Consider the following 144,179-nt stretch of genomic DNA (forward strand, 5'->3'; position numbering starts at 1 on the left):
TACTTGTGATGGTTTAATCCTGTAAGTTTTTGGTAATTTGTTAGAACAATAATAAACTAACATAATCAGCAAATATTTGAAATCTCTGAATCCCTTTCTTTGAATACATATTTTTTATTTGCTACTCCATAACTGTTGAACTCATGTTACGTATTTGTCTGCAAAACTTGCCACACTTGTTGAGGAACAAGAGTGTGATTTGTTTTCGTATCCTTAGGAACTAATGCTTATCCTGGTTCACAGAAGTCAAATAAACTAGTAGCCTTTTGCTTATCTCATACGGCAACAGTATGTCATCTGTCAGCTGATGATCATGCATAGCTCCATCCTTATGGGACTGGAGAATCTGTACCAGAGAACTTCTGTGTAATAATTCATCTCAAACATCACCTCATTTCTTTCTGGTTTTTACTCTCATCATAGAATTTTAGAGCTGGACATGCTACACTGTGTCTACTGCCCTCATTTTAGATTAGGGCACTGAGGCAGAGATTGGCAAATTGTTCTATTCATTATTGGTTCTACGAAGTATTAGATCATGAATCAGACTTCTTTCTAAAACAAAATGCTGGTTTTATGCATTAAAACTTATCTCAACTGGCAAGTGAGAGAACACTAATGATATTTCAAGTCTGGACAGCAAACTATCAAAATGACCTAATGAATATTAATAAAATCACAACCTTTTCATCAAAAAGGAGCAGCCCATGTGGGGCGGGGGAGAAATTTTATGAATGTGATATGGCAAAGTGCCACTTGTCTAGAGTAAGTATTTATATAGAAAAGGAGTAAGAGGATATGATATATAATTTGGTTATTATATAACGAATCGTCTAAACGTACCATCAAAAAATGCCTTCAAGATGAAGTGTGTCCTGTCACTGTAAACCTCAAATAGAACTCTCTTATATTGGATATCTGTAGTCAATCTCGAATTCAATTTTCTGTTCTTGGGTTGAGTCAGGAAGAACAAAACAGATTCACTAGGTGTTTCGTGAGGTCAAAGCTTGTTTTCTAAAACATAAAATGACATGTGCAGCCAGTCTTCGAATGTTGTCATCCACTTGAGATGTGTACATGTTTTCCTCCCTTCCTCCGCTCTCCTCTTAGACCCTTCCTTTCACCATTGGCTGCTTTTGCCTCTTCCCTCTTCATTCTTCTCGCTTTTTTATTACCGACCATGACTGAAGAGGGTCGAATTGACAATTGTTTTGCTTTTAATAGTCAACAAATACCCAAAAACCAATTTGACCCTGAAACATGCTGACATGGAAAAAGATGGGAGTTTGGGAAATTGTTTTTGTTTAGATGGATGGAGGAGGATTGTTTTGGGTTTTGTTTTTTTAAAAAAAACACTTAGAAAATTTGTTTCTGCTCTTCCACATTCTCACCATCAGAATATGCTCACCTTCTATAGAGAGAGCTAGTTACTTTACATGACTTATTTTATCAGTATTTTTGTGTTTTCATATGATAATTAACTAATAGTACTGATCACTTGCTTTTTAAATGAAGTGGACAATATTTCACTGCAATGTTTGATTTACATCTATTCATTGTAATAGTTTAATTACCTTCAGAGCAAAACAAATTCCAGATGTCAGATAGACCACAAATATATAACTTATATAAAAATCTAGGTATTCAGAGCCAAATTCAGTGGGGGAAGAAGCAATCCTCCAAGTTAAATAAAAGAATCACGTTTTGGAGTTGCCGTCAAGGTCAGGTAGCCATCAAGGTCATCCAGGCAAACTGCACTGGTTTGTAATTTTAAAAATGGGGCCCATAGGGCTTCCCTGGTGGCACAGTGGTTGAGAGTCCACCTGCCAATGCAGGGGATGCGGGTTCGTGCCCCGGTCTGGGAAGATCCCACCTGCCGCAGAGTGGCTGGGCCCATGAGCCATGGCTGCTGAGCCTGTGCTCTGCAATGGGAGAGGCCACAACAGTGAGAGGCCCGCGTACCGCAAAAAAAAAAAAAAAAAAAAAAGGGGGGGCCCATAAAACTTAAATGAGGAGCTCAAAGCTACAAAATTAGTTGCAGGCACAAATGGAACTGAGGTCTGTCCCTCTCACTCTCAGGTGAGTGAAATGTTAATTACAGAATATTAATCATGGTCTTGGCCACTGTGGAGCAGAAGCAAGTGTCCTTAGGTTCACTGGGAATAGGAAGAGAGATTTGCCATCCCTGAGAATGCAACTCCAGAGGAACGCAAACGTCATATCATGGTTCCAGCACAGTTTTATTCAATGTTGCATTTTCCAATCATCCAGTGAAATCCCCTGATATAGTCTTAAAGGCATGAAAATTCCACCCTCAATCATGGGAATAAGCTGCAGAAAAACTATTATCTACACGATTTCCGAACTTTCCCAAATATGGCCTGGCTATTTGAAGAATAGAAAAACCGAAAGAAATTGGGGCTAAATAGGAAGTCCAAGGATCCAGTCGCCTATAGACTGATAAATTCAAGTTAGAATTTTATGATGACTTCTCATGGAAATGGCGCCATTTCCATGCAGGAAAGGGGCTTCTTAATTCTTTAGTCTGTCTATGTACAAGTGCTCATGTGATAACAGATGGGGCTGCTTTGTGGGGGGTCTCCCTGTGACTTTTTCTCATCTCAAGTATCAGTTACTCAAGCTATGCTCCTGGCTATATAGACACCAGATATGCATTTCATACAATAAAAGGACAAGAGGTAGCCACTGGCTCTGACCCATTGTGACTCGTGGCACTGGATTCTCTCCGACAATGGCATATAGTAGGACACATCATTTTTTTTTTCTGTAAAGAGCTAGATAGTAACCATTCTAGGCATTGCAGCCTATATAATCTTTATCAAAATTATGTAACTCTGCCCACGTAGTAAAAGACCAGACCTAGACAGTAAGTGAATGAATGAGTGCAGTTCTGTGCCAATCAAACTTGATTTATGGACCTGAAACTCGAATTTCAAATACTTCTCAAGTGTCCTGAAATATTCTTCTTCTTTTGATTTATTTTAGCCATTTAACAATATAAAAACAATTCTTAGCTCCAAGGCCGTCCAAAACCAGGCAGCAGTCGGATTTGGGCCGTAAGCCACTGTTTGCCAACCCCAGCATAAAGGGACATTTTGCAATTTGTATTGGGTAATTATTTTCTGTGCTGTAATCCAAATATCTAACTGGTGCTTCAACAATTCCACACCATTCTAAACTCATCTGTGCTTTGAGCACCCACATCTTTATTTCTGGGGTGATATATGATCAGAATCAAGAAGTAACTCCCAAGGCTTAGATGTCTGAGATTTGGTGGAGAAATCCCACTCTCACTTTGGAGTTTAGTGATTCACTGTGACAATTAAACTCATGGAGCTGGTCTATTCAGAGGGGGTATCCTGAAGAATCATCCTGTGGGGTGCATCATCTGGCTCCCAGAGGCCCCTCCCCCAGCAAAACACCCATTTGAAGTCAATGCTGTAGTAAATCCTAATCATATATAATGTATGGAAGAATATAAATGGGGATATAGCAATGCTAAAGTTAACATATCACTTACAGGGAATTCTCTGCCAGTCCAGTGGTTAGGACTCAGCACTCTCACTGCTGAGGGTATGGGTTCGATACCTGGTCAGGGAACTAAGATCCCACAAGCTGCAAGGTGCAGCCAAAATAATAATAATAATAATAATAATAATAATAATAATAATAATAATAATAATAATAAATTAATTAATTAATAAAACTAGACTCTTTAAAAAACATATTATCACTTACAAGTTTCTGGAAAGGCCATCAGACCATAGGTTAGTCATTTGTAAAAAATATTTAGTGTAAAGAACTATGATATAGAACTTAAAATAGCAATCCCCCAAATTTCTGTATGGGACTATTAAAATATAATCATTATTTTGATTTTTTTCACAAGTGGACAAATGAAATAATATCTGTCTCTCTAATTTCTCTTTTCTCTTTGACCTTCTGAAGTGTGGACTGTAACTGTTGTGTTTTTTTTAAAGCAAGTTTTATGCCCATTTATAAATTCACTTCAACACTTTTTTTTTGGCCCCGTGGTTTGTGGAATCTTAGCTCCCTGACCAGGGATTGAACCTGTGCCCCCTACAATGGAAGTGCAGAGTCCTAACAACTGGACCACCGGGGAAGTCCCTGTAAATGTTGCTTTCAATTCAGATTGAACACCTATTCTGTCAGGCATCTACACACTGCAGACACAAAAGTGACTAAAGTATCCATGGGCTCTTCAAGTTGTTCAGAATCTACATAGAAGGCAGACACGCCTTGTTCCAGTCATGCCAGTATGAACTGAGGTGACCGACTGCCCCAGACATTCCAGATCTCCTGTCCCTCTCTGGTCCTACCAGCCCCACCCCTATGGCCTCAGCATTTCTACTGTGCTCCATGGATTCTTTCCCTCAGGGTCTCCAACTCTCTGTGAGTGTCATGAATTCCCAAAACCAATGTCATAAGGAGGAAGATTTAGCTGGGAAGGGTCCCAGGAGACCTAGGGCCTGTTCTAAACTGATGGCTTAGCACACACTCCCCATATTTATCCAAAGCACCAAAATAACACCCTACGAGGAGAGAACACAGAACAGGTGTTAAGATAATAAACGTTACTACCCAGCAACTGTTACCTGAAACAGCATATTTATGCAAGTAGGGGCTGAGTTTGGCAGATTCAACTCATTTCAAGGTTGACAAACCTTTATTGCAGTTTCAATAAGATGTCCATTGAAATCATACCCTGAACTGATGCATGCACGCACATGGGAATATCCTGAGATACACCAAACATGGACTCTGAACTAGGCAAATCAAAATGATTGTTCAAAGGAAACACGGAAGAAATGCCCCATAAACGTGATTCAAACTGCCATGAGGGTGAGACTCCCTCTCTGAGCCCACCCATGTGTCTATCCACATGCACTGTACTTCTTTTTTTCCTAATAAATACTTTACTTCTTTCACTACTTTCCATCCTTGTGGGAATTCTTTTTCTGCCAGGGCCTTGTCACTGACCACTGGTCTAGTGGCTAGGATTCGGTGCTGTCACTGTCACGACCCAACCTCAATCACTGGCCAGGAACTGAAACCCTGCTTCAAGCTGCTGCAGGCCGAGGCCACCCAAGATCAGCAAGGATTTCTGTTCAGAAGATACTCAGACATTGCATTTTTCATCTCTAGCAATTTGTCTTTTTTTTTTTTAATGTTTAAACCCAGAAACATTATATATGTCATAGGGCAAATCCAAAATTGCAGACTTTCAAATTTGGTGGCTCTAACATACAAATCTTCTCCCTCTTGCACCGAGCTGATCTCCCTGTGCTATGAGGCTGCTTCCCACTAGCTACTGGTTTTACACTTGGTAGTGTATATACGTCCATGCACTCTCTCACTTCATCCCAGCTTCCCCTTCCCCCTCCCCGTGTCCTCAAGTCCATTCTCTACATCTGCGTCTTTATTCCTGTCCTGACCCTAGGTTCATCAGAACCATTTTTTTTTAGATTCCTTATATATGTGTTAGCATACGGTGTTTATTTTTCTCTTTCTGACTTACTTTCATCGAATATTCTCTACCATGTGAAGTCATGTGGTGGAGGTGGGATAAGGGGTTGCCATAAATCTCATCTCGAAAGATGAAAATTTCTTGTTTGCTAGGAAATTATCCACTTTTACCTGACCGTCATATTCATGGTGTTAAACTTAATTTAAAAATAAATCTTCTAATTTATTTGTAAAAAATTTAAAAAAGAAAAGAAAAGAACCCCAAAAAGCAAATATACAAATCTTGATTAATATATAAATCTTGATAAGAAAAAGACAAGTTTGGGGCTCTTCTTTAGCTATAGCACTCAAGAGACACATAGAATTAGACATCTGGTTCTGACACAGATATCCCTAATCTTTACTCCTATAGGAATACCTTAAAAATTGTGGAGAAGTAATAATGACATTAAATGCCCTCTATTTCCCATATTAATAATTGCGCTGGGCGTTTTCTGAAATGGTAAATCCACTTACCACAATGAAGAGAGCAGACAACATGCAGTGTCACAGAATGCCATAAGAGAAAGCTCTATTTAACAGTTAAAAATAAATTAGTTCCAACTAGTTTAGCTTGAATAAAACTATTGAAAAAAACATTTTACAACATCAGTGGGATGCTTGCAGGTATTAGATCTTCACTGGCTGCTTTGATTTTAGTTAGGACCGCAGATGGTAAGTAGTATGGAAAGCTGGTGGGGACTCTAAAATGCACTGTTTGTAGCAATGAAAATTGGAACAATTATATCCCCCATTCTTGAGTGCTATGGTGGCTACAATCTCAGAATATCAAGGCAGAGAGAGAGGGTGCATTGTTCTGGGCAATATGGAGGTAAGACCAGCTTCTTCCTTTTATACCATGTCTTCAGGCAATTACTTTCTTGAAAGATAATTTTAGTAGGTCTGATTATTGTCAAAAACCTGTTTTCAAGAGATTAAATTTTGTATGATCATAAGTTGAATATTCAAATAGGATGAGCCTAATTGATTTTAGGGTACATTATCTTTTTGAGATAATATAACAGCTGCCAGTGTTGGCTCTGTTACTTAACATGTATGATTAACAGAAGGATTCAAATGTTTAAACATTGGATTTGGAAGTTAAAAATGTATTTAAATTAAGCAAAGACAATATCTTGGGTAGTCCTGAGTGTCCCGTAAGTGAAAAGTCATCAGTTAGCAGCATGAAATTTTAAGTAGTGACTTTTTCCTCTTAAGATAAGACAGTCCCTTTGATCTGTCTGTCATCTGATATGCCAGCTAGAAAAATGGGTTGGTCCCCTCCTCTTTCCTAGCTGTAAAGATGATCCCAAACTGAGAACCCCTGACTGTCAGACTCCACCTTCTCCATCTTTCTCACACCGAGAAGATAAAATTGCTGATATCTGAAAAATGAAAGTGTGTTGTGATGTATCTTGTGCAGATCTTTGTATTAGTTGAGAGAGAGGCCGTTATGGTAGGGTAACAAATATTACACATCATTTCCACCCACAACTATTGGCCACAACTAGTCACAGAGTCCTGCGTAATCACAAAGAGGCTGACAAATGTTAGCACTCTGTCTCCAGTACAATCCTTAACACACTCTTTAAGGACAAGACACGTTCCTTAAAGAAGGATGCCGGCAATAGTCTGTGTGTGTGTGTGTGTGTGTGTGTGTGTGTGTATGCTCACTTGCCCCTCTTGAATCACTCTATCGTGGTGCCACAGAAATCAGGAACAAGGTTTAATAAAAGAAGACTAGTGCATCAATGGTACTCCTAAAAGATAAACTGAGACATATTAACATCGCTAAGAGTTTATTTGAGCAAACATCAGTGTGAATGGGGCAGTGCCAACCCAGAAGTGGTTAGGAGTACTCCACAGAGAGGAGCTGGGGCAGAGGTTTTGTGGAGAAAATGCAGAAGCAAAGTACATAACTCATCTGACCTGCTACAGCTTCGCACTTGCATTATTTGGGAAAGCGGAGCTGGCGGGTTGCGATTGGTAGTTCTTGCCCTGCAGGCATTCACAGGAATTGCTGGTGACTTAGGTCTTGGTGGCTTACAGAGGCTTCTAAGGCATTAGACACCCTCATTCTAATGGTTTCCTTGTTTAATTAATTTAACAGTACGATTGGAAGGAATCTTAAAATGTCTGGACAAATACTTTTTAAAACATTCTTTTTTTTTAATTGAAGTATAGTTGATTTACAATGTTGTGTTAGTTTCAGGTATACAGCAAAATCATTCAGTTATATATATATATATTCAGTTATGTATACATATACATAACTGAATATATATATATTCTTTTTCAGATTCTTTTCCCTTATAGGTTACTACAAAATACGGAGTATAGTTCCCTGAAAAAAAATTCTTAGTTTTGAACTAAGAAAAGAAAACTAGAATGTGCTCAAAATAAATAATCACACTTTACCTTAATTTCCCTTTTATAAATACACATATTTTATATGTTTATAAAAATTAGATTCAAAGTTCTCTATACCACCCCAGCACGTATGTGTAATATTGAGAATCCCTACTTGGAAAATGGAAATCCTTTTCCAATAAGAATCATAATAAATGAGAATTCTGACATCAGCTTTTGTGGGTGGGAAAGCAGGTTGCATATTTTCTCCACAGTATTTAAAAAATGAATTAAAGCTTCTAGATACTCAAAAATCCCAAATAAAATTCTTTTTGTGATTCTCTTCTTGTTTTTGCTTTAATTAACCCTATGGCTTTTCCTGAATCATCCTCTTTTAGTCAGACTCACAGTGCTGATTCCCTGCATGTACTAGAAGTTCAGAGTTAAAAATAAGATACTCTTCATTTTCGAGTATAAACCAACACCTTAAAATTTCTCAGGGGAGTTAATGAAGATTCCATGAGCAATGATAGCCCTTAAGACATTCCCACAGCAGAGAGAGAGAGAGAGAGAGAGAGAGAGAGAGAGAGAGAGAGAGAGTATATACATGCAGAGGGCAAGGAGGATGTGATACATGAACAGTAAATTTGGTAAATGTTTTCACAGGATTTGTAAATTTAATCCAGAGACAAAACAGAAGCAGAATGACCTCTCCCAGCCCTCTTGCTCCTCATTGACTGAGTGATATAGAAAAAGTCTGGACAAGTTCTCTGTCACTAGAACCCATGTCCAGAGATTGAAGACAAGCAGCCATCGTGAAGGGCTTCCTTTAACAAACAGACGAAGGGGTGAAGATGTGCTTGGAGAGAATTCATTCCAGTTAGTGTAGAAACAGTCTGTTAAAAACAGACCACTAGGATTCTTTTGGGTAACTTGGCCTGACTTCAAAAGAGAAGGGCCTGAATATGTATATGTATTATATATACATAACTGAATCACTTTGCTATATACCTGAAACTAACACAACACTGTAAATCAACTATATTTCAATAAAAATAAATTTAAAAATAAATAAATAAAAATAAAAAGAAAGAAAGAAAGCGAAGGGCTCTGTGATTGCAGAGAGGCAAGCTAGACCCCAGTGATCAGCTACATCCGTCATCACCCACCTCCAGGTTACCTCAGTGTCCCACTCTCACCCATATAGGTAGGTTTTTCCATGTGAGACACACATGAAAGTTTCTATTTGAGTAGCTTGGAAATTGCACTTTGTTAATTAAAGGTCTTTAAGTTCATGGATTTTGTTCATTAAGAAAAAGCCTATCCAAGAAGGAACACCCAATCAAAATGGTAGTTTTCCAATAACAGTAAATTAAGTGAAATTTCCCCAAACTGACACTGTTATGGATTGAATTATGCACCACCCCTCAAATTCATATGATGAAGTCATTTCTCCCAATACCTCAGAATGTGACCTATTTGAAAAAAGAGCAGTTGCGAGTGTAATTAGTTAAAATGAGGTCATACTGGAGAGGGGTGAGCACCATCCAATGTGCCTGGTGTCCTCAGAAAAGGGGGAAATTTGAACACAGACACACACAGGGAGAACAGCACGCAAAGATAAAGGCAAAGATTGTGGTGAAGCTTCTGCAAGCCAAGGAACACCAATGATGGCCAGGAAACCAGCAGAAGCTAGAAAGATTCTTCCTCTCAGTTCTCAGAAAGAACCAACTCTGCTGAGATCTTGATCTCAGACTTCCAGCCTCCAGAAATGTGAGACAGTAAATCTTGGTTATTTACGGCACCCCGTCTATGGTATTTTGTTGTGGCAGCCCTAGCAGACTAGTGCAGGCCCTGAGAACAAGCATGCCGTGTGTCTGCTTTAATCCTGTGCTTTCCACAAAACAACCTACATCTCAGAGGGTAACCGCAGACACTAACAGCTGACCGGAAGCACAAGCCACTGGGATTCCTCAGTTCTGGAAGACATCTCACTTAAATATATCTACCGCCATCAGCATCGCATCCTAGAGCCATAACAAGGATGTCGTGAAGGAACATGGATTTCTAGAATCCTGGCAGGTTAAAACAAGGTGGTTTTCTGAGATGATATTATCAAAAAGAAAATGTTAAGGAAAGAAGATGTGGAAGAGTCTTGGGAGAAAAGAGTCTTGTCTCCATGGTTACTTCACTAGGTACTGTCTCTGTTGCACACGTTTTCCTCTATCACTGACCCCTCAGTCCAGACCAATCCCTTCCCCTACCAGCTCATCCATTAACTTTGGCTCTGCAGTCATTCATACTTTCACCAGCTTTCATGCACTTCTTTCTTCTTGTAATCGCTTTGTCTTCCCCCACTACTCTCTTACACAGTTTTTAAGCAAACGCTTTTCCAAGGCTGCAGAAATAGCTGCTATTAACTTCGGAGGAGGTCAAGTGTATGCAGAAGTGGCTGTAGGGTCAGTTTTGCGGCTCCCATTTAGCTACTGGATTTCTAGCAGGTCAAGGAAACGATGAAGGAGATTTGGGGCTTGGTTTCTGGCAGCAAACTCCACAGCCATAACTCTTGCTGGATTTAGTGGAGCGGAGCAGCGTGAATTCGTAAGACAGGCTGGTATTAAGTCTGAGGAAGATTAGATTAGACCAAGAAGGAAGTGGATGGTGGTGGGAACTGGGAGGAGGGTGTGAGGAATGAAGGGTATTAAAGATGTTAAATTCAACAATAATGACGATGATAACTAAAACTGATCACTCTCGTGCTTAGTACATTGTCTCCATAAGAACCTAGGACATCAATAAGTATGTAAAAAACAATGGTAATATTTAAGTGCATTTCTGCAACCTCTAGAAAATGGTTTAAATCTGGACAAGAGATCATTTTATTTTCCTGATTGTTCAATAAACACTTTGCTAAACAATTTTTTTAAGGTATTGAATTTCCCTAAAGTGCTCTCTTCTAAAAACTATTCTACTCATCAGACAAAATGGTTGAAAATTTCAGGCATTATCAAAAATCTTTTTCTTTTTCTTTTTCTTTTTTTTTTTTTTTTGCATGAGATACTTTGATTACATGCTTCCCCACATTGATGCAAACGGAAGGACACCAAAGCCCTGGCCTTATTTTCAAATTTTATTTTAGAAGTATTTAACGGGAGGACGATGAACTTGACAGTAAGGTTTTTATAAGCTATCAACCTCTGCTTCTGTGTTATCAACCTCTAGCTCTTCCAGGCACTCCTGGTTATGTCAGAATTCTCCCACCACAGCAACTCTGTGGTCGATGTGCCGTAGTCATAGGGACCTGAACTAACCAGGGATGTCTGGAAGAGGGGGTGTCTGACCAAGCTGCAAATTCCAGGAAAATTACCAAAAAAGAACACATTAAATGCTTGTTAATTCAACCAATATTTCATGGACACCAGCATCCTGGAAGATTCTTTGTTGTGCTTGAGGGTAAAAATGAGTAAGATACCCCTCCAGCCCTTGAAGAGCTGATACTCTGGTTACAGCCCAGAGAGGATGAGCTGCAATCCTTAGAGCACACTCTAGATCAACACCTGAAAATACTTCTGAGACAGAAGATGCTGATTTTTCTACTCAGGGGTCACTCTTTTATATTTTTATTTCTCCTAATTGAAGAATGTTCATTAGAAATTGTCTGGGGAAAAAATAGGCTTATTTCTCTGGACATGTTATCCCTCTTTAATTTTTACTTAGCAAACCCGTAGCTCTTCCTAGGTTCCAAGCCTTACTATAGTCACTTTTAGAAAATTAACCCATTACTTACAATAACAATCCTGGGAAGTATTTATTATTATTTTCTCCTATTTTATAGATGAGGAAATTGAAGCCCAGAGCTAGTAAGTAGCCTGCTCAGGTTTACATAGCTAGCAAGTAGGTTACCTTTAAGTAAGATAATCAAAGATAAAAATTTTTTTAAACTATCAAAATAAAAAGGAAAAAAAATCATATTCTATATTCAGGATTTAAAGTAAATCAGAGCAAGTTTCTCTAACATTTTTCAGTGCCATACTAATTAGGACAAAATGTTCTGTCCTTGATATCTAAAGATGTGTATGAGAGAATAAAATGTGGAAAAATAAAATATCCTCCCCCCCAAATCAGGTTATCTTATTGTCCTTTTCAGACTGGGTAAAGAGCAATTAATTAATCAATGTGAATCTTTCTTGGATCTATTAAAATGTTTGGCTTATGCACCCTCTATTGGGGGAAATATTTAATCACAGGCTCTCATGATAAATACCATTAGGTATGGTTTACTCATCTGAAAAGTGTAGCTAATACCTCTGATGAGTACCTACATCAGAGGATTATGAAAGGATTTCTCCTTTTGTGATGTGATGGTGTGACATCCAGGTAGGACACCTGGATACTGGAAGGGAACACTCCTCAGCACGGCCCTTATGCTTTGCTATGAGCAAAGTATAGCTATAAAGAAAAAGGAAACCTTAACATCCACACAAGCAAAAGTAAATGCCAACATGTAAATCAGCCAGTAAACCAATGTAGGCTCAAAGACAGCTTCCCAAACTTCGTCAGCCCAGCAAAAAGGTTACTTTTCTCAGGTTAGCAAATTGGCTTCCTGATCACTCTGATCTTAAAGGTTTAAAAAAAAAAAAACCAACAAAACTTTTTGCTTCAAAGTAATATGAGACAAAGTCCTATTTATTTTGGAAGACCTTACAGAACTCGTTATGTACTTCTGACTTCTTGGTAAAATGACTAAATCAGTACTTCTGGGATAAGAGACTGGGCTGTCAGACAGCAGAACAATCAACCCAACAATCGCATCTATGAAGGAAGCTCAAGTTTTTAGCTTTATTACATCTTGGAATGGCAAAGTCATCCACAAATCTGTCTGATTATGATGTCCTGATAAATAAGCTTTAATTAACAAGCTTCACTTTAAGAGTTCTTAATTCCAGTATCTAAGCACAGATTAGGAAAGCAAGATATAAGCTGAATCCTCTCTTGAAAAATTGATGAGTCCCTTGAGCTCATTATCAAAGCAAACTTAATCTAGACCAAGACGCTTGAAGAATTGAGTCAAATGATTCAATTGATAATCATCATATTCACAGGGTTCCCCAAACTCACGGAAATATATATTTAATTTTAGTTTTATAAGACTGCTCATCAGATCTTAACACTGGCTAAATTACATGATCTCTTTGTGTTGAGCTCCCTACCTAATTGGCTTTCCAGTCCACAGTTCCCCTTTTTGGAAACCCAGACTAGTCTGCAGTCCTGTTTCCGGGGGGCCTGCTGGTTCGGCCCTTTCCCCTGTCCCAAGCTCCGTCCGGTGGTGCACACAGGGCCTTCTCTTGGATACTCTGCAGTAACATTTCTTGGTCACTGCTGGTGTGTTAAGGTGCATACATTTGTTTGTTTTGTTTTGTGTAGATCCTCAAATCCTAAAAAGTTAAGCATATCGCCTTCTGACACACCTACTTATTTTATTTCTAAGAACCATGGTCCCAGGAACTGTAGATATCTACAAAAATGACAAAAATCTTACTAAAAACAACCTAGAGTTACAAGGCCGTTATGGGAAACAGTCCAATTAGACAAGATCCTTTACTTAAGCAGTGCACTCAAAAGCAAGGACTCCAAACTCAGGCAAACAGAATGGAATGCCTGTTTTAATTGGCATACAGAAGCCTCCAGAAAGGCTTCAAAATTCCAAAATAGCTTCATTAAAAATTTTGTTGCTGGGACTTGCCTGGTGGTCCAGTGGTTAAGACTCTGTTCTTCCACTGCAGGGGGTGCAGTTTCAATGCCTGGTCGGGGAACTAAGATCCCACATACCTTGCGGTGTGGCCTAAAACATAAATAAATAAAATAAAATAAAGTAAAATAAAATAAAATAAACATTTTGTTGCTAAAGGCTAATGAAAAATGAAAGACACAAGAGGTACCTAAAATGAAAGATTAAAGGCTGACATAACTCCTACTGCCCCCCTCTATCCTCCTGTGTTTAAGTACTCATTCTAGCAATTCTCTGTCTGAATTGTCTTTCCACTCTGAAGAGACTACGTGACAATAAACAGAAGTCCGTCAAGTTAGTGGTCTTACAGATGCCCCTAGATAAACCCTTGAAGGAGGGCACTCATATGGGTCTCTCCCAGGGTTGATGGGACTCTGAGGAATTTTCTGGTAAGCCGTTACATTATTCCCTTAAATAACGAAAGAAACTAAAATTAATGAAAAATATTGCATATCCTTGGAAAGCTGGCAGAAGCCAGGTAAGGTTAAATTTCTTGCCAAAGTCAGCTCTCTCAGATGTCTGTCTCAGTGCCCAGTCTAGAGAGAAAAATAAAAATCTCCATTGTCCCCTCCTTTCGAAGTCCAGACCCACTGTGCAACTGAGTCCCCCTAAAACCGAGCTCTCTGCCGAGTGCATGATTAACCTCTCCATCCATTATTCCCTTTCTTGTCCAACACTTGCTCTCCTCATGATTGATGAGTATCAAAGAAAAGGGGGGATTGAAACCAGATAGGACCCTGTGGGTCCCTCCCAGGTACAAATCCTTTCTTTGTCCCCCATTTCTTCTTTGGTCTGTTTTCCTCTCTCTGGCTAACACCCCAAACTTGGTGAACATTGCATCTAGGCTCTATAAAAAGAAAAGGACCAAAAGACAAGAATAAAAGTGCCTGTGTGGTCTACAGACCCTAAAATTTTGACTGGCATCCATGGCTGTCACTTTTTCAGTCCTGATTCAAACAGGAATTACCAGGAGGCATTTGTGATTCAGGATTCTCTTCCTCTGGCTGGGCCCTACTTCCCTGACCAACACCACCTGCTGCTCCTGGATTAACATTTCTGGGGAAGTTGAAGCTCAGTTACATAAGATGACTGAGCAAGCCACTGGGCTTAAATAGGTGACTCCTTCAATGCAGCCCTTCTTGGACTTACTTGATTTAGATTAGTTTCGGTCTTGGAGCCTATGCTTCTGACATGCACTCCAGACATTGGGAATTGTCCTACCTGTAATAGTCCTAGTAGTCTCCCTGGCATGCTAAGCACTCTCAAAAGTTTCCAATGCATGTCCACAGCCACTAACCACCAAGCAGGTGATCTCCCTAAGACTGGAACATCACAAAAAGAATGAAGAGAAAGACCAACTTAAAAATTGTGAACCTGGGGACTTCCCTGATGGTCCAGTGATTAAGACTCCATGCTTCCAATGCAGGGGGCGTGGGTTCAATCTCTGGTTAGGGAACAGCCCACTGCAAGGAGGAAAAAAAAAATTGGGAACCTGAAGTCATGGCCTGTGAATATCACAGAGATTAAGCACAAAAACATTATGACCTATGACTACCACACAAGGATCAATAAAAACTGCAAGAACTTCAGAATGGTAGCTGGAAGTGGCCCTAATGCCATCTCTCAGTGAAGCTGAGAGTCTGATCAAAAGGTGGGAATTGCTAAAAAAAAAAAAAAAAAAAAAAAAAAAAGAAAGAGAAGCCCAGAATGAGGTCACTTACCCCACAACAGCAAACCAAGATTTAATATCCAACCTAATTACAGTTTCGGCCACTCCCAGAAAAGTGACCTTTAACCAGTCAATCTGGAATTACCTGACCAGTACTGGTGAGGTCACCGGCAGGATAGAACCCTGCCTGTCTCCCAAAGGAAGGTGACCTTGCCTGAGACAATCCACTCTTTGTTAGAAACTTCCTCTTTCTATCCCCTTCTGCCTATAAAAACCTTCCATTTTGTACAGCTCCTCAGAACTCCCTTTTGCTTGTTAGATGGAATGCTCCCTGATTCATGAATCGTTGGATAAAGCTAATTAGATCTTCAAATTTACTCAGTTGGGTTTCGTTTTTTAACACAACAAATACCTCAAAACCAGTGCACTACAGAAAAGGCAGTAATTTACTTCCTGAGGAATACTATACTAAGTACTTCAGATACGTTTTCTTATACCACACTATCTTTATTCATTCATCTGTCAGTAGACACAGAAGTTGTTTTCATACACTGGCTATTGTGAATACTGCTGCCATGAACTTGGGAGTGCAGATATCTCTTTCAGATACTGATTTAATTTCCTTTGGATATGTACCCCAAAGAGGGATGGCTGGATCACATGTTAGTTCTATTTTTAGCTTTCTGAAGTATTTGCACACTGTTTCCCATGGTGGCTGCACCAGTTTGCATCCCCACCAACAGTGCACAAGGGTTCCAAAAAGCGCTAGGTCTTGAGGCAGACAAATCAGGGTTTAAAACCGTGTTCTACCTGCTCCAAGCTATGTGAATTTAAGTCGTATCACCTTTCTGAATTCCCACTTCCCTGTGTGTAAAAAGAAATTTACATCATAGGGTTGTAAAGATTTGATGATAAAAAAGGGTTTTATAGTGTCTAGCACAGCGCCAATCATGTACTAGGTATTGAAACAATTTTAGATCTTTCTTTCTTTCTTCCTTTTTTTCCCTACCTTCCCTGATTTCCACTCAGTTGTGAATTTGGTAGCACAGATTAATTGTCTATTCACAGAAGTAAATAGCACTTTGGTATGTATAGCCAAATGCTTCTCAAGGGTTGGGAACCGTCGACCCCAGCACCTTCTAACTCTCTGGTTTAATGTTGGCATTCATAAAAATGGAGTATCTACCTCTTGCTATCCTGCTGAGGAGGCAGAGATGAGGTTGAGTGTAATGCTGCTCAAAACCCGATCTGAGCAATTAAAGAAAGTTTCCATGTAAACCACAAGTGGTGACAGTCAGGTCACTCTGTGGGCATGCGTGGAGGAGAACACTGTGACTTATCTTTTACTATTTTCAAGCATAAGGTATTGAAATTTGCAGTGAGATTTGTTCCAAAAAGCCTCTTCTTTATGATGCAGTGGACAATTTCTTTCCTACAAATATTCAGGCAGTTTCTCAGGACTGTGCTGCTTTGGGTATCAATGCTGAGCACATGAACCAAATTCACTTTTGTAATAAAACATTAATCGATCCCCCTGGTGCTTTTCCTAAAAGTATTAAAAAACAAGTCACTTAAGAGCTGTTGCTAGGAGGTTCTAGAGACCCACTTCAAGAACTAAAATTCAACTTCCAATCAACTGGGTAAGGTCAAAGTTTTATCTGAACGTGATGATATTTAACCCTGACAAGTTGGATATATATTCATCTTCATAAAATACAACACTGAGATTCTGAGCTCCAGGGCCAAATTCTCTGAATGCCTGTCTGTCGCTATCTGTATTACATATATCCTCCAAGAGATTCACTCGGATCAAGGATAGATTTTTCAAGTAGAAACATCATCAGCAAAGAAAAAACAGAAAAATGCAGGGATTGAAAGGATTGGAGACAGTAGAGTGAAGAGAATTGACAAATACATTTTATGCAAGATTATCAAGGGCCTTAGACTGTGTCACGTTTTTGAGAAAAATAAAACTGAGGGGAGACATCATAAAAAGTATACAGCCCAGTGGATTTGTAAGAATCACTATTGCTTATTGATCTCTATGCATTAGCCTCAGTAGCCCCAGAGAATTTTCTTCAGGAAACATTCTAATTTCAAAATCCAAGACCCTGTCTGTTATCAAAGCTAAAGAAAAAGTAGAAAACTGATAAACGTTGAAGGGGTGATGACGTTTTAGATGCTTCATTCATCTCATTATCAAACAGTTGTAGCAAACTTACTCATATTATTCAAGAATTAACTATTTTGTTATTGACTTACAGAACTAAAGAGAAAATAAACTATCTTATTCTTCTACTGAAATATAGACCTTACAGACACCCACATTCCTTGGAAAGCTTGTTTTGCTATTTATACCAAAGGTGGGTATACAGAAATACTACTATGTCATGAAAATCAGAATTCTTAAGGTTTGCTGATGTGGATAAAGTAAATGAGAGAATGTTAGATATTTCTCTCTACTAAGGCATTAAGAATACCTCTTTATTTTTAAACAATCTACTGTGTTGAGGATCTACCATGAATTAGCATCATCTGATCTGGCCCAGGTTCACAGCCAATAGGATTTACTGATCACCTGCTCTGGGATGGGAATGCCAGCCCTTTCCTTCCCGGCGCTTTCATACTCCAACCCCACGGTGGCGCTGTCCTTTGTTACCATCCCAGTCTCACTGTGGATGTCTCATTATAGAAATTTCACTCCTTCATCATCTAGCATCCATAAGGTTTAGGTGACATTGTAGCAGGCAGACTAAAAGTTGCACCATTTGTAAAAATTGTTCTGATGCCTGACTCATGTGGAAATTTGCTTTGACACTTCGGTGAATATTCCACCAAGACTTTGAATGTGTCTCTCCTACACAGAGAGCCCCAGACATAATACACATTGTTTCATTTCATCTGACATTAAGGTGACACAGAAGAATAGTAACATATGCTAATAAATACCTCAGAAATATCCTTTTTTAAAAAAAAATACTTATTTATTTTGGCTGTGCCGGGTCTTAAACGTGGAGAAAGAGATCTTTGTTGCAGCATGCATGTGGGATCTGGTTCCCCAACCAAGGATTGAACCTGGACCCCCTGAACTGGGAGCACGGAGTCTTACCCACTGGACCACCAGGGATGTCCTCTTAGAACTGTTCTTGATGACAATATATAGTTAGAATGAGAGGCATGAATGGGTTAACCCCATCACTTAACCTCTAGGAAGAAAAGCATAGGATCTCTCTCTCTCTCTCTATCTCTTTTTTCAAACCTAGAAAGCCTTTAATTAAAGACCAAGATGGATGGCTCAGCCCCTCTGCCCCCCTCCTCCCCAGGGCACCCCCCCATCTCTTGAAACTTGATATTAAGTCAGTGTTTCAATTTGTCTCTAGCAAGTAAATTTCACAGAAAATCCAGCAAATGATATAGAGATTTTCTCTCCGCTTTATCAAGACGAAAAGATATTGAGTATTTTGAAATGTGATAACAGAAAAACAGCAGAATTTTTTTCTTCTGCCTCCTATGGCTTTAATCTGTAATCTAAAAGAGGAAGACGTTCTCAGTTTAGAAATGATGTGGGGGATAAATTAGGATTTTAGGATTAACATACACGCACTGCTATATATAAAATAGATAATCAACAAGGACCTACTGCAGAGCGCAGGGAACGCTACTCAGTGTTCTGTAATAACCTAAATGGGAAAAGAATCTGAAAAAGAATCTGAAAAAGAATAAATGTATGTATATGTACAACTGAATCACTTTGCTGTACACCTGAAATTAACACAACACAACATAGTAGCTAATCCACTATACTCCAGTATAAAATAAAAAATTTTAATAAATTAAAAAGAAATGATGAGCAGCTGAAGTTTGTGTAGTTATTAGTAGGACGAGGCAGAAATAAAAGAGTTGCTTAAAATTTCTAAAAGCCATTAAGATTTTGAACCAGGAATCCCAAATGCCATTACAGAGCACAATGCCGAATTTTTTTTTTTTTTTTTTTGCGGTACGTGGGCCTCTCACTGGTATGGCCTCTCCCGTTACGGAGCACAGGCTCCAGACGCGCAGGCTCAGTGGCCATGGCTCACGGGCTTTCTTCCCAGACCGGGGCACGAATCCGTTTCTCCTGCATCAGCAGGCGGACTCTCAACCACTGCGCCACCAGGGAAGCCCAATGCCAAGCCTTTTTTTTTCTCTAAAATTGTTCATTTTCCTCCAGACTGTTAGCCCAAGATTTATTTTACAGAGTGTACTCTGCCCATGGTCTTTCACAGTGTGTGTTATTTACTGCAGGTTTTATTTATCTTACACCAACATTGATTTTTTTTTAATGATTGTATTTGCAGCTTAAACCTTGCTAATCACCAATAATGTCTATCATTACAGATTTTTAAAAATTTGGTTCTGAGAGCAGAACCAAATTTGTCCCTTATTTTCTCAGCCTCCCCCCATCCCACCCCCCCACCCCCCAAAAAAACACCAAGGGAACAAAACTACGAACCTCTACTGCCATCCAGTGGTGGCTCTGAATTTTTTCAAGTAAAACATCTCTGGTGCAGCAAGCCATGACTAGCAGTTTAAAAGGATTCTTTCCCTTAAATTGCTAGAATGTTTTAGATATTTTAATCTGAAACAACTAGAGATAAAAGCTTTAAAAAGCAAACTCTGCACGTCTATTATATGTACATTATTATCAACAATATCATGTTTACCTCTGCAAGAAGATAATGAATGCAGTGATGGCCCATTCCCGTCTTACTATGTTGAATGTGTGGCTTCTGTAACTTTTTGTCATGGAATAGAGATTCACGGGAAGTTGCAATAACAGCACATAGATTCCCGTGGAAAAACTGCCAAACTCTTTTTGGAGTGGTTGTACCATTTTAGATATCTACCATCAGTGTGTGAGAAATTCAGGTTCTCTGCATTCTGGCCAGCATTTGGACTTAGTACTGTGTTTTATTTTACATACTGATGTCTCGTTGTGGCTTTAAGGTGCATTTCCCTAGTAGTTATCGTGTGCTTACATGCTATCTACATCCTCTCTTTGTGAAATATCTGTTTATATCTTTTGCCCATTTTCTAACTTTTTATTTTATTTTTTTTGCTGCTGACTTTTGAAAGTTCTTTGTATATTCTAGATATAATTCCTTTGTCAGATATGTAGTTTGAAAATATTACCTACCAGTGTGTAGCTTGTCTTTTCATTCTATTAACAGGGTCTTTCACGGAGCAAAAGATTTTTATTTTGATGAAATCCAATTTTGCAAATAAATTTTATGTATCATGCTTTTGATGTCATGTCCAAGGGCCCTGCCCAGCCCTGTGTCCTGAAGATATTCCCCCCTGCTTTTGTTTCTAAATGTTTTATATTCTTACATTTTATATTTAAATCTCTGATCCATTTTGAGTTTTTTTTTTTTTTTAAACAGAGGTCTTCTTAGAAGCCCATATGGATTTAAATTATTTATTTATTTATTTATGGCTGTGTTGGGTCTTCGTTTCTGTGCGAAGGCTTTCTCTAGTTGTGGCAAGTGGGGGGCCACTCTGCATCGCGGTGTGCAGACCTCTCACTATCGCAGCCTCTTTTGTTGTGGAGCACAGGCTCCAGACGCGCAGGCTCAGTAGCTGTGGCTCACGGGCCCAGTTGCTCCGCGGCATGTGGGATCTTCCCAGACCAGGGCTCGAACCCGTGTCCCCTGCATTGGCAGGCAGATTCTCAACCACTGCGCCACCAGGGAAGCCCTGAGTTCATTTTTTAATAAGGCGTGAGGTTTAGGTTGAGCTTCACTTTTTAGGATGTTCGGTTGCTCCAGCACCATTCACTGAAAAGAATATCCTTCCTCCATGGAATTATTTCTGCACCTTTGTCAAAAATCAGTCAGAGTGTTCTTGTATAACATAGGACTTTTATTTTGCTTTATAGTTAAATATATTACATGAGGACTCCCAAGCGCAATCTTTTGGTGAAACTAATATGAAAAAAATGAAAAGAGACAATTTGATAAAAATGAAAAGGGAAGTTCAATAACATTAAATGAACTTGGCTAGGAATACACAGAAAATTATTCAAGATGAGGAATGGAATCTTATATAATCTTAACCTCACCAGCTGAATTAAAACCTAATTTTAAATGAAAAGCTGTATAACAAAACAGCAGAGAGCAGGGCTTTGCAATGGCTTCCATAGTTTAAATCCTTGAGAGGCCCTTTACCAGCAACAGGACACTGGGGCCCCAGCAACTAAACCTTTCAATTTCTGCATTTTTCATCTTTGAAATATAAGTAATAATCCACGTCTCTCCTTGTGCTGCTGTGAGGCGGAATTAATACATGAGAAACACTTAGAACAGCATTTGACATATTAGGAATGCAATCAATGTCAGCTATCATTAATCAGATCTGACATAAAAAGTGATTATTCTAGTAACGGCATGAGTCAGATCTACCTTTCAGGATCAGCTGTATTAATCTTAAACCTAAAGCAATTTCCCTACTCTAAGTTCATTTCTTCCTTGTAAAATGGGATGGTTGCAAGGAACAAATGAGCTAAAGTAGCAGGAGATTGTATTACCATGGTCAGTTACTGCTTTAGTAAAGACCACTCCTAAGATTTAAAATACTGGTTATCATGATCAGGTATCACCTCACACCAGTCAGAATGGCCATCAGCAAAAAATCTGCAAACAATAAATGCTGGAGAGGGTGTGGAGAAAAGGGAACTCTCTTGCACTGTTGGTGGGAATGTAAATGGATACAACCACTATGGAAACTAGTATGGAGGTTCCTTAAAAAACTAAGAATAGAACTACCATATGACTCAGCAATTCCACTACTGGGCATATACCCTGAGAAAACCATAATTCAAAAAGAGTCATGTACCAAAATGTTCATTGCAGCTCTATTTACAATAGCCAGGACATGGAAGAAGCCTAAGTGTTTATCAATAGATGAATGGATAAAGAAGATGTGGCACATATATACAATGGAATATTACTCAGCCATAAAAAAGAAACAAAACTGAGTTATTTGTAGTGAGGCGGACGGACCTAGAGTCTGTCATACATAGTGAAGTAAGTCAGAAAGAGAAAAACAAATATTATATGCTAATGTATATATATGGAATTTAAAAAAAAAGTGGTTCTGAAGAACCTAGGGGCAGGACAGGAATAAAGATGTAGATGTAGAGAATGGACTTGAGGACATGGGGAGGAGGAAGGGCAAGATGGGACGAAGTGAGAGAGTGGCATGGACTTATATACACTACCAAGTGTAAAATAGCTAGCTAGTGGGAAGCAGCCGCATAGCACAGGGAGATCAGCTCGGTGCTTTGTGACCACCTGGAGGGGTGGGATAGGGAGGGTGGGAGGGAGATGCAAGAGGGAGGAGATATGGGGATATACGTATACGTATAGCTGATTCACTTTGTTATACAGCAGAAACTAACACACCATTGTAAAGCAATTATACTTCAATAAAGATGTTAAAAAATAAAATAAAATAATAAAATACTGGTTATCATCATTTACTGTTATCAATAATATCAAGTGTTTCTGGAGCCCTGATGTGTATAGAAAGTACTGTGGTGGCCACTACGGTTAAAAAGCAATAAAAGCAGTCATTATGCTAGATTGCATCTTACAGTTCACAAGCAAAAGTAGGCCATTCAAAATAGAAAAGGGAGGGAAGCTACAGCTCCCAGAGGCTTATGACACTAACCAGGTTCAGTATCCATCAAGCCCAAATGTGGCCGGAGGGCTGGGGAATTTCAACTCCAGCAACTCTATTGACCTAGTTTTTAAAGACAGGGCCAACTTTGTGCAAACTCATGCAAATGAAGTTTCTCTGCTCTCCTAAGAGAGAGAAACACAGATTAAGGAAGCCTCCAGCTCCAGAAGCACAGCAGAGTTTGATCAACTTAATTAGCATACATGAGAATTCATCATCGACAAAGAAAACTCTGTATGGTGCATTCAAGCACCGCGGATACTTATTTCTCATGAAGATAATGACCTAATACATAATGTTAGTTTTTAAATATCTCATTATTTTGAAAGAAAGGTAGCACAGGCTCCTTGTCTGCAAGTTCCTGGGACCTCTGGTAACATCCCAGGGTGAGGCAAATCACTGTACCCGCCACGGCGGCCTCCTGACAATGCACCAATTTTCAGCAAATAGAGAGTGACACCTTGTTGATTCAGCCCGCCTCACTGATGGCAAATACCTCCCTTGTCCAGAGAAGCAAGAGGACTCCGAGAAGCCAACTGAACTCATTGTAAGCAAAGCCGTAGCCCGCTCAGGGGGTCAGTAGCTGCAACGAAAGCATCAGTGGCTTTAGCAAGTTTAGATTTTCAAAAACAAGTTGTTCGTATTCTTGCAATAAGTAAGTAGATTCAACTTGGAAATCAACATCTCCTCTTGACCTTATGACATCACTCTCTCCATCCTAGTCTATTAACTTTTTTGAAAAATCATAAGAACACTGTACTTTTTCCTATGGATTCATTTGTTGTGTATTCAGTATTTTGAGAACAAGAAGTTTTAGCGTTGTTATTTATTTCTTTATTTTCAGGATCATGTCCATGTCTTTTCAAAAGAAAGTCCCAGTAACGTAACCAAGACCGGAATGGCTCCCTGAAGCTGAACCATTTTCAGCATGGGAGCAGGAAAGAGAATTCACTCAGTGGTGCAGTGCAAACCCTGAACTGTCCTGAAACACTTTGGGAGTGACCTGAAATGCCCATGCATCTGTTTCCTTTGATCAGTGACAGCCTGTCTCTCTTTTTCCTGTCCACCTAAATATAGTTTATGGACCTGAGGAAGCATGATCATAACCAATTTGGAGGGAGAAGGGATGTAGGGATTGGATCCAAGATTGCTGTTTTTCTGTGGGATGAAGAGGTATTGTTTGTTTTTGGCATTTTGAAAATAGCTCGTAAAGCAAGAGAAGGGACCAGCTTCAACCAAGGACGTGTGGGCGTTTTACTGCAATATCATCCCAGGACTGTCCATGGGTAAAGGTTGCTCACGACAGTAAGACTTACACTCTTGCAGCTGGCTCAGTCTGGAATTGCTCTGAATGTGAGCTACTCCCACACCTCCAATTCTAATTACAAAGACTGTCAGAGAAGGAGTCAGGAGTCTGGAGCAAAATTCAGCGGGGAGATCTCAGAGAAGAGGGGATGAAAGCAGGCTAAGTAAAAGACAGAACATCACTGGATGCAGTGAATAAAATTTTTAAAAATGACAACACTTGACTTTATAGTTGAAGTGGCAAAGAACAGACCGGTGAATTATAACTTTAAAAATACCTGTGTGAGAATGCTGCAAAAATAGTTTTATAAGGCATCTCCATTTAGAGAATATTATATCATGGTGATCCCTGGTAGAGCAATTGTACTTTTCTCTTCTGAAGACCATGTAGACGAGAATCATAGATCCACAGGGATGTATTTGATTTAGGAAAGGTCAAGCTGAGGTAGTGTAGGTGAACAAAGAAGATCTGGATTGGTTTAAGCGGAAGGTTTTAAATTAGATGTTAAAAATAACTGCCCGGTAATGGAGCCAACTTCGAACCCATGTGAACTCTTTCCTGGTGTCTTTATAAATTGGTGTAAGTCATGTGCCATATGGGAGTTCATCTGACCCTTGGTGAGCTGGGTAAACCTGGACTTGGACCCTACACTTCCACTTGTTGAAGAAGTCCAAAGTCATTCTGTGACCGTTGGCAAATGTCTGGACATTTGCTCTCTCGTGGCTTCCTGGGCTCTTGTTGCACACAGGCTGACTGGGTGCCCCTCTTATTGACCTGGATATCAAACTGCTCCTGTATTGTCTGCCTCATTTGTGTGAACCAAAGCATTTGTAAATGTGTGATTTTACTGATGATCGGAAAGGCTGGGAAACAAAAACCCATCACTTATTATATTGCCCTGTTCTCCAGGTCCATTTTTACAGCTCAGCACCAGAAGTTTCTCTCCTGACTTTTTCTCTGCAGCACCCGCTCCTCTGTTTTGCTGGCTTGTCTCTCCTCTTCTGCCCACCTCTTTACTCCCTCTCCCCCGACCCCCATCCTTCTCAGTAGGAAACAGCACATGCTTCCCTTACCTCATGCATAGCAACCTCCCTGGCCTCTGAAGTCACCAGCTGGAGCACTCCCAGCATTTATGAACTTGTCTTCTGAGCAGAAAGGGCTCATAGAGAAGAATTCTGGACCAAATGTTAGGATAATATTTTCTAACTGGATTATGTTATGTCTGTATTTGAATGAAAGACATTTGGTGTGGTGATGTTGAAAGTCATTAGAATGGAACACATGACTTCGCAACAGTTTATCCCATTTAATCCTTAGCAAGTGTAGGGAGGGAAAAACGTTTCCTCTACCCTCCTGGGCTCAGTAACTGAGAACCTGTAGTGCACTTACTGGTTTAGACGTATTCCACTACTAGACAGTAATCTTCTCGCACAATTGTTTTTTCAAAAAATATTTCTGGAGTAATGAAGTAAGTAGCAATCTTATCTTAGTGAAATTACTAAAGAAAGTTCCTCAGTTTTCCTCTATAGGCTTAATATTCAACCAAAGTCATTGGTTGAATGAATCAGAATGAGTTGATCTTGAGTCCAAATGGAGGAGGATGTCTATCTCACAGTCTTACATTCATGTTTCATTAAGTGTTATCAACTTACCCCCAAGGAATGTGAATCCTCATTATTTAGTAATAATTTTCCCTAAATTCTGTCATATGCTCCCATAGCCACAAAAACTGTCTGCATTGGTTGGGTTAGACCAATTTGTCTTCACAATAATTTCCTTGATTGATGTGCAGCTCAGAGAAGTAAAGCGAGCTTCCTAGTTCATTACTATGATTATCAAAATAATGCTCAGCTTTTCTAGAAAGAGCCTCCCTGGTGCCCACCAGAGTACCTGGGACATAGCTGATGATTACTTAAAATGCGTTGAATGAATAAATGAACAAATTAAAGCACAAGGGGTTTAACTCCTAAAAATACAAACACTTTTTCACTCATTTAAGCCAATCTGGCCTCATCCTCCCTGAAACAGTGATAAGAATTAGTCAAAGTCAATGAGACTCAACCCCAAATCTTTGACCAGCTGTGAAGGAGAGGAATGGGCAGTTCTCTGAGTAACTTTTTTCTAAAACAAAGGCCAAAAGAGACCGATTATCTACCTGGGTCTTTTTTTTTTTTCTTTTTTTGGCTGCACCTCCCAGCACGTAGGATCTTAGTTCCCTGACCAGGGATGGAGCTTTCAGCCCCTGCAGTGGAAGCCCGGAGTCTTCACCACTGGCCTGCCAGGGGAGTCCCTAGCTTATCATTTTTAACTGTGGCCAGTTTCTTTAATTTTGACTCCAGACATCTCATTAGTGAACACTTGCCACTAAGTCATGCCACAGGGCACCGGACAACACCTGGGCTCCCCCGATGCTTACAAAAAGACCACAAGGAGCTCTTGTATCCTCACCTGATTTTCTGAGCTAAACTGTGAGGGTTGCAGAGCAAGTGATGAAAACTGAGAAAGGCTGTTGATTAGAAACATTCAGCCCCACCTCACACACAGGGGGCAGAGCTCAGCCTCCTGCCAGCATCATTGCCTTTTCCCCAGGGTGTGCGCTTTGTCTGGGGAACGCGCCTCTCTCAGAGCACCACTGGGAGGAAACGAGTCAGAGCAGGATTCTGGGCTGACGTTCATCACTGACTTTGATGACTTCTTTCCAAGGCTGGGAAAGATAGCCACGAACAAGGCTTCTCCGGGAAAAGAGAAGCTGCCGCCTTCTGTGCTTCCCATGCAGATCATCTTAGCCTAATTCCTACCTCTATGTTTTAAGGTTAGGAATGAGGCTGATTCTTCTCCTGCATCAGAATAATCATAATAGATACACCAAGGACTTCCCTGGTGGCGCAGTGGTTAGGAATCCACCTGCCAAAGCAGGGGACACGGGTTTGAGCCCTGGTCCGGGAAGATCCCACATGCCGCGGAGCAACTAAGTCCATGCACCACAACTACTGAGCCCGCGTGTCACAACTACTGAAGCCCGCGCACCTAGAGCCCGTGCTCCACAGTGAGAAGCCACCGCAATGAGAAGCCCGTGCACTGCAACAAAGACCCAATACAACCAAAAATAAATAAATAAATAAATAAATTTTAAAAATTAAAAAAAAAAGATGCACCAAGAGAATAGGCAAAATTTGGAGCAAACATTTGGACCTGCTGAGAGAAGTCACATTTATGATAACTGGTTAACAACTATTGGCCACTGGGGGAGGCAAGGAATTCAAGTGAAGAGCTGTTGTGAGATGAGGTTCTGTCTGTCTTTGACAGACGGAAGAGGATGCTTCAGAGTCTGCCGGGAAAGAAGTACTGTGCTATCCTGCCTCAGGGGCCACCCTGGCAGGTCCAGACACCTGAGCAGCTGACATTTGGTGTGGTGATCAGTACTGATCTTAATCAGTACCTCCAGCTGTCTCCAAATGCGTCCTCTTCCCAGCTGCTGTGGCTCCAATAGCTTCGGTTTTATGTATTTCTTTAAGAACAGATCCTCTGTTATTATCTTGAACTGGAACATCAGAAACACATCAGTTTTATGTCTCTCACTCATCTGGAGTTCAAAGTATTGCAACAGTTCTGTTTCTTTTCTGTAGGAAATCACGGCAGGTGACCCTGAGGTTTCCCAACTTGAAGTAAGTGCATTGAACAGTCAGGGCTTTCGAAGATTGAGCTCATGAACTAAAAGTCCACACTAACCATGTATCGGGTCGGAATGACTTGCTGTTGGAAAATAAACTGCTATAATAGCTCAGAGCGAACACTGAGTTTTGTCAAAAATCTGTCACTTTCAATGACAGTGAGGACTGCATTTAAGGAGTCACTCTGCTTCTGCCTTTGCAGATGTGGTTTCCTACATGTCCTATAAAATGAATCTGTGGAAGTAATCAAGGAATATCCACTACCCAGTGATGAAATAAAAAGGTCACTCAAGAATTATTAGCTTATTTTTTTGTTAGATATTAATCAAAAAATTCCAACCTGCTTTACTGATAATTGATATCATCTATTTTGACTTAATTCTTTAATTTCATTTCTTGGAAAAAAGGCACATGATTTTCTCTGTAAAAGTTCAATTACCAGTTGAAATTGCATTAAGTTTTTAAGCTACTGAATTAAATTAGGTGCTTTGATACAGTAATTGACTGAACAGTTTAACATCAAGCTATAAGAACACGGAGACATTTACAATGAATCAATAGTATTGGTGAAACCACCTCCCAGCTGACCTGCAAATAGCAAATCTCATCTCCCATTTTGTGAAAACTGATGTATTTTCACAGCTAAAGTTGCCTCTTTTCTTTTTCTTTTTTCCCCAAATGTTCATCTTAAGGAATTAAATCTGAGAAAGGGGGGAGGGCTGTGTTTTGAGGACAGAGGTCACCAAACAGGCTCCAAGCCCTGAGGTGGGGCAGTAAGGCCTCCTTTGCTCAATTCCTTCTCTTCACCCACAGTGTCCCCTCACCTGAGAACAGAAAACAGATTTAAAACAAGACAAGGGCTTCCCTGGTGGCGCAGTGGTTGAGAGTCCGCCTGCCGATGTAGGGGACGTGGGTTTGTGCCCCGGTCCGGGAAGATCCCACGTGCCGCGGAGCGGCTGGGCCCGTGAGCCATGGCCGCTGAGCCTGCGCGTCCAGAGCCTGTGCTCCACAACGGGAGAGGCCACAGCAGTGAGAGGCTCGCGTACCACACACACACACATACAAAAACACAAGACAAAACACACAAACAAACAAAAACACCAGGAGAGGGAATTAAAATAGCTGCCACTAAAGTAATAAGATTTTTGAACAGTAGAGAGAAATCACTGGGACATATTATTATCCTTGTTGTCAGAAACTTGGGGTCACATAGGAAGTTGTATCAAGGGGCCTCTGGGATCCAGGGATAAAGCAGGACTAGAAAAAAACACTTGGCAAGAATGTGGGAGGAATCAGGCTGCACCTCAAAAAATTACTGTCCTTTTATTACTCAAGTGGCCCAAATAGGAAATGGATTCCTCTGATATGTGATAAGGACCTTTACAAGGTTGTAATAGTGGCCAGGTTTCTTGGTTACCATTACCGTAGCGAGTGGGAATATTTCATTTCAAAGATATTTTTCCGACTGTCTTAAATCCTGTGTGTAAAGAGGAAGCAAAAAAAGAAGAGAAAAACAGAAAACAATAAGCTAGGCCACAAGGGTAAAAAAGACCAAAAAAAAAAAAAAAGGTCTGTGTATGTACAGAGCACACAGTCTTTGGAGGAAAATATTATAAAAATAAATTAAAATGTAACATGGTAAATGCTATTACAGAGATGCAGATAAAACGCGGATGGAGGACAGGGCAAGGTCGGAATCCTCACGGCATTTGAGATGGGAGTTGAAGAAATAACAGCAGTTTGCCAAGAAGCAAGAAAAATGCAAGTGTGGTATTCCAGTCAGGAAGAACAGTGCTGAAGCCTGGCATTTACAGGATGAGACAGTTGATGAGAGAAGAGTATACAGTGCATGGAAGATACAAACACAAGAGAGGCTGCCAAGTCTCCGAGGAGCCAGAACAAAAGGCCCTTCTCCCAACCTGCCCAGGCAGTGCTTCTCCAACTGTCACTTGAACCTGAATCACCTAGAGGAGGGCTTGATCCATCACAGGGCAGGGGAACTAAGAGTTTTGCTTTCAGCAGGTCGATGGGAAAGGGGGGGTTAGTTGGGGCATTTGGATTGGAGGTGAGGATGGAGGTGAGGCCAGACTTTGCTAATTCTGCAGAGCTAGGGACTACCCTGCCAGGTAACACTGAGATAAGGTGCTCTGATTTCATCCTGAGGGCGATGGAGCGACCACAACGACAGACCATAGAGTACTATGAATGGAGAGACATGCATATCATTGGCTTTGGTTTACAGTGTGGCGTATTACCCAAGTATGAAAGTCTGGTAATGGGAAAATCAATATGAGATTACAAAATATTCTAATTGAGAGATCAACAAAAATCTCAGTTCCCTGACCAGGGATTGAACCTGGACATGGCAGCGATTGTGTCGAATCTTAACCGCTAGATCACCAGGGAACTCCCGAGAGCTTCCTATCCTGGTAGAAACTGAAATAAAGAGGAATGGCAAAGAAATATGTCTTATGTAGAAGCAATAGGATTGGACGTCCTCTTGGATTTGAGAGTCGCCATAAAGAAAGAAATGAGGAAGGACAAAGTAAGTCTGAGCCCAGGAGAACAGGAGCATAATAGAGGCATTAACAGAAGCATAGAATATAAAACACTGGAGCAGGTCTCAAGATGGAGGGGTACCGGGACTTCTATTTCCAGCAATATTGCTTTTTTTTTTAAAGATACTTTTTGATGTGGACCATTTTTAAAGTCTTTATTGAATTTGTTACAATATTGCTTCTGTTTTGTGTTTTGGTTTTTTGGCTGTGAGGCATGTGGGATCTTAGCTGCCCGACCAGGGATCAGACCCGCATCCCCTGCATTGGAAGGCGAAGTCCCAACCACTGGACCACCAGGGAAGTCCCCCAGCCATATTGCTTTATAGATAATTTAAAAAACATCCTGTACAATGCTGGATTAAAAAATAAATCCTTTTTAAGGCAGTGAAAATACCCTATATGATATTATGATGATGGGTACATTTCACTGGACATTTGTGCAACCCATAGAATGTACAACCCACAGAGTGGATCCTAAGGTCAACTACGGACTTTGGGTGATTACGACATGTCTATGTAGGGTCATCCTTGGTAAAATATACCATATGGTGAAGGATGTTGATAATAGGGGAGACCCTGCATGTGTGGGGCAGGGGGTACATGGGAATCTCTGTACTTCCCTCTCAATTTTGTTGTAAGCCTTAAGCTGCTCTAAAAAATATATAAAGTCTTTCGAAAAAACCAAATCTTTTTGACATTTAGGAAGGCACACAGTGTCTGATGCTGCTCAAAGATTAAATAGGATAAAAAAAAAGATTAAATGGAAAACAGAACAAATCTTTTTAGATTTGGCAGCTGGAGAGCATTCATTATCTTCCTAGTGAAAGTAGTTTCCCTCCACGGGGAGAGAATAAGCCCAACTGTAATCAGTTGAGGGGTGCATGGAAGTTCAGAGCGTGGGCACACCAAGTGTGACTGCACTCCTGAGAAACGTGATAGTGAAGAGAAGGGAGGTTACACGAACTTGGTGGAATGTTTGGATCGAGAGAAATTGGTGGTGGTTGTTTAAGGATAAGAGGAATTTTTAGCCTGTTTGCAGGCAGATGCCAATGGAAAGGAAAGATTCAAAATTCTTGAGATTGGCTATAACTGGTCAAGCAAGGCCCACAAGTAGGCAGGAAGTATTAAGAGATGTCAGCCAGAGGATGTTCCATTTTCCTCGTTCTTCCATATCAGTAAGAGCTAAATAATTGTCACTGATGACACTTTCTGAGTAAGTATTGGATGTGAATCTCATGTTACCAGCTGAGTTGCACCTGCTCTATTTATTTTCATTATTTTTTTTTTATAAATCAACTTAATTTCAGTTTCCAAGCCCCACTGGGCTACTGTGAAACTTAGCCTTCTGAGAGTCTTTCCCTGCCCCACCCAGAGTATTGGTCTGGTTCTGGCGTCACGTGAAATGATATTACAGGCTCTGGCCATCTGCAACCATCCTCCCAATGACAAGAGTGATCCCCTGAGCCTGTCGGTGTGGCTCCTTCAGCTTTGGCGGATTTTTACTATTCTTCCTCATCCTTAGGAGCCCACTGTGATCCTGTCCAGGCCCCTCCCCCTGCCCGAGGCTCTGTGATGGCCCTCCTCTTGGGGGTCTTCCCAGCTTTTCAGGCTCTGCCCCGAAGCATGCAGACCCCTCTGCTCTCAGGATTCACAGCCCCCTCCTCCTCTCCCTCTGCTTGGGGACCTTCTGTGTCCTGTGGAGGAGCATGTGTTCCTTTATGTTTTTTCAAGGCACTCTATCTCTGTCTTCAAATTACAACCTCCCCCCCCCACCTCACTTCCTGCTTCCTTCAAAACCTAAATTCTCGGAAGGTTTGAGCCTTTGAAGAAATAAAAGAATGATTTTCAAGCCAGTTGCACTTTTCTGTCCTGCTCTAAATTGCTTGAAATGTTGGTGTGGTGGGTGGAGGACCGAAAGAAAGTAGAAGATACAGAGGCGAGATAGTCATACACACACAAGCACACACGCACATCATGTGCCAGCACACATGCCCAACATTTTACATGTATTGGCGCATTTAAACCTCATACAACCACACGAGAGAATATTATCTCCATTTTACAAGTGAGAAAACTGAGGCTTTGGGAGATTATTTGTCCAGGTTTTAAAAAATAGTACATAATAAAAGTAGGAATTCAACTAAAAAACCTCATCCCCAAATCCACCCAATTTATCAGTTTACTAACCTCTGCCTAATGATAAGTTTTCTAAAGATAAAATAATATGGACCTTTACATAGATCTACTGAAATAGCAAGAGGCTTCAGAAAGGTCTGCCTTTTATTTATACTTATGTAGAGTTTAAAGACATGATTAGCCCCATTTCCCAGAAAAATATATGAAAATGAAGTTTAACATGGATATAATAACATCAAATATTTATTTAAAACTTAGCCTTGACTTTAGACTTTTTGAGGACAGGGTAAACACTTCTATCTCCCCTCAAAATGCCTAACACATTCCCTATAAAGAGTAACTAATAAATAGTAATCTATATTCCCACCTATAAATAGATCTGGCAGTTGCTCAGTGAGGCTCATGCAGGGCTCAGGGCAGAATAACTGTCCTGGGAAAGCAGATCTTTAGATACTAGACACTTACTGCCGGGAAACCTTGTGTTCATCTTGAGACCCGAGTACTTTTTTATTTTAGGGGCCCTCTCAATGGTGTTATTGATTCAGAGTATCGTAGGGTAGGCAGTCTGGTACCTACCCCAAGAAAATGCAGGGATAGAGTGGCAAAGTATAGAAAATTGTGACCACCCTTTAGAAAAGGGATTTAAATATATGTATCAGATTTTTTTTTAAAATTCCATTCCCTTTGACTCAGTAATTCTACTTCTGAAAATTTAACCCTGATGGTCTTTTGATGGGTCAACTTCGCTAAGCTACAGTCCCAGTTATTCATGAACACTTATCTGCTATGAAGGTATTTTTTTTAGATGTGATTAAAGTAAAAGCTCAGTCGACTGTGAGTAAAAGAGATTATCCTAGATATCCTGAGTAGGCCTTATTCAATCAGCTAAAAGGCCTGAAATGCGGCTGAGGCTTCTCAGAAGAAGCAATTCTGCCTGTGGACGAATGGCAGTTTCAGGCCAGCCCAGAGGGTGCCGGCCCGCTCTTCCGAACGTCCTGCCCTGAGATTCCATGCTTGCCTCGCAGGCCTCCACGAGGTGAGCCAGCTCCTTGCACTCTGTCTCTTAGCATACATCTCCTACCGTTTCTGCTTCTCTGGGTGAGCCCTGACTGACACTCGAAAAAGAAATAATCTGAAATTTGTGAAAGTGTCATGTAATGAGGTGACCACAAGAGCATTTTTATAATAGCAAGCTTAAATGTGCACTATTGTGAGTTCAACTGATGTAATTATGGCACAGTCACTGGTTAGATGTCTACACGTGAAGTTTTGGTCATAGTATAAGAAAAGCTTATGTTTAAGTTTAAAATGTAGGATAGATTACTCAGCCATAAAAAGAAATGAAATTGAGTTATTTGTAATGAGGTGGATGGACCTAGAGTCTGTCATACAGAGTGAATTAAGTCAGAAAGAGAAAAACAAATACCGTATGCTAACACATATATATGGAATCTAAAAAAAAAAAAAAAGAAAGAAAAGGTCATGAAGAACCTAGGGGCAAGATGGGAATAAAGACGCAGACCTACTAGAGAATGGACTTGAGGATATGGGGAGGGGGAAGGGTAAGCTGGGACGAAGTGAGAGAGTGGCATGGACATATATACACTACCAAACGTAAAACAGATAGCTAGTGGGAAGCAGCCGCATAGCACAGGGAGGTCAGCTCGGTGCTTTGTGACCACCTAGAGGGCGGGGATAGGGAGGGTGGGAGGGAGGGAGACGAAAGAGGGAAGAGATATGGGGACATATGTATATGTATAGCTGATTCACTTTGTTATAAAGCAGAAACTAACACACCATTGTAAAGCAATTATACTCCAATAAAGATGTTAGGAAAAAAAAACGTAGGATAGAAACTATAGAGAGTATGGTCCCAATTATGTAAAAGCGCATCCAAAAAAAAGCTTAGAAGGGAACTTGTATTAAAAGACGTTGTCTTTGGGAGGTAGAACTATTTATTATATTTTAAACTGAGAAAAAGCAAAGTAAATTTTAATACTTAAAAAAAAGCTAGCAGTTTATATGGTGCATTCTTTCAGAATTAAGGATATTTCCAAATATACATAATTTAAAAACTACTGCTTTTAAATTCATGGGCATTTTTCCAAGAAATCTGGTGCTTTAAGATTTTATGCAATGATAATATATTCTTACATAATACATAAACTTGAATAACTTTATTGCAAATCTGGTGAGCTGCTTGATTCTAGGGCCAATGGCATAAATAAGATGAAGCCAGGAATCATTGCAAAGGAAGGAATGAGCACTCTGAAGTTTCAAATACTTTGAATAACAGAGCAAAGCAAGTTTGAATAACTTGTTCTTATTCAAGTCACAAGTTGTGATACATTCTGTACAGCGCTAGTAAAGGCTTACTATACCTAGCACAACCTGTCAGAAACTATGCACATAAAAAGTACAGATAAGATAGTTATTCTGATCCTGCTTGCTGAATAGTTGCCTGAAATTAGATTTTGAGCAGGACGTCTTTCTATCAAAATGAACCATAATTTTAGCAGTTGTTATAATAGGCATATATTTTAACACTTATATATCTGCTTCTATGCAGAAAAGAAAAATATGACGGACGCTTCTCACAAGCCCACGCTTCCTTCACCAGCACCACCCCCCTTACCCCACCATCTGCGTGTGCACACGTGTCTGAACACATCTTTCCTGTCCTAAGGCATCTTTGAAAATCAACAGTTAAAGGAGTCAGACAAAAGAGATAGATGGAATCAAGGCTATAGACCCATGAGATTTTTTACGCAGTTAAATCTGATGTGTGTGCAGAAATGAGGTATAAAGTGAATTTTCTGTCTTCTAGGATTTGTCCAATGAGGGTAAAAACTCGGTAATGTTCCTTAGTCCTAGCTGCCACATTCAGTAAGTGATCGCCTATCTATTATCACTTTTTTTTAACATCTTTATTGGAGTATAATTGCTTTACAGTGGTGTGCTTGTTTCTGCTCTATAACAAAGTGAATCAGCTATACATATATATATATATCTCCATATCCCCTCCCTCTTGCGTCTCCCTCCCACCCTCCCTATCCCAGCCCTCTAGGTGGTCACAAAGCCCCGAGCTGATCTCCCTGTGCTATGCGGCTGCTTCCCACTAGCTATCTATTTGACATTTGGTAGTGTATATATGTCCATGCCACTCTCTCACTTCGTCCTATTATCACTTCTTAAACATATTTTATACACACATTTAAACAGACTTTAAGTCTAAAGCAAATACCTCTAGAGCAGCAACTATTTTTTTATGTTATTTTTTGTTTTATGGTGTGTAAGAACCCATCGTTTCTTATACAGCATGAATGCATTTATTGGGCTAGTATCTGTATATTCAGAGGACTATTGATATTTCAGTAGGTTACATTTGAAAATACATACTTTAAAGGCGCAAGAATGTGGATACTAAATACAGGGTCCGTGGGTTTCCTTTGCTGCTTGCCTTGTGTCTCTAGATCTGACGTGACTCCAGATTCTCAGATTTGAAAGAAGTCAAACTTTGGAGATTCTGAGATCATACAGCAGGCTTTAGGTTAGGGACATCCTCCAATACCTGTGTGTGCTTCCCTCCCCCAGCACTCCTGGGGGTACCAACTTCTTTGAAAAAAATATCCTGGGAAGCCATGCTTTTTAGCCAAAAGTCCTGAACTCTATGAGATCATAACCATAATTTCATACAGAAATTTTGGAAGACATCAATAAAGTTTGGCAATATGCTGTGGGCATATGTGCTTGTTAGAGAAAACATGTAGTGACTGTGAAGAGTTGACGACAATTCTGGATCCTTTTCTTTGAAGCATCTGTTTTCATTTACATTCAGTTGTTCATCTGCTATTCATTCAGGAAGGATTTTTAGTAGCTTAGACATATATAAGCAGTTGAATAGTTGAATCTATATGGAAAGCTAATAATATAGTCAATGATGAGAAAAGGTTAATGCGGAGTTTATTATATGTGTGTGTGTGTGTGTGTGTACAAATATATATACTTGGCTATTTCCCCTTTTATTTGTAGGCTTATCGCTTTTATTTGTACTAGAACTTATTATGAATGATAATGCTGTTAGTTGCTGAGGCAAGTGGCCATTCAGATCTCTGATTCTCAACCTAGAGTTCTTATGTTCTGAAGATGTGCAGTTCTGTGATATGACATAAACGTGGGTTTCTATCCCAGAGCATTAGATAAGCCCTCTCTTATGTAAGGCATTATTTTTATGTGAAGGCAAGTAAGGTTACTTTATTAAGTAGAAGGCAAAATTCGTTTATTTATTTATTTATGGCTGCGTTGGGTCTTTGTTGCTGCACGCGGGTTTTTCTCTAGTTGCAGTGAGCAGGGGCTACTCTTCATCGTGGTGCGTGAGCTTCTCATTGCGGTGGCTTCTCTTGTTGTGGAGCATGGGCTCTAGGCGCGCGGGCTTCAGTAGTTGTGGCGCACGGGCTTAGTCGCTCTGTGGCATGTGGGATCTTCCCGGACCAGGGCTCGAACCCGTGTCCGCTGCATTGGCAGGTGCATTCTTAACCACTGTGCCACCAGGGAAGTCCCCAAAATTCATTTTTAAATAAAACACTTGCACCACTTCAAGCTATACCCTTAGACTTCTAGGGCTACACTTCTCATTCACACATTCTTAAGCAGACCACCAAAGGCACAAGACATGAAAGAAAATAACTGGTAAATTAGACTTCATTAAAATGAAAAACGTTTGCTCTTAAAAAAAAAAACGCTATTAAGAAAATAAAGGAAAGCCAAAAACTGGGAGAAAATATACATGACACATATGTCAGATGAAAAACTTGTATCCAGAGTATAGAAAAAACTCCTACAATTTAATAACAAGAAGACAAACAACTCAGAAAATGCCAAACTGTTTCCCAAGGTGGCGTACAGAGCCCCCCTGCAGTGTATGAAAGTCAAGTTACTCACTAACTTGTGTGATCTTTGGCAAGTCACGACACATCTCTCAGACTCAGAAACAGCAGTAGAATGCAAAAATAGTCACAATGAAGCTCCTTCCAAGACGTGGAGTCTTTTCCCCCAAACTTTGAAACCTGGCAGGCTTTGTGACCTGCGTTGACCAACAGAATGCACTAGAAATGAGGCTGAGCTAGTTCCAAGCCTGGGCCCCAGAAGGTCTTGGAGTTTCCACTCTGCAGCTTTTAGAATCTGGAGGGCATCCCATGAACAAGCCTGGGTTTCTAGGCTAGAGACAAGCCCTGTTGTCTCAGCTAAGGCCCTTCTAGACTAGGAAGCCTCAAAGTGACTTGTGATCACAAGTTCACAGCTCTGCCAGATCATCTAGACCAGGTCAAGACCAAGAATCAGCCAGTGAAGCCCTGCCTAAAACACTATCCACAGAATCACATTCAGGGTTGATAGTTCCAGCCGATAATTTTGGAGGAAGTTTGTTAATCACAACAGATAATTGATAGAGGATAGCTCAACAGTGAAATGGGATAACACAAGTTATCTACCTAATAGGACTATTGGGAGATTTATTTATTTTTATTAATGAATTTTTTTTATTGGCGTTTAGTTGATTTACAATGTTGTGTTAGTTTCTGCTGTACAGCAAAGTGCGTCAGTTATACATACACATCTATCCACCTTTTTAGATTCTATTCCCATACAGGTCATTACAGAGTAGTGAGTAGAGTTCCCCGTGCTATACAGTAAGTCCTTATTAGTTATCTATTCTTGGGAGATTTAATGAGATAATATATATAATCCACTCTGGCCGGTCAGAGTGAGTACTCAGATAGGTTAGCCATGATTAGAGTGACTGTTATTATGATAATCTTTAGCTTGTGGGAGAGGGGACTTTTTCAAAAGTCTGACACTTCATGTGGCTAATATGTTATTTCATAGCCTATGAAACTTCCCACTTTGAAAAAATATTTACATCATGAGCTACAGTGTAGCCCTCCTACTACACTGGCTGAAAATTACCCTTCCTGACAAGAAAGGTGGAGGTGCTTGTCCAGACCACAGCTGTTAATGCAAATATGTTGCTGGTTCAGAGAGGAAGAAACTTGATGGTTCTTCTCCCTACTCATCTATCAGCTCCTGTTCTTCTATCAAATTACGTGAGCTTTTGGCCTTGTGTGTCGTCCCACTGGACCGATTAGGTGTAAGGGAGGGAGAGAAGAGAGCGTTCAAATACTATCAAAGAGACAGAGGTTCCAAGAGGACCACACAGAGCAACTTGAGTACAAAAATCTCATTGACTGTTGCCTTGACATTAGCTGGGATGCTGAGCTCCATTCCATGAATATTACCACAAATGATGATGCTCATCTGAATGTAAGATTTAGGATTTTGTTCCAACGTGCATTGCCTTCATGTTCCCAAGCCCCCAAGTATAAAAGATGTAAATATTTCTAAAAAATGTATTCTAGAAAATATTCCTAAAACACAGAGGCTGATCAAACACTAATCCTTTTTAATCTTCCCTTTAATTTTTTCGCATAATTTTCAAAATTTTTACAAAATCTTTCTCAGAAGTATATTAACTGTTACGCTAACAAGTGTTTCTGTAGTTCCTGTCTTTCCCCGAAAGGACTATAAAACTGCAAGCCTTTTAGGATTTAAAGCATGGATAGAAATACTCAACCCAGGTGTTTCTAAATCATCTTCCACAATCTCAAACAATGCTGTACTTGAATAGCTCTGGCAAAATGTCTTAGAGCGTCGTCTGTGTTACGTAACATCAAGTTATGTTACATCCAGAATAAATGCATAAAATAAAGCAAAGCCTGCTGACATATTTACTTTCAGGACACTCTGTCATATGAATTTTATAATCATATTTGGAAATCCAGCTGTAAAGGTATGTGTACTAGATAAATGGCTGTTGGGCATTTGACAGACCACAAGATTGACCTGTATATAATAAAGAAAAATTCTAAACCAATGTTGGAGCAATTCATCCTTTCAAGTTACAATCTTCAATTAATCACCTAATTTCTTTCAATATCAATATAACAATCCTTTTTATGCCTATTAATAATAAAAAAATATTACAACATTTTTCTGAAATCTCCCTAAAAGTGATTTCTGGCTTTTAAAAGTCTTGTCTTATCTAAAGTGTTTCTATAAATATAAATGTCCTCTGTACCCAGTGTAATCAATTTTCCACTTTCAGTAAATTCCAGAGAACTCTGCCCTCTGCAGGAAGTGTTGGCTCGACATCCTGGTGGACTGCTTGTTTCTATTAGCAACTGTGTTCTTTAGAGAGGAATGTCTCCATGTGTGCTAGACTTCAGCTCCAGGAAGGCAACAGGTTCAAGCCTAAGCATTATTTCTCTCCAATTAGGAACAAACTTGTGTTTATTGCCCCCAAAAAACATTGCTTGAGTTGGAATTTATGGATCTGCATAACTGGAAGAATTGTTTTTTTAGGCTGAGGCACTCTCTGATGGTAGCTCTACGCTTTGAGCAAACATCTGAACAAGAACTGCAAGTGGTCATGATTAACGCATACATCGCGGGAGATCCTTGGCAGTTCAAATGTGAAGCACATAAAATCACTGCCACTTTGAAACCCAAGACTGCTTGGGGAGATATTTGCTGTTTTAAAAATGGTCATAAAAATGAAAGTGAATTTTATTTGATGAAAATGATGTGAAAAAAATTATACGTTAGCTATTTGAGGAGTCAAAAGAGGGGCTGAATGGAACCAAGGCCCATTACATGTGGTCTCTGGAAATGTGTTTACAAGATGCGGTTGATGCAATTAATAGAATGAAGCAAGTGTTGCGATGCTGCAGGCTCACACAATGAGCAGATGCTACCCCCATAATTTTCCCTTCTTTCCTTTGTCACTGCTTTCTCCTGCTCCACTGAAACCAGTGAGATGGTGCAGCTTAGAACATATAATCAAGCCAGGAGTAGGGATCTTAGATACAGGAACTCAATTGTCTTCTCCTTGTTCCCAGCTTATGTGAACACTGTGCCCTTAGGCTACCAACCCTACAGAAAACTGTCCTGTTTGCCCTGCCCAGCTCTTTTCCTAGTTTTCACTGTTGAGCTACGTCTTAGTTCCTACCTCCTCAGCCCATGTTTGTCCCTTTCACTATTCTGGGTACATAACACTTTACCTCTGTGGACTTCATCAGTGATGGGAGAAAAGTAGGGATGGGCTACTTTGGCAACATCTGAATATTTCTCTAGTGATCTTGCACTAATTTTGTGGGGTTTTTTCTAAAGTCAAGGAAAATATTTAAGTGAATGAAGCAGGTCTTCTATTTTCAGAAAGCTTGTATTTTTCCTCCCTCTATAGCTCCCATTTACCATGACAAAGGGATGTGAACGTTATAAACCCACATGAAGAGTATGGGCGAGGGGTTGTCAGCAGAGGTTTTAACAAACTGCTGGGAAATGGAAATCTGATGGACAAGAGCGATGCAGCAGGAAGGAAAAGCCGTGGATGGAGATCCACCCAGTGAGAGAGCTGCAGCTGAAGAGGAATTCTGGGTTTAGTGGAGGAACTCCACTAAGACATCTGCGTGCAGCAAGGAAAGGGGGACATGGGAGCCCAGAAATGAAGATGGAACCCAGGAGAGGGGCCCAGGAGAGTCCAGGATGAATGGGATGGAGCAGGCCTAGAGTGCAGCCAGCCCGGGTGGGAACAAGAGGATGGGACACTCTATGTGGGAAGGTTCTAGGAAGAAAACACAACATGATAGATTACAATAGTATATAAGCAAATTAGTAGGATAGGTACACAGGAGTTAGCGCGTTAGTTCTTCCTCTTCCATGACAGGTGGTCCAGAGATAATGCCTAAAATAGACCAAATTAAAAAAAACTAACCATATTATTTAGAAATACACAGTTAGACACCGTAGAAACAGTTAAAATGGTCAAGATTTTTTCCTCTGGGGAGTGGGGCTCAGGTGAAGAGCTGTGGGGATAAGAAACCTCAGCAATTGTGTTAATCTAACAACAAAAAATTAGTAATAAATACAATAATGAAATAATGTAGGTACAAATTAGTAGAGACTTACAAAGTGACTATATTCAATTGTGGCAAGTGTATACTTAAAGACTCCTGTAGAAGATATAACTTTTGTGGACATAAAATCAGAAATAGATACCAATTACCTTAATCACTGCATACTTTAAAAACATATCCTAAGGAAATAATACATATCATCAAAGATTTACATGTAGGAATGTTTATCATTGTGCTTTTTATATTTAGGAACTTTATAAACCAGTAAAATGCACAATAGAGAAATTATTTAAAAGATTATGGTGTTATGCCTGGCACACTGAAGAAGGTCAAATGATTATTAAACGTCTAGGAGAGAATAGTGTGTAGCTATCAAAATCCAGATTTTGCACTCGGAAACCTATAAAATGACACGGAAAATGCTCGTGAGTTCCATGAAAAAATTAAAATTATGTCTAAAATATAATCTCCATTTTTTAATAACCCACACAACCCACTTAAATGTGCACGTAGATTAAAAAATAAAAAAGATAACACCAAGCTATTAACAAAGTTTATTTCTGGGTGCAATGTGCTCTTTGTACTTTTTAAAAATTTCAAAATGAAAATAAATTGAACATGTGTTACTTTGAATATGTTAAAAAGGGAGAGTGGTATATATTCAGAATAAAACCATTAAAGATTGTATATTCTTACATAGTCATTTTAATAGGAAGTAGGAAAGTTGAAACTATAATAAGTATTCTTATCTAAAAAATTAGAGTTTACATATTCTTTTTGACCTCAGGATAAAGGATGTTATTTGTAACTCCTCCAAACTCATCTTTTAAAACTTAACAAGACAGTTCAGTAGTCTATTTTTACCATAAATCTATCTGGAGCAAGAATGTTGATAACCTGAAGGTTAACATATATTCATTAGCATTTTTTTTTTACGAAATCAGAGAACAACATAATCCAAACAGTCTTATCCTTTTTCAGAACCTAAAAAAAAAAAGTCATGGACTACCTTTTGAACTTTTTCCCTTCAGTTTCTCATAACAGCCTTAGTTCCCATGAGTAAAGTACATACTTAAAGCTATAAAGTGTGAGAACACTATCCTGGAAGCAAAATGTTATTGTTAAAATACCAAATATATTTTAACACTGACTACTTTATAACTTTTATAACTTTGAAGATACACCAAAAACAATTTTAAAACACGTCTCCTTTAACTTTAGCTTTTACAACTTAAAAATCAACTAAAACTGTACTAAGAGGGGAAGAGGTAGCGGCTTTTCTGAAAACTCTTGTGACCAGCTCTTGTTAAAAGGTAATGTTTTTGTGTTTGAGCAAAGTGATTTCCTGTGTATTTTCCTACTCATCCTGATTCACTTTGCTAATAAAACGGGAAAGTATAGTTGCCATTACTTTTTACATCCTAACCTTAAATGCTAATGGTTCGCTGTAAATTTTTCTATGTAACTTCAGATCTTAAAAGCCATTTTAATTTTTTTGTTGTTCCTAAATGATGGTTTGGACCTGGAAAGTTAAGAACAATTGATACCTTCTATGTAGAATTTAATTAGCTTGAGTTGTATAATAATATCTTTTACATGTGTCAAAATATTACAGTTAAAGAATCATGTGTATCGAATAGTTCTTCTTTGCCATGAGGAAGGAAGTAAAGAAATAAGTTTGGGGCTCCCCTGGTGGCGCAGTGGTTAAGAATCCGCCTGCCAGTGCAGGGGACATGGGTTCCAGCCCTGGTCCGGGAAGATCCCACATGCTGCAGAGCAACTAAGCCCGTGCACCACAACTACTAAGCCTGAGCTCTAGAGCCCGTGAGCCACAACTACTGAGCCCTCATGCCACAACTACTGAAGCCCGCGCACCTAGAGCCCATGCTCCACAACAGGAGAAGCCACCACAATGAGAAGCCCGCGCACCGCAACCAAGAGTAGCCCCCGCTCGCCGCAACTAGAGAAAAGCCCATGTGCAGCAACGAAGACCCTATGGAGCCAAAAATAAATAAATAAAATTTATTTTTTTAAAAAAGAAATAAGTTTGATTTTTCCTGACAATCACACACAATTTTCTGGGCGCATCATTATGCCCATAAAGTCTCTAATAATAGTAGCAGTATACTGGGTCCTGGAAATGAACAGTCCTCAGGGGGACCTGGCTTTGGAAGAAGCTTCCTCCAGATCCAAAACGCCGTCTCACCACGTACCTTCCTCCGTGGGTTCCACGAGGCAGCTTTCCACTTAGGCACAAACAAGTGTATCAACTCAGGAGCCACACCCTCACACGGCACTGTGTGAGGAGTAGGAGTCATTTCTGGTAGCTACGGTGGAGAGGGAAAGGAGCCTGTCTTCCCCGGAAGCTTGTCTGCTCATCTGTCAATCAGTGTCTGGGAATCGGTAGAATGAATTATGAGTGAGCTCACACCTGACGTCACTGCACTTGAAGCTACATGGCTCAGAGAAGGAAGGCTCAGAAGAAGGAATTTACGTGTAAAACACAGATCGCTAATAATCACTTTCCATGATTTCAGAAAGGTGACTCTGTGACATAATACTGAAAAGTTTCTACGTATGCAGAAGAAGATTGCCCATTACACTTTGGGCAACATAATTAAGGTAAAAAACTAGGAATTTCTCAGCATACATGCAGATATTTCAGACAGAAGATACTGGTATGTCCCACACATGCTTAGTGAGGGACCACTGCTGGTGAGACACCAAACATTAATTCGTACAAAGTATACACCTAATTTTAGAGAAAGGATGTTTTAACTCATACTTATATGTAATTCAACTGAGTTTTGAAAAATCATTTCAATGAATGCATTCAAAAGCCTAAAGCCATCCAAACAGGAAAATGCCCAAGATATTGAACACGGACTATAAAAAGTTGTGTTTAGATGAAAGCAACTCAGAAGAATCTGAATTTAAGGCTCAGACCAAATGCTGATTATGATAATGAAGCCAAGAGCTTTGGAAATGTTAATTAGGGTTGCTCAAATTAAAGGTCGCTAGAATTACTTTGGGTTCTCTGTGCAATGCATAATTTGACTCAGTAGCTCAGGAGAGAGGCTGAAGATTTTGCATTTCTAATAAGATTGTAGATCCAGGACTAATTGGGCAAAGTATTAAAGTAAACATTAGTGTGGTATCATCCCCCATCCCCCAGTGAAGATACCAAATCGGATAGTCCTTAAATTGGACTTATGGAGCTTCTTATTTAAGACAGCCTTCAAGGGAAAAAATACTTTCTCTCAAACCCCATTACGGCCCTCCATCTCTTCTGCCATCATCATTGGAGTCCCGCTTCCCATGTTTCTTAGATCACTGCAGTAGTCTCCTAAATGGTTCCTCTCCCTCTGGACCTGTCACCTCTCATTCATTCTCCATATCAAAGCGCTAAATCAGATCCTTCAAAAACCCAACTCTGGTTGATATCCTGCTGGGGCCCGGATAAACTGATCTTCAGCCACTGCGCCGCCGCCTCCCACACCTACACACACTCCGCATGTCGGCCCTAGTGGACTTCGTCCCAGCGGCCTTCCTCTCTGGCCTTTGATTTTTTTCATGCTAGGCCTTCTGCTTACCCTTTCTTCCCTGGCTACCCGCCCCCATCACTCATCCTTCAGGACTCAGGTTAACGCCGCTTCCTCTACCCCAGATTCCTCAGATGCATGATAGTTCCCTTTTAGAACTTACTAGACACTGTTACTGCTTATCTGTCTCTCCTGCTCAGCTGTTAGTTCAGGAGAACAGGAATCATGCTTATACCTGTACTCTGCTTAAGGCCCGTGCCTGGAACACTGACTGGCACCTAGTAAACACCTGAAGCGTCATGCTACATGTATTCATCAGCATACATATAAGGTATGATAACCCTTGTCTAGAACGTATACTGATTGTATCTTTCCTCTGTCAATACATTCCTTCCATGGAAAGGATGTAGCAGGACTGACCAGACCACAGCTTCAACCTGATAAAATCTTACTTATCAGGAAACCTTGATTATAATTTATAATTTCATTATAATTTGATATTAATTTGGCCACCAGATAAATATTAACTACCACTTACTTTGAACAAATGCTAGGCACTAAGGGAAATAAACATTGGAAGAAAGATTGAAAACCAAAACCCTCAAAAACAGAAGTAATGGATATTAACTTCATATAAACAAGAGCTATGAAATTGGTATAAAAATAAGAAATATAAACAAGGTACTATAAAGCAGCAAAGAGAGAGAACATAATTTGGCTTCTGTAATTGTGAAAAGTCTTTCCAAGGAAGGTACAGTGTCTTAGAGGATAAGCAGAAATTTTCCAGATGGAAGGGGAAGTCACTCTCAGCAAAAGAAAGTGTGCAAAAGAACGATTTAAGAGAGGCCAATCCACAGAGACAATCAAGACACGTCTTTCAGGATTTCAACACCAAACGAATTGAAGAGCTCTGCCCCGTGATCTAATAAGTTGATTACACTCCAAGTACACAGCAATTTAAGTGAACTGAAGGATTATGTCCACAAATTAGGACCTATTAGGTGCCAGTTAGTGTTCCAAAACATTCAGCCTTCGTATCACTCTAATCCCCACCTTTCAACCTTCCTGGGTAACTAAAATTATGATTCTCTCCTTTTTATTAACACCCATCTATAATGTATAATTCAAATAACTTATACATTTGGGATACTTATTGAAAAAGTGTTCTGGTTCTTAATTTTAAAACGCTGAGTTGAATACTTTGCATTAAAAATTTTTTTAATCGAATAATTTCTATTAGTGATTTAGTGGACTTCAGAGAAAAATAAGACATACCCATTCCTACATGTATTAGAAATAGATAAAAACCATGCTAAAATGAGTATGGATTTTTAAAAATCCCCTCCGACCCCAATAAATCTGCACGTTCTCAGTGTCACTACTGCTTTCTTCACTCTTTGAGTGAGTCGTATAAACAACCGGACATTTTCACTAGGGGAACCTTGGGCTTATTAACAAGTAACAATTAGATCTATAATGTTATTGGAGCTCACAAAATGTTGTCGCTTGTAAAACTGACAAGGTTCTTTTGCTCTTTAGTGCTTCCCCAAGTGCCTGTCAGTGATGTAAAGCTGTGAGGAATGAACAGCACGAAACGCAGCTCCAAAGGCTGGAAGTTTTATTTTGTAGGGACTGTATTACATGTTAAAACATTACATTACAAAGCGTTGAAGTAAAACAAACAAATATAGAACTACTTTTTCCAACTTAATAGTCCTGGGCTTTGCCTAGAATTTTCATACGGTTGACTTTACTTCTTCTTACTTCACCTTATGCATTCTTAGTGTGTCTATTTGACCTCTGTGCAGCTGTATTCACAGCGCACCGTACAAATAGGGCCACACCAGCTGCTGATGCCTTTGTGGGCGGTATAATACATTACCTTTCATCCCACTTATGGGAGAATTAAGGGGATGGAGTTAGTGAAAATTCCAGTTAACTACGGGTTTAATTATGTAGCTCCGAATCTCTCCAGGACCCCCCTCCCTTACTTTCTCAAGACCTTCAAGTGAATCAAAAGGGGCTGCTCTGTGGTTCCCAACTACTAATCACCTAAGAGGGAAATCTTTTTCTACTTTTCGAAGAGAATTAGAACAATAAATAATTGTTCTCTCTGCAATAACTTCAGTGAAGTCAAATTTGCTTTATTTTTCCCCAAAGATTACATTGTCAAAGTAGTACAGTGAGATTCTTTGTAAGTATAAATGTCTGGTGGCGTTATGTGTTGATTTCATTAGTTCCTGTTTAAGTTGTTAGATAAAAGTATGAAAAAAATTTGGATTCCAAATTTCTACTAGATAATATAAGACATCTTTTACTGTATTTTCAATAGAAACTTATACTTGGCACACTTAATGTATATCAGGAAATTTAAAATGTTTAAAATCATCTAATTGGTATATATGTACACTAACATAAAGGAAAAAGGAGAGGGAGGGGAAAAAGAGACCGTGAGAAAAGATGATTTTTTCTTCTCTCTTGCACAAAAAAGAAAATTTCAAAAACACTTCTTTTTAAAATTGGAATTGAGTTTTTCAAAAGGGAAAATACGATCCTGTTTTACAGGAAATCACATCTTACTAAAAGGTAAAATACTGGCATGTGAACCACAAGGTGGTGCTACAATTCCATGCTGATGCTGAATTTTTAGAAGTTTAACTGACAAAGTAGTTTCTTTTATAATCTCTTGATTCATAACTTTTTACAATTGAAAAAATAAAGCTAATTGGGTTCATTAATTCTAGAAATATTTACTGAAACTACTAAATTCAAAGTTGTATGCTAACTTCAAAAGTTTAAAGTATGATGACTACACATGTACCTGTAGTAGAATATTAAAAATGCCTTCTTAAAAGTTATCTCTACTTAGAATTTTAACTTACTATTAATGTTTCATAGGTGACAAATATCAAATTACATTTATATAAACATAGGAATAAATAAAAGAATTTATCTAGTATTTTTAAATGAATTTCATTTTTCTTTTAATTTAACTTCCTCTAAGACTTTTTCTCTCTCTAGAAAGATATATAACTTCCCATCATTTAAAAAAACAAGAAACAAAACAACCCTCACTGTGTATCTTGTAATACAGGAATGGCCACCATCTGGGTCTGAGCTGTTGCTCTTAACACGTGTTACAGAATAGAGCACTAAAATACTCGGCACATTTTCACCATTGTCCAACCTGCTTTCAAACACAAAGGGAGAACCATGCCCTAACTTCCTCAGCGTTAACTGAAAACGTGTTGCTGCCTTTTGACTGAGCGTGAAATAGCTGTATTTTTGTTGTATTTCAATCTCAATGAGCATATTTAACTTTTCATTGCAAGATACTCATCAGTACAGATGGCAAGATGGTATGTATGAGAGCCTCCTGGGGACAATATGCAAGTCCCAGGTGGAGTGTTTCCAACAGGATGTAAACCATGGTCCTCAAGCCTGTACTTTAAAAAACTATTTAGCACGTTGCCAACAAATGTCAACACAAAAATACAGTGCTGGAATGACTTCACGCTGTAAAAGAAATGTACTGGCACCTAAGTTTCCCTAAGAATAGTAAAACAGTAAAGCGGTATAATCACAGCACAAAAATATTTAAGTATTTATTCAACATTGAATGAAAAAGCTAATATACCAAATGGAATTCCAATTCTAATAAAAATATTACAGTATATTAAAATTGCATAGAGAACTCTTTAAAATATATAACATGTACAGGAGCCAAAGTTCTAGAGAAGTTCATGCAGAAAATTCTATAATTAGTGATTTGGACATTTCAGTAACTCTGCAGTTTCTTCAAACCTGGAATACAATACATAAATAATATATTAAGTAAATAACAAATTCATAGTGAGGCATAGGAATTAGGTTGCTGCAGTTATGCTTTTGAGCCTTAAATAAATTTCAGTGATTATTTATAGGTAGTTACTGTTAATAAGTATACTATGGCCAGAAGGGGAGGAAAAACAACTAGAGTCAATTATGCGTCTTTAATTTTTGAAGCATAAGTTATTTCAGCGCATCTTAATTTCCAAAAAAAAAAAATTATAGTCTTTTAAAGTAGTAGGCTGCATGATAATCTTACACAATTTCATTTCATATTTTCTTTCAACTGTTCTTTAAAAAAATCATGTAATTTCATATTTGTACTAGATGAAAGTATCATATCTAGTATTACCATACCAACAATTTTCTGAAAAGGACTAGCAATACTTTCACAATACTTAAAATGTCTCCAAACCATCCATCTACATATACAATTTAATATTTTGATAAAGTAGTTATCAAAAATAGATAACTTCTTGATTATCAACCAAAAATATCACTGCACTCTTTAATCTGCAATTAATTCCATTAACAATGTTTTACATCACTTGTTGGAAACAAAAACAGTGACTCATCTCACAAACACATAACTGGAGGTGGATTTATGATCCACTGGAGTCTTGAAGGAAATTCCACACCTGACTGAGGGACCTTCAAGGTTTGAAACACACATGAACATTCTTTATATACTGTAATCCAACACAATTCCCTATAGAGAAATGAATTTCTGTTGCCCCTTTTCTGTTACTTACATTTTTTTCATCCTTTCCATTTTCTGGATTGTTGTTTCCTTTAATTTAAAAAGCAACAAATTTAGGCCATTTCTCAAAGTAAACCATAATCAAAGATGGGCCGTGAACATATAAAACACAGTCTAAAACATTGCATTAAGTACCATTTATTTATCACAAAGAATTTTTAGGAGATTAAGATTTACAGTTTCACTAAATCTTAGTGAATCTTAGTTGTAGAAGCCCATGGCTTCTCCAACTAAATCTAATGCTTGCTTGTTCTCCTGACCTTACAAAGGAAATCACCTAAGTAGTTGCCCGTTCTTCTTACCTCAGAAATATCTTTCAAACCACAGTAATTAATAGTTGAGGTTCTGGGAGCTGAATCGGATGATACCATACTATAACCAGAGGACAAAGGAATATCTGCTTGCCTTTCCTCTTTGCTTTTTCTATCTGTGGAGAAATTAAATTTTAGGTTACCTTTTCCTTTCATAGTAGAGTCAAGTATCTAAAATTTTATGTATAGAGGGAAGAAACATAAACATCTCAAAATAAAATGCCTACTGGTATAGGTCTAGATGAGTTTTTAAAATTCTTTTAGGATAGTGACCTGCATACGGAAATCTGGATGTTAAAAACTGGTCAATAAAAATCACAAAAAGTAATATTATCTTTATCATGATAGCAATGAATTGAATACGCAGGTTAATGTATTTTTAAATAAGCTACTGATCCGTGTATATTCTTTTCTTAAAATGGTGGCAACTATTACTAAAACTGACTATATGTACTTCCTAAAAATCAGGAAACATTCTACCCTAAGTTGATATGTATGGAAAACAATTGCTTAAAATCCAGGTTCCCAGATTTATTACTCTACAGAACTGAACAACTTTCCATTTCCAGTATCCTGATGTTATTCAACAAAATGATGGCAAGTCTTTCCTACCATCGAATTGGATATAGAACATCAGAGATAAGACAAGCTCCTGTCCAACCAATCTCAGAAGCCCTATGTCTTTAGTCATGGTACATTTGGCTGCAAAAACAAGGCCAAAAAAAAAAAAATCAGGTACCCATTTAAACTGGTTTACATAGTTTAACTATAAGCCTACACAGACAACCTCAGTCAGGGAACAAAGTGTTAGCACATGAGGACTCTGGTCTCGCATGGAGCCACAGTCTCTCCTGTCTCCTTCTCTTGCCCGTTTGCTCCATTCCTCTACTTACTAATGGGCATGAACTTCACCAAAAGCATTCCCAACTTAACATGATCCTCAGATCAGACTGGTGAGCTGTTGCTCTCAACATCAAAAGGAATTCAAACCCTCTGCTTCCAGGGAGCATGGAGAGGTAAGGTGTAATGTGTCAGGCTTCATAAATTTGACTCAACTGATCAGGGTCAGATTATACATTTTTTGAGACTAGGTATTCAACTCATTCATAACCTATAATCCATTTCAGATACTGGTCTATCTGCTCATCACTCTTAAGTCCTAGCATAGGACTAATGTGTTAAAAGTATGTTCTGTAACCTGTTATTTAAAAAGTACTAAGTCCAAACAGGTGAAATCGAACTTGGAAAAGGCAATGTTTTGCAAATAGCAGACTTCAGTATTCTTTCAATGCATAAAAACTTGATTTCTACCATATACAGATAGATACTGGTGACAGAAGCACAGACATTATGCTCGACAGACCGTAAGATGAAGTTCTTTCTCTCAAGGATCTTAGAGTTGAGCTTTGAAATTTGTTGAGTAATGAATGAAGGATAAATGGAAAAGAGTCAACTTTTACCAAATCTGAAATTTGTAGTCGATAATAAATCTACTGCCAGAAGCAGCATATCAAATAATTTTATTTAATGTATCTCAAATAATTTTATTTAATAACCTAATTATTGAACTTGTTTTCTGTGCAACGAAACTGGCACGTGCACTGAACATGCAGTGTTGAAGAGAAAACGTCAAAGCTAGTTTGCCTCTTTTCAAACATGTCCCATCATTCAACAGCTGTGTGGCCTTGGGCAGTTATTTAATCTCTCTTCCTCATCTGCAAAATATGGATTATAATAGCACTTATCTTGCTTTGAGAATTAAATGTTTTACTATCACAGTTGGAACAGTGCAGGCCTGTAGTTACCACTACAATGTGTTGTTGTTAAATTGTTATACACATAGTAGCTGAAAGATTTAATGAGGTTAAACACCCACAGATTTAAAAAGTTAGCTTCATTATGAATGCTCAACTGGACAAAATATCTCTTCTGCAAATATGATTTAATTACAAACATGACAAAACTTAGACCTTTGTCTTTTCAAAAAGTATAAGAATCAAAAAAATTAAAGCTTTAACTGAAAAGCAGCTCAGAAATCTTACCCCTGCTGCTCCGTCACAATGAAAATGTCAGCAGTCTAGTGAGGTTAAGTGACACGGAGAAGATGTGTCCTAATTTTAGGTCCTTCTCATTTTATCACCATCAGGGAACCGTTGAAATGCAAGAGGTCTGTAACACTTTACAGGTTACTGACAAATGTGTTTTTTTTCTCTTACATATATTATTTACATATGCAAAAGCTACTACTTAAGTTTAAATTAGAAACTTTGAAGGTCCATTTATTATTCTAAAGCACTTTGCAATTAAAAGAGTAAAACATCTCTAAAAGTTTGCAATTTTGTACACTGGAATTTATTTGACTACTACATGTAAGACATGTAAGTTGGCTTTTCTAGCAATCCTTGACTTATAGTCTGTAAGTTTGATATTTTCTTTGTTTTTAGGAGCTTTGCGATTTCTAAAAAAATAAGGTTTGAGGATAATTAAAACGACCAAATACTATAAAAACATTTTTGTGAAAACTCCTTACCATATCACCAATTCCAGTACGCCAAGAACTTACCCGGATTGAGACTATCCATGTCGCTACTAGAAGCACAGTCTTCACTCATCTCATTAAACTCTATATATTCATCATTCTGGAATGATACAGTTCAGTATTTAGAATAAAATAAAAAGATATGTTCTCATTTTATGCTCTTACTGCTAAGCATAAAATATATAGATGACATAATAAATACTTACTTTTGATTATTTTATTTATAAGCAAAACATAAATATCCCTACATATAAAAACTGATCTTTTAAATGTGGAAGGAGAGAGAAAACTTGAATCTACTAACTTTCTAGGAAGGAAAGACAGACTAGGACCAGAAATGACATAACTGTCTCTAAACACTCAGCTTACAAGTTTGTCAGATTATCTTATTTGATGAAGAGAAAAGCAATAGTCACAACAACCATCACCAAACAGGGTGTTCCTAAACAGGCCTTCATCCCAACTGAACACTTCCCATTACCTAAGTATTCTCTTATTTAACATTCCAAATAAGAGAATAATAATGAACAAAGGAATTACTTTATTGTATCTTGAGATATTCTATAAATGTAAAGGAAAGAAAATACCTTTTTAGATAAAAGCATTTCTGTTTCAAGAAGAGTGACACGACTTAGAAGATCGGCCCAGGTTTTTTCATTCACCATCACTTTCCCTTTCATTTTTTCTTCCAAAGATTCTAATCTACTTTCTATGCAAGTCAGTTTCTTCAGCTTTTCTTGGCATTCAGCAAGCATAGTCTGTAGCGCAATAACCTCAGGATTGACTTCTGTATCCTAAAATGATTAGAAAGATTAAAAATATTACGCAGATTAAAATTCCTGTAATTCAGCGTATTCCCATTTCCACGTGTTGTTTCAATAGTTACAACAGGCAGGACAGCATGAGAGTTAAGAGTGCTCCTTCTGGAGCAGGCACCTTGGACACTTAAACTAGCTCATGCGAGATGTCCGATGCCTCAATTTCCTTATCTAAAAAAAAAAAGATGACAAGAGTGCCAACTTCATTTGGGTCTTGTAAGATTAAATGGATTAATTTGTATAAAGCTCTTAGAACAGTATCAGTTTGTACAATAAAACTGTAAGTGACTAGCTTCTTATAACTAGAACTAGCAGAAAGCTAAGAGGAAATGACTGAGAACTGAGATTGTTCTGTTTGCTATAAACAGGAAGTAAGCCTAATGGTCATCTGGTAGTTTTTAAATGCCAAATGTATATCAAGATGTATAGAAGTCACAAGACATAGAAGTCGGACAGAAAAAGAAGTTTTAACAGAAGCAGTAGAGACGAGACACTATAATGGGGTCTGTGGCAATAAAGTAATAGCAATGATATTCCGAGAGAGAGAGCAAAGGACAGCAAGGGTCCCAAGAGGAAAATGAAAAGGTGGTAATGTACCATTTTTTTCCATTCATCAATATGGGGAAGAGGTGATAAAGAACCTTCACTAAACAAAGTAGTATATCTCTATCTCTCACCAGACTGTCAATTCCTTGAAGTCAAGTCCTATGTCTTATTCATCTTTGCATTACCCATGACATCTCTCCTAGTACCCTAAATATAAGCAGCAAATAATATCTTTTGAATTATATTCAGTAAGACTTATTGATTCTTAAGTAATGGTAACAAAGGTAACATGTCATGATCAATAATTTAAAAGGCTAGAAATGTTCCAAAGATTAGATGCTGAAATAATCATGTATATCAAAGCAAGAAATATCGGCATCTGTTAAAGAAGTCCCAGATTCTTACTTGCTGCTCACACTTAATTTCAGGAACCTGTAATTCAGGAATCTTTATTTCAGCAGCCTTTAAGTCACAAATATCAAATGCTTCACTAACATCTGTTACTGTATCTTCAGGAATGTTAGCACCATCTTCATTGTACAGGTGCCGGATCACCACAGCTTTCTTCTGCACAGGGAAAAACATGTCAGAGATGCTTCCCTGTTCTCCACAATTATTTTAAACATTCAAAAGAAACATCCTATCTTCCATTTAAGATTTACAGAAGTTTAAATTATCACATATGCATATACCAAATATTACAAACTTATTAATATTATTTTAGGTGTGATGATACAATTGTGGTCATGATTTTTGAAAAGCATTCTTATATTTTACAAAAATATTGAAATATTTATTCAATGATGTCTGGGACTTGTTTCAAATGGTTTCAGGTTTGGGAGAAAAGATGTTGGGAAAGTGGTTACAATTAAGATGAAACAAGATTAGCAAAGAGTTGACAAATTGCTGAGTCACAGAATGGATACTTTTGTACAGGTTTGAAATGTTCCATAAGAAGAAGTTATTTTTAAAAGGTTAACACACTATTCACATGTAGATAATCAAGAACTGGCTTTATGAGTAGGACTCATTACAATTTTTTTTTTGTATTAAACAAACCACAAAACATAAGACTGTCAATAACAATTCAAACTAAGGGAAGGTCCTGAGAGTAAAGGCACCAGGTCAAACCGCATTTACGTAGGACTCTTCTGCCTACTTCTTTTCTACAGGCAACCTGCGTTATGAACATGAACTCAGCACATGTGACACAGAAGTCACAACTACCACCCCAGAGAAAGCACTGGGGAGGAGAGAACTTGCTTCAGTATTGACTCGGTTTTTCATGTAAACAAAGGAATGCACTTACTACTCCAACTTTTCTAAACTGGAATACTTTTAATAACTATTCAAATTTCTGAGAATTAAGAATTTGATGTAATTTACAAAATTTTGATGGATAACAAAGGAAACTTCATTTTACGAAAATTAAGAAGTCTAATGTCTTCAAATTTTGTATCTTTCTTTGTTAGGACAATTTAGATCACCCCTCAGCCCCCATAGTGAAACAGAAGATTGAAAAATACATTCAGTTCTATCAACTCATACTTAGTAAGTCCCTACAGTGGACTTAATCCTGTGCTAAGCACAATGAATATTAAAAAATCAGTGTAAGAAAATCCCTGTTTAGATAAATTCTAGTTGGGAAAGGATACAAGACACTTACATTCCTTTTCATATTGCCCTCATCACCTGGAGCAAAACAGGCATATTTTATTTTAAAGTTACTGACATAAGAGCCTTTTTCTTACAGTTAAATGTCACTACTTTTTGTAATGGCATAAAGTATAAATATCTTCACAGATTCTGTTTATATAACTCATATTTTGAATTGGGGAAAAATAATTCCCTAGATTTTACTTCAGCCAAAAAATACTCACATTCCTTTATCTAATGACACATCAGTTATTCATCTGGTAGTCTATCCTTCAATCTCAAAGGGCTTGCCCAAGGTGGAAGACAGCTGAAAGTATATTTACCATTATAAAATAATATTTTGGCTTCATTTTCCCTTGGAGATGGAAAAACTATCCCTAATGGCATTGGACTCATTCAGCCACAGGTGCTTGAAGGAGACAAGGGCAGGGAAGATATCTACCAACAAAGAGAAAATATTCAAAACACTACCCCAAAACCAGATTATAGATTTAAGGAACTACCAATCATTGGATAATTCACAGTCCTGGTATAGAAATATGAATGTATGTAAATCATGACCTATCACTGTAAGTAAAGGGAGGGTCTTTAGGAAGACTAGATATGTAATTAAGTGCAAATGTTCATGATCGCAAGAGGCAGAATTAAAGATTAGAAATATAAAGAGACAGGCTGTTTGGTTGTACATTTCTACCCTCTTCTTATAACTTTAGGAATGTTCCCAGATAATGTGTGATATGCACTGTTAAAAATCCTTACACTCTAATGTCTAAGCAGAATGTTTTACCAGATGCTAGTCAGAAAAGTGAACCTTATACGTTGGATTGACTAGGTAGGTAACTCTTAACACTACATGACACATTCTCTTTGTATTTTCCCACCTTTCCTGAAGTCATAAACCTGCCAGTGACGTCAATGCCCACAGGTTCAGTTGATGTCTTCTCAGCGCTTGAACAAGGTTCTGACTTAGCAGAACTGATTTTTTTTCTTTGTTGTGATGGAGTCTTAAAAAAAAGGTATTAAGATGTCATAAATTATGTGGGAAAGCATGATGTATATATTAAATTCCTCTATCACCTGAATTTTCATATGAAATGTGACTGCCAAATAATGCCGAGTCTAACGAGACTACACGTCTTTTGAAAACTACAAAGTGATGAAAACGTGTTATGTTTGAACTATTAGTTTAGGACTGGTAGCTCCAAGTCACAAATGTGCAAAAACAAGTCACTAGTATTTAAAGCAAACATCAGGCATTGTAAGCTTACCCAGACCTGTGAATAGTGCAGTAATTGCACGATGCATTAATTTGCTGACTAGGGTATTGACTTTATACATTAAAATATAGCAACTTAGCCTAAGTTAAAATCTATTAATAAAATTACCTTCTCAAGACCACTCAACTCCTTGTGCTTTTTCATCACACAATTTAAAATATCACATATAATTTGGATTTTCCATTCTGCAAATCCACATTGGAGAAACTGCTTTTTCGTCAAGATTGGTTTATAATTAAATTGATCACGAAGAAGCTGTAAAGAGGAAACAAATCAATGTAATAATTGGGAGCAGTTTCTTTCAAAAATCCAAAATTATAAATGACCACCTGGTCAGGGGTGTACTGCCATTTCTGAGAGGAGAGAGGGGAGGATTAAGCCATTATATACAGGGCACTAAAGAAACCTGTAGGGGTGCTGTGAGTCCTGACCAGGTAGGAGAATAGGTAGGAAACAGTTAGCTAGGGATGTACCAGAGTATAGATAGCTGTCCAGAGAGATGAAAAAAGATATAAAAAGTTCAAATATCCTCATAGGTACTAAAAAAAAAACACCTCTACTATAGCAGATATCAGAAAACCACAGTTCTATTTGTTTATAGAAATCATGACTTGATTTTTAGACAAATTGGTAGGCTACTGAGTTTTGATTTCTCATGTATAAAATGAGAGATACAGATTAAACCAGTAATTTTCAAAACCTACTCTGTGGACCCTGGGATTTCCTAGAAATGCCTCTCAGGCTTCCATGGAAGCTTTCTGGGGTGAGAGACAAAGAAAGGGAAGATTAAACAGAGACTATATTTAAAGGCTACCACTTCATCAAACTCTACCTAAAAAAGAAAAAAATCAAGATTTGATTTGATAAATGGGTTTTACTATTTTTTTTTAAAAGGTTAAGAAAACCACAGTACGTGAGCAAAAATTAATGATACAAAGTAGGGTTCTGAAAAATCAAACATGAGATTAAGTTCAGGATACATATAGTACAAGTGCAGGTACTGGAGTAGATAATAAGACATGGTTTCAGACCTCAAGGAACACAAGTTGTTCCAACATAAGTTGTAGTCCCTTCTTATAAACAACTAAATTAACTCACAATTTTCTGAACCAAAACTTTACTCACTAAAACCACATTTCTCTCTAACTTCTGCCAGTATATCAAATTTTACTAAAATTTGATATAAAAAAGGCAAATGATAACAAATGACAATTACCAGTCCTCATATTTATTAGAGTATGAAACATACAGCAAACTTGAATTGCATCTTGATTATAACAGGGACTGCATTTACAGGAGATAAATGCATCTGAAAATACTCTGTCAACTATGTATGCGGCATATATTTGAGTTATAATAACATTAATCTTAAGAAAACCATTCAATGACTTCTAAAAGAATTATTGTTTCATAAATTCAAAATACCTTGTAGACAGCATCTATGAAGCGTAAGTCATTCTTTGCTATGAGTTCTACATTGGAGTCCACCAGAAGTTCTGCTACATAAGGTGAATATGAGGTAAGGGAATAGCTGATGATGGGCAGAGAGGCTGCTGTGTCTCCCTTGACCAAACTGTTAGGAAAAACAGAAAAAGATTTTTAATAAGCTTAATTCCACAAAGTTGGATAATCAGGGAAATAAAAGAAACGCTGTCAAAAACTCATAATTTAACACAATAGCCATAATAACTAGGTGATGCACAAGACCCTTTAGATTCCATCCCCTACTCTAAACCAAATAACTATGAAACAAAAACTCTTTAGTACCAACAGTCTATTTACCACAGTATTTATTGATTTTCCAAAGCTTAGCCTTACTCGATCTAGTCCATTTTCTCCTACTAATAAAGCAAATGTATGGTCTTACAGTACACAAGTAGGCTTTATGGTTTTGCAAACACCTCTCACATTACCTCACTTGCTCTTTATCACAAAGCTGCAAAGGGAAAAGATTAGGAATTCTAAGTTACAGATGAGGAAAACAGGGCTGGAAAAGCTATCAACTGTGACTAGGCTGACCAGTTTACTATCTTCCCCTGACATCAGGCCCATTTGGAATCTACCTTACTAGCTTACGCTAATTCCTCCAGCCTAGAAAGGTATCCTACTCTTCTGTTATCTGTCATTCATTCTTTGTGAATCATCAGTCAAATCTCAAGCCTCCCATGAAGCCATCTTTCTGATCCACAAGGATCTCTCTCAGAACGACTCCCCAGGTGTTCAGTATCTGACACCTGATGCTCTGCCGTGTACTGTTGTCTAACTGTCTCCACACACAGATCTTGTTTCTCAAGGAGAAGTGCCTTCACTGATTCTCTCACAACAAGGCACAGAAAGTATTTGTTCAACTGATGTGATAATGTGCTTACTTAGAACATTTGTTTTCCACAAAATTCAAACATATACATAAATCTCCCCATCCTTGCTCAATTTTTTTCAATAAGGCAGGGAACAAATATGATAAGATTATATTTTGTTTTTTGCAGGACAAACATAAATTGTTTCTCTTTTATGTTCATGGGTAAAATTATAATTTACCCAATGAGAAAACTGCTCTAGCAACCTTGTCTCTCTGTAAGACAGTTCAAAACAGGAAATGAAAAAGTACTTTTTTTGAGCAAAATGTGTCCATCTTATCCACATTATGAATAGTAAACAGACAGGTCTGCATTTAATACCTCTTACGTTAAACAATCTCAAAACTCTTGGCTACCTAGTTTCTAAGGACTTAGACTAGAAACAGTAAGAGAAACAGATATTATAAATTGACAGACCAACACGAAAAACAGCAGATGTCAGGAAAAAACTTTAAAATGGCCAAAAAGTATAAAGAATCAAAATACGCGGAGGGTGCATTGTATGTGTATGTGTGCGTGTCGGATCGGGGCGAGCAATCTGAAGCAGCAGCAAGTAGCACGACCCGTCTCAATAAACCCTGCAGACATTACTATCTTATAAGATAATCTAAGCTTGTTCTTAATGATACTCTTGGGTCAATAAGAAAATCAAATGTTTGAATGCTGTATCCAGAAGACAGGAGAATCATCAGTATATTTTAGAATTATTCCTATCCAAAATGTCTGTTAAAATGTTAATACTTAAAGTGGGAAGAAGAAAACTTGCCTACTCAAACTGATTCAGCCCCTGCCAGTCTGGATAGTAGAGATTTCCCTGTTTTGAGGAACCAGTATATGACTGGTACACACTGTAGGAGCAGACGAGGGAATGCCTTCTGCTTCTCACATAGGATGCTCGTAATAGCAGTCATCAGAGCTAAGCCTTCCCTAGTCTCCTCAGTATCCATTCCCTCGCAGCCTTCTCTTGGTTAGCTTTCCCTAGTTTACAAGACTATCCAGGATGCTACTGGGTTAAACCAACCCAGTTTCCCTCACTACTTGAACATATGCCTAATCTGGACTTGTCCCTCGACACGGTCATTGAATAAATGTCTAATTAGCTTCTAAGATGTGCCAGGCAGTTCGAGATGTGGGGGGCTGCAGTGAACTAAACAAAAAGTCCCAGATGTCAGGCTGCATTCTAGTGGGGGGGAACATTTAACCAGTCAGCCATCCCAGGGAGGAAGAAAAAGAGGTATTAAATGATAAGAGGATGATGGGAGTACCATATTAGGTTGGCAGAATTAGAGAAGAAATGTACCTTGTGACATCCTACAAAGGCGAGTAAGTCACATTTGGAAAGTGGAAACTAAAGCAAAAGGTTTAAGTGAGATAGCTTAATAACAATCTTCAAGCATGGTATAAATTGTCATAAGAAATCTTTAACTAGAATCTTCCGAATCAAAAAGGAATACCACCCAACTAAATGTGCGAGGGTGGTAGATTACAGAACTAATGAAATCCATTACACTTCCGTGAGATTAAATGTACAGAGACCACACCTGAGTCTAACAATATTGTGCTACTTCTTCTAACAGTTGTTTTCAATCTCCTGAGTTGGAATTTTCCATTAATTCCTACTTAGAAACAAACTCCTAACTGCTTTCTAAAAGTCTCTTAGTCATTTCAAGGAAAAAATTTAAAGGACCCAGATAAAATCTAGATTTTTATGTAGATACTCCCCTCATGTCAAGCATTACCTCACATCATTACTGAAAATAATACAAAGAAGTTTGATATTGTAGCTCACCCTACACAATCCACCTCTCTAGGATAATTTAGCGAGCGAAGCACTTGTTCTAGGTTCCGTAAGCTTCTTTTTAAGTCACCTGTTGCCATTATTTAACATTCGATTCAGCTCCAGCTTTGGAAGTTATCTAATTTTTCACCTAAAAAAAAAAAAATCCATGAAACACTGCTCAACTCTTTGTATTTTTGAAGCTTCTCTAATCTCTTTTGTTCAATCTCATACACACTTACCATATTTTTCTTAGCTATTTCTCCCCTAATTCATCTTCCCTACTGGTGTAGTACTGTCTTGTATCTTCCATATATTCCTGAATGTCAGGTGCACTTTTCCCCTCAATATTTTTTCACTAAAAAAATAAGTTTGCCTTATGTTCATCTTCTAACAATGTGTCTGATATTATATGACACTCTCCCAAATACTTAATGGTACAACAAAGTACAATTTGGGAAGACATATCACCCTAAAATAATCTCCATCAATGACTATTTTGGATGCTTATAAAGGGTACATAATAAAAATCAGTAAGAAATGGAGACAAAGAAATTTAGCACAGATTTGGTCAGTATTCCCAGGGTTCTGAACTTACATAGTTGTAAATCAGATCGTTTGCTTAAAAAATAAAAATAGATAAGTTAAAAGAAATTCAGAATTCAGCTGGTTAAATATGGCAGCTGGTTAAATGCATGTTACCTTCATTCCCTTTTCTAAACACCACTAAAATGAAAGTAAATGATTAGAAACCATATATACTCATCAGGGTAAAGAAAACTAGAGGGGATTCCACATGACAAAGGATGTGTCAACAAAATTTTGGAAGATGGAAAACAGATGGATGAGTGATAACCAACCTAGCAGAGCAAAGGTAGGTCAATCCCATCCTCCTATTTAGGAGGAAGCCAACAACAGCAACAGGTTCAGAAATGAGGGGACCTGATACTTCTGAAAGGCTGAAGGGTAAGGCCAGGGCCTTGAAATAAGAATGATTATCTGAAAGTCCGTGTAAGAAGCTGCTAAACCCTAGATTTTTACTTTCCCTCTGCTTCCCCTCCCACCCCCCACCCCCAGACACATATAACTTGCTCAGCTAGGCAACTACCTCTGATTCCCCAGGTTTAGCAATGAGTTTTTAGAAAATATCAGCACAACCCATAAAAAAATTGAGTTGGAATTCATTAAGATTAAACTTCTGTTCTACAAAATACACTGTTAAGAAAAAGAAAAGACAGGCTGCAGACAGAATATTTATAAAACACATACTGGATAAAAGACTTGTTTCTGAAGTATACAAAGAATTCTTAAATGTAAGAGTAAGAAAACAAACAACCCAATTTAAAAATGGGCAAAATATCTGAAAATCTCATTAAAGAAGATACACAGATGGCAAATAAGCATATAAGATGCTCAACATCAAATGTCTTTAAGTAATTACAAATTTACAAAATGATACCACTGCATATCTATTACAATGGTTAGAATCCAAAAAACTGACAGTACCAAATGCTTGTGAGCATACGGAGCAACAGGAACTCTCATTTTTGGTGGGTGGGAATGCGAATCGCATAGCCATTTTGGAAGACAGTTTGGCAGACTCTTACAAAGCTAAACACCACTCAATCAGCAATTGTGCTTATTTACCCAAGTGATTTGAAAATTTAATGCACATACAAGATCCTGCACGCAAATGTTTACAGCAGCTCTGCTGCTAATCACCCAAAACTGCAAGCAGTCAGGATGTCCTTCAATAGCCAAATGAATTTAAAAAATGAACACATCCATACAACGGGACATTATTCAGCAATAAAGAAAGAGCTATGAAGCCACAAAAAGACATGAATGAACCTTAATGCATATTGCTAAGTAAAAGGAACCAGTCTGAAAAGGGTACATATTGTTTGGTTTCCATTTTATGATATTCTGGAAAAGGCAAAACTGTGGAGACAATAAAAAGTACAGAGATCACGGCTGCAAGGATTCAGAGGTAAGAGGGAGGGTCACATACAGGTAATGTGCAAAGCTACCTCACAGAGGGGGTGGGTGGAAAAGCTGCTAAGTAACTTTGGGAATGAGTGGAGCCTGTGAGACTAAAGGCAAAATGAGCTGCACAGAAACACTGTACTCCAGTGTATAAAGTTGTTTCCCATGTACATATGAGGTAATTCCACATATATGCTGGAATTGAACAATTAAGTAAATGGATGGCTAAATAGTAGAAGCCAGGATTCTCATTGCTGGAGTGGGAATTTACAGATAAGCAAGGGGACCAGATTGGAATGAGCCACGCCTCATAGTTTAGTTAGACATGCAAGTATGAACTCATGTTTAGCTTAATATAGATGCAGAATATGTGTAATGCTGGCTCCCTGGAGAAATAGCCAATTCTAGGACTGGGGCAGGACATATATGAGATGAGCCTGAGGCATTATATAATTCTAGAAAGTAAGAAATTACACACAAAACAAACAAACCAATCCCACACGTATGTCATAGGGACACAGGAACCAAATGAAACAGCTTCCAGTGGTCAAAGCTGAAACAATTTGAACAGCAAAAACAACAAAATCAGGCCTTTGATAAAATTCAACATTTAGGATATAATTCTTAGGACTTTAGGAATAGAAGGGAACTGCCTGCAGTCATCTCCAGGATATCTACAAAAAATTTACTGCAAACATCATATGTAAAGGTGAAATATTGAAAGCTTTCTTCCTGAGACTGGGAAAAGGCAAGCTTATCCACTCTCACCATTTCTATTCAATACTGTACTAGAGGTCTTAGACAGTACAAAAATACAAGAAAAAGAAATAAAAGGAATAAAGACTATAAAGGAAGAAATAAAAATGTCATTAGTCACAGACAACTTAATTGCATTTGAAAAAATCCAAAAGAAATCAAATGTATTTAGCACGGTTGCTGGATAGCTGGCCAATATACAAGTATCAATTGTATTTCTCTGTATTACCCCAATAATTTCTAAATTATGTTTAAATATGTTAAAAAATATATGTGTAAATAATTCACTAGCCTCCAATATCATAAACATGTGAATAAATCTAAAACGGATCTGTAAGACCTCAAAACAAAAAAAACAGAAAACTTCATTGAGATAAATTAAAGAAGCCCTAAATAAGAGGTCTACATCTTGAGCAAGGATTTAAAGACTCAGTAAGTCGATCCATAATTCAATGTATTCCCTCCATGCCATCCCTCCCCAAAACTCCCTACAGTTTTTTAAAGGTGGAAATTGACAAGCTGATTCCAATATTTGCATAGATATGCAAAAGATAAACAATAAATAACACAATGCTGAAGAAGATCAAAATTGGAAAATTCAACCACTGGATAATGAGACTCATTATAAAGTTAAACTTAGAATTATTGAAAATATCTACAAACAGAACAATGGAATGGAATAACGTACAGAAATAGACCATGCATACAATGACACTAGACTTATGACAAAGTTGATGCAGAGTAGCCCTGGAAAATGGATGGTCTTTTTCAATAAATGGTACTGTGTCAACTGAATATCCAAATGGGATAAATAAATCCTGACCCCTTGATGTAAAGGGTACCTCACATCCTTCACAATTAATTCGAGGTTTGTTGTTGAAGATCTACATGTAAAATGTAAGACAAATAGGCTTTCTGGAGATCACAGAGAATATCTTTATGATCTTCAGGTAGAAAAAGATTTCTTGTCTTATAACTGATAAAATGAACCACATTAAACTTACTAACTTCTGTTCATCAAAAGATACCCTTAGGGCTTCCCTGGTGGCGCAGTGGTTGAGAGTCCGCCTGCCGATGCAGGGGATACAGGTTCGTGCCCCGGTCCGGGAGGATCCCACATGCCGCGGAGCGGCTAGACCCGTGAGCCATGGCCGCTGAGCCTGCGCTCCGCAACGGCAGAGGCCACAACAGTGAGAGGCCCGCGTACCGCAAACAAAACAAAACAAAAAAGCCAATTTAGTACTTGTGCACATTTTAACATAGTAGTTTCAGACATGAAAAGTAAATTTTTAAGAAATCGCTTAACATTTTCGCTTTATAACCCTGATAAAAAGAAATTAAAAGACAAAAGCATATATCACTCAGCTTGTGGCACAGATTCAACCATTAAGATGGTCTCAATATTGTTTCCTAGCTTCCTCCAGAGAGTTCTCTGCTACTAGTTAGGTCTGCCCCACTGAATTTATTACAGGAGACATCGTGGAAATGGTATAAAATAGCATTTTTAAGATTTTTAATCTAGTTGAATCTCACTGCTGTTAGAGGTCATTAAATGATGCCTCCCAATGGAATGCCATTGAACTCAGTGATTTTTGTTCAGAATGAAGCAACTACACCGACTGGTGAAATGATGACGGTCGATGTCTAAGAGTTTGTGACAGCTCATAACGCTAAATATTATCTATCAAAAATAGAGGAGAAAATTGGGGAAAACGGGGAGTAAGGGTCAAGTATATAACTCTGTAGGATTGCTGTGTTCATATATAAAACCGTTAACAGGTTTGTGGATAATTTTAGAAAAACAGTCTACTACAGCCCTAATTCCGGAATCCAAATTTCAAGATTGATTTTTTTTTTTTTTTACGGTAAGGGAAAAATCTATAGTCCTGTAGGAAAGTGGAGAAACACTGAAACACTAGGGAAATGTAAAGCAAGGAAAACATCAACTATTCTCAGCTCTTCCTTCTCATCAGTATTTCCAAGGAGCCGGACTGCCCCTCAGCTCAGAGGCTCCAACAGCAGGAATCGGTCCGTCTAGGACTTCCCCACCCTAAGTTACAACCTGATCTGAGAAGATGAGCTCTTCCCATTTCTTCGTTATCAAAAGGATATCCCAGTCGGGTTCACGGGCAAGGCAGGTCTAGCGCTCTCCTCCCCTGCACGTGATTTAAAAGGATGAAAAGGCAGCCCTGGTCACTCGCCCCAGCCGGGGCCTCGGTTAGGGAAGCGGAGAGAGGCGACCTCGGCCCATCCCGGGGCGCAGCCCCGCCTGCAACCCCGCGCTCACCCAGCAGCGGCCGAGCAAAGAACGGGCTCCAAAGGCCTCCGGCCCCGCACAACGGGCATGTGCAATCCCAGAGCCCCGGGAGCCCAGCCTCCAGCAACGACTTCCTGCGGCCCGACGCCGAAGCCGGGGCGCGCTTCTCCCGCCGACCGTTTGTATTCTGAGCAGCGGGTGGAAGCCCGCCACACACCGCGGCAGGACCTTCCAAGCTGCCGGCTCCTCTGCGCTCCTGGATTCCCCGCTGCAGATTCCACAGCACGTTCGTACAGAGCCCTGGGAAGACTGACCCTGCCGAGAGTCTTTTCTACGTCCAGTCCGATCCCAAGGTGCAGATTTGAAGTCTTCCCGGTTCTGAGGCTCAGAGGGGCTCGGACTGCGAAGTAAGAGACCGGGACTCTGTGGCGAATCGTAGATGAAGGGGATAAAAATACTTCTTCTTGAAGCGCCCGCGAATACGTACGTCACTTCCGGCAACAATAGGAAACGTCAAAACACGGAGAGTCGGCCGCTCAGGCTGCTGCAGCCTGGGGCAGGCTGAGTTCGGAGGGATCAGGCGCTGTTTCTGGGATTCTCCCCGACCTCACCTCCACCGGCGTGAACACATAAAGTTTGAACCGGCTTCTCCATGGCCTGGGCACCCCTTCCAGGCTGAGCCATTTTCTTTTTGGCTGAAAGCCCCCGCCCAGAGGCCGATTCGTCGCGGCGGCGGTGGGGAATCGCAGGTCGCTCAGGTAAGGGTGTCACCCTAGATATTTCAGAGTTCTTGCCTCTCTTCCCTGTACACCCCTACTTTTCTTCTCGGAAATGATGACCACCGGTGCTCCAGTTGGCAGAAACTTGCCAACCAGCGAGACTTTGGGGCCAATGGCTGTGCGAAGCACCTTGAGTGACAGCGGTGCTGGCTAATTAAAATGAGGAATCCGTGTCAGGAGGCGGGAGTAGGTGTGCTCCTTGTGTTCCTGGGTCACCGGGGACCCCTAGGTCAGCTTGGGACCCCAGGTAGGACCCGGCTTCACTCTGAAATAAAGCCGGGAAACAGCAGAGGTTACGCTCTTCTAGCCCGGGTGTTGCTTTTCAAGTAGAATGTGTTTTTGGTGCATAGGCAGAGTTTTTGGCTCTTAACATACTTTTTACATTAACATGAATGCAAACACATCCAGTTAAGGTCACGATGGATTGCCAGTTGCTTCAGCTGTTAAACTTTGGTTATAAACTCGGCAGATTCTTAACTTGTCTCTTGCTTGTTTCTCTGTGACTAGACTCTAGTTTCTTATATGGTGGGTGCTCACTTAATTATTATTAAGATTGGGTGAAATCACAAATGGATCCCAATCCTCAGTCGTTTAAGGGTTTTGTTTTATTTTTAGGTTCTGTATGTATTTAGTAATTTAATAATTGAATCTACTTCTTTTAGCAAGTGGAGTCTTTATTTTCAAGGATCCCAGGTATTTCCATATCAATAGATTATGACCTTTATAACTGCAAAGTGAAGCTAATTTACGTTTTCCATTTCAGCTTTCCATATATATTTTTTTAATATTGCAGCTGGTGACCATATTTCTGGGATAGGGAGAATTTTTACCCCCTAAGAAAATGGTTCACAAACTTGAGCAGATATCAGAATTAAGAATAAATTATATTCTCTTTTCAGGTTGAGTAGGAAACTCGCCATTTTTATCCAGTTAACTTGACAGTTTGTCTGAGGTACTGTATACAGTATGGCAGCTGACTTTCGCTCAAGTGAGCAATCCAAGAGAGAGCACCCAAGACTCCCTCTAGTCTTCTATAAGCTAATCTCAGAAGTGGCATCCCATCACTACTTCCATATTCTGTTGATAGGAGTCAATAAATCCAACTCAATCACTGTGGAGAGGATTACACAAGGGCGTGAATCCCAAGACGCAAGGGCCTATGGGAGCCATCTTAGAGGTGGCCTAACACAGACACCCTGGCTGATAACTTCTAGGAATTAATAGATAGAAATAACTGAGCAAAAATATGCCTGATTGTAATGAAATAGACAAACTTATACATGGATTTTCTTTCTTGGAAAGTTGTTGTGTTTTTTTTTTCCTGGGGGGGATCTTTTTTTTCTACTAAATGCCTGAAGAGAGGCCTATTATTTTTCTTGGAAAGCTTTGCTTGAGGAATGACATGTGTGAGAGGAAGGTTTGTGTTTTTAAGGTGTACATGAACAGAGCATATCACAACTGGAGACTGTGTATTCCTTACCCATTGCCATTTTATATTGTTGAAATGGTTTCAAAATAAACATGAGCAAAGATAGCTTTAAAGGTGGAAAAAAGTTAGGAAAGGCTAGAGGTAAGCCTTTCTAGTGTAGAAAGAATGTGTCAATCTCTGTGTTGGTATGAGAGCAAACAGGGGTGGGAGAGGTCTGTCTGAGAACAGAAATGTGTTTGTGTGTTTGTTTTTAAGCATTATTAGATGTCAGGTACCACCTTCTTTCAGCATTACCTGGGCGCACATCACCAGCACAGCTTTTGTCAGTGAACCAAATGAGCTTATTGGAAATGAAAGGTATGGGCTTCAGGGTTTATTGTGACACTGTTTTGGCCTTGACCCACTGTAAAATTGCCTATGCTTCTTCCAGGTTTGAAAGATGTTGTCATCTTTTATACCTCAGGTACTTAACGCCAGCCCGACTGTGTCAATCCTCAAATTGTAGATTTGGCTTTTAAATAGGTACTCCCTATCAGGTTAACATAGTTCATTTATAGTAGGTTACAGCCAATTAACTAGTGCAGTTTTGGGCCCTTAGATGTCTGCTAAATTTAGTTTTGGCCCCTTAGATGTCTGCCAGATTTTAAACAGGTGCTTGCTAAAATAACACAGTTGAAATACTTCATTCACAAAATATCTTATGGTAATAACTAGATAAACTAAGCCATGCCTTGTAATTTATTACACTTATTATCAGTTTAATAGGGAATGTTTTGTGTGTTTATTGTGCTTAGAATTGCATAAATTAAAAGATAGTTATTTTCCTTATTTCACAATACAAAAACATGAATTACCAAGAAATTACCTTTTCTTTGATCACAAAGCATTGAAATTAGTCATTCAAATTTATGATTTTATCGTTCATTACTTAACCAACTGCTATGTAATGATACAACTCTCTTTTTTTCCTACATTTTGATTCAGATTTGGGAACTGAGGCTAATCCATTGGCTGACCTATGATAATGTGTCAAAATCATTAACATGAAGTCTATGAATTATACATCTAACTCATGTTGCATTTCCATTGAATTATTTTACTTACTATTTTAAAACAACTTTAATGAAATACATCCACTTCTAGAAATTTATTTTCCCCATTTCTTTATTTTTTTTCTTGTGGTTTTGTTTTGCTGACATTTATTGACATAGATTCTCCAGTGAAACTTGAATGAGTTTATATTCTATTTAGGGCAAGTGCTTTTGTGATGTAGATAGAGATGAGAAAAGATATTTGCTTTCAAGTTTAGGCTGTTTGGGAGTTTAGCTCTGTGATCAGCAGTTTGTGTATTCTGCACGAGCAGATTGCAGGGGATTTCATAAGCTATTTGAAAGAAGGAACAAGATTTTAGCAAGTGAGCCATGCTTGGAGAGCCCCTATCTGCTCATCCTGAGCAGTGATTTGTAGAAGTCATGGACATGGGGGGAAAGAGATGGAAAGGACAGATGCTAAATACACATACACAGGCACACACACGTCCATCTCCATTACCTCTTCCTTTTATTTTAATGTTTTAGGATTTTCTCATTTTTATAGGATCATAGAATTTTATAGCAAAAAGAGAACTTAGGGATCATCAAGTTGAAAACCCACTTTTTACCGGTGAGGAAAGTGAGGCTTTGAGTATTGTGCCCTCTACTCACAACTAGTTGAAGGAGCCTGAATCAAGCACATGTTTTGTGTCAGTCTGTTTTCATTGTTAGGTGTTTTCTCATCTCACTTCTGACTTTCCTATTGGCTCCTGTCAATATTATTTTATGTTAATACCTTGTCTTATTTGTGTAAAAGCAATTCAGTGAGAATTACAGTTTTTGTTTTGTTTTTTTTCCGATTTTTTTTATTATGGTGAAATATACATAACATAAAATTTACCATCTTAGCCATTTTTTGTTTGTTTGTTTGTTTGTTTGTTTTTGCGATACGCGGGCCTCTCACTGTTGTGGCCTCTCCCGTTGTGGAGCACAGGCTCCAGACGCGCAGGCTCAGCGGCCATGACTCACAGGCCCAGCCGCTCCACGGCATGTGGAATCTTCCCGGACCGGGGCACGAACCCGTATCCCCTGCATGGGCCGGCGGACTCTCAACCACTGCGCCACCAGGGAAGCCCCATCTTAGCCATTTTTAAGTGTACAGTTCAGTGGCATTAATAAACACATCGTTTTGGGGTAAATACACATGCAGTTGCAAGAAATATACCAAGAGATCTCTTGTACACTTTGCCTAGTTTCCCTAGGCAGTGACATATTGCATAACTATTATATACTACAACAACCAGGATATTGACATTAATACATTGCACCTATCTTATTCAGAATTCCCCAGTTTATTTTTGCTCAAATGTGTACCTGTGTGTATGAGATTCTGTGCAGATTAACATATCCAACACCACAGTCAAGACACTGAACAGTTCAAACACCACCGGGATCCCTGGTGCTGCCCTTTTATAACTACACCCACCTCCCTCCTGGGTAATGACGCTGAACGTCTATCATGTGATTGTGTACCATTTGTACGTCCTCTTTGGCGAAATATCTGTTCATGTCTTATGTTCATTTTTTCTTTTTTAACATCTTTATTGGAGTATAATTGCTTTACAATGGTGTGTTAGTTTCAGCTTTATAACAAAGTGAATCAGCTATACATATACATATAGCTGCATATCTCCTCCCTCTTGCGTCTCCCTCCCACCCTCCCTATCCCACCCCTCTAGGTGGACACAAAGCACTCGAGCTGATCTCCCTGTGCTATGCGGCTGCTTCCCACTAGCTATCTGTTTTACATTTGGTAGTATATATAAGTCCATCCACTCTCTCACTTTGTCCCAGCTTACCCTTCTCCCTCCCCATGTCCTCAAGTCCATTCTCTATGTCTGCATCTTTATTCCTGTCCTGCCCCTAAGTTCTTCAGAACCTTTTTTTTTTTTAGATTCCATATATATGTGTTAGCATAGGGTATTTGTTTTTCTCTTTCTGACTTACTTCACTCTGTATGACAGACTCTCAGTCCATCCACCTCACTACAAATAACTCAATTTCGTTTCTTTTTATGGCTGAGTAATATTTCATTGTATATATGTGCCACATCTTTATCCATTCATCTGCTGATGGCCACTTAGGTTGCTTCCATGTCCTGGCTATTGTAAATATTATGTTCATTTTTTAATTGAATTGTTTGATTTTTTGCTTTTGAGTTTGAAAATTGTTTATATATTCTTGATACTAGTCCTTTGTCAGATATGTGGTTTGGAAATATTTTCTCTCAGTCTATAGCCTGTGTTTTTGTCTTCCTCACATGGGCTTTCAAAGAGCAAAAGTTTTAATACTGATGAGTTCGACTTTATCAACTTTTACTTTTATGGATCGTACTTTTGATGAACTCTCTTTGCCTAGACATAGATCCCTAAGATTTCCTTCTCTGTATTTTTCTAAAAGTTTTATTCTTTTATGCTTTACATATAAGTCTATAATCCATTCTGATGATTTTTTGAAAGATGTGATATTTAGGTCGAGGTTCATCTAATTCAGTTTTTCTTATTGTTCACCATTCATCCATTCTTGCAGTCAACAAATATTTACTGAGTGCTTTGTAGGTCTAAGGCACTGTGTTTGGTATTGGATTTTTCCATGTAGCCTATTGTGTTGAATTAGTCCCCCATCTTAGTACTTACAGGCAGTTCTTACTCTGAACAGTACCATGTAAACTGAAATGCATGAGTGTTAGAACTATGGCCTTGCTGTGCACAGTCCCATGGAACTGTCATCCAGTAGTTAGCTTGGTACTGTACAAGGCAAGGACTACCTGTATATATTTTTAAATTTTTAATAAACAATAATAAAGCACAGTATGATAGGTGAGTTCCAAAATTATTGTCATCTTAAGGAACATATGTTTGAATAATTCGTGTTTTATTTTATTTTTTAATTTATTTATTATTTATCTTTGGCTGCATTGGGTCTTTGTTGCTGTGCATGGGCTTTCTCTAGTTGCGGCAAGCGGGGGCTACTCTTCGTTGTGGTGCGCTGGCTTCTCATTGTGGTGGCTTCTCTTGTTGCAGAGCATGGGCTCTAGGCGCACGGGCTTCAGTAGTTGTGGCACGCAGGCTCAGTAGTTGCGGCTCGCGGGCTCTAGATCGCAGTCTCAGTAGTTGTGGCGCACAGGCTTAGTTGCTCCGTGGCATGTGGGATCTTCCTGGACCAGGGCTCAAACCCGTGTCCCCTGCATTGGCAGGTAGATTCTTTACCACTGCGCCACCAGGGAAGCCCATAATTCGTATTTTATAATCAAGAAATATGTTTTAAAAATATAGATCTCAACAGTTGTAACATTGATTTCAAAGATACAAGAAACTGACACTCTATCCGTAAAGCTCTTTATAATTCAAGATCCTGGGATGTGGAGATGTCATAAAGATCTAGAGTAGAACTTTCTTATTAATCGATTTATTTTGTTATACCGCCATAAGGACTCTTGATATGTTGAATCTTCCCATGAAGTCTTAAAGTTTTCATTTCTAGAAACATGTCTATAGTGATTAAAGATGATGGTAGTACTTAACTGCCAAAAAGGTATCTCTGTTATCACTGACTGGTAACTAAATACTTGACCTTATTTGCCAAGCTAAGAGTGTCAGCCTAAGCAAAGTTAGTTTCTTCTAACTTTATATATTTACTAGTTGTTATTTTTTTCTCCTAGCAAAGGTAAATGGCATCTCCAAATTCACAGATCCTCAATTAATGGAATTTGGAAGCAGGATTATAACTACTCAGATCATTAGGTCCAGAATAACCAGGTGTACTCTGAAATGGGAGAACCAAAATAAATGAGAGTTATCATTTAAAGGGGACTGAGTGGTGACTACAAAACCACCTGTTATGATAAATTCCCTATGGCTTAGGTTCTCTTAACCCCTTTAAATTCCATGGGATTAGACTTATTCACTGTTTATCTGGTGAGGAAAATGAGTACCACAGACTATAAGCTAAACAGATTCTGTGTGGGAGTCTGAACCAGATCTTTTTTCACGTCAAAGTGTATGTGCTTTCCACAAGAACAGTAGCCTAAAGAGAGGCTGCAGCTGGGAGCAGCATGGAGGTAATAAGCAGTGACAGAGGGAGAAGAGATGAGGGCTAGTGATGAAGAAGCAGATGGTGGATCGTCTTTGCCAGTTCTGGGCATAAGGTTTGGTGGTTAAGACTAACCGTTGGACTCAGATAGACCTGAGATGGAATCCTAAGTTTTCCATTTGCCGGCTCTGAGATCTTGGGCAAAGTTGCTTAACCTCTCTGAGTCACTATTTCTTCAGCTATAAAATTAGAATAATACCTACCTATGAAGGTTGTTTTGAGGACAGAAATGAGATAATGTATCAAAACTTCCACAATGCTTGGCATAGAGTAAGTACTAAATAAATTGTGGTTTATAGTACAAAAACAATATTATGGTTTAATATTTATATTATTAAATATTATGTTAAAAATATTGTGCACATAATGTTATGTATGAAAGGAGGGAACACAGCCAGGAATTCCAAGCCTTAAATCTGCACACGCAAAGTTAAAAGGGTATTTTTTACCCCTATGTTCTTTAAAAATACTTCTTCAGCCTTTAAAAGAAAATTTTCTATCACAACTGACAAGAATAATTCTTACTATTTTGATGTTTGCCTTGACAGGGGTCTCCTACTACTCTTAAACTGTGATGCTGAGCATTTATCTCCTTAGTGATGGTTTTCAGTCTGTATGACGCTAAGCTCTTAGGGCAGTAATTCTTATATTTAGTGCACATCAAACTCAGTTATTTTTAAATTTCACATGCTTGGATTCCTCAATCAGGAGATTTATGTTTACAGAAAGGTTGTATGATTAATAAAAATAACTGGTGTGTACCTTTTACCCAGATTCACCAATTTTAAACATTTTGCAACATTGCATTAACATTCTCTCTGTATAGAGACAGATGTTTCTGTTTTTCTGAACCATTTGAGACTGTCTTATATATTATGCCTTAATAATTCAGTTTTTTTCCTAAAGAACAAGAATATACTCTGACAAAACCGCTGTACAGTTATCAAATTCAGAAAAGTTGACATTCATATAAGTATTTTTATCCAATCTACAGCCCGTATGTCTAGTTTTTCAGTTATCCCAATAATGCCCTTTCTAGCACTTTTTTTTTCACTCTAAGATCCAGTCCATGCACTCCATTTAGATGTCATATTTTTCAGTCTCCTTTAATCTGGAATGATTCCTTTCTTTATCTTCACAGCATTGGCAATTTTGAAGGAAAAAAAGGATTATTTATAGACTCTTGGGTTTCTCTGATATTCCTCATGATTAGATAAAGGTTATACATTTTTGGCCGGGGTACTGTATAATTGTTATATCCTTCTCAGGGTATCATGTCCAGAGAGGCATATATGTCCTATCCCTCTCAGGGTATCATGTCCAGAGAGGCATATATGTCCGTTTGTCTCTTATTGGTAAATGTTAAGTTTGAACACTTGGTTAAATATTGTCTGATTTCTTAATTTCTTTTTGTAATTAATGTAATGTAATTAATATATGTAGGGAGGTACTTTGAGACTCTGTAAATCTTCCATTCTTTATCAAACTCCAGATTCAGCACCCACTGATAATTCTTTCCTTAAGAATTAGTTTTTCTATGATGGTAGTTAAATGATGATTTTTCTAACTCATTATTCAGAATTTTACAATAAGGAAGAGCTTTCCTTTCTTTATGTAATATTTAGTGATCATCAGTGTAGACTCACTCATGGGTCTCTTTTATGTGATAATTGAAGTATCATTCAATAAGTTTTACTGAAATGCTCATCATTTTCACTCTGTGAAAATATGGTTTTGTCAAAACAAATGAGCTAACATTTTATTATTAGCTGTGAAGTGCACTTTATATGTAATATTTAATACAACAGCCCTCTGAGCTATATGTATTACCACTATATTATATGCAAATTATCACCTTAAATATGAGGAAACGAAAGCTTAGACTAGTCAAGTAAATTCCCCAAGGTCCTGTAAGCGCTCATCAGTGGAGTCAGGATTTGAACTGAAGTCTGTTCAACTTCAGAGTCCACAGCACTAGGCTCCCTCCGTGACTCGCTTCACAACTTCTGTCGTGGATCTCCTGTCTTTTTGAGAGTTTTATCACTTTTCTGACAGTTCTATCCACATTCCACACCACTATTACCCTAAGGAAGACTGGGAGTGGGGTGGAACACTGTAGACACGCTTTCCTTTCTCCGAAGGATAAATATATGATAGTAATCCTTCTCAAGTGATTTATCATACTGTGTTTTTGCTCCATATCAAGAACTGCTTTAAAGGGAAAAAGACATCCCACAAGGGTAATTTGCAGTAGAAGAATATTTATTTAGCAGTAGAAGAATAGAAAATGCAGTTTTCTTTGTCTGAATCACATGTAGATGAGCCTCAAACCTCCACCCTCCCGATCAACTTTTTTTAATCCTAAGAACCAGCTGTTGGCTTCACCTCTTTTCTGCCTGCTGGATGCTTTCCGAATCACTTTATCCAGTGCTCTATTTAAGTGATCCCCATTAAAGTCCAGAGCCTAGGGAAGTCACCCTGATTCTGTGTTCCACTAGCAACATCCCTGAGAGTAACAACAGCTGCCTACCCATATGTCACTAGAAAGATGTTGTAGGGAAAGTACATACAAAACTGATGTTAAATGCCTTAAATCTTGAGGCTTCAGACATCACAGTCACCACGTTTGATTATTTACCTTTAGTGCTGCAAATGCAAAAGAGAAGAATAAATATAATTATCTAAAATGACAACAGATATACTGGGTGAGCTGAGCACTCAGTTCAATTTCTAGATATTTTCTTGCTAAGATAAACAGAGAAATGGCTATGATAAAAATTTTAAAATGTTTATGAGCCTTTTGTGTCAAAATTAAGTTGTACTTATGTTGTAACATAACATAGTATATTTAAACATTAAGGAAACTTATAGCTCCTTATAAATTTTTGTTGATATTCTGTATTTTTTTCTGTGTTAATTTACTGTCTGTAGTTTTGCCTTTTCTAGAATGTCTTATAATTGGAATCACATATTACATAGCATTTTCAGATCAGCTGCTTTCACTTGTAATATGCATTTAAGTTTCTTCCATATCTTTTCATGGCTTGATAGCTCATTTCTTTCTAGCACTAAACATTCCATTGTCTAGATGTACCACAGTAAATTATCCATTCACCTGCTGAAGGACAACTTGATTGCTTATAAGCGTTGGTAATTATGACTAAAGCTGCAGGTTTGTGTGCAGGTTTTTGTGTGGACATGAGTTCCCAACTTACTTGGGTAGATACCAAGGAGCATAAATGCTGGACCATATGGTAAAAGTATGTTTATTTTTGTAAGAAACTGTCAAACTGTCTTCCAAAGTGACTGTACCATTTTGAATTCACACATCCTTGCCAGCATCTGGTGTTGTCAGTTTGGGATTTCAATCATTCTAATAGAAAATAAGAATTTAGTTATTCGTAGCTTAACCACTACTTCAGGAACTGCTACCATTATGGTGGTATGTGTCATAGGGAGGGAAAGTTACTACCTTTTGTGGTTTCTTTGTAAAAACAAATTTCCCCACATTTAAAAATTATTAATATGTTCCTTCTCTCCGTATCCTCCCTCCCGCATCTCTTTATAGCTTAAGCTTTTGGATTTCCAAGCAGTTCACAGTAAGGACAAAGAGTGAAAAATTATCCTGGACTGTTTTTTCTGTTTTAATCAACAAGTAGCCTGTTACAGTGGCCATTATCCAACTACTAGACAATAATTCAATAAATATACATGCCTTTTTAAATACTGAAAAAATAATCGGTGACATTCTTTGAAATGCTACTCAATTTTCAAATTATTCCTAATAATTTTCAGAATTTCTGGTCACCAGTGGGCTTGGGGAGGGGTTGCTTTTTTTATTTTTTTTGATTATTACTCCTTATTGTAAGCAGCCAATTAAAACCATATTTTAAGGTTAGGTCATGCTATGAAATTTATTTTAATGATTTTGAACAAAAATCCATTTCTTCCTCCAAATTTTTAAAACACACACGTCCCAGTAGTCAACTTGGGCTTTTAAAACAAGAATATTTTGTTTGTAAAAGAGATGATGAAAATAATTATTTGTGTTAGTTAAAAGCTCTTCCTAATTTCATTTTTCTCAGTGAATTTATTTGCCCAGGGAAAGTTACTTATTTGCAAAACCAAGTGAAATAGAAAGTCTAGGCCAATAGTCTTCTAAATATTTGTATATGAGGAAGTCTGATATTTGTAAGAGATAAATGTAGAGCTACTTTGGTTGGAGGTCAAGTGGAGAGAGCAGAGGCCAGAGCACTCCCATCCCTTCTCCTGCCTTTTCCCAGGTACCTCTGAGGAGTCCATAGGGCTCCTGGAGAAGAACTGGAAAATTAGTCTAAATTATGATTTGTATTTAAAGCAGCAACAGAACCAGAGAGTCGTTACTGAGCTCTTTATCGTGGAGTCCTACGTGTCTAATTTATAAGGTTTCTGAATTAGACTTCAGGGCCTATGTTACATTTTATTACAGCATACAACTTAAGAGCAGACTGGCAAGAATTAAACAAAACGCCTGTTTCACAGCTGTTACGCATCTGGGAATTTGGTTAAAAGGGCCTAGCTTAGCTTAGCCTGGGTTGTGATAAAAAGCAGGGTGTACAGGTCTTTTAAGTGAAGTCCTGTGCTCTGATCAGAGTTGTATTTAATACTGGCCCATAAGTCCACATAATTATAATTTGTAAGAGTCTTTAAGACGTCAGTAACTTTTAAATCTTACCTTGTGAAAAATGAACATGTCACCTGTGGACTTTAAAAGTGGTTAGCAAAGTGAGATAAAGGTGATAATCAAACTAAATAGTTCTCCATCCAAGTTTCATACTTACTGTGTTCCAACTATTTGTAACTTCCTACTCCATTTAATATGCTTTAATGAGCAATGTTCATTCTGATAAATGAATGCTTCATGTAGACTTGTTGTACCGCAGGGAAAGGTGGATTACTTTTTTAATGTCGCCTTCTTACTCCATTCTGGCTTTCTCCCAGGCTTGCAGATGGGTCAGGGGCTGTGGAGAGTGGCCAGAAACCAGCAGCTACAGCAGGAAGGCTACAGTGAGCAAGGCTACCTCAGCAGAGAGCAGGGCAGGAGGATGGCTGCCAGCAGCATTTCTAACACCAGTAATCGCAAACAAGTCCAAGGGGGCATTGATATATATCATCTTTTGAAGACAAGGAAATCGAAAGAACAGGAAGGATTCATTAATTTGGAAATGTTGCCTCCCGAGCTAAGCTTTACCATCTTGTCCTACCTGAATGCAACTGACCTCTGCTTAGCTTCCTGTGTTTGGCAGGACCTGGCCAATGATGAACTTCTCTGGCAAGGGTAAGTTCAGCCCACCATGTTTGATCCAGGTAGCTCTAAGTAGAATCTTGCCTACAGGTCGTGGGTTTTTTGTTTTTTGTGTTTGTTTGTTTGTTTTTTGGGGGGGTGGTGGTGCTGCTTGTTAGCATAAACTTTAACTGGTGAATATTTCATTTACTTTTTATATTTTCTAACCACTATTTGTTCAATGAATTAGGCAAATACTAGAAAGCAAAGAGATAATCTACTTGCTGAAGTGAAAGTAGACTGTAGAAATTTCAGCAGCTATTTTACCAGGTTAAATTTAAGCTATAAATCTAAGAACTTTTGGTGCAATAGAATCTATGGAACCTAAGTTACTCCTTAATAGATTTTATACATGAGTCATGAAAATGAATCATTGAATCTTGGGTTTTCTAGCATTCTTTACCAAAGTTTATTTAAGTCCCATTATTTTAAAATGAAACTTCTGAACAGAGTAAAACATGTCTAAAAACAAGTTTTTTGAGACTTTAAAACCATTTTTCAGTGAAAATCTATGGAGAGAATCAATTATCTAAATAGCCAAACTTTAGTAAAAATGTATTACCAACAATGACATTTTTAACTCGGGCTTCCCGATGCTATAGAATTATAGTATTAATTATGTAGTTCATTTCTCAGCCTTCAAATAGCTAAAAATCATCAATATCATCTTGTTATTCTTCCCTTGTCTTGTCATAATGAAGTTACTGTGGAAGTGAGAGGAAATTCTATTAGTAATGTTTAAAGTATAGTTATTAATTTTTAATTGTTTGGTGTAAGAGGAAAGAAAAGTACTTTAAAACTGGCTCACTTTTATTTATAACCTCTTTTCTACACTTTAATATTCCCATCAAACTTAATTTATGATCCTATATTTGAACTTTGGAGAAGAGTTTATGCTTATATGAACTCAATCAGAATGTAGTTTTCATTTGGGATTTAAATTCGGATTGTTCATTTTTAAAAGAAATGCTTCCTTTAGTGTTTACCACATAATTATGCCTATATATCTGACGCTTGGATTTTTTTTTCTTAGTGATAAATTAAAGGCTAGCTTAGTTTTTTATTTTTTGTTTTTTTAATTTGGATGTTGAGAGGTTCTATTGCTTTCATGTAGCTTAGTAATAAAATCAAAAGCTATGGGACTAGATTAAAGACACTGCTAAAATATTGATAATTTTCTAAACAAGTTACTAAACTCGTTACGAAATCAGTGATTTCATTTGGTTGGTAAAAATAATGCAAGGATGTAAATTAACTATTAAGAAGATATTCCCATATAAAATTAGATATTTTACCCACTATCCTCAGAAATTTTGATGTTACAGGCTAAGACGGTTAACTTTTTTGTTTTCTTGTAAGCTGTGTGTGTGAGAAAAGAAGGAAGTTTGAGCCAAAAATCAATGATGAATATCAGAAAGTGAAACTATGGTTCACTTTCTGGATGAATACATCCAGAATTTCCAAGCATTGTAATAACATGAAACATTAGCTTTCAAATAACAACCAGTAGCTAATGCCTCAAACAGAGTTGGAAACAGGTACACCAGTGTGTAGAAACAGTGTGTTTTGAGGTATGAACCATTAGCATTTTAAGTATTACAGATTTTGTAAACAATCGTATATAGCTGTGATAGTAAAGAACCAGCATTTTGAAGCAGTATCTTAAAAACTGCTAAACTTAATGTTACAACTTTTCATTTAAGTATTGAAGTTATAGCATTACTATTTCTCCCTCTGGCCAGCAACCTTCCTCCTTCCACCAATTCAGTTGTATTTTGCAATAGAGCACATACTTGCTTAATTCTGTTTAAACTCTTGGTTAAGATTGCAAACTCAGGGGCTTCCCTGGTGGCGCAGTGGTTGAGAGTCCACCTGCCGATGCAGGGAACATGGGTTCGTGCCCCGGTCCTGGAGGATCCCACATGCCCTGGAGTGGCTGGGCCCATGAGCCATGGTCGCTGAGCCTGCACGTCCGGAGCCTGTGCTCCGCTTGCAAACTCAGGAGTAAGCTCCTTGGATTCAGATCAAGCTGTGTTTCCCTGGGCAGCTTTTTTATGGTGTCTGTTTCTTTATCTGTAGCACCAAATCATGGGATTGTTGTAAAGACTGAGCAAGTTAATACTATTAAAATGCTTTAAATAGTGCCTGGCATCTAGTAAGCACTTGGTAAATGTTGGCTATCATCATCATCATCATTATTTATGTTTAACTTCAGTAGGACTCACAAATATTACTAATATTTGTAACTCACATTTATTAAGTGCTGTCAAAATTGCTAAACTGAAGGCATTTGTCTATCTTATTCTGGTAAACAAATAAAACAAGTATAAAAGTAAACATTTTATACTTTAGAGCTGTAAAATCCAATTTTATGTTATTTCATATCACTATTTTATCATATATATACATATTTAACTTAGAAAAATTCAATATAGTCATGTTTTCTCGTCTGATTTTATCTTACAGGTTGTGTAAATCCACTTGGGGTCACTGTTCCATATACAATAAGAACCCACCTCTAGGATTTTCTTTTAGAAAATTGTACATGCAGCTGGATGAAGGCAGCCTCACCTTTAATGCCAACCCAGATGAGGTAAGTGAAGAATTTGAATATTTTGTAACGGTTGAACTTTATCTTGCTGCAGCTTTCCAACATAATAAACTTGCAAGTAAATTACAAGTCACTGAACATGACTTTTCAATCACTGCAAAGCCCTGTATTTGAAGTTATTGCTATGTGACTTAGTCATTTCTTTTTACCTTACCATGTCATGTTCTGATCTTGCTACCTGCTCACTTTGTATGGCAGCTTCCATGACATATGTGCAGCCCGCCACTGGACTTGGTTGAGATACTGCTACATTATAAGTCGAGAGCACAAAATATGTTCATCAAACTTTATCTGCAGCATTTTCTTTGTTTCATCATTTCCATTTAGAAACAATGCTATTTTTATCAGAGGTAATCACAAAGGACATTTTTCTAGTTTGTGACACATCAAAAGGTCTTTAAATAATGCCTTTAACAATCTCATACATGATGGCATAGAAACAACTTATAGATTCTGTTATAAAACTGAATAATTTTGCATTAATTCTTTAATTCTTTTTTCTAAAGACAATAAGCAAACACAAATAGAGAGCAGGGAGAGTGGGAGAAGCAAAAAGAACTGTTTGAAATTAATTAATTATTTAATTATTTCTTAACATAACATATGAGTGATCAAAATGTGAAGACAGTTCTTTCTCTGATTCCCCCTTACCCCTGTTCTTATTTTAATATATTCTGGAAAGATTCAGAGTTTCAGAAATGTTTAAGTATCTACTAGACTTACTCTTAGAAATCTAATAGAAATTATGTAACACTCAGAACTAATACTTATGGGTGGATCATTTTCTATGGAAAAATTTATCTGGCAGTTATCTTATTTATTTAATTTTCAAAAACCAACTTTCTTCATTTGTTGTAGAGGTATCAAGGACTCCCTAGTTACCTTAATATTAATATTCTTTAATTAATATTAGTTCATATTAAAGAACTACTGATCTTATAAATATGCACATAATAACACAAATGACATTTTGAAATTAAATTGACTTTTGCTTATTATATATGATTTCTCTGTTAAATTTTTCTTGTACATGAATAAAAATATAACACTGCTACAAAGGTTTACTAATACATATACATCATCAGTTAAGTCTTAGCCCAAATACAACCAAGTATATATGTTATAAAGCAAATATGTTATAAGCAGTTTTTACTTTCAGTGAATAGAAGACTGATACTTTTAATGAAAGTAGAATGATTTATAAGAAGTTAAAGTTCCAATTACACATTTGAAACCAATATAATATGGATGTTGCTAATTAAAACGGTTGTATGACTAGCGATATAATAAGAAATATTTTGCATCAGTATCTTGAGTTAATTGAATGACGATTACTGGAGAAGACCTGAGGCAGAGTAGTACAGTGTTTTACTCCAGATATGCAGGAATCAGGAAAGGCAGCTGTTACAGGCCCTGTCTTATGCCCAGTTCATCCAGGCATACTGGCTCCAGTCATGAATTAACTCCAATGTTGAGTAAAACTGTCATCTTCAATTCATATCGCTTGCAAATGTTACATTCTAAGGAAAGTGTGACTTGGTAAGTACTGAGTTATAAGTTTTCAAAGTCAAACAAGTTGGATGTGACTGCCCATATTGGTTATGGTAAGTAGTCATTCCTCGCTAAGGGAGGACCAATTTTTAAACAAGTTATAAAGCATCCTTATTATGCAAAGATGAAACTGTAGATAGGCCCTTATATACTAGAATATGATATGGGTAGTTTTAAATATCTAAATTGGAAAAGCTAGATGTCAGAATATGTTTGTTTCCATCTTTGCAGCTACATATATCAGACTATAGAGTTCTTGTTACACCTCCTCTAGAGTGTTTGGGTGGAGGGGGGCAGAGAAAAGAGGCAAAATTAAAGTCCTCTTTTTATCTGGCAAAAAAATGTTAAAAAATTTCAGTCAAATATTAACTTAAAGAGGGGATTCAATTTACTAATTGAAATAAGATTTTTAGATCTTCAGATTTTTACTTATCCATCCTACCTACCATTGTTATTGAGAGTTGGCTGTATTTTTGTCTTTACTCCCTGGCCTGATTCAGGGATATCCTGGAGCATTCCAGAAGTATTGAATTTACTGTTTTGAAAGGGGCACATACTGCTGCCAGGCGGCATGGAACTGAACCATCCCAAGTGACTTTTGGTTCCAGAATTCTGCTTCTATGCTTTTATGAACATCAGTAACTCAGCAAGCAGCTGTCGCCTAATAACAAAATAGAATTCTCTCTTTACCAGAATATACTTAGGACATAAATAGGCGTGGAAGGACATTGAAGTACACTTGTAGGTGCAGGGAAATGAGAAGTATTTTGATAGCTATTCCACACTTGCTTTCATTGACTAATAAATAATCAATATCAATTTGGTTGTTTATCCAACCAAAATATAATTGAAAGATTATCCTAATAGGTGTTTTTATATAGAACTTACCTACAATGAGTCATACTTTAGCCAGGTCTTAGAATGACTCTTGCCATGATTTTTTAGTGCTAGCAATCAGGAAGTACTTTATGGAGGTTGATTTTTTTTCCCCCTTCACTGGAGCACTGTCATCAGATGTGTTATTTGGGTTCATTTAAGCCTGAGAAGTAAATTATTTTTGATGATATGCTTAAATGTAAGTGGTGTTTATTATAAGTACCTGAGATAAGATGTATATAATTGTTCAGTATTGTAACAAGTCTACTTTTCCATAATTTCTAGTTCTGTACTTAACATTTTGATAGCAAGCATCATTAAAATATTATAAAAATAAGAATACTTACAGCCACAGGGAACGAGATTCTCCAAAGGACATCGTTCATGTCACGGATATGGGTAACCAAACTCCACAGCAGCTGCTGGCAGTGGCTTATGGGGTGGGGGAGAACTTCCGCACAGTTTGTGGTACGATTGTCTAGCACGCTGCTGTTATATGCATGACATTGTGATCTCAGCTGTATGTAAAGTCTTGATCTTATGCATGAGCTTGTGTACTTTGTGGCAGGTGACCACATTCTAGTAAAGGAATGTGCTAAAAACCATCTGTTTACATTAGGCTGTATTTCCCCTGCATGTACAAGTTACGTGTGTGATTTTATTCCACAGCAGTGTTATAATAAAGTAATTTTACTTATCAACCAGTAAGCTATATTCCCTGTGCTCCATTTAGTATTAAACTATTTCTTGACATAGTTATTTTTAAAACTAGAGTTTCTGAAATTGGTAGTGAATGTGGTTTAACTTTATATTATAGGTTTATTTTTATTCATATTTCTATAAATATGTTTATAAATTTAAAAAATTATATCCTCATTGGGGTCAGGTAAAAGAAGTCTTTTTTACAACTATGTAAGCACATTTTTCCTGTGTTCATATTGAAAGACCCACATGCATACAATTGTGTGCATTCTATTAGATTGATCTGGAATAGAATCTATTAGAAGAAACATTTTAAATTTGACCTAAGCATATGTTTTAGATGGAAATGTATGCACAAACTGTTTTTGAGATATCATCTTCTTTTTGTTGTTGGACCAGCTAAAATATAAACAGGAAATTTGGAGGAGTTCTCCATTATAGAAAAGAACTCAGGTTTATACTCAGATTTTACAATATCTCATATATTAAATCTTACTTTTTGCTCCAGTATACTGCAGCAAAACATTCATTGCCGTTACTTCATAGCATAGAAACAATGATGAAAAATAACTTGTGTTCCTGGAGATACAAAACCCTGATATCACCAGAATTTACACATTTCCCAAATGTATTCTTTGTAATAATTATTCCACAGGATAATGGACATAGTCAAAGGATTTCCCAAGTCTAGTAAATTTGACCATGATAGGTTGTGATTAGTCGGCTCATTTACAGAATAACTTGTCAAAGCCTCTAATATACTGATGCACATTGTGAATATCTACGAGGAGGGTATTGTGTGCCGTATTATGCAGGTTTATTTGACATAGTGTCTTTTTGGCAGGTGGGCGGGGCGTGGGGAGTATAAAGTAACATTCCAGGGAACACATTCTGAGATACGCTAGTGTAGATTATCTGCAGTCTTTCTATGTGTAAATGAATATGTGTTCTTAAATGAATAGACACCTGGCTTGAATGATTGAAATATCCTGTTGTTCACTGACAGCTACCTGATATTTATTTTACCTGTAATCTTCTTTTTATTGAAAGTGTATGGATCTATAATTGTTTGTTCTCTTTTCTTTGGTCTGAGAGTATTAATTACAAAAAGATAAAATAAAACAGAGTTGAGTCTTGACAACCAAGAGCTTTATTCATGTTCTGTATTTTGACTGTAGTCTAACATGTTAAGGAAAACGTTAGTTTGGAAAGTAAGAGTAGGACAACAAACCTGATAACAATGTTGTATTCAAGTAACTACATGTAGACATTGATTAAGTATCCATGTCAAATAACTTGGAACAGATCATTCATCATTATATTCTTGGTATCTCGTTCTCTACACTAACTCTATTACGTCTCCTGAAACAGGAGCATTCCCAGGGAAGGTTGAAAGGCCACTAGATGCTTTTTAGTTGGGCAAACGTACTGTCTTTTGAGGTTTTATCCTTAGTTCTACAGGTCTAGAAGTCTGACTTTATCTTTCCACCGAAATTAGATCAGTCTCTCAGGAATAAACTTAAGCTGTAGATAGTAGAACCTGAGCCAGGTTGACAATAAAATGGGTATACTTTGAACAGTGCCTCATAGCATGAAGAAAGAGAGAATGCCTAAGTTCTTAGCTAATATTATGAACTAAAATATATCTAGGACTTAAATGTAAGGCCAGATATTATAAAACTCTTAGAGGAAAACATAGGCAGAACACTCTATGACATAAATCACAGCAAGGTCCTTTTTGACCCACCTCTAGAGAAATGGAAATAAAGACAAAAATAAACACATGGGACCTAATGAAACTTAAAAGCTTTTGCACAGCAAAGGAAACCATAAACAAGACCAAAAGACAACCCTCAGAATGGGAGAAAATATTTGCAAATGAAGCAACTGACAAAGGATTAATCTCCAACATTTACAAGCAGCTCATGCAGCTCAATATCAATAAACAAACAACCCAATCCAAAAATGGGCAGAAGACCTAAATAAGCATTTCTCCAAAGAAGATATACAGATTGCCAACAAACACATGAAAGGATGCTCAACATCACTAATCATTAGAGAAATGCAAATCAAAACTACAATGAGATCCCACCTCACACCGGTCAGAATGGCCACCATCAAAAAGTCTACAAACAATAAATGCTGGAAAGGGTGTGGAGAAAAGGGAACCCTCTTGGGACTGCTGGTGGGAATTTAAATTGATACAGCCACTATGGAGAACAGTATGGTTCCTTAAAAACCTAAAAATAGAACTGCCATATGACCCAGCAATCCCACTACTGGGCATATACCCTGAGAAAACCATAATTCAAAAAGAGTCATGTACCACAGTGTTCATTGCAGCTCTATTTACAATAGCCAGGACATGGAAGCAACCTAAGTGTCCAATGACAAATGAATGGATAAAGAAGATGTGGCACATATATACAATGGAATATTACTCAGCCATAAAAAGAAACAAAATTGAGTTATTTGTAGTGAGGTGAATGGACCTAGAGACTGTCATACAGAGTGAAATAAGTCAGAAAGAGAAAAACAAATACCGTATGCTCACACATATATATGGAATCTAAAAAAAAATGGCTCTGATGAACCTAGGGGCAGGACAGGAATAAAGATGCAGATGTAGAGAATGGACTTGAGGACAAGGAGGGGGGAGGGTAAGCTGGGACGAAGTGAGAGAGTGGCATGGACATATATACACTACCAAATGTAAAATAGATAGCTAGTGGGAAGCAGCCGCATGGCACAGGGAGAGCAGCTTGGTGCTTTGTATCCACCTAGAGGGGTGGGAGGGAGATGCAAGAGGGAGGAAATATGGGTATGTGTATGTATAGCTGATTCACTTCGTTATACAGAAGAAACTAGCACACCATTGTAAAGCAATTATACTCCAATAAAGATGTTAAAAAATAATAAATAAATAAATAAATAAATAAAATATATATAGGAATAATTGGCTCCTCAGTGCCCTGCACTGGGCTGCCCCACTCAGTATGATCTGCTACCTATAGTACCCACCTTCCCTGTATGTTTCATCTAGGGTGTTTTTGGCTTGAAAGAACAAAGAACCTAATAATGGCTTAAACCATGTAAACTTATTTACTTCAGAAGACACCCAGAATGGGTGTCCCAGAGTTATTTCAGTGATACAGTGATCTCATCATGGGACCTCAGTGAGTTGACTTTTGCCCTCTCTTGATAACAAAGTAGCTGCCACTACTCAAGATATCACATTCTCATATGAAAGTACCCTCAGCACAAAGAAAGGGGGCAAACTCCCTCTTCAAATTCCTTATGCTTATTAGAGAGAAAGAATTCTTTTCGGGAGCCTTCAGTTCATGAGAACTGAATCACATGAACACCCGTAGACCAGTAGAGAACAGAATAGAAAGGGTTATGTGATTGGCTTAGACCTAACATGATTTAGCAACTGTGGCTGAGATGCTAGAAGCGGTGAAGGAGCGAAACAGCCTTTGGGAAGGCATCCAAGCATCTGCAACACTATTTTCACTAGTGAGCCACTTGAAAAATTTGTGATTTTGCTTCCCTTATTTCTGCGGCTCTGCTGGTTTAGAGACCTTAATACTCAAGGCAGGAATATTGACACCAGGGGCACAACAATTCAAGCTGCCTGAGGAGGCTGCCTTCTTGCCATTTCAGTCCTCCTGCCACTGAGCAAAGAGACCAAAAGGAAAAAATTAAAAAGGTATGAGGGCAGATAATTATGTTGTGGTTGAAGTGACTGAGTCTGATCACCAGAAGGAAATAGTTACTGCTACACAGTGTGGAAAAACAAAAGGCTATAAGTGGAACTCAGGAGATGTCTAGAGTTCTTCTAATTCCATTATATTCAACTGTGAAAGTTATTGTTGAAAAATCGCAGTAGTCCTGTAGGGGCAGGGTTTAAATCCCATCACTAGATAAAGAACCTCGACCAGCTGAGAGGCTGGCTTCATTTCTCAAGAGCTAAATATAGATTATCCCAAGCTAATCATGTTACCTCCATTCCCCTTGGCTTCCATGACATCCATGTCAACCAGTTCTGACCTGTGACACAGACCCTGTGACGAAAGAGTACTGTATATGCACACGCACAGTTCTGGCCATCGGTATATAAGGATGCAGTGACAGGAACACCTGCAGCCACCTTGAAGCCATGCAGGTTGTTAACAGCACACCAAGAATAGCACACTGGAAGGAAAAAGAATTGGGTCCCATGATGCCATGTGTGAGCCTAAAACCCTGGAGCCTTAGTAGCTTGGGATTCCTTATACAAGGTAATAAATCCCTGTATTTCTTTTGAATTGAGGTTCCTATGTTTGTAATCAAAACATCCTAATGCTGCATCATCATCATCATCATCATCATCATCACTGCTGTTACCCAAACTCGTAGGAGTTTGATGTGAAATCCTGAGCAGAAATTTGTTCATAAAAATAAGCATTGCTAATTCTCATTAGCAAGTTAATTTTATCTCCAGATTGCTGATGAGAGTTTAGAGTAAAAAGAGCTAGTTGACAATGAGAGGAGTCCCTCACCAAATATAGCTTCTCCTCTGTAAAGATTATTTACCCCGAAGACCTAAAACACTCACGTTCATCGGCAAAGTCCCTTCACCTTGATCATCCTTAGCGTCAAAGGGCAAAATTATGCCTCTCAGACACTGAATATTATCCTCTCGATAAGTTAATAACCTTCAGCCAGGTACAGCTGGTCAAGTCATACTAAACTAGAGGCCATTAACTCTCTTCAGGGCAACATGATGTATGTGTGGGTATATATGGATGTATGTTTCTGTCTGTTTCAATCTGATCTGTCATGTGTTGACTTTATGATTAAGAAGAGGACTTTATCCTGTGTCTATGAGGTCAACTTTATTTTACACTCTGCCCTGACCATACTATATCTGTGGTCACCCTCCCTTACCCTTCCTTGTCTGCAAGAGGCATTCCAGCATGTGGTTTAGAATCAGTCCATAGAAAGACACTGGTAGACTCAGTATAAACCTTTCAGAAGCTTCAGAGAGAATCAATTTCCCAGGCTGCTTGCTAGTCTGTATCTGATTGAAAAAGATTCAGGCCTGGAGTATTCCATAGTTTATTCATCACTCAAACCGCCTGATGAGTTTTGGTTTTGTTTTCCTAAGTATGTTATAGGAAATACGAATTTGCTACCTCATTTAAGTGTAAATTGTCTGGGGTAGAAGCATACTGAAATTAGTGCACAATGTACTGATCTAGGGCTTTGGTCTAGAGGAAAGAATAAAATTAGAATATTTTAATTGTAATATCTTAGCACCACAACACTCATACTACAAGTTTAAAAATGTGAAATGCTAAAATGAGCAAGACTTTTTTCTTTGTATGAATTTTGTTACAAATTTAGATACGTGTACCTAGAGACTTCTTTGCAGTATTGTATTAATATTTTAAGTACATTTCAAGAAAAATCTGTTTGCCTTTTGTTTCCTTACTTTACCCTCTCTGACCACCTTGACACCTCTACCATGTTCTTCTTTATCTGATGTGACCACATTTTCAGTGGAACCTGACATCACGTCTAGATTTAGGTTCTCAGCTTTCATGTCCAAGGTAGTTGTCTCTCCTACATCTCTTTCCCGAATTGGAAATTGCTGCTACCAGTGTCACCAAGAGTGCTTTTTCAGTGATGGAAAAGACAATATTTCCTCAGTTATTGGATGTCATCACTTGTACAGCATCCATCAATTTAATTACAGCTTTGAAATATGGAAGTTCGCAGGAAACACTACATTAAATGCAATGTTTTGACCAACTAATCGTGTACATGTATCCATAAGATTATGTAACCTTTTTCTTCTTTCATATCAAAGTTTTTAGAGATGCCTTCTTTATAATCAAAGTCTTAACATCTTTCTGAATCACTTATTAGCAGTTAAATATATCATTAGAATGACATGTTGCTTTTTATTTTTGGAATGGTTACTTCGACCTTTGGGGGTTTATAATTGGAGGCATTTACAGTGTACTGGTCCAACTCATAGGTTTTTATGTTATTTTTTTCTTTTGTTATGTTATTATTTTCTCTTTTTTCCCCTATTTGAATTATATAATCCTTACAAATTTACAGCTTCTCTTGAAAGTCATCTGGGAGCTTTACACAGAGAGATTCAAATATTCATTCAACAGATACTTATTAAGTGTCTCTCCACTTGCTAGTTATATGACCTTGACCTTGGGCAAATTATTTACACTCTCCGTGCTTCAGTTTCCCCATCTCTAAAATGGGGGCAATAGGGGACTTCTCTGGCAGTCCAGTGGTTAGGACTTTGAGCTCTCACTGCCAAGAGCCCAGGTTCAATCCCTGGTCGGGAACTAAGTTACCACAAGCTGCACGGCGTGACCAAAAAAAAAAATGGGGACAATAATAGTACCTATATCATGGCAGTGTTGTGAAAATTTAATGAAATTATATGTGTTAAATGCTTAGCGCTTCTAAGTGCTCACTAAAACGTAGTCTTATATTTACACTAGAAGTAGAGCTACACACACCACGCACAGGAGAAGGCACTGCTCTAGGCTTGGAGGTTCTTCCTCTCCTGGAACTTTTGGATTGTAGTAAATACATATTTGATACCTGAGTAATGGTCCTTCATGAAGTATGTATCGGTCACACCAACATCTTCTAGCTTTAGATGGTGATACACTTTGCCTTTAATTTCATTTTCTGACATGTGATGAGCAATCTTTGCATATACAGTAACTTTTTGGTTCAGTGGTACTGTTTGGTTTAATCTTTTTGAAGACATTTTAAGCAATAAATTGAGGTCCAAAATTATGTTCAAGTTAAAATGTGTCTTGGCTGAAATGGTGGTAGGATGAACAGATACCTTAATTACATGAAGAAGTATGCACATGTGTTGGCAGTGAAACTACCATTTAAATCCCAACTTCTCTGCTTGTCTACTATTAAGATTTGGGCTTTAAAAAATTTTTTTTAATTTTAACCTCCTTTTGAAAGTATATGTTCTGTTAGGAGAACACTTAAAAAGAATTCTGTTTATTTAAAAATTGATTCAGAGCTGTTAAAACATACTTATAAATGTACATTCTAGAATTTAGGTAGTATGATAAAATTGTAATTTTTATTTATTTATCAAAGAAGAGTCAGTCATTTAAATAGCCGTATATGTAGGTATGTACGTGTATATCTATAAATGCACATATTACAAATGCAATATTTGTGTGTGACTTTTATAAAGTGGGAATTCTAAACTAACATTTGTGCTCAAGTGTGTCACTTTATCATTAGTTTGAAGTGTTATCTATCATACCTTAACCTAATAGAGTTTTATCTCCATATTTTGATTAGGATGCTGTGTTTTTCTGATTTACAGACAGATTAGAGATGGGGCTTTTTCTAGAAGCTTACATCACCTACCAGCAATTGTCAATACTAATTGCAATAATGATTGCTATATTTAATTATTGGTAGTAATTTATCACAAGTAACATCATCTTCATGCAGTGATCTAGCCCAGTTATGGGTGTGACTCCTTGGAGACTGTTAGAACTCACAGACATGGCTCGTTTTCTGTTTGAGGCTATTAGAACCAATTAATAGGGACTTTTTATTGTTATTTGAAACCTTAGATGATGAAGTTCATGTTATTTTTTTCTGATGTCGTTGCTTTCTCTCCTATGAAAAAGAAGCAGAAAGATCTGTCCCACGCCTCTCCTCCATTTTTCCTGGACTCCATTAGAGATGATTTTCCATTTTTCTTTTGATTTTTTTTTGAACTATCCCTCCTTTTTGTGAGTCTCCTGTTGACATCTTCTAGCTACAAATAATTTAGGGCATATGTGTGACTGTTCTTAGCAATTCCTCAGCATTGTGCACTTTCACATACGAACAGCCTTCCATAAATTGTTCTTGGAAGCTGAAAGCCTTGCCAATTCAAACAGGTCCATGAATAAGCTGACTTCAGTCCATACTCATGACTTTTCATTATCCTCCAGATAGAATGTGGTGTCCTGACCAATTTCAGTAACTGAATCAGAGGGTACTGGCTACATGGGCCCTCTCTCTTCTCTCCACAACTGTCACTTCTCCATGTAAGTGTGGACAGCGTGAGCGCTCTGTTCTTCCCAGGCAACTGACGAGACTGAAATCTGCAGCTCAGACTTGAAGCTGACATCAACATTATCTTTAAGTATCTTTCCCCACGTTTATTACCCGCCTTTTCCTCTTAGTTATAAAGTCACATAGAACCTTCCAGTGAATAGCCTAGTTTTGGGCACCTCAGTTAGAGGAAAGCATTACTTATTACTCTTATAAAATAATCTTTCTACATAGACGACTTAAAAAACTTGGGCATAGTTTTTGCTTTAGTTTTTTCAATCTAGTGACTAGATTAGGAATAATTAGAGTAAATTCCCACGAATAAAAGTATTGTGTGACATTTCTGAAGTTGTGTGCTGAAGGTCAGTGTTATATACATAGGAGAGTTGCATGGTAAAACTTAGTGGGCAGAATGAAATGAATTGACAGCGTAAAAGCATAGATACCTAGTCTTAAACTTTCTCATTAAGTAATCTTCCGCATTTATTTCACTTCAGCTAAAGAGCAAGGTGTTGATTTGTTTTTTAATTTGCAGAATACGTAGCCCTAGAAGAATTTCACGTATTCAAGGTCTATGTGTTTTTTCCTTTAACTGTAGAGCACATGTTCTCTAATTAACTAGGAAGAGTGAGAACTGCTGGACTGGATGAAAATGAATAGATTTTACATTTTCATTAGCAACTCTGCTAGCACTATGAAAAGGAGGAACAGTATCAGAGATGTCATCTTAACCATTGCTGCTGCTATTTTCAAACAAGACAATGGGAATACTCTGACCTGTAGAGGGCTGCACTCTGACGTGCTAACTTTTTAGAAATAATTAAGATTTTAAAATAAAAGCTTTCACAATATACAGTGTATCTAATTGTTACAGTAGTTTTAGTACGAAAAGGTTACATTTCAACTGTTCATTTCACTGTGGTTAAAATGTATACTTGAATATTAGTAGATTAGAAATCTAGATTCAATTATTTTGTTTTGTAAATATTTATTGTTAAAATTTAAGGATAGTTATTCTAAAAGTTTTCAAATGTCCTTTTAAAAAGAAAATTAAATGCCGTGTCCAGTTCGCTTTCTATTGTTTAATGTTCAAAGGACAGATTTATTACCTGAACAGCAGTAGCCATGGTACTTGATTTTTACATTTTATACAATGGCAGATTTGAACAAAACTAGCTAAAGCAAAAAATTTTTTTAACTAAATTTCTTTCCTAAGTTGTTCTTTAGGGAAACAAATTAAGGGTACTCCCTAGCATGTCAGTTTTGTTTTATTAGTGATTTCTTTTATTGATACCAACTGTTACACAGTGTGTCTGCCAAGTGTCTGGGCCAGTTGCCAGTACTTTCAGTACTAGTAGTCAGCACTTTAAAAAAAAAAAAATTAAGACTTTTTTATTAAGAGCAGTTTTAGCTTCACAGCAGAAGTCAGTACTTTGCATGCCTAGTTTACTAGAATTCACTTTGTCCCCAAATACATATTTTTTGGTTCTGAACATATATATGGTAGATTTTACTTTTGAAGCACACTGTGGATAATAATGATTTGATCCCAAAAAATAGGCTTTATTAAAAGAGGAGAGAAAAATATGGGTATTTATATAATAAAAGAAAAGAATGTAGATATATCTTAAAACAGGAATTGCTGTGTGAAAGGAGCCATTCTTATCGTAGTAAGCAAATGGAGAGATACATTAGGTAGGGGACTGAGCTCCAACACATCCTCTTCTTCACCCTGAATTCCTTCTTAATATTGGCTTTAGCTATTTGCATATGTTTTCTTGAATTATTTGTGTTTGCCACCTAAATAAACATTGTGTCTAAACAGCTTACCGCTCTAATTGGAGTGTTTAAGTCTTGGTGCTGTCATTTGCATAACAAATTTTAGTGACATAATCCATGGAGAATGCTTTACAGAATTTCTTGGTTTTTTTTTTTTTTGTCTTTGAATCACTGACAGCATGTGTTCTATTAAAGCAAACCTTAGCATGAGATGAGATGAATTCACCTTAACTTCTCCTGGGTTTTCATTGCTGCTTGGCCCTCCTTTTCTTTATCCCTAGTGGATTCCCTTTTACACCCTGCACCACTGTTGGTAGAAAGCTTTACCATTTTGCTCAAGGAGCCAAGTCAGCTCTCTTTTTCAACTCTCTCCAGATGGCTTGTCCTCCCTAAAAAGAAAACCAACACGCACTCTGTTTTTGTCTTTTAACATTTTCTTCATGCACCTGTCTCCAAACCAGTACCGCTCTCCTGTCTTCCAGGCTGAGAAAGCATGTTAGACCCCACCTGTGTTTTCATTCCTTTCCCCTGCTCTCCTCTACTTGCAGCTCCAATTATCTTCTCTTTCTTATCTTTTTGCCCTTTAATTTTGCCATTTTTTCCCTCCTATATACTAATACATTTTTCAAGTGAGTCGGCTGTACTCGGTTTCCTTACCTTGCTCATCCCCTAGCTTTCTACTTGGACTTGAGTTCCCATAACTCTGTGGAAAGGGACCTCTTGAAAGACATTATTTTAAAAGTTTCTTAAAGCAAAACTCTTATACTTGTGTCTATCACTGTAAACCTGGCAGTGTGCATTATTTGGAGAAGAAGTTCCATAGCTTTCATCAGCTTAAGGTCTTCACTCAAACCACACACAGTGTTTATTCCTTTTTCCTTGTGACACAGATGTCACAAGTCAATCTTTTCAGGTGTCTTAATGCCTTAATCTTTTCTTCTTTTCTAAATAGCTTCACCTTTAGACCTAATATCCCTGTATCCCGCAACTCTTCCTTACATAACATGAAGTCTAGACCCTCCAACAATCCAATCAGGCCCTGGTTTCCTTTATTCAGATAGTTCTAATTTGTCAATATACCCCATAAGATGTGACATCCAGAATTGGACACTTTTTAGTGCATCATGTAGATGATAATGAGCTAAAACCTTCCTTTCTCTGGAAACTATGTTAATATAGGCTAATATTAATGTTCATGATTTCCTCTCTGCCTGTGAGACACACACGCATGCACACACGTACACACACAGAAACACACATATACTGCTGAGAGTTTTAGTTCTGATTAATAACTATAATTAATGCTATATGATCTAGGGATTCCTCTGTACCATTCTTGTAAAACATTATTAAAAATCAAAAATACTCATACATGTATTAAACAAATACGTAGTTATTCAACAGATCTCATGCTATGGTTTCTTTCATTTTTATTGCTTACAAAACAAGATAGGAATTCGGATGGTTGCCAGCTTGCCTATTGAAGACAATTATAATCTGGTCCCATGTCCTTTTCTGTTTTGTCATCCCTTACTCTTCACTCTGAAAGCCCTGCTTAAGTAACCTTCCTTTCCAGAGGAATCCCGGGCTTGAAACTGATGCTGTCTTTCCTCAAAACCAGCAGTGTTGGCTGATTTCAAGCCTGTGTAGCCGGTTTTCAGGACTGGGTTGAAAACCATCTGCTTACTCCTCTGCATCTGATTGATTTTGGAGAACTCAAGTGAGGTTACATATTAAATTCTCAAACATGTATTCTGTAAAAAAAGGAAATGACCAACAATTGTATGATGCTTGCATAAGGCAAATGCCAGTGTTAATTTACAATAAAGGAGCATCAAACAGTATTAACAATGGCATATATCATATAATTAGAGAATTACATGCTATTTAACAGATCACATTAGTGTTGTTTTACATTTTGTAAATTTTTAAAAAGTAAATTAGAATTAGTTTTGTGTCCTTAAATACTGATTTATGAGTAAGCATGAATAAAGAACCTATTAATTACTACTTAATTGACATTCCTTGGTCTTTGAATCACTTGGATTAAAATTAAGCCCTGGAAATACTTCTAATATGTTGTTATGCTTTTTAAATGGAGGAGTTTTAGAAAAAAAAAAATCAAAACCTGGCTTAATTTTGCAGAGTAGATCAATTAAATATACAGTCAACTCTCGATTGTTCAAACGAATGGAGGAAAGGATGGAACAAGCATTCCTGTTTCTCTCGTTCCTGCCCCTCAGACAGCTGCTGAGAGCCTCATTCCAAACAAGTTCCTTGGCTTTTCATCTTGATCACGTTACGTGCTCTAGCCTTGTATCCAGGGTGCAGTCTGAAATATGGCTTACCACTGAGTTGGCAAAGTTTCACGTTCTCACATTCTGCTCTTTATATGCTTTTTAAAATCAGTGCTTTAGGATTGTTTTTATACTTTTCAAATTCTTATGAAAATTTGATAGCATTGCTAATAGCCTGTTATCCTCATAAAATTAGTTTTACACCAAAATCTTATCTTCGAATTACATTTTATAGATAATTATAACCTTTCAAAAGCATAACCTCATGGTACCAAATTGCTTAAAAAATGTAATATAAAAATTTTATGAGAGTTTTTCTCCTGAGAGGTTTTATAAAAATTCTTCCAATTTTTTGAATTCCTAATGTATGCAATATTTCCGATCACTATGTAAGCGTTTGTAAAGGGAAGAAACGCGGAAGGAATTTATGTGTGAAAACAGTATGTTGTGTGTATATACTATGTCATTTTCTCTACCAATTAACTGCATACATTGTGCCATTATCCAGACATGAGCATTCATGGGAATGCATGTGTCTGGATAACTGTGAGTTGAAAGAAACACACCTGCTTTTATTTCAATAACTGCACATTCAAATCCACATAAGGCATTTATTTGAATGTGACCTTCATATACATGAGAGAACATGGGTTTCAGTGTTTGATTGTTTTGTTGCTGTTTTGTTGGTGGTGGTTTAAATCTAAAGTAGGGTACAACCTTACGGGTAATGCTTCTCTGGAAAACTTTGCATGCAGAGAAAAGGAAATTCAAAGATAAACCCTATGAAAAACACTGAAATTGTTTTGTCTTATTATGTTTAACCTCAGTGTGTATTGGAGCTAAATTCTTACAGAAGGTATTAATAGCAATGCTTGAAGCCAAAGTGTGTACAACCCATAAACCAGTCTGGAACTCTGCTCCTTTTACTTTAAGTAAATTTAATGATGATTCTTTCCAGAAAAAAAACTGTTAGTCTTTGATTTGGAGAATCCATTTTTCTCAAGAAGCTATTTCCTTGAAAAGTGTGTTAGAATATGTGTCTGAGCTTTAGAAATCATGTTTTCCATTAGGCAATGAAGTGTTTGTTGTAAGGCTTATTCTTAAAGTCTGTGTAATTGTTCTTCCCCACTCCCCCCACCCCCAATTTAGGTCATATTTCTGGATAGTTAGTTTTAACTGACCTGAGCCAGAAAATTGAATTAGGATGTCTTTAGAAGTCTTAACTTTGAATTTCCTACTTTTCATTGCATGTAAACTATCAACCACAAATAACAGTTTCAGTTCAAGTTCTAGCTTGTATTTTGCATGTTAAAGCTATAAACAGTCTATTAATGCTGGAAAGAATCTATAGCTATTGTTCTGCTATTGCCTAATTGTTGAATTTACAAAGGAAGACTGATTTTATTTATGTAGACTTGTCTTTCTGTCTTAGGGAGTGAACTACTTTATGTCCAAGGGCATCCTAGATGATTCACCAAAGGAAATAGCAAAGTTTATCTTCTGTACAAGAACACTAAATTGGAAAAAACTCAGAATCTATCTTGATGAAAGGTAAAAAAGAATAATTTTTCATCAGACATGAGTTAAATAATGCTTTTAATGAGTTAAGTTTTACCTTAAAAACTGTACTACGTAGCATTCATCTAGTTGCAAGATTGAGTGAAGACAGGAAAAAGATTCCTATACCTTGCAAATCATTTCTCTTGCAAGCTGATGAGGAATTTACCATTGTAAATGTAAAAAAAAAGCCCAAGCACAGACACAAAATGGAAGTCCAACATCTTTGTGATAGCAAACCAAAACTAGACATAAAATCTAAGTGTTTGGTAACTAAAAGTTATGAATTTTGAAATTGTCCATATAAAAATCAAATGGACAAATAGTACTCATAAACACAAATCCTATAAGATGTGTATATTTGCATCATACTACACAAAAGTGTCATGTAAAAGCTTGAAAATTCCAGAAGTGTGATTTAATAGTGTGCTTTACAGAGACAGTGCCTAGTATGCTGTTTTGACTTGATAGTCATTCATTTGTACTCTTGAATTCTGGGTATCAACAGACAGAAAAATATTGTGAAAATATTTTGATGTGACATCACCGAACTACCATTTTAAAAATTATAGATCTCATAGAAATCTAAAGAATGGCTCAAAAACGTGTCTTTTCATTGTAATTCTCTTTTTTTTTTTTATTTCTCAGGATTTTTCAACAACAATTTGTATTTATTATATTCCAGGAACTTTGCTAGAAGTAGCAGTATGCAGTTGATTAAAACATAATCCCTGTCCTTGAGGGGTTTATAGTTCAGCATATCGGTCATTGAAAGAAATTTCTTATGTAAAGATGGTGCCATTAACTCTTTTTGTCCTTAAATGCTAGGTACCTAGGGATCAGCAGTTTTTCTTTAAAGAACCAGATATTTCTGTGAATATTTTAGGCTTTGAAGGACATATGCTCTCTATTGCAGCTACTTATAACTTTGCCATTGTGTCATGAAAGCAGACATAGACAATAAGTAAACAAGTGAGTATAGCTGTGTTCTAGTATTTATAAAAACAGGCAGTGGGCTGTAGTATTTGGTCCACTAGCTGTAGTTTGCCTATCCCTGCCATAAGCAACTGGTAGAAATTAAGATTTCTATAATCATGATCATATAATCACAGTTGAGTTCAGTAAGGATTGAAGCATATTATAACAAAGTGTGACTATTAGAGCGCTATTGATAAAAAATAAGTATATATGCACATATGTACACAAATATTTATATAATTATAAACAACCTAAATGTATATCATTAGAATTCTTATATCCATAAGATACGCTACTGTGGAGCCATTTAAATGAAAGAGTTAGATCTTTGTGTAAAGACACAGAAAGCTGCTCACAATACACTATATGAAACAAGCAAAAGCAAATTCTAGAACAATATAGGGTATATGTAGACACTTAAAAAAAAAGTCTACATAAACAATTGTTACCTCTGGTGATGTGGATTGGTATGGAAAGTGAAGATTCTCCTTATTTTCATAATTAAAAAAATAAAGAATTCTGCTTGTCATTTGGATTTAGCCAAGAAGATACTTGAAAAGTTACCATTTTTAATACTGAAAAATTCATTTTTCATTCATTTTATAGTTAGAATTTCTAGTTTCACCTTGTTTTGTTATTCTATTCGTGAAAGATTTTTAAACTGCTTAATTTTATAAATAATCATACTTTGATGTTTTAAAATTTTAAGACACATATACTTTATAGGATTGCTGATGTGGTAATCAACGATAAAGTATTTTCATCCAAAAAATGAATAATCTGTGATTTTTCCCATTTTTTTTTTAATAGAGAAAAGTTAACTAAAACTGTACCTTTTTCTTTTTCTACTAGGAGAGATGTCTTGGATGACCTTGTAACATTGCATAATTTTAGAAATCAGTTCTTGCCCAATGCACTGAGAGAATTTTTTCGTCACATCCATGCCCCTGAAGAGCGCGGAGAGTATCTTGAAACACTTATAACAAAGTTCTCACATAGATTCTGTGCTTGTAACCCTGATTTAATGAGAGAACTTGGCCTTAGTCCTGGTAAGAATGTATATAGTGAATTCCTTCCTTCTCCTATTCCCATCTCTAGGTAAAAATAGTAGTAGATGAGATATTTTTCTCACTATGGGGAAAAATGCTTCCTGTAGTTACAAATACTTGTCTTATTGCTTCTAGCAATAACTAGTTTGTCATAGCTATTATTTACATGTAGTAAATATACTGTTTTAGGAGGAAAGTTAGACTTAGATATATAAATTCTTTAAAATTCTTGGTTAAGCATTAGATATTTTTACTAGTCTAATCAAAAACTTGAGAAATTATTTTTAAAGCTTTTAATAATACACATATTACATAGGTAACACCTAGAATTATTCTACTAAAATTTGTTTTTAATACAACTAGTTTTCACTGTTTGTGTGTATGTATATATGGGCATGGTATAGCCTGAGTCACCTAGGTATTTTTTTCATGTGATATAGATTTATTTCTTCATATCAAAAAATCTTGTCGTGCTTATCTTAATACAGAGATTACAAAGCCTTTTCCTATCATATGAAATTTGTTGAGCATGCTTGTGCAAGACAACCTTTATTAAGACTGCAATATTCTGAAAAATAAACACCATAGTAGTAGCAAGTAGCAGTAGCAAGTGTCATGAGGTTTCTTACTGTTTTAACAGTAAACATCAACTATTGCCCTGAACAATATAAAGAAGAAAATTTTTTGTTGCGTGGGCTCAAGTTTAGCAACTTTTTCCCTAAAGATTTACTTTTGAGATTAATATGTAAATTCCATAGACCTTTTAAATACATATCTTAAATGACAAGGGTAATTTAATAATCTTGTGAGATGTTTCCATTTTATTTTCTAGTACCAAGTTAATATGTTTTCTTGTCATTAAAAATGCTTTCTAATTAAATTAGGTTTTTGTAAAAGCATTTGAAAATAAATATCCGACTTTTTTTTTAATGGGAAGATATACTGACAGTACAAATGTATTTAATGGGTAGTTGAATGGGAATATCACATTTGAAAGCAAGAGACCAATAAAGCCAATTTTGAAAGTTTTAAATTTAGAATGACTTTTTACTCTAAACTCCTAAACTATTTGAAGAAAATGCTCACTGAATTGGTGTTCAGTTAGGATGATCAACATCCCTGTTTGCCCAGGAGAGGAGTTTCCTAGGACACAGGACTTTCATCACCAAACTGGGGAAGGCCCAGGCGATTATGTTTAATTATCATCTACTCTTGAGCTTTAGAAATTATGAACAGTTTTGCCTTTGAGACCACAGTTTAAAAACCAGCCCGTAATTCCAGGTGTTCCTTTGTCCTTCCAGATGCTGTCTATGTGCTGTGCTACTCTCTGATTCTACTTTCCATTGACCTCACTAGCCCTCACGTGAAGAATAAAATGTCAAAAAGAGAATTTATTCGAAATACCCGCCGTGCTGCTCAGAACATTAGTGAAGATTTTGTGGGGCACCTTTATGACAACATCTACCTTATTGGCCATGTGGCTGCATAAGAGCACAATTGCTAGGACTTTAACTTGTAACTTCAAACTAAAACTACCCAAGGACTTATTTAGCAGATATGGGGGTTACATTAGTGCTGGTCATTCTAGCCTCTGTATACAATCAAGCTTGAGTGTACAACCCTTTTTTCTTTTACTCTTTTCTTTTTTAGTAATTTCCTTGGGGAACTAAAGAATTTTGCAGAATTTTTCTTAATTTTGCTTATCTTGTTTTGCACAAAGCAGAGCCATTGTCTGACACAGCTGTTTAAGAATGTTAAACTGACATTATACTCTAAAAAAGATGGTATATTTGTGCATTAGATTTGCCTGAAAAACCATTCATTTGCATTCTTTTCTAAAATACCATGTAATGTGTACATATTTAACTAAAAAGATTTATAATCATAATTATTTTATTGTAAAGATTTTAACTAAAGCCTTTCCTTTTTCTCTCAAACTGAGTTCTGAAATTTATTTGATTCTGATATGAAATTATTACTGTCTTCATAAAAGTTGGATCTGACTTTAATAGAAACCAATACCAGCTTCTCTTTCCTTTGAACTTTGAAAAGAGTATTGATTTGTTACTATGCAAAATAGGCACTTATTTTTATAACAGAAATTAATCACTTCATTTTTAAAATTTCTGCATTAGTTAAGTCTCAGTCCTTTAAACCATAGCAAAACAGGTTAAAATCTGTTTCCACACATAAGAACAAAATGTCATTAGAACTTATATCTGAAGTAGTCAAACCTTACTATTTTCCTAATTTTTTTTATAAATTTATTTATTTTATTTATTTATTTTTGCCTGTGTTGGGTCTTTGTTGCTGTGCACAGGATTTCTCCAATTGCGGCGAGCGGGGGCTACTCTTCCTTGTGGTGCGCGGGCTTCTCATTGTGATGGCCTCTCTTGTTGCGGAGCATGGGCTCTAGGCACACGGGCCTCAGTAGTTGCAGCACGCGGTCTCAGTAGTTGTGGCTCACGGGCTCTAGAGCACAGGCTCAGTAGTTGTGGCACATGGGCTTAGTTGCTCCATGGCATGTGGGATCTTCCCAGACCAGGGCTCGAACCCATGTCCCCTGTATTGGCAGAGGGATGCTTAACCACCGCACCACCAGGGAAGCCCTCTCCTAATCTTGATGATTTCTATTCAGAATCAGTTGGGAAAGGAATATTGTGAATGACGATAAACAGTCTTTATTCATTCATTCAGTATATATTTATCAAGGGCCTTCCATGTGCTAAGCATTGTGCCAGGTACTAGTGATACCTGGACATGGGCTCTGCCTTCACAGAAGCTACATGATTGGGTAATGAGAGGAATACTACTGCTTAATGGAGAGCAAATGTATGATGTATATCTTAACAGTTATTTAATCCTTAAAACACTTAACATTGGAATGATAAAGAACAGTGTATTTATATGGTAAGTCACAAGTTCCCTGGAAATGCCTCTAAGTGAAAAGCATCAGCTTTGGAATGATACACTAAGTGATGGGTGGAGCTGCTAGTTTAGGGGAAGGGAACTGGGGGAGTGGGAAGTCCTTGCTAGAGGTGTAGAATCCTGACTTCCAGGTCTGGCCCTAAAATTACAACTGAACGATGTACTACAGAATTTTCAAACAAAACATAAGGTAACCAAAACAACTTTTGAAAGTCAAAGGGACTTTCGGACTGGTAGTAAACAATTTCTAAGATTCTGAAGCAGATATCTAAATATATTTCACGTGCATAATTTTGAATTCTATAACAAAATAATTCTAATAAGTGTACTAATCAATGTCTTCATAAATGCTACACCTGTGTAAACCAAACCCATATCAAGATATGCAACCTTACACAATGTATATGTAGTTAACACTGTACCCCTTAATATAAAATATAAACTTTGTAACCATAGAGGTGTATTTACCCGGGTGGTTGGTTATCTTACAGTTGTCATCTGTCATATATAGCCTATGGTATAAACTCCACAATATAATGGTATAATTTGCTGTGGACAGTCATATATATTTTAAATAAGAAAAAAAGCTCTTTTGCATTTACCCACATTATCATTATATTTGAGGTGGCTCTTAGATGATCAGTAGGGAGAGTTTAGAGAAAGTCTTTCAGTGTCTCATTTCTCACTACAAGCCTCCCTAGTGTGGCATGTAAGACCCTTCACCATCTGGCCTCTGCTTACCTTTAAAGCCTCGTCTCCAGCAGCATTCCTCAAATGTGGTCTGGTCTGTCTTTGCCTTTACAAGCTGTTCTTTCTGTAGCATCCTCCTCTCCCTCCTGTATCTAAAGTTCCCCTGGGACTTCCCTGGTGGCTCAGTGGTTAAGACTCACGCTCCCAATGCAGGGGGCCCAGGTTCGATCCCTGGCCAGGGAACTAGATCTGACATGCATGCCACAATTAAGAGTTTGCATGCCACAACTAAGGAGCCAGTGAGCCGCAAGTAAGGAGCCCACCTGCTTCAACTAAGACCCGGTGGAACCAAGTAAATATTTAAAGTCCCCCTACTTATCACCTAAGATGCACCTCAAATATAATTTCTTGGTCAGAGCTATCAAAGACTGTCTCTATCACACATACCACTGGTGTTAATTAATTTTCTACATGTCCAACTTCTTTATCAAAATGTAATCTTCTTAAGGTCAAGGATTGCTCCCAGCCTGTCAGATTCTATTGTAAGGCCTGAACTAGGCAAGTGGCAGAGGATTTACAGAGGAGGAATGAATTTTTAAAAACAACTGAAAATTGATAGGATTTAGTGATTTGGGAGAAGGGTTTCTAATATGAGGATCTGGTTGTCCTATCCTCAAAGGTAGCTACTAGGAGAAGCAACCAATGGGATGAAATAGAAAAGATAATGTTTCCAATTTTTGGATGTTTTGAATTTGAAAGAATCAATAGAACATTGCAGGTACAGAATAAGACTAGATATGTAAGTTTGGGGGTCATTAGAACTGGAGTACGTTACACGAGGCAAAGCATGGGAGAAGACACCTCCTCTAGGGAATATGTTGAGTAAAAAGAAATACTTGGGAAACACAGCATTTCAGGTTTGGTAGAGAAGAAGAAGAAAGAAAATGAGCGTTCGTTAAAACTGTAGAAGGACCAGAGAAGAATGGCATCCCGAGAGCTAGGGAAGGGGAGATTCAAGAAGGATGCTGAGCTTTGCATGTGCTGCAGCCCAGGTAGATCGTTCCTTTCCCATCTACACGCAGGCCTTTTTGAGAGTCTACCTTTTCCACTTGGGGCTGAGTTCTTTGAGGCTAGAAAATCATAGTAGCGCTAATGGCTTTCATATCGTCTCTGCCCAAATACCTCCTTATCCAGTGTGTAATCTGAGCTTTGCGGAAACCCGCAAGAGTACTTATGGTCCAGTGCAACTCAGACCTGTCTACACTTTCCTTCCCGGTAAGGGCCGTGTTGTTTCAAGCCCAGAACACACCATACCGACTGCATGCTGCTGGTGCATCCTTTCTATACACCATCATTACTTATGCTTTTAAAATGCAGTACAGGGGCTTCCCTGGTGGCACAGTGGTTGAGAGTCTGCCTGCCAATGCAGGGGACACGGGTTCGTGCCCCGGTCCAGGAAGATCCCACATGCTGCAGAGCGGCTAGGCCCGTGAGCCATGGCCGCTGAGCCTGAACATCTGGAGCCTGTGCTCCACAATGGGAGAGGCCCCAACAGTGAGAGGCCCGCCTACCACAAAAATAAATAAATAAATAAATAAATAAATAATAAAATGCAGTACAGATTATATTTTTTTAAGAAAAGGAAAAGAGAAAATGCTCGAAAACGTTTACGAGTCCTCCAAATTGATCATCAACAGGATTTTTTCTAAGCGCACTCTGTTCAGACTAACACTCTCTACTCTCATCTGTGGTGCTTTCTCTCTGGAAAGCTTGTAACCCCTCCGCCTCTTTACCTGTTGAAATGTTATTTGTCCGGACAAAGTCCCCTCAGACTCTTTCCCCTCCAGGGCAACTTTGTCAATTCTTGCAGGTGGAAATTTTATTCTTCTTATGTCTCCCTCAGTACCTAACACAGACCTTGGCCCAAAGCAGTTTCTCAGTAAACCTAACTGAATTACTTTAGCCCTGGTTTAGTTTCTAATATATAAGTCTATAGAAAGATGACTTTCCTATTTGCATTTCAAAAAAATAGAACCAGACCTTTCAGGTGTACACAATTTACAAATCAGAATGCTTAGAGTTAACTCTTAAAAAAACTCATACAGATTCAACCTATGTATTGTTCTGGATGTAAATTCATTTCTCTGGGTCTTCTAATTTCAAATATTTGCATAAATTACTGGTACTTGATTGTCTTTTTTTAATTTTGAGAGTTTAAGCCATTGATCTTGTTACTTCTCTAAACTGACCTTTTACATGATTGGCAGCATTATTAATATGGTGCTCAATGAGAGTTAGCTTGTTCAGAAGTCTATATATTTAAAATAATAACCCATTTATTCTAATGGGAGTCTTTTCCTGTGTTTAAAGTGAACTTTTTCTTTAATATCACTATTAATAGCTCAACTGCCTACAGTTGTTTACAAGCATTTGTCAGTGAATATGTCCACTTTGGGAAGCCATCCTAAGGAAATAACCCAAAATAGAGGAAAGGCAGTACTTACACTCTTAGTCACGTCATTGTTTTTAATTTCAAAAAAAGAAAAAGATATGGGCTTCCCTGGTGGCGCAGTGGTTGAGAGTCCGCCTGCCGATGCAGGGGACACGGGTTCGTGCCCCGGTCCGGGAAGATCCCACATGCCGCGGAGCGGCTGGGCCCATGAGCCATGGCCGCTGAGCCTGCACGTCCGGAGCCTGTGCTCTGCAACAGGAGAGGCCACAGCAGTGAGAGGCCCAGGTACCGCAAAAAAAAAAAAAAAGAAAAAAAGAAAAATATAGAAACAACCGGAATGCCCAAAACCTGGGGCTATTCTAAAAAATAACCAATATTTGAGTACACACGGGGTACCAGACAGCATGCTAGGCACTGGTCAAGTAGACCAGAACGCATCCTCATGACCTGTTATTATGATGCCATGATGTTTATGAATAATGTGAGTTAACAGTTATAAATAATGATAAATATTAAAAAGAAGATTAAATTGCATATATACACACATTATGGTTACTATGTAAAACAAAGCAGAAACCTATGAACGGAAAGAACAGACTGGGATACAATATACCAAAATATTACGGATAATGGATTTTTTTTTCTTATTTCTTCTTTCAAATGTTATTAAGGATGATGTATTTTAGATAGAACAAAATAAATTCATTGAAGTATTCAGAAAATGAAGATAAATAGTGTTCCTAATTTCACTAGTATTGCTTCCCCTCAGAATGTTTCCAGGTATTTTTATTCAAAATTTGTTTCATTTTTAAAAGACACTTGGCTGATCTGTTAAATCATATCTGGACAAATGTTTTTTTTTCAAGCTTAGAGAAGTGGATTATTTTATTTTATTTTTGTCTAATCAAATTAAAGACCAACAAGAGAAAGATACCAAATCTTTACAGAGGAAATTTTCATTTGTTTAAAAAAAAAAATTGGCTTTCTTCTCGGCCTGGTTGGACAGGAGGGTTGGATTTAATTTAAAATGATTAATGAGATTTTGTCAGGCCCCTTGACTTTACTCCACTGCAGTTTGTCAATGCAACAACCTGGGAAGCCAGGACGCCACTCTGTCGCCCAAAAGTACTCTCTGGGGAAAAAATTAACTGGCAGAGCTAGTGCCAGGTACACGTCAATGGCATCGTCTCTCGGGTATCGACAGTTTAAAAGTCTCAATTGGAAAATGTATGTTTGGGGAATGCACATACCTAGGATGTTTTCAGTCTCTTGCAAGTGGTTAATCACTTTTTAAATATTTAGGTTGTTGATGTTTTCCAAAAGAAACTATTTAAAGACAAAACCTTTACCAGTATGGCCCTTCTCCCTAAATTATTTTAAAAGTTAAACAAGAAAGGAATTCTAAGATCTCCGCTCACTTGCTGTTTTTCTTTCTCTTTTTTTACTTAAAGAATTAAGGTGGAGCTTTTTTAAAAAGTAAAATTATTTTTTACTTTCGAAAATACTTTTTTTTAACCATTAGCATGACCTAATTTTGTCATCAAGTTTTTAAAATAAGCTATAAATTTGTGATCTGACATAATACACTCTTTCATACTTATGAACTTATATTTTAAAATGTTCAATGATATGATTAGCTAAAACAAAATTACTGAGTGTGGCCAGTTATCAGGTGTAAATACAATATGTATTTTTGCTTTGTTGCTCAATTAACCACATAAGGAAACAATACTAATGTAGGACTATCTTTGTAGAAATTTAACATAATGTATACTTGCCAATTTTTTTTTATCAAAGCAAAAAATTAGCAAAGAGTGCTTTCCTGTTAAACAATATCAGGATGGTGGTCTCTTCTGAGCTGTGTGCATATACCCAACCTGAAGAGAAAGACCGTCAGCCAGAACCGGCTTTCCACTGACTGTCAGCTTCGTTCCCTTGGTAGGAAATCTGAGAAAAGCATAGAAAAGTGGAGAGGCCTAGAACAGCTGATCGAGGCTGCTGCTCTTACCGAGAAGACAACACAAGAAACAAAATAAGTCCCTGTGTGTATATACCAGCACCACTGTCACCTATCACATTGCCCTGCAGTGAGTTTCTTCCAGAGTATTTGCAATCTTGAGGCCATCAAATAGTTTATTGCATTTCTAAAATTCTCAGAAACTATATACACTATTTTCAAGGTGTGTGAATTTTTGTGTTATTGCAGTTTGGGTGCTGCATTGCATATTTTTTCCCTAATGTAGACAATTGCGTTTATGAAGGAATTCACAGTTATTTATTTTAGTTAACTTTGGAGATTTTTCTTCTTACTGACTTCATAAATCAAAAAAATATATATTTCTCTCCCTCCCTCAATTCATCTCCTTCCTTTTTTCTGGAACAAAGGAAATAATACATCCAAAAAAGATTATGGCCATTGTCAATAATGAACCAGAGAAATGAGAAACTCTTGCATGAGGCCCAGTTCCTGTTGGGTTAGGTGAAGCCCATGCAAACAGGTCTCGCAGGTGGCGTTTATTACCGGGTTGAATTTGTATGTGTTCTTGGTCTGGTTACCCCCTCAGAAATCTGGTTTTATCAACTCACCTCAATCAAATACATTTTTCATGGCATTGATTTTTTTGTTTGTGTGATTTATTTTTTCTCTCTATCTTTTTTTAAAATTTGGTTATTTGTGGCTTTGATTTTTAAATCCAGAACTAAAGGGAATGTTACTGTGATGACTTACTGAATGCGATCAGTACATTCTCTTTACCAGCCTACAGAAAGTTGATTGATGATCATGGAATCAGAGCAAGGAAAATTACCAGAATCAAATGCTTTGTGTTTTGCATCAGACCAGAATAACCAAATGCATCTCTCTCTCAATAGAGACGATTTTTGCACAGTTGAAAGTTGAAAAAAAAAATTAAATTAAAATTTAAAAATGTAAAATTGAAAAAATTGTAAGAAAAGTATAAAGGACATGACAGGGGGGACCCTGTCCCCCCCATCCCCTCCCACTTCCAGGGCCCCATCATTAGCTGCTTGGAGCTAGTGGCCCTGCCTTTTTCAATGTGTGTATGTGTATAAATGCATGTATTTGTTCAAAGACTGGGATGCGATGCGTATGTCATGGAGATGGCACACCAGGTAAACAGCAGCAGTTTCCTCCGCTTCATACAAATACACTAATAAAATAATACTCACGCATTATAATACCCCCAAAAGAAGTACCTCTCAGGGAGCTGGCAACCTGAGATGGGTATCAGTGAGACTGAAGAACAACTCCAACCCGTATCAGAATTGCATTTTGACTACCGTGGGTTTTGTGATAAGGATGGGATGGAGGGGGCCGCAGATGTTTTGGGAAGGACAGCAAAGAGCAAGCTACACTAGTTCAGGTCAAACTTCCTTGGCTAGTGCTATAGACTGAACATGTCCCCCCCAGATTCATATGTTGAAACCTAATCCCCAGTGAGATGGTATTCAGAGGTAAGGTCTTTGGCAGGTGATTAGGTCTTAGGGTGGAGCCCTCCTGAATGGGATTACTGCCATAAATAAATAAATAGACATAAATACATAAATGCATAAATAAATTTTGATAACTGAAGTCACTGACCACCAGATATTGTCAATATTTGCTGCTGTGTGTCTCTTTATTTTATGCTGTTAAGTGGAACAGTGTTTTGACCTTCTCAGCAATTTCCCTTGTCATCGACTCAGCATGTCTCTAATACTTTTGTTATTATTATGTCAACTTATTTAAAACCTTACTAGAGCCACTCACATTTCGGGCATGGCCTGCTCTCCTAAAGTTATTCTGACACATTCTGTGCTTTTCTATTTCAGAGAAATCTCATTTCTCACATATTCAAGATTACTATAGCCCCCAAGTACCTATACTATGGCATAAATTTAGGGCATTACATTTTACATGACAGTGAAGTTTTAACATAAATATTTAAGTAAGTATTCAAAGATGGCTCACTTTGTGCAAGGAAGGGGTTGACCAGGTGTGGTGAAAGAGAACAAAAATGAAAAAAACTGTGCCCTGTCACCCAAGAGTTCAGTGGGAGGAAGGCAACCGTAATCACATACAGTTCTATAATACGTTATATCTACCACTGCACCTTTGCAGAGGTCTGGAGATGCTATGTGAGCTTTGGAGGTTCCCATGACCTTTTATAGAGATCAGGGGAGGCAGGCCCCCAAGTACATTTGGTGTATTACTAACCGTAATGTATAGCAGAAGAAGTGTGTTCAAAAGAGCTTAAAACAAAACAAAACCTAGTATTTTAGGAAGAGGCGAGTGAGCACTTAGTACTAACCAGCTGAGTATAAAGGGAGGAATGTGATTTCAGTAGATGTCCTCCCGGGTAGGGCAATAGCATTATCAAAAACCTGGAAACATACAAGTGTCTGAGGTCATGGAAGTGAATCATCTGCTGGAATTGGAGGGTAAGGTCTGAGCAATGATATAGTGGAAGAAAGGGCTGGAAAATGTAGATTGGACAAAGAAGATGCTAAAATGGAAAGTTGGGACTTTTTATTTTTGTAGGCAATTGGAAATGTTCGTGAACAAAGATGTAATTTCTTTTTTTTTTTTAAAGGGTCTTTGCAGCTGTGATTAAGTTAAGGATGTCTATTTATTTATTTATTTTTGCTGTGTTGGGTCTTCATTTCTGTGAGAGGGCTTTCTCTAGTTGCGGCAAGCGGGGGCCACTCTTCATCGCGATGCGCAGGCTTCTCACTATCGTGGCCTCTCTTGTTGCAGAGCACAGGCTCCAGACGAGCAGGCTCAGTAGTTGTGGCTCACGGGCCCAGTTGCTCCACGGCATGTGGGATCTTCCCAGATCAGGGCTCGAACCCGTGTCCCCTGCATTAGCAGGCAGATTCTCAACCACTGCGCCACCAGGGAAGCCCCAAGATGTAATTTCTGATCTGTGATTTGGGAAGAACTTTCTAAAGCCAATCTAAAATGTCAAACAGAAATGCAACAGATTGTAGGATAAGGAAACCAGTGAAGAGGCTACTGGAATTATGCAAGTGAAATAAGGTGGAAATCTGAATTTAAGTATTGCTATTGGAGTGGAAACGATAGAGGAAAGATTTGAGAGGCATTATGGAAGGTAACCCTCTTGGGGAAAGACTGAATGTTGGCCATAAAGATGGAGTTAAGTGTGATAAATTGGGAGATTGGGATTGACATATATACACTAATATGTATAAAATGGATAACTAATAAGAACCTGCTGTATAAAAAAATTAATAAAATAAAATTCAAAAAAAATGACTCCAAAGGGTCTGAAGAAGGCATTGCTTTTATAAACAGAGAGAACACAAGTGCAGGACAAGTTGACTTGGGTTGGAGGTAAGGTGGTGACAAGAGGGAGAGGATGAATCCCCTTTAGCTCAGTAGATTTAAAGTGAAGACAGGACAGTTATGTGAAGGAATGCAGCAGGCAGTTTGAAATGTAATCTAGCACAGAGATTGGAGATAAATGCTAAGATTACATTTCGGGAGCATCCTCTGCATACACATGACAGAAGAAACCACAGGAATAGATACATATACTGAGGTTGTCATGATCACTTCACACAGGGCATGGAAAATAGTAATGGTCTAAATAACTATTTGTTGAATGAGCAAGTTGATATTGATAAGTGTTCTCAAATATCCAAAAATCTCAAAGTACTTTAATAACAAGCCTTGGATAGAGAAAGATAGCATCCTGTTGCCATAGAAGAACTTTTCACTAAATCACCAAGGTCCTATCTATTCAGGAAAGCTTCCTCTTACCAATCCACGTCCCTGCCAGGATAAGAAGGGCTCTATTTATCAAATAACCTTTTTTTTTTTTTAATGAATAGACTGCAATTGGCCCTATAACCTGAGGACTCAAAACTAAAAGGATACTAAACCAAGTTAAATCTTGAACTGATGATTAAGACCCATGCAAATCCATTACCTCACCCCCAACCTGAATATTGCTCAGAATCCTTAGAAACTCAAGTTGAGTTGCTTTCACAGCTCTCTGAGGTTCAGGGTTGCAAAGTACCTTCGGGTTCTGTCTCATTGCCCTCACTTCCTTCGCCAGGATGCTGTTCCTGATACAAGCGTAACTAAGCTCTGAAACAGCCAAAATGGGGACTTCCCTGGAGGTCCAGTGGTTAAGCCTTCACCTTCCAATGCAGGGGGTGCAGGTTTGATCCCCGGTCGGGAAGCTAAGATCCCACATGCCTCGCAGCCAAAAAACCAAAACATAAAACAAAAGCAATATTGTAACAAATTCAATAAAGACTTTAAAAATGGTCCTCTTTAAAAATAAATAAACAAATAGCCAAAATGGTGCTCTTCCCTGCAGTTTCCTTGTCTTAGATTATGATGTATTCTTAGCAGAAATGGGAAGAGAAACTCTCTCCTCACAGGTTTAGACATAATCTCTGAGGCCCTCCTGACTCTCCTCCACTGATTCTGCCTTCAGCCTCCAGCGTGTCAGTTTCCCCTCAAAGCCCTTCTCTGCATGCAAATCGGCCAGACATCCCTGGGTCACCTGCCTCACCAATTTCTCCAACAGACCCACACTCGGCTTAGGACCACCCAGCACTCCTCAGCTTCTCCAGCCAGGCACCTGCTTCATAACCTGGGGGACTAGAGTTTATTGTCTATACCAGGACACTTCTGAGAGTGCTAAAATGCTAAACCAGATGGTACTCAAGACAACAGGCGTAAACTAGGAATTGTGGTCGCTCTACCCGTGACTATAATACAATGTGATAAATGCAAAAATAAAAGTTTAAACACTTTGCAGGGGAAACATTTTAAATGTAATGCACCAATGGGTCCAAATTTGTTTCCAATCAAAAACATCTCTAAATTATTTTCCAGTCAGCATCCATGATAAAAACCGTACCGTTGGGCCTCCCTGGTGGCGCAGTGGTTGAGAGTCCGCCTGCCGATGCAGGGGATACGGGTTCGTGCCCCGGTCTGGGAGGATCCCATATGCCGCGGAGCGGCTGGGCCCGTGAGCCGTGGCCGCTGGGCCTGCGCGTCCGGAGCCTGTGCTCCGCAGCGGGGGAGGCCACGACAGTGAGAGGCCCGCATACCGCAAAAAAAAAAAAAAAAAAAAAAAAAAAAAAAAAAAAAACCGTACCGTTAACCCGGGGGTATCTGCACCAGGCTGCACAGCAGAGCTCTGGCTCTGGAGGGAAATAATCTTTCAGCTTGTTGGAAATGCATTTTGTAACTTAGAATCCCTGTAGAGGAGCGCATTTTGTAGTTTGGTCAAAGCCCTAAGGAACTGTGTCTCAGAAATCTCTGGAAAGATTATGGAGATATTTATTTGGCAATGATCTTAATAAAATCAGAATTACAGATAACGTTTCTCTGACTCATTTAATCGTCACAAGTGCAGGCTGAGAACATAAACATGACTTTACTTAGAGGTCACAGGCTAGTGAGTTCTGGATATACTGGCTATGGTGACATATTTGCGTATATGTATCTATCCAAATATATCCATCCATCCCTGAGCAGGTCTGGAAAAGGGTAGGCCAAAGCAGAGGGAGCAGCAAATGCAAAGGCTGTGAGGCAAGAACAAGTCTTGTCCCTGTACCATAGAATGGAAGCTTCAGGAAGGAAGATGATATTTTATTCACTTTTCTATTCCAAGCACCTAAAAAAGTCACTGAAGCATAAGAAAAAGTCGGTAAATATTTAAGGACTGTATGAATGAAAGAATGAATGAGTGAATAGGAGAACCCATAAAGGGAAATGGTCTTAGGGATGAAGGCAGAGGTCATAGCTTGTGGATCTTGGCCGGCAGTAGTAACACAATGGGGTTCTGTTCAAGTGCAGCGGGATGTTACAGCAGGATTTAGAAAGAGGAGGGATGTGATGTGATTTATGTTTTGAAAACAATCATTCTGACTGTTGTGTGAAGAATGGACAATAGGGTGGAAGAAGAATAAAAGTAAGGAGGCCAGTTTTCAGGCTTTTGAGGTTGTTCAGATGGAAAGTCACAGAGGCTTGGAAAAGGGCAGTGGCCGCAGAGATACAAAAAAATTGAATGCTCCGAGATTTTTGGCTTTAAAAACTGGGTAGATGATGGTGCCATTTACTATGATGAAGAATATGTTTAGGAAAGACATTCAAGGGTGTTTAGCTACTAACCTAGAAAAATATAAAAACTAGTTAAGAATAGAGGGGACTGTTTATAATAAAATATTAAGTAAAAAAAAAAAACCTAGTCGGAATGTATACGATAATTACAATTATGAAGAGGATATATTTGTATATTGAAAAAGATAAGTTTAAAATATGGTTGCATAAAGACGTTGATTTGTTGAGAATTTTGTGTTTTAAACATTTTCATTTGAAGTTTTACTCTTCCTGTTATACTATTGTTTGTGAAATATAAAAAGCAAAATTCTAGTAAAAGGCCGTAAGTCTATGAGAAAAGTCTAAAATGATTGTGATGCAGAATAAAGTTTCATTATAATAAGTTCATTAAAGAATGTTGTAATGGAATTCTTATGAAACCATTAAAAGCTGTATTCCCAGGTCTTGAGATCCAAAGCAGAATTAATGTGGACAGTGGAGAGAGCAAGAAACAAAAACAAAACAAAACAAAAAAGTCAAACCCAGATTATTGACATAAAATTTTACTGATAAAGTCCTCAAGGGAAGGAGATTCCGTGAGCTCCCATTATAATCCATTCCATGACTTACAACCTTAATTTCTTTCTTTTTAAAAAAAAATTATTTTATTGAAGTATAGTTGATTTACAATGTTGCATTAATTTCTGCTGTACAGTAAAGTGATTCAGTTATACATATATATACATTATAACCTTCATTTCTTTAGAATTTTTCCACCTTTTTCTAACATAAGGGCCCCAGTCTCCCTATGTTTCACTTCGAGGCTTTTTCTTGTTTTGCGGTCAGTGGGAATGAATTACAACTCACCATCAGCTTCAGTGAGCAGCGCTTCATATATTTGAACACCTTTTAATTATTCCTTCTTTTGTTCAGACAGGTAAATCCTGTTCCCATGCTAAGGCACGTTAAGAATAGACTGTTCAGTAGTAATACCACACCACATCCTTAGCTTGGCTATATTGAGAGCTACAAATGGATTTTATACAAATGATTTCTGCTTGAAATTATCATGATCAATAATGAAGTTGTTACAGTTCAACTTTCTGTGGGACCCCCAGGGAAGAAGAGCAGGTATAAATCGGTGCCTGGTGTGTATGGAAAGCCCTGAGCTTCACGTGTATGTTTTCACTTCCCTTTAAACAGCAGTTACCCTAGAACTCCACGAACTCAAAAACAACCACATCTGCCAGAAAACTTACCCACACTTCCAATTTCTGTATAAAATAAGCTTTCCTTCTTATTCACAGCTGTTATCAAACCCGATGACCAAACTGATAAATTCTGCTGTGATCCATGCATTTCAAATGCATGAACTCCCAAGGCCAAAGTGAAAACGCAAGGAGAAAATTTTCCGCAACACTTATTAAACTGTGAATGTTCTACTAATTCTGTCCTTAGGAAAAGAACACACAGACGTGTTGGAGAGAGCATTTTTCCACATAGACATGTTTATCTCTAACATTTCATTTTTAGATTGAAAGAACACTCATCTGGAAACAAAGATCCTGACTTCACATAAGTACAAAAGCAGAGCAAAATCTCAAATTCTTCACTTAAACCCCTCTACAAGCGTTTCTACATCCTGTATAAACCATTTTTCTAGGAACAGAAGATTCTTTAAACATGTCTTTGGAAGATCTAAAGATGAATGCAGATCTGATTTTATTTGGAAATAATATCTTCATTCTATCCCAAAGAAGAGATCTGATTAAATGAAGTAATTGTATTTCTTTAATGTAAGTGTGAGGTCTTACTTAAGGGGTCTCTGAATACAAAATCTATGCATGATTGCATGCGTATATATATTAGCAAATGTGTTTGGTACTTGTCGGCATGAATGTTATGCTAAGATGTTAGTGTTTTGGACAGTAACTCCCCAAGTTAGCAAACTGAAGTCTAATGCCTGAATTTATCTATGTGAATTTGAATGAACTTGATCCAAGCCTTCGTGGGGCCCTAGGCAAAGCCAGATGTTCATATCCTTAGGCAAATTTCTATACACCACCCACCTGAAGGCACTGAGAAATATGGGAAGGAAAAGAGCAAAATTTCTTAAGATGAGCTTCGGGATCTTGCAGACGGGAGTCTGGGGAAAGCAGCCGGCAATGCCTTGTAAACTGAACACAAGATGTATTCTGACCATTAGCCGTTAACCGTGGTGCTCAAAACGAGACATTTTAAACAAAATATGAATGAGATTTTCAGAGAAATACTGTCTCCTTTACAGCAAATTTTGCTCCACGTTGCGGTCTGTTTTTCACATTTTGCCACCTAGTGGACAGCCTGAAAACTACAAGATTCCCCTCCCCCGACCCAATGATTAATTTCCATACTCTCCAGGAAGAATTGCCCTGAGTCAACCTAGGGCAAGGATTTTGTTTGTTTTGTGCACTGGTGCTCCTGGAACAGTGCCTGGCACTTAGTAAGCCATAGTAGATAGCTGTTTAATAAAGGATCAGTTACCACTGGAGGTACACTCCATTTAAGGATTATTAGTATGGAGAACGCCATCGAAAATATAGCTACAGTATGGTGTTGGTGAAATATGTTTCCTAACTGAAATAAAAGTTCCAAATTATTTCAAAAGTAAAGGGTGGTCTGTAGTCTCAGGTTAGAGCAATATCTACATAGCTCAGTAGGAACAGGAGATGTCTTCATTGCTCTGTGTAGACAGATCATCCAGATATTTCGGTTTGATATGAGCACCTGCCTCTCCTTCACCCCAACTGCTCCAAATAAAACTAAATTTACCCTGGAAAATGCCCTTTCTCCTTTGACTAAAAACCATGACTGGTTTTCTTCTTGCTTTAAGCTGTGATATTTCTTATTCCCTTTTTTGTTACCAAAAATTATTAAACCCATTTAGCCCTCTTTTTATAAAAAGGATACATATGCATATGTATAAATATATGTTTTTCTTTTTCAAAATAACATTCCATGCTTCTACTTCAATGAGATTAAAGTGTTAATGATTCTTAAACATATTTCTCCTGGCATAAAGATTGGTAATTTTCAAAAGCAGAAAATTTTCATAACTTTTAAATTCAGTATTCCTCTAATGTCTTTTTGATTTTTCAAACTGTCTTTTGAAAATATTTTTAAAAGCAAAACATATGACTATGTTTTAGTACCTTAACATTTAGGCTAAAAAAATTCATAGGTAATCCACCTCAAATTTCTTTCTCAGGAGAATTAATTTCTAATCTGAAATCAGCAAAATAAGTATACATATAACATATGTTAGTAGTTCATTAAAAGAACTTATTCTTTTTGTTTTCAAATCAGGCTGATCTTAGGTTGACAATATCCTAACATGTTTTCATAATATATTGTTGAGATACAAAGCTTGCTTTCTTTTTTAGCTGAAAGCATGTATATTCATTATGTAAAACTCATTTATGTTACATACTTTAAAAGTGGAAGTTGCAATGCAACTGCTTTCTAAGGTGATTTTTGCCCCTCTTAAAAAGGTTTAAGTAGTATTTTTATAAGTAAAATCATTTTTTACATATTTGGGTGACTGAGTATAACATCAGATGTACATACAAAACATATGCAAGAAAAACAAAGTTTAGAATAACATTTTAATTATTTTTTAGTGTATGTGAAATAATTTGTTTTTCTCATCTCTGTCCCAGGGTCAAGGTCTATAGCATTTATTGGAACCAGCTATTTCTCTCATTTTCATAAGGTCCCAGGAGACAATAGTCATACATTGTTACTTCAGCCTTCAAAGAGGCAAAGCAGTACAGAGCCCTGTACTATAATAGACAACACAAAACAGTCCCAATTTCAGTTCCTGTTACACTGACAAGTTTCTTCAGGTAAGAGATGGAAACATTCTTTTATCATTATAAGGTTAGTGACAATTTTAATGGAATAAAAAGATTATTCTTACTGCATCGGGGATAGAAGTTCGGGGTGTGGGTATGGGGGGGAAGATGTCTTTTCCCTTTTATGTTTGTGTTGTTCGGCAGTTCTCTTTAATTGGTTTAAAGCTAGCTCATAATCTCAACATTAATACTGACAATCAAAGCTATTGAGGACACATTATTTATAGAGCCTGACCAAAGAATTCAATGTACATATTTTTTAATTAAAAGAGGATAAGTAGTCGATTTTCTACCTGAGAGGTTTTGTCTTTTAACATCAATAATATAGTATTCCTTGCATTTGCTCTACCATTGTGACTAGAAATATTCTAAATTTAGCTTATTCGCCTCAAACACACAATGTGTAACATTTTTAAAACAAATAAGAGTTTCAAAATTAACTTTTCCTGCCTGATATGCATGACTTATGTGGGAAAAGAGTGAAGATCACACAAACACACACTCACATAGAGAAGTTATGGAAATTAGAGAGAAAGAGGGGAAAAAAACCCAACAAATATCTCTAAAGTTGTTGAAAGTCTTTCAAATAGACAATTCCTTCAGATTTTATATTTTGATATAATTTGCTGTTTAAACAAAAAGTCCTCTCATTTGGGAGAGGGGTTTTTTAAAGATAAAAATAAATCAAGAAAAGTAATAATACAATATGTGCTTAAACTAAACGACTTCTGTTTTGTTGTAAAATACATATAACATAAGAGAACTGTGTTTCATAAAAGTGTAAAATTTATAAATGACAGTTTCATATGGGCAGAGATGAAATGTATGTAAATTACGTTTTAATATGTTAATGTTTTATAATCTAGGAAGATGATACACCATTTTAGTCTTGCTTTTTAATGATCTCTTGCAAATATTCATTTACTACTTTTCAATCCACACCTAGGAATTAAGAAGAAAAACCTGTTGAAACGAGAGTTAGTTGTTGTTTCTTGGTTTAAATGGGGGCAAATTCTGATTTCATAGAGGAGAACTTATTATGACAATTTCTAAAACACAGTGACCGTGTTTTTAGCGTTTCGTGTACGTGCCAGATAGTTACAAAACATTTTGCTTCAAAATAACTGTGTATGTTTAAAAAGCCAAAGGTACGATTTTTTCTGCAAAGTCGAGTTTTATAATCAAACAGCATCAGCTTAGAATGACTGTGGAAACAACTAAAAGAACTACATTTTACTACATCAGAGATGGATTTTCTTCATTGTAACTGTTCTCATAAGAATTATGCGAGCATTTTGTGTGTGGTTATCTTAAAATGTTATGTGCATCTTTTTAAACACTCTTTTAGTTGCCTTTTTCCTTTCACTTTAACTGTGCTCTGGCGCTTGACGAGCATAAACCGTACCAGGTCCCTTTCAGCGGAGACTCCAAACAGAATAAAAGCCATTCAGGGTCTTTAATACATTTAGAGTAATATTTGTGGATGAAGGAGGGTTGTCTCCTTCTGAGTTCTGTCGCGTCGGACCATTCCTGAATCTTCTCATTAACATCTTCTGTGACATCCACCAGAACTGGGCAAATCCCATGGCCTTAGGAGAGTCTGATCGCCTGGGGGTGGCTGCGGTGGGGTTTGGGTGGGGATGGGGGAGGGTGTGTCTCTCCAGCCCCCTCTCCATCCACTTCTAGGTGTGTGCGTCGTGTGTGTGTGGGGGGGGGTGCGCGCGCGCTATAAACAAGAGGCACAGCAGGGAAGCAGGGCGCAACGCCTCCAAGACTCCAAACCTCATCCCCGGAGATGCGCGCTTCTCCCGCATCCCTGCATCCGGGGCGGGGTGGGGGGTGGGGATGGGGGTGGGTTCGAGATTCCACACCTGAGCGAGGGACAGGAGTTTCCGCCCTGTCTGGTTCCAGACCGTGTCCACGTCTCTCTCTGGAACCAAGTGGACCACAGAGTTGGAAGAAATAGCGCGACTCGTAAAGGGGGACAGCCCCTTGCCCCAGTCTCAAGGGAAAATCTCCCCGAAACATGGGTGCCTGACTTCAGTTGACCTCTTGGCAATCTTAGTCGCGCGCTTTTGTCCGGAGATGGTTACAAAATGAATTTTCGAATACCTAGGTTGGTAAAGGAACCGGGAAGGGTCAGGCCAGCATCCAAGGAACTCATCAGGTGTCCCGCGGCCCCGCCGGAGGCCTGCCCGGCAGAGGCGTTCGCTTCGTGGTCCCGGGAGGCCGCCGCCAGCCTCGGTGTTGCAGCTGCTGTGGACGGTGGCTGTAAAAAAAGAAAAAAACAAGAAACAAAAACAGTATATTTGCAACCGGATGGAACCGCCTCGCTGCTTCACAGAGAGCGAGGTTTGGTCGCTTGCCTGGCGCTGGGGCTAAGGCCACAGCCGCTGCTGGGTTCCGCAGGAGTTCACATCTTAAAATAGATGATCAGGGATAGATCTTCCCCTAGGCAAACGCTCCCCACTCGCCCTCCCCGCCCGCCATCATCAAGGCAATTGGCGTTGAACTCTAGGGCGACTGGTTCCCACCATCGGCGCGGGACCTGCATCCCGAGCTGGGTCCAGAGTCACGGGGCCCGCGGAAGACACGTCCAGAAGTGGAAACGCCTTCAGTGAACCGAGGGCTTTGACATTGAATCGAACGAAGCAGGAAGAGCTGCCATCTCCGCGCCCTGGAGCTGTGAGCACCGGCGGGAAGGCCTGGGAGAGGCGTGCGGGTTGCAGGACCTCCCTCCGCCCTGCTCTGCGCGGTCCTGCCTTAACTCCGCGCAACCCCCAAGTACCGTCCAACCATCCAGGTTCACGGCCAGCTTGTATCACCGGCGCATATATCACTGTCAGCCCGGACAGAGCGGGCAGAGCTATCTCACTCGTCCTGGCCACGCCGGCTCTAGGCTGGTTCACTGCCCCGGCTCAGCGTGAAATGCCCCGACCCGCGGTATTTCCCCCAGACTTTCCATCCGAGTCTCCTGGGCTCCAAATACGCGCTTGCACTTTATCAGACACGCAAAGGGCGCGGGGAGATGGTTCTAGCAACCGACCGCCTCAGCACGCCAGGGCCTAATTGCTGTCCAGCAGTCAGAGAGTGCGAGGGCGCATCATCAGATGTCGTTTTGTGCACGGGGAAGCCTGAGCCCATCAAGGTTATAGTGACATTCTCAAGGTCACGTAAAGCTCTAGGAAAACTGCTGCTTGATCCTAAGTCCCTTGATTCCCGCTATCACTGCCTGGTCCCTCCACCGTCCCAGCCTCTCAAGTTCATTGTTTTAGAGATAGCAGGATGTAAGGATGCTTGTAAAAGGGGAATCAGTATTTGCTGTCATTGCAATAGATCAGTATAATTTTCCGTGTGATATTTCTAGTTATCGTCCCAGGAATGTACTTCAGATCTTTCCTCATTCTACTTCACAACTTCAGATACGAGGAATCTCTGGCGATCTTAGATATCAGGGTGTTAGACACCCAATTCACCTCCCCACCGCTTTGGCCCCCGGGCGGTGGGTTCTGGGCGCCCATCAAAGCCATGAAGAGGAATTCTGAGCAGAGCCAGAAGACTGGGGAGGTGGGCGACCAGGGGTGGGCGCGGGCGCAGAGAAATGCCGAGCGAGGCGAGTGGTCAGGCAGTCAGCTTCCACCTTCCCACAAGCTATTAGGGAAGGGACTGGTTTTCATCCAGCAAACTCTGCCCTTAGGCGTTCTGGGCTTGACGCTCTCGTGACTATTTCTCACTATTCGCATTAATTGTTTTAGCAAAGTACACATACACCCCTCCACACTTTGAGAAAGGTGAGCCATTTCAGATTCTTTGTCCCTGTGGCTTTATTTATTTATTTATTCATCCATCCATCCATCCATTCATTTAAATCTGGGTTGAAAAGTTGGTAGTCCCCCAAAGCATTTATTTCTGAAGAGGCCACAGTGATCTCTTCCCTTTTATTCTTATTCAAATGACTCTCTCTCCCTCCCTCCCTCTCTCGCGCTCTCTCTCTGTTTTAGTCCAACAGTAGAAGAGAGAGAACCCCCAACCTTCAACTGTCAACTGTTTTCCAAACACGAGATTAATGTTCCCCAGGACTCAGTGGTAACGTGACCTTTCTGTTTTCAGATGTGTTTTTCAACATGTAATCGTTTGTTTGTTATGTCTCCCGGTGTGGACTCAGGAAAGCTGGGGGAAGGGCTGTGGCTTGCCAGGGGGGAAAATGGATTTGGAGCTTGTTTTTGTTCCCTCCTCAACACAGGAAAGCGCAGAGCGTTTTATTTTTATTTTCCAGAAGATAATCCCCTAGAAAAAAAGAATCCACAATACTGGTACTGAAAAGAAATCTGAGCATGTGATGAGCAACTATTTAAAAATAGCATATCTCCAAACAAAAAGCTAAAATGTTTTTCTTTTAAGTGAGGGGGACTTCTGGGGTTTCCGGTAATCCTTTTCTTGATCTAGGTAGTTACATAAGATGTATTGTTTTAAATAATTTATCAAGCTTTTTGCATATGATTCATGGCCCTTTTTGGATAGTTATACTTCCATTAAGTTTTAAACATCTAAGATGTAGGAAACCTCTGGTATATGTGTATGTCACCAGACCTTCTAAAACTTATTTCTAATAAATTTCCAAACCAATATATTTGTTAAACTGTATTAAGAAATTTACCAGTGACTTGATTTCTAAGTAATAGGTTCTAAATCAGATTGAGAACAATGTACTTGAATTAGTTATTAGAAAACCAGCATAAAAATTGGATGACTTTCTAATATAGTAAAATATCAAATAAGCAATGAGAATTTAAAGCTTGTCTTAAGAAAATTCCTAAAAAAACAAAATAGCTATTTGGTTAAAAAAACGACAACAACCAGACTTCATACTTTAAAACGGTATTTAATTGTTTGAGACCAACTCTTATTAGAAAATGCTTTATCCCAAAGGAGAATTTTAAGAAGCATCTCAGCTATACTCAAAAGTGAATTTCTGTCACTAGAAAGATGCCAGTTTGAAACGTAATTTCCCTCCATAAAATGTTATTAGGCTGCTTTCCTGCTGGGTGACTATTTCACCAAGAACCAAAGACTAAATTGCTCTCCCCCCTTAATCAATAGCTTTTATTGCTGGCATCAACCCCACTTATGACCCAGTGCTGCGCTCCACGCGTTATTTCTTCCTCACTCTCATCATCCCTTTCCTACTCACCCTAAATTTTCTGCTATCCCGTTCAGTCAAAGAAAAAACCGTGATTCCCAATCTAGGAAGTGATTTTCCGACAAGTGGCTGTGTTGTTGACTCCACGCCCCCCAAACCCCTTCTCTCTCTCTCTGTCTCTCTCTCTAATCGACCCTTCGTTTCCAGGAACGATGCACTGCCCACCCCGAGGCTTGTTGCTGCCTTACTTTACAGGCCCTTCCGCGGTTTTATGATTGGTTGCTGTGGTTAGAATGTTTATAGATAATAAGCAACGAATCCGTTTCTTGCCTAATGAATTGCCCCAACCGCGCACCAGCTGATCGCCCGTAACTAGCTCCAGGACCGAAACTACCCAACTTGGCTGCCGCTCAAAATCAAAGCCGAGTACCCCAAGGTCAGCAGAGGCGTAGTTCCCATTCCCCAGTTCCCCTGCCCCGCGGCCCACCTCCACGAGGGCTCTGCTCCAGCCGCCCCTCTCCCCACCGGTGGAAGGGATGAATTCCAATGAATGGAGGCTTTCTTGGCGTCTGAAAACCTGGCCGCAGATCCAGGGCCTGGGCGCACGCACTCCGGGGACAGTGGCGCTGGGTCCGCAGCAGCTCTAACGTGGCCGCACCGGCCCCTCTGTCTTCGGGCGGCGCACAACCCACGGGCAGTTTGAATCGTCCTGGTTCTGAAGGGGGTTGTGCCCGTGGAAGATGCAAAAGGCTGGCGTCGGCCGGGGCGCGCGCCCCCGCGCCCCCGCGCGACCGCGGCTGGAAGGAGAGGGAGGGTGTAGGAAAGGCGCGAGCTGGTTAACACTTTGCAATCTAGTCTGAAATCAAGAAAATGTCTGTTCAGACTCCCAAGAGACGCGGAAACCGTGGATGATCTGCCAGAAGCATCACAAGAACAGAGGAAACCAACCTCTGGGGTGAGATTCTTGTATACACATTATGGCAGCTGCACGCGTTCTCGGTCAGTAGCTGGGGGCAGGGGCTGTGACGATGGCGACGGGGGGCCGGGAGCCGAATCTGGCATCTCCGTTGGCCTTGCGTCGAGGGAGTGGACTGTCTAGTTTGGTCTCTGAGCGGCCGAGAGGACACTGGTGTTGGCCGCGGAGGATCCCCTTTCCGTAAGGACCCCCAGGAGGGAAGCCGAGAAAGAGTCTAAACCGGAAGGTCCAAGATCAACAATTCTCTTACCAGAGCCGTTTCCAAAAGGCGTTTACCAGTTAGCTGTATTTTGAATGAATACAATTCCTTTACGTAGTAGTTTGAAAGGTCTGCAGTTGTGCGTTTATACATTTGATGTTTATGCTGCCTTCCATCTGCCCCCCCCCGCCCCCCGGTTCCCGGGATCGCTTTTCTCCAAGAATCCCAGGAAGGGTCGTTAGGAGTGCTCACTTCCCTCCCCACGCCACAGCCCCCAACCCACGTGTGATTTTGCTTCCCTTTATGGTAAAGAGTAGGCGAGGGTGTTGTTGAGTCAGGACCTTATCTTCCTGGGTGGCCACTGCTTCCCAAAACTGTGGGTAGAGAGCACTTCAGTCCCGGAGTCTTCCTTCCTTCACTGGTTTTGGTTTGTAAATCCCATTGTTTCATGGTGGTGGGCAGGGAGGGGCACTTCTGCTGTTCTACCACTCAGTGAACAAATATGTATTGGATGCCTACTGGTCCAGGTGTTCCGGACGCAGCAATTAAAAAGTAAAACAACAACAACAAAACCCTTTTCTAGAGCTTCCACTCTAGCGGGGAGGATCAGGTTTATATTAGGACTCACTTTGGGCTGGACACTGAGAGGATGTGGTTTTGAATAGCAGCATAAGGCACAGTCCTAGCCATCTGGCTGGAACCTCTCCTTGTCACCTAAGAGGTTTCTTTATTGTGTGCAGTCCTATTACATAATAAATCAAGTCACACTGCCTTTCTTTCCCCAGCCTTTCCACAACGCGTACCTGCCATGTTACAGAGCAGATAGCAACACCCTCTACCCTTTTCCCCTCGATAAGCCCACTTCCATCTGTGGGGCAGTGGGAGAAGGGTGTTGCTTCTCAACTAGTGTTGGTCTTGGCTCGAGCCATGGAGTCAACAGTTCAATCTTTTTAGTGTCGTCTATGGAATCTTGGCCCCATGGACCTTCAGTGACACCAGGCCAACTCCAAGACAAAAAGCAGGTCATGTCCCTCAGTGACAGAGGGGGTTTTCTCCCTCTACCTACCTGGGATCTCACTGCCTCTTCCTCTCTGGGGACAGAGGTGTTGCCTGGGGAAGACTTAGCATCTCCTCAAGGGCAGCCAGAACTGACCAAGTTTCCAGGCAGTGTCTGATTTTGCTGGAAAGTCTTTCAATCCCTCTCTCTTTCTCCACTGAAAGCCTCCCCTGGGAAGTTGCCCATTTACTACCAAGGCAAGGCAGCCTTCAGGGCCTGAGCGATTTTGCCTGAGCCTGGGGCTATGGCCTGCCCCGCTTCTGGGGGCAGGGATGCTGATTTAATTGCCTCTTGATGAAGAAGAGAGTTGAAAATGATCCACAAAGGAGAAGACTAAAAACCAAGGCAAAAAACCCTCCTCGAGCTGTGTGATTATTTTCTCTGTCTTTGCTGTTTGATTTGAACTTGCCTCATTAGAAATAAAAATAAATAAGAACACAAAACGTTGATTGGTTCTCCAGCACTGAATGTGTGTGTGTATGGTTGATACAGAGAGAAGAGAAAATAAATCCTGGTTGCTTAATAAAAGGAAGAAGTAACTTATGTAAATAGTTAAAGGCACCCAGTAAAAGGCACCCAGAATGTCCAGGAAGAGTGAGCATCCTACCATCGGTCCCTTCACAGATGCCAGGGGACTGGGAGGCTGGGCGTGAATGACCAGCAGGGCTCCTTGGATGTAGCCGCACATCAAACAGCGGCGGGGAACAGGACTTGATTTTATTTGATCACCTTTAGAGGGGTGTTTGGACTTCGGTGTGGCTTCTGAATGTGACGGACAGTAGACTTTGCAGAAGAGAGGGCTCTTACCTGCAGGAAGGTACAGCTGTTCCTTGGATCTTGTCCATGTTACCTGCCGTAGAGATGGTGTGCACGCCAACACATGCGCAGTCCTGGGCCCCGCGGACCTTGGGGCGCTCCGGGTGGGTGTCCCTTCCCACAGGTGCTGCCTGAAGAAAATTGAGGTCCAGAGGGCTCTTCTTTAGCCTCAAGTAGCATCTTGGATGACTCTTTGATGTCCAGGGCTTACAGCCTGCAGAAAAGGGAAAATGCATGTGAAAGTACTTCTTCAGCTGTAAAGGGTTAGGTGTCGCTATTACCAGGTGTGTCTGAAACTTTCATGTACAAATATGGGGACAATTGGTAAGAAAATTCTCGCTAGAGTTCTGGCTCCATTTCATTGAAGTTCTTTGCCACCTCTCCTTCACTTCCCCTCTCATCTGGAGTTGGCTCTTACTGAAACTTTACACAGTCTTTGCAAAATACAATCCTGTTACCTTCTTCTTCCATTGTACAGTTAAGCTGCCTGCAAACTTGGCATTGGAATTAACCCCGGCTCACCCTCAATTCAGAAGCACAATATTACTGTGTGTACAGGGGTAAGCTTCAGGGAAACGTCCTCCAGTTTAGGCCTGGAGATGTGGGATAGCGATTTGCAGGGAGTGAGTCATGGCTATAACTCAATTTTACTTATCACTTAAACGTAATGTAAAAACTAGACCCAGTAGGCTTTTCCTTCCTTCATTTTACAAATTGTGCAAGTTAAGTAAAGACTCTGCCCATACCTTGCTACAGGGAGAATGTAATTTAGGGAATTTATGGCATTACATCTTACCTTTGTACCCTAGATGAGTATTTATCAGTCTCTTCCTGTGCAAAAATAGGGGCACTAAACATCAGTGTGTATAACAAACCTTGTGCATAGATCTGAGAAGTTTTCTTGCCTGAATTTGGAGAAGAATAGACAGGCTTTATGAAAGTAACAGAATTAAAGATGAATATATGTTAGGCATTATTATTGGTCTTGGTGACAACAGAAGCCATTTAGAATAAAATTCAATTAAAACAAAAATTTTTATAGTTGACACGATCAGAAGAATAAAGTACTTTTATCTGAGAAGAAAAGCTCTATTGATTTAGAGACAGGAGCTCCGCTGACCAAGGCAGGGGTGGGGAGGTGGGGAAAGGAGGGGCAGGTGAAGACCACCCCCTTCCCTTACTAGCCATCAGCCTTCCTCTCTCCTTGGCTCACAGACGTCAACTTTCACAGCCTAGGTTTCCTATCATAGCCCTCTATTGCTCAGGGTTCCAATCCTTTCCTTCTTTCCCCCTCCCCTGAAACTTACCAGGTTTTCTGCAGACCCCATTAGGTCCCACCAATTAATAAACAACCTTATACATATGAAAGTGCTAATGGATGACTTAATGTGTTCTCCTGGCCAAATATTCTAGTTCCCCTAAAACAGATGTTTTTGATGCCTTAAAAAAAGGGTGGGCCTAGAAGTAGAGATTCTAGGCAGTTTTGTCACAAGGGGAGATGTCCTGGGGGAGGTTGCTAATAAAGACCCTTTCAACGACAATGACATATTGTCCATCTGTGGGCTGAACTGGCCCGAGGACACCTGTAGTAGTGAATAAATTCAGTTACCTTCTAATTTAGTAGGGAAACCCCTTCTCCAAATGGAATTTTACTTGGAAGCTCAATACATGAAATACATTCAAAAAGAACTGCCCTGGTTGACAGGGTGGCGCTGGACCCATAATCTGAAGACTAGACTCCTAGCAGCCTGTCCCTCACAACTCTTCCACTTCTTCTCCCTGGGCTCTTGGGGAGAACAGTTTGAAAATGATTACTTTGCCTGAGGTGGATATGGAAGCCATAGACATAAGAAACAACTGGTTGGAAGGAGAGAGAAATTGTATAGCTAGAAGGATTATCAGCGACCATGAATGAGAACAATGCTATATGTGTACGTACTATGTATAGAAGGAATAGGTTCCATAGTCATAGATTCGTAAATATACTTATAAACAACGATTACTGGAAAGGGTTCCCTTTTTTTTCTAATTTTATTTTTAACATCTTTATTGGAGTATAATTGCTTTACAATGGTGTGTTAGTTTCTGCTTTATAACAAAGTGAATCAGTTATACATACGTTCCCATATCTCTTCCCTCTTGCGTCTCCCTCCCTCGGTGGTCACAAACCACCGAGCTGATCTCCCTGTGTTATGCGGCTGCTTCCCACTAGCTATCTATTTTAAGTTTGGTAGTGTATATATGTCCATGCCACTCTCTCACTTTGTCCCAGCTTACCCTTCCCCCTCCCCATATCCTCAAGTCCATTCTCTAGTAGGTCTGCGTCTTTATTCCTGTCTTGCCCCTAGGTTCTTCATGACCTCCTTTTTTTTTCTTAAATTCCATATATATGTGTTAGCATACGGTATTTGTTTTTCTCTTTCTGACTTACTTCATTCTGTATGACAGACTCCAGGTCCATCCACCTCACTACAAATAACTCAATTTCGTTTCTTTTGATGGCTGAGTAATATTCCATTGTATATATGTGCCACATCTTCTTTATCCATTCATCTGTTGATGGACACTTAGTTTGCTTCCATGTCCTGGCTATTGTAAATAGAACTGCAGTGAACATTTTTGTACATGACTCTTTTTGAATTATGGTTTTCTCAGGGTATATGCCCAGTAGTGGGATTGCTGGGTCTTCTGGTAGTTATATTTTTTAGTTTTTTAAGGAACTTCCAGACTGTTCTCCATAGTGGCTGTATCAATTTACATTCCCACCAACAGTGCAAGAGGGTTGCCTTTTCTCCACACCCTCTCCAGCATTTATTGTTTGTAGATTTTTTGATGATGGCCATTCTGACCAGAGTGAGATGATACCTCATTGTAGTTTTGATTTGCATTTCTCTAATGATTAATGATGCTGAACATTCTTTCATGTGTTTGTTGGCAATCTGTATATCTTCTTCGGAGAAATGTCTATTTAGGTCTTCTGCCCATTTTAGGATTCAGTTTTATATTTTCCTTGAACCCAGGGTCTAGTATAGTCACCATCTGTGGTGAGGAATGAACATGAGAAAAGCACAACACGCAGTCTGAGAAGAGAGCCATGGGAATGGAACACTGTCAAAGTCATGGAGATGCTTTTCTCTGTTATCCCCATTCACAGCAGGTCAGACTGCACGGATAGCAGCTGCAGAAACAATTTGGGACCTTATTCATAAAATCGAAGGCACAATGCCGATGGCAAGCAACCAAAGAAGGGAGGATGGAGAAGATTACAAAATGCTGGTGAAACAGGGAACGAGTTCTTTGAGGAATAAACATCCCTGTGTTTTCTGCTAAATGTAGAAATCAAATTTTTTGTGTGAGAAAAATCATGATAGAGTATCAAATAAAGACTGTAAGTGTTTATTAATTACAAAGTTTTTCTGGGGAGAAAAACAATTTTCTTAGTAGAAAGTTTGATGGACTGTTTAGGCTCCTCTGTCGTTTTTCTTGTCTGTCTTCATAAGCTCTATGTAATCCAGAAACAGCCAGTAAAAGAAGAGAATCCTGCTCCTTTAATTACTTCCTGTAAATTTGACAACTACTACCTCAGTCTCATTGGCTGTTTGACTTATAAATAGGCCACTCTTTCAAAGACAGCGTAATTATTCGGGGACACTCACTTCCCTAGCTATATATCATGCCTATCAAAGCTAAGTACTTCCAACCTACCTTCAGAGTGTCTTAACATCTCACTTGAGCATTATGTTCAATTGTTAAATGTTACTTCATTTCTTAGCTGGCAAAAGTCCTAAAATAAAACCCAAAACAAAATTTATCCAAGTTGAGGATAAAAAATAAACTCAGTCTTTTTGAGGATGAATCAGAATTATTGAATCCAACTTAGTCTCACTCACACTTGAGTATTTCATAACTTACTATGAATTTTATACTTAGGAGACTCTCCTAGGTAGAAGGTCCATAGGAATAAAAGCAAACTTATGAATATTTGTATGTATTTAGTTGGGAAGGACATATGCCATTAAGAAAAAAAACATGAACCAGAACTGTTACAATTAGGGTGATTTAATGTGATTTAATGAGTTACTAAAATTCTTAAGCCTAAGATGCTAGTGTTTTCCATAGAGTTCTGAGGAAAACAATTTCAAATTTTAAAAAACATTAGTACTAGTGTAGATAAAAATAACCTAGATTAATTTTTTAAAACTAGAAGTTTATTTATTGGTTCAAGATACTTTTTTCTAAGAAAAATTAGGGCTTTATAATTAATACTTAAACCTTGGATATTGATTTAAATACAAGATTAATCAGAAAGAAATATCGTAATTCAAGGGACATGCATGGGGTATACATTAAGTTTCTGTTTGGTATGATGTGAACTAAATCGAGTATCTGAAACTATCTATTCAGTTTGATCCATTAAAAACAGCCAATTCCATAGTTAAAGACTCTTTACCTAATGGATTCTGAAGGATTCTGGCTTATCTGCTTTGTCTCCGTGTTGACCAAACAAACCATTTGATTACAGACATGTACTTTCTTGTGTACTAGGTAATGCTTTAAATTAGTACTGCTAGGTACAATGTTTAGCTATGAATGAAACTTTCTTTGATTCCAATGCTTGACTCCTAGGTATTATTTTATAACTGTATTTTAAAAATTTGGGGGCTTTATCATTTCACAGTTTGGTGTAAATGTTTAGTATAGTTATAGGAAATTGTAGGCACTTAGGAAGCAGTAACAAGGTGGGTGGGCTTTCATGTCATTTCTCATATGTGCAATGTGAAATGGAGATGGACGCAATTCTGAAACAAAAATTTCAATGCAAACATACCTTTGGTGAACTCGGAATGCTGCAGGAATGAAAGATTTCTAAAATGAAACAGAATCACCCATTGCAAATCAGTGATTTTGTTAATCTTTGTATCAGCAGATGTATCAGAACCAAAGGAAATATGATAATATGTACTTGTATCTGGAATGCATTAAACTATCGCAGTAAAACAATGCACATCTGCATATGTGATTAGTCATGCTTTAATTTTCCTTTAATGGCGGCATATGGGGAGGAAGTGTTTAAAAAAACCCTATTGCTTACATTTTTTATCCTTAATTGAGGAGGAGGTGGTGGAGATTCAGTCTTACCATTGAATACTCTATCCCAAACTTGAAAGAAAGAATTGCACAATCAAGAAATATTTGTGTGACAGACTTTTTTGTATAAAGACGCCAAGACACACAGTCTCCATAAGCGGGAAGATAATACGTAAGTAAATAAAATGTTAAATATCTATAAAAGGAGATAAGTAGATACATATTGTTTGGTACAAAATGTAAAACATATTAAAAGGCAGTGAATTTTATTTGCTTCTAATAAAATATCTCGAGAAGGATACACAAGAAGCTGACAACACTGGTTACTTCCAGGAGGAAGCCTAGCTGGTTGAAGGATGGGGATGAGAGAGAGAGGCATTTTTTTTTTTTTTTGGTATATGCTTTTGCACCTCTTGATTTTTGAACACTGAGAATGTATTTAAAAAGTTTTCCAAAACTAACAAAATAAAAGAAAATCAATATTTAAGTACATGGTTGGTTTCCAAAACAATGGTGCAAATGGACACCATTATACTTGAAATTTTTAAATTATGAACTCTTTTTAATGAAGAAATAGTAATCTGGACCGAATATTAAAAGATGGATACTATGTGGATAGTCTGAAAGGAGGGGAAGCATTCTGAATTCAACTGACATTAAGCGAAAGTCCTACAGAGGAAAATATAAGATATTTGTGGTCTTAGTAAGTAGACCCGGGTGACTATAAGTAATTTGGGTTGGAGAGATTAAGATACAGATTGTGAAGGGCCTTGAATGCCAGGATAAGGAATTTAGACTTAATAATACAAGCAGAGATCAACTTTGAAAATTTTGAACAGGGGAAATGTCTCCTAATAACGTTCAGTGTGGATTCACACAAGGGAGATTGGGGTTTAAGACAACATCCCAGGCAAGGAGGTTGTGGTGGAAACGGTGGGGTGAGTTTGTAAAGTTCATTTTTTGAATTTTTTTGGCTGCGCCATGTGGCTTATGGGATCTTAGGTCCCCGGCCAGGGGTCGAACCTGGACTCTCGGCGGTGAAAGCGTGGTTTCCTAACCACTGGACCACCAGGGAATTCCCAGGGTTTGTAAAGTTTAGATGAAGGAGACAGAGATGAAGTCCCAGTGATTGGAATGCAAGGAGAGCCAGTGCACTGAAGGGTCCCCAAAGCCTCCGATTCTTGAGGGTCATAAAGAGAGAGGGCTGAGACAATGCTTTTGTTTTTATTGATTTGTAAGTAACTGTTGAGAAAGTATAAACCATGTATTTTTGATGAGTGTACATTTTCATGTGAGTGGAGGGCTGGAAACCAGATTTTCAAGATTTACGGTGAAATTGGTAAGAGAAAAAAAGCACTTATTAAAATTAAATAATCCCAAATAATCAATGGTTTCTGAATGCTTACTATGTGCCAGAGTCTGTATTAGGCATTGAGGGTATAGCCTTGAATAAGACAACTTAATCTCTGCCTTTATGGAGTTTATAGATCTCTTGTGAAGATAGACAGGAAACCAGTCATTAATGACGTATAGATTATGTGCCATAGAAGAAGAATGAGTGCTTGGGAAGTTTATAGCAATGAAAAGGATAGAAATGGAAAAATAACTGGAGGAATGTGATAGAAACACACGAAATAATTTGGTTTTTCCAGTTGGATCCATGTGTCTTGGAAGGCACGTTGGGAGGAGTCCGTGGGGAGGTCAAGGGCAGATAATTGATGGTGCAAAGTCCTCGGGGAGAAAAGAGAAGATGGAATTAAGCCCAGGTGGAGAGGTTTACTTGTGGAGAAGACGGACATTGATTTTTTGAGGCAAGGGGAAGAAAACTATAGCATAGAGATAATGCTGTTCAGAGCTGGCAAGGTTCAAGACTCATGTCAGCTCGAGGTAGTGGGGAGGCGAACGGTTCATAGAGCCTGGGGTGTGAAACACTCTGACATCCATCAACACAAATCTCCCACAAAGCATGCCCTCATTGGAAACCGTTAAAATCTATAGAGTGGAATCAAAGATATTTTCTTTCTTTTTCATATTGTATGAAAATAGGATGCATTATTTACTGTTGTATGCAAAGGTCTCACATAGTCAGCAGTCCTTGCGTAGGAACAAAAAGGTAATAATTTTTAAATGGATCGGTGAAATCAATAAAGAGATTTTCAGCTAGCTTGGGCATCTCCCTCCACGTGTGATATTCATATAATCCTCAGCTACCGGTGACATGACCCTCCTGAAGAAAGGATATGGTTAAGAGTGCATTCTGTGGCTTCTGTCTGAGGTGTTCTGGAAGGAAAAGAACACAGAAGATGGAGTAGTTTGGGGGCCTGAGTCCACAGGTCTCTATGGAAACCTCTATGGAAAATGGGAAAAGTCTTTCTGACTGATGTTTCCCAGTGATGGACAAGGTGGAGGTGTCTGGAAGGGCCGTGCTCACGTCTGCTCTGGAGCAGCTGTGGAAGGAAAAGGGTAGAAAGCAGCCTGGTTACTCCACTGTCTGCTGTTGGGGGGCCCCCTTCCTGACCAGGGGAGCCCCCCCTTCCTCTCCCCTGCAGCCAGAGAAGACCGCCCACCTCTCCACAGGCCTGGGAGGATGCAGCATACGATCCTCAAGCTGTGCAGCTGATAATCAGCATTTATACTAGTACACTGAATGCACTGAATAGTTTGGGGAGTGCAATCCAGATTTGAGTATCCAGAGAAAGGATAACTTCTGGCTGGAGACCGGACAGTATAAATCAAGCAGTTCACTGGAAATACGGTGTTGATAAGGTCGCGATAGTTCATGAGTAGATACATTAATGAGAAAAAACTACACGTTATGTTGTCATAACACTCCCTGCAAAAAATCTCTCTTTGCCATTTAGTCGCGAATGCATTTCTATTTTATTAAAACGTGTTGCCTATCATTTTATATCATGTGATAAATTGCAGCTAAGTTTAAAGTGTTATTGCCATTTAAAAATAGATATAATTCCATTATGCCACATTTTATACGGCATCAGAAGTCAGTCTGCCCTTGTTTTTTTTTTTTAATTAAATCTGTCTATCAGATAACCTAAGCCTTTAAAGCCATATATCCTATTTTAATTAAAAAAATTCTGGTTGTGATCATTGCCTAGAATTAAAATCCCATGTAAAATATGGGAAGAAGGGAGGTAAGGGGAGGTCATATAGTGTTACCTGATAAAAGGAGACAGTAATATTTAAAATGAGGTAAGTGTTGCACGGATTTATGATGTATTTTATCTTCAGGAGAAACCATAGTTTATCGTGCTGTCATTCAGCTTGAATCGTCAGCTGTATATCTTTGACTTTTTGAATGTAACTGTTGAAAGGAAAAGACTTTCAGCCATGTGAGCTATGAGACAGATCAAAAGCTTAAAGCAATTTTGCTTTGCTCGTTCAAATATATTTTTATTGAAACATATTTTGTTGTCATGCACGCATAAATATTCCATAGCATCAGTTAAAGAAGGTGAGCCCCAGAGTTTCTGGGTGTTGTTAACAGAAAGGAAAGTAAGAATTAAAATATCCTTCTAACTTCTATCATCTCAGACTCTTTGCTCTCTCTATTTTTCTTTTTTTCTTAACATCTAATTTTTCAGTAGCCACACTTATCCACAGGGAATTCCTATTGAAGAAAAGAGAAATAAATTCGTGATGTTAGATTCACAGACTCAATGTAACAGTAAATTTAAGGAACATAAATCCTTACGAAATAACAGTAAACGCTAATTAGAGTGTCTTAGGAAGTTGATTACAGTTCCACATTCTACAGGAGCCCATAAACAAATCTGTTAGTTGTTGTTTTTTAAATTTATTTTTTCTGTCATTATGCTTATATTTCTTTGTTGCTTTCAACTAGTAACACTGTAAACAGTCATGAAATAGTGAAAGCTTTTTAACAATCAATACGTTGATAACAACTTGTTCACTGGAGTTAGGTCCAGTTTTTTAGCTTTAGATTTTCTTACAATATTAACATTGCCTTCCCTAGGTATTTTTAGAAAGCAAGAAAAATATTTTTTTCTTCAATTAGTGGACTAGATTTTTATAATTTTTAACGTTTTCTTTTTTAGGAGTTGGTTTTAGTTTGGAAGTGAATGATAAGAATAAGCTGTGAAAGAGTCATTAGGAATAGGGCTGAACTAGCATTACTACAGTCTGAAGACAGGAAGGGGTATAAGTTCCTCAAACAGTCTTTGTGGAAATTAATCCCAAAGGATTTATGTGATTTGATTCAGAAATATTCAGTAGAAAAGACAGGTGAGAACAAGAGGAGATAGTCTACTGTTCGCTCTGAGCTTTTAAAATCTAGTGTCTTTTCATTTAAGTTTTGGAAGACTATGGTTAATAAAGTAATCAGAGGTTAACTGGCTTTCCTGTGTCCCCTGAGGAACCTCTTTCTTAAGAATAAATGCCTAGAATGTGCTTGTGCCCATGCCATCTCCCTCAATAGAGCTTAAGACTTGAGGTTTTAGGAGGAAAAAAAAGAGAAAGAAATAGGGCTCATAAATTAAATGTACCAACCACCTTTCTCCAAAAAGCATCTTATAAAATGTAGATTCTTCACTGCTGTGTTCTCACCTCTCTATAAAGTGGAAGAATAATACCGGTTTCTTAAAAAGATTTTAAAAATGATAAAGCAGCCTCGTGTTTTGAGTTGGTGTAGCAATTTATACAAAGAACTTGGAGACTCTCGTATAATTCTTAGTATTATTTAAAGAACAGCAGCTTGAAGGGTTCTGATGCCTTGTATATCTTACCCAGAGTTTATTAGAATGTTTACAAAAGGACTCACTTCATAACTCACATCCTTTCTTAAAGCAGTAACTATAAAGCAGCAAACGTATGACAGATGTGTGTCTGTGTGTCTTTTCTGCCTTGTTCAGGCTTTATAGAAAGTTTCTTTTTTTAAAAAAAAAAAGAAAATCATTAGTGAAGGATCATTTCACATTAACATGCACTTTTTGTATTCTTTTAAAAATCTTGCTTAAAATCTGTATTTTCATTAGGTCCATCAGAGAATATATTGTATAAGTTTCTGTATTTAATTTAGGTCACTCTATGCTAAATTCACATTTACTACACTCTATGGTAATAAAATACCTTTCAACATTTTCACCATATTTTATACTTTGCTTGTTCAAAGACTTTTTTTTTCAAAGTTTCTTTCCTTTTTTGTCGGGGGGTGTAGGTAGGGATACTTCAACTAGGTGAACATCAGATTGTATAGCTTTTTTAAAAACCAAAAAACATCTTATAAAATCTTTTGAACAGGAATTATCATAACTGATGCATACATCCAATATATATACTGAATGAAAGCAATACATGAGGGAAGAGTAAGTGGTTCAACAAGTCCTGGATACTAGACTTTGTAAGCAAACAAAAACCCATTTATTAAGAACAGATTTATTTATTTGTGATATTTTGTAAATAGTTGTTATGTGGTAGATGTTGCATTATATATTTTAATTTTACAACCTAAACAACACTATGAAACTATTTTGATTTTTTGTTTTTCAGAAGGAATTGAATATGCCATATATGATAAAATAGCACTAATTCATATTCTACTCATTTATCTAATGATTAGCAATTAGTTAGTTCCACTAATTAACACTATTAGTGAAATTAGTAACAATTCAGAGCAAAATAAGTTTATTAAAATGATTAAAATAGTAAGAAAAAAACCCTTTATTTTATGCAAATTTTGATTCCTACTGCAAAGAAGGATATAGAAATTTTTAAATGAGATGTTTCTACAGTGTGTTCTTGATGTTGGGCTATAACACATATTCTTTCCCTGTAAAAGCTTTTCTGTTAGATTGGTTATGTGTTAAATTCTAATGGACTAAAATGTTTTATTATAGAATAATTATAACACAATATCATTATAATATTTCATTATATATTTCAAATTTTAATCTAATTAGATTTATTATATTTTGATATATCCTGTATTTTTGAATCATAAATAACCATTTCTTAGAACATGGTATAATTTTGACTTAAGTCATTTCAGCTAGTGATTTTTGCTCTGCCTTTTTCTTCACCAACCTAGTCGTCTCCTTTTTATTTCTGCATTCTCCATTTTCTATGAAATACAGTTTTCATCATCATGGTTTCATTTATGTCTTTTGCTTTTCAGATATATTTTAAAGTTTTCTTTCAGTAAATTCTTCCTGGATATAACAAGAAGAGTCAGTTCATATTTTTGGAGCTGCTTGATGGTTTAGGAGGGAGTTTTTCTAAATTTTTCCTAACAAGTTAATTAAGTACCTTCCAATTACTGAGGCCTCCAGACTTTTGATAACTCTTTAGTAAAAGGGAATAGCATTTCCTGGATGAGCTCATTTAAAACAAACAAACATTTTTTTTTTTTTTTTTTTTTTTTTTTTTTTTCGGTACGCGGGCCTCTCACTGTTGTGGCCTCTCCCGTTGCGGAGCACAGGCTCCGGACGCGCAGGCTCAACGGCCATGGCTCACGGGCCCAGCCGCTCCGCGGCATGTGGGATCTTCCCAGACCGGGGCATGAACCCGTGTCCCCTGCAACGGCAGGCGGACTCTCAACCACTGCGCCACCAGGGAGGCCCCCAAACAACATTTTAAATAGTGAACTTTGTTAATAAAAATAATAAGATGGTTACAATGATTGCAATGATCACAGTAATGTATTTCCTTGCTAATTTATAATTATTGCATGAAGTATTTTTCTGAGAAATTTCCATTGCAGTTACTTGAGACATATAGCTTAACTATAGCATATGCACGAATACTATAATTTGCTGAGGGTTTATGGTAATTAAAGAAAAAAATTCTATCAGCAAGTGATTTTTCATTTTCCCCAGTGGATTATTTGTGAGTAATCAAAATTTTAAAAATCACAATAATATTATGAAACTGAAACAAAATGATGAATCTCCAAAGAATGTTTTTAAGCACATCTGATTTTGGAGAATATTCTCCAATACTTCTTTTATTTAATAGTTTTAAAGTTTGTAGTCATTATATTCTAAAAATACGAAATACAAACAAACAAACAAACAAAAAACAAAACCCAATGAAACACTCCCACCTTTATCTATGGCTCTCACCTACTTATATCTGTCTACTAATTCATCCATTCATCCATCTATCACCTGCCTTGCTATCTATCAAAATCAATCATTTGCTGACATGAAAAAACAATTCAAGTCTTTCAAATGTTATGAAACCTGACTATTATTTGCATTTTACTTCAGTAGTGCTACATTGGAGAGAAATGTCACTAGGCCCTCATAATTCAAACACATTAAAAAAAGTAAAAATTCTTCTATTTTAAATCATGTTAAAAAGATTGTTTTAAAATAATCATTATAAAAATATTCCAATTAAATTATTATTAAATGTATAGTTAGTACCAGATGTCAAAGTAAAATTTCAAGTCTAGATGCCATAAAAAGAAAAGTTGCCTAAAGCTAACCAATTGATTATTATGGGACTTACCGTCTTTTCCTAGAAGCAGAAAGTCACAATGTTGACTCTATTATTTTCTTATTATGTATGTTTTTCTAATCATTAAACATAGATGCTTTATAAGGAATGGCATTTTATGAATTGAAATGTCATTGGTAAAAGTGAAAGTTATCGTCAACTGTCAGTCTATTTAATAGCTGAGAACAATCGTAAAAAATGTATTACAATTTTGAAGTTTGATCATGGGCCTTTTGATCGCTATGAAAAAACTAAGCCTTTCTGCCTGTTACACTGTTACAATTCTTCCGCAGGAAGACAGGGCTGTGAAAATTTGCAATGGCCTTCAATATGACTTGATGAATAGCAAGAGAGCTTAGTGGAAATGCTGAACTCCTTCATGATTAAAAAGCAAACCTTTAATGTAGTTTTTGTTTACCATGTCATAAGTGCAGCATTGGAAGTTACTGCCAAAGAGTCACTGGAACAGGCATCAGTGAGACAATGTCAGCCAGCCAATGCTTTGAAAATGATTCAGTTCCTCTACCCTTATGACTAAAATAATATCCAGTGGCTCCAGCCCCAAGCCTGGTTAATGCATCTGTCCAGAACACATAATTACTCGGTCATAACATTCCCCCGGCCACCAGCCAACAAACCAATCAGCATTTCTTCCTAACTTACCAGAATTTTTGCAGTGTCAAACTGTTTGATCTCTAGGTAGTAAAAATGCAAAAAATGGAAGGACACTGCACTGGAAGGTTTTAATTTAGAATAGTTTCTCATGGAAATTAAATTTGAAGAGAAACATGTTTTGGTTTTTTTTGTTTTGTTTTTTTTAAAAGCTTAGTGGTATTTTTAAGGAGGAATTTTTTTTAATTAATTAATTTATTTATTTTTGGCTGTGTTGGGTCTTCGTTTTCTGTGCAAGGGCTTTCTCTAGTTGCGGCGAGTGGGGGCCACTCTTCATCGCTGTGCGCGGGCCTCTCACTGTCGCGGCCTCTCTTGTTGCGGAGCACAGGCTCCAGACGCACAGGCTCAGTAGTTGTGGCTCACGGGCCCAGTTGCTCCGCAGCATGTGGGACCCTCCCAGACCAAGGCTCGAACCCGTGTCCCCTGCATTGGCAGGCAGACTCACAACCACTGAACCAACAGGGAAGTCCGAGAAACATGTTTTTGTTGTCATGACTGAAGTTGAGATTTTAATTTGGTGTCCCTTTGCATACTGCGCCATTTATTTTTTCATCATAAGCTCACATTTTTAGTCATTTTAGTGAGGAAATTTTCTAACAACAAAAGAAGAGCAAATATATCCCCAGTGACTGTTAAATATGATTTTTTTTCCAAAACATTAACAAATACAGTGGCAAATTTTCTTTTTGGTTAACATTAACATTGTACGTGCCTATATTTATGTACATGTGTGTACACTGAATTCCTCATATCATCTTCAGAGAGAAATTATGAAAGTATATATATTAATAGATGTGTGTATGCATAGTCTAGGGGTTTTGTTTCGTATTTTTTACAAACTCATTTCATTTGAATAAATGTTAATGGAATTGTTAAAATTATTCTGGGGGTGGGATAAATTGGGAGATTGGCATTGACATATACACACTACTATATATAAAATAGATAACTAATAAGAACCTGCTGTGTAACACAGGGAACTCTACTCAATACTCTGTAATGACCTATATGGGAAAAGAATCTAAAAAAAAAAAAGAGTGGATCTTTGCATATGTATAACTGATTCACTTTGCTATACAGCAGAAACTAACACAACATTGTAAATCAACTATACCCCAATAAAAATTTTAAAAATTGATTAAATTAAATTAAAAAAATTATTCTAGATTGAATGACATTATTTCTCCCTGTTTTCCACAGCCCTGTTTTAAAATGGATTTCAAAAATGTTTTTTTTAGGGGCTTCCCTGGTGGCGCAGTGGTTGGGAGTCGCCTGCTGATGCGGGGGGCGCGGGTTCGTGCCCCGGTCCGGGAGGATCCCACATGCCGCAGAGCGGCTGGGCCCGTGAGCCATGGCCGCTGGGCCTGTGCGTCCAGAGCCTGTGCTCTGCAGCGGGAGAGGCCACAGCAGTGGGAGGCCCGCGTACCGCAAAAAAAAAAAAAAAAAAAAAAAAAAATCATTTTTTTATGAGATGAAGGTTTACTGAGCTGTGAAGTTTGAGCTTCCTTATATGGAATAAATAGATGTAAGCCACCAGAGGAAGTGAGGAAGAACATTCCAGGTAGAGGAGAAAGCACGGGGGCAGGAGCATCAGTGTGAAAGAAAATGGCACGCCCAGGAAAGTAGAAGAAAGTTGGTCTTTCTGGAGCGCAAAGGCATGGGGGAGGGTGATGTGTGGTGAGGTCACCGCAGCAGGAGTCAGGCTGTGAAGGACCTTAACATGCAAAGTAGAAGCACAGATACTAGGACTCGTAATCTGAAGAAATGACATTGGAATACTTCCAGGGGTTAATTTATGGGCACATGAAAATGTTTTCTCAATGACTTCTCTCCCTTCAACTTCTTCCTCCACCAGGTTTACATGACGATGTGCCCATTGCATCATCTCCCTGGCTTCAGGTTTGGTATGAATTGAAAGAAGCGCAGAACTACTTTGTTCCCACAAAGAGTTGGTAAGATTTCTATAGCATCACAGCTTTATCTCGGGCACACACTGACCTCCAAGGGAACAGAGTCTGGAATGTAGATAAAAAAGATAACGTCAGGGAGACCAAGCTGCCTTTCAGACAGCTGATCGCTGAGCACTCTGTGAGGAAGAGCACGTTCAACGTCCTTTCAAATTCAGGACGGGAGACTTGCGCATATACGTCATATACATACCCTTACGTGTATATATATACACGCACCTGGGGCTGTGTGTCTGGTTTCTCTGCGCAGGGCACATTCACAGTCACAGTTTATGGGCTGGTCTTCGTTTCTCATTTCATTTCCCATGTGCTGTTCACATGTCAAAACCTTGAAGTATTTACCAAGAGACTGTAATAAATAAGAAACATGAACCATCCCTAAGTCATAACTGCTTTCCTTTTTTAGTGGTTGAATGTTTTATAATTCCAAAGGTGACTGGAGCTTCCACCAGTGTGGATATGGTTAACTCCCACCAGGCATAGCGATTCAAGGGAGAGATTCTGTGGTGCTGGGGATGCACCTACCCCTGCAAATCTGCATATTTGTGTACAACTATATCCTTACAAGCAAGCAGATCTAGTTTGTGAAGGACTCTTGTCTGAAAGATGGATGTAGCTCTTAAAGGGATAAATAAGTTTAAGAAACGACTTTATCTTAGAGAGGAGAAGTCATAGTGTTCAAGAATTACTATGTCTCTGCTATGAATAAACTCCATACAGGGACTTCAGGAGTAGATATCAGATAGGAAGCTTTCCATTTGGAAGTAATGGAATTCATGCTCTCAGGCAGCATTGCCGAACAAAACCAGAATGAGAGTCAGATATATCATTTTGAAATTTGTAGTGGTTTAATAGTCACATTAGAATAAGCAAAAAGAAACAGTGAAATTAATTTCAATAGCATTGTATTTAACCAAATAGATCCATAATATTATCCCAGTGTTTAATCAATGTCAAATATTAATAATATATATATTTGAAAAAATTAAGTTCTCTAAATCCAGTGTGCATTTGATATTTACAACCTATCTGAATTTTTACTAGCCACATGTGGCTAGTGGCCACTGTATTAGCAGTGCACTCAAGTGAGAGAGCGGAACTCATGATCACATGTGCCAGCTTAGACGCACGATGGAAACTGATATATGCTTCTAGCTTTTAGTTCTTGGAGAGCAACAGCATAAAGACATTCACCACAGAAGTCTTTGTTTTTTCTCTTGTCTTTTTTTTTTTTAATGTTTATTGGAGTCTAGTTGATTTACAATGTTGTGTTAGTTTCTGCTGTACAGCAAAGGGTATCAGTTATACATATACATATATCCACTCTTTTTTAGATTCTTTTCCCATATAGGTCATTGAGTATTGAGAAGGGTTCCCTGTGCAATACAGCAGGTCCTTATTAGTTTTCTATTTTATATATAGTCGTGTGTATTTATCACCCCCAGTCTCCCAATTTGTCTCTCCCCCCCTCCCTGCTTTCCCCCTTAGTAACCATGTTTGTTTTCTACATCTGTGACTCTATTTCTGTTTTGTAAATAAGTTCATTTGTACCATTTTTAAAGATTCCACATATAAACGATATCATATGATATTTGTCTTTCTCTGTCTGACTTATTTCACTCAGTATGACAATTGCTAGGTCCATCCATGTTGCTGCAAATGGCATTATTTCGTTCTTTCTTATGGCTGAGTATCAGATGCTAAATTCATTTAGATTTATCCTCATATTTATTGGGTTGTAGTCTTTATTTCTTCTTGAATTTCTGAGTTTCCCTCAGAGGTAAATTGTATTCAGCCTGAAAAAGATTTTAAATGTAAGTCTGCTGAAGATAAATTTTCTGTTTTTGTTTTCTGAAAAATGTCCTAATTTCATCTTTATTTTTGGAAGGTATTTTTGGTATGCATATAATTTTAATTTAAACTAATTTTATCTAAATATAGCTTTCTGGATTTTTGTTTGTTTGTTTGCTTTTTTGTTTTTGCTTATATTGCTTCTGCTGAGAGGGCAGTTGTTAGATGTCAGTCTAATTGTTGCTTCCTTTTTCTTTTAATTGCTTTTAAGATTTCTCTTTGGATTGGTTCTCAACATCAGTTTTATCATGCTGTGAACAGATACTGATTTCTTTTCAGCTTTTTCTACTTGAACTTTGTATGGCTTCTTGAATATGGGCTTGATTTTTTCCATTAGTTTGGAAACATTCTCAGTCATTTTCTCTTTATATATAACTGCTGTTCCATTCTCGTTCTGTTCTTATTTGGGGACTTCCACTACATTTATGTGAGGCTTTTACACTATATCCCTTTATAATTCTTATTTTCTTTTTCTTATTTTTCATTCTTTAGTTTCTCCATGCTTCATTCTGAAAATTTTCTTCTGACCTACATCTCAGTTCACAAATCCTC

General features: G+C 38.2%; 2 protein-coding genes across 10 annotated transcripts; one reads left to right on the top strand and one right to left on the bottom strand.

Annotated features, from left to right (window-relative positions):
* Positions 1-46,870: 46,870 nt before the first annotated feature.
* Positions 46,871-66,599, bottom strand: CEP44 (centrosomal protein 44). 8 transcript variants are annotated; one of them, XM_082619171.1, is made up of 11 exons: positions 66,153-66,599; positions 61,136-61,274; positions 58,415-58,562; positions 57,098-57,244; positions 56,594-56,716; positions 54,462-54,623; positions 53,280-53,486; positions 52,717-52,792; positions 50,145-50,269; positions 49,835-49,872; positions 46,871-49,058 (listed from the first exon to the last, which is right to left on the bottom strand). In XM_082619171.1, exons 2-11 carry the CDS (start codon positions 61,222-61,224, stop codon positions 49,016-49,018), a joined length of 1,158 nt encoding a protein of 385 aa, XP_082475297.1. In that variant the 5' UTR covers positions 61,225-61,274; positions 66,153-66,599; the 3' UTR covers positions 46,871-49,015. The 8 variants fall into 8 exon arrangements, with proteins under 8 accessions (XP_082475297.1, XP_082475302.1, XP_082475299.1 ...); XM_082619176.1 differs by having other exon boundaries at positions 54,552-54,623; positions 66,153-66,598; XM_082619173.1 differs by having other exon boundaries at positions 54,462-54,620; positions 66,153-66,520.
* A 41-nt stretch (positions 66,600-66,640) lies between these two features.
* FBXO8 (F-box protein 8) lies at positions 66,641-102,286 on the top strand. Of its 2 annotated transcripts, XM_082619908.1 has the most exons (6): positions 66,641-66,880; positions 78,494-78,830; positions 81,303-81,429; positions 98,188-98,306; positions 100,143-100,339; positions 101,641-102,284. In XM_082619908.1, the coding sequence occupies exons 2-6, from the start codon at positions 78,502-78,504 to the stop codon at positions 101,826-101,828; spliced, it is 960 nt and encodes a 319-aa protein (XP_082476034.1). In that variant the 5' UTR covers positions 66,641-66,880; positions 78,494-78,501; the 3' UTR covers positions 101,829-102,284. The 2 variants fall into 2 exon arrangements, with proteins under 2 accessions (XP_082476034.1, XP_082476035.1); XM_082619909.1 differs by lacking the exon at positions 78,494-78,830 and having other exon boundaries at positions 66,642-66,880; positions 101,641-102,286.
* Positions 102,287-144,179: the final 41,893 nt, after the last annotated feature.

The sequence above is a fragment of the Mesoplodon mirus genome (genome assembly GCF_964341445.2).
Source record: "Mesoplodon mirus genome assembly, chromosome: 1".
Classification (NCBI taxonomy): domain Eukaryota; kingdom Metazoa; phylum Chordata; class Mammalia; order Artiodactyla; family Ziphiidae; genus Mesoplodon; species Mesoplodon mirus.

Coding starts and splice junctions, on each gene's coding strand:
- CEP44 (XM_082619171.1), bottom strand. CDS start 61,224: ATGGCAACAGGTGACTTAAAAAGAAGCTTACGGAACCTAGAACAAGTG. Junction 58,563..61,135: donor AGAGAGGTGGATTGTGTAGG/GTGAGCTACAAT, acceptor TTTTCCTAACAG/TTTGGTCAAGGGAGACACAG. Junction 56,717..57,097: donor AGTTGAGTGGTCTTGAGAAG/GTAATTTTATTA, acceptor CTTTTTTTTAAG/ACTCCATCACAACAAAGAAA.
- FBXO8 (XM_082619908.1), top strand. CDS start 78,502: ATGGGTCAGGGGCTGTGGAGAGTGGCCAGAAACCAGCAGCTACAGCAG. Junction 78,831..81,302: donor GATGAACTTCTCTGGCAAGG/GTAAGTTCAGCC, acceptor TTTATCTTACAG/GTTGTGTAAATCCACTTGGG. Junction 81,430..98,187: donor TTAATGCCAACCCAGATGAG/GTAAGTGAAGAA, acceptor TTTCTGTCTTAG/GGAGTGAACTACTTTATGTC.